The sequence below is a fragment of the Salvia hispanica genome, chromosome 1 (genome assembly GCF_023119035.1).
Source record: "Salvia hispanica cultivar TCC Black 2014 chromosome 1, UniMelb_Shisp_WGS_1.0, whole genome shotgun sequence".
Classification (NCBI taxonomy): Eukaryota; Viridiplantae; Streptophyta; class Magnoliopsida; order Lamiales; family Lamiaceae; genus Salvia; species Salvia hispanica.
Window position 1 is genome coordinate 19,904,592 of NC_062965.1, and position 123,100 is coordinate 20,027,691.

Consider the following 123,100-nt stretch of genomic DNA (forward strand, 5'->3'; position numbering starts at 1 on the left):
TCTCTTAGGCCCAAACACTTATTTAGATGAGATATCACTTCTGTTTATATCTAGTCTTTATAATAATTGAAAAAAAAATCATAATTCACAGGAAGAATTTTCAATTATCATTAGGTTAAGGTAGAAACTTTTTCTCCCATATAAATCAGGCATTGCATTTCTTTCTCTATACACACAATAATATATTTTCAGATAATATTTTGCACATATATATACAATGATAGTTGTTTTGTGTGTGAGAATTATTTTTTAAGTACAAACATGTCCTTTCCATGACCATAAATCACATAAAAATCAATTATTTAGATTTAAAAAAGTGTATATAACCCTATATATATAAGCCCAATGGGGTGTGACCAATTGCTAACTTTCTTAAGTTGCTAACTTGCTAACTCATCAATGCAATGTATTAAAAATGTCAACACATAATTTTGTTAAACTTCAATATAATGTGTTGATATTATATGTTGACATTTGATGTCACTGTGTTGACATTTTTAATACACTATATTGATGAGTTAGCAATAAAACGCACCCCTAAACCCAATATAGTCATAATTTTTACATGCATAGTTTCAAAGGCTGAACTTTATTCTAATAGTATCACTCATACTACTATAAAGTAGAATCTAACAACATTTCAACACATATATAGACACCAAATTAACCTCTGTGCAACACTTCTATTTGTGACAGTGTGTGTTAGAGAAAGAGGGTTTGACCATGCTGTAATATTGAGTTATACATACACATATACCTATACATATAGAGAGAGAGATAAAAAAAAGAGTGTGGTGATAGAAAACAAAGCACATAGTACACACACAAATAGTCTTTGCATCATATGCAACAAAACTAGTCCACAGAATAGTTGGTGTGCAAAATGAGGGAGACAAAAGGCATGTAGTAGTAGTTGTAATAAATAAGGGTGAGAGAGAGAATTTAATTTCTTATTTTGCATTTCTCATGAAATGTTATTTTCTCCACAGCTTCAAAATGTTGTAGAAAAATGTGCATCACTGCCAAACTCCAACTAGTGATAGGAAATGGAACAATGGAGAGGAACAATAAATTAAACAGGGCCTGCACATTTTGTATTTTCTAGATATAGGGAAAAATATTTCTATTTGTTTAGTCAATTCTCAAAATAAATAAATAGATGTGTTAGTTTATTATCATGTGGGCTGCTGACTCCAGATTTGAATTTTTATTTAGTGTCATTTCAAGAAATCTATTTTATGATCTAAAACAAATGATAATTATGGTTTGAATTTCTTCTTTAGGACTAATTAATTAAAACAAAGATTTGAAGTATATATACCGAAATATAGTACGGAGTATAAATTAATTTAGAGTCCAGCTGAGACAATTAAATTTTCTAAAATTAATTTATAGTTTAATTTCTCCTCTAGTTATGTTAATGCAGTAGTAATTCAAATGTTCATGTAATTAAACTTTAAATTTAACGTATTAATTAGTTGAGATCGATTTATATAATATGTATAGATTTATAAACACAGATACACTATTTTCTTAAAACTATGCAACCATTCTTCCGTCTAAAATAATTTGCTATTTATGGCACGTTGACCATGTACACGAATCCACATTCATAGAAACATAGGAATAATAATATACACATGATATGTCAATCAATCAATATATTCTAATGTGACTAAAATTGCATGGATGGAATGATGGATTCTATTCATAATTCCATCCATAAAATAGTAGTAGTTGTATGAAATAGTTTAATAAAAGTAAATTTTCATTGTATTGTATGTATTATGTTACCAAATAATTATACTAATAAATTATTAAATTGTTATGCTCCATGATGTTATTGACAGTCAGTTGGGCTTTGTTACATATATATCATAATTAATACTTCAAGGATGACTAGAAATTAGTTTTTTTTTTAAATGCACACGGAACATATAAATTTCATAAGGGGCCCATTCTCAGCATACCGGGTGGAATTTGAATTTTCTTAAATTCCAATGCCATTCTGTTACAAATTTTGTTATATTTCCGAAAATTAGAAAGTAGAGTAATAAATATTGTCAAGATTTGTTAGTGATTTCAGAGTGTTTACATATTGAGAAGTAGTATATAGCATGTGGTGGTGGTGCACATATAACAAATTAATTCATATTTTTAGAAGAAAAGAAAAAAGAAAAATGATATAGGTAGTGAGATGGGAGTATATTTATGAGTGGGGGCAGAGGAAGGTGCATGGTGTTGGCACTGTCCAATAAATGCAGACTGAATGGGGCAAAACGGATGTAAGTAAATAGTTTGCATAGGATGTAATGTCATGTCTCTTTTTCTTTTTTTTCTTTTTTTCTTTCATTTTGTGTGTATATGTGTATAGAAGGGAAGAGAAAGGAAGGGATGATTAGAAGAGAGAGAGAGAGAGAGAGAGAGAGATTGCAAATATGCAAAAAAAGAAAAAGAAAAAGAAAAAGAAATGAATTTGATTGCAGAAGGCGTCAGAGGGACAACCCGAAATAAATGCTACTTTTCCTTTTGGGTTTGGCTTCGTAAGGCGTGCTTCTGTCGGGATATCCCCCTACCCTTCAAACCGTCCCTTTCACTTCATCTTCTCTACTTCAAATCATGCACACACCCACACACACACACACACACACATACACACGTACTCTCTCTCTCTTTCCCTCTTCATATATCCAACGAGTAATACTACTACTACTATTGAATATCTATGGTGATTTTCCTTATATATGGGCTTAATTATTAACTACTGTTATCAATATTCAATTAGGTTTTTATTGTCTATAGATCATATATCTCACTAATTTTATCAATATCTATAAATTAAATCGGGATGAAGAATGCAAGTGGACATCAACCCCAATTTTTACCGTTTGAGGGTTGAAGCGAAACTAATTACACAAGAGGGTCGGCTGGATCTGAATGTCAAATTTAATAGACTTGATCGATCCCACTTGAATTCCTATCCACAATACGAATGAATCAAGTTGGGTTGATGTATGGTGGTGTGGATCGATTCGCTTCTTTTAAGGCACCATACTCAACAATTTCTCATTGGCTAGTCCCAAACAACCATATATACCTTCTCTTGAAAAGTTAGGTGCGATCATTTTAGACATAAAAATGTTTTCTTGTGTGTTAAAATATCATGTTGTAGTATTTTCTTTTTGATGAATAAGAATGATATCAAATCATCTACAATTGAACTTTTAAAAAATATATCCCATTCTCAAATATGGATTAGGAAAGCCTTATTAATTTGGAGTTTTTTTCCTTCTATTTATATTTTTTCACATAGTATTATTTTTTACTTTAATTTCAATTTTGTGTAATTTTTTTAATTGTGTACTTTTTCTGAAGAATTTATTGCATCAACTTAGTGTATATAATTATTCTTTTAGAATTCATTGTCACTCTTTATTAGATTAAAAAAAATTATTATTATCGTTGATAAATTTAAGGTCAAGCCAGGACAAATGAGACACGAAACTAGGATAAAATCTCATCCATCTTTTATCCCCATTCTCTTTAATTATTTTGTTGGGTTGGGGCCCCGATTTTGGTTTAGATTTTTATCAACAAATTTGAATCGTATTTGTATCAAACATTAGATATATGTGTGACATTTGAGCTACCACATATAGTCTCGATCAATTATTGCACGTAGATATATATAGCTGCAATAAATTCACAGTCACGTGCATTTAGGCATTTAGGGGGTGTTCGGTTGGCAAGACTAAATCTCATGATTAAATATGTATCATGTTTGGTTCATAAGATTAACTCTTTCAACTTAATCCTAGATGGATAGTCTTATGATAATTAGTCATAGCCTCCCCCCTCCAACTAAAATAATCCCACAACTTAATCCTAGATGGATAGTCTCATGATTATTAGTCATGGCAACCTAACGCCACCTTAGTATATTAGCTTGGTGGTTAATATTAATGGATATATACTTAATCGTTACATGTAGTAATATTTTTTTACTAGTATTATCTTTTGTCAATGGAGAAAATAAGAAATAGGGGAAAATCATTAATATTGGACGAATAACGAATTAATGCTCATCAACTTCATCAATTGGTCGGTATTAGGTAGTACTTGGTCAATTAATACATCCAATCAAATAATAATTACACTGTTTAACACATAACAAACCGAATGAAACCATTTTAAGGAAAATAATTGATAAAAGCCCAAGAAAAACGAGTAATATATGAATAAGTAGAAATTGGTCCCCTACATACTAAAAAAACAGGTATTTTGAAGCTACCCAATATATAATTAGTAGTACTACTATACTTTTTTTTTTCCTTAATAAAAAAAAATTGGTATTAATTAATTTATATGGTATGGTTAATAATATCGTAAAATTGTCGAATACTATCTCTTAATTGAAAATTTCCAATTTTTAAATAAAAGAAAAAGAAAAGAACAATTTAGCAAAGTGGAAGAGCCAATCTTCTCTCTCCTTTTCTCCTCAGTAACATTCGCTGACCTAACATAATAATAACACCAACCACCTATATACAAAATGGACTCTTCATGTTTGCTCTCTTTTAATTCCTTCTGATCATAAATCAGATCAATGAAACTCGTGCACCAATAATTAATATACATATATATGTACATATATACAACATTCACATGGGTTGTGGCCTTGTGGGGGTCAACTGACCTCGTTGTCGATCTAAGAGGGCCGAAAAACTCTGATAAATTCCCGTCTTTTGAACTTCCACCTTTCCACCCCTTTAAGTTGAGGTTCACTTACGCACTTCTGTCTTTTAACACGGCGACGACCTTCTTCACTCTGTATTTTCATTTGTTGGATCATTCATTATGTACACATGTGTGTGTAAAAACTATTGTCTTTAAAAGAATTATGTTATCCGTCCAAGTTTTATAAGAATTCTTTGTCTATATAACTCTGACAAAATATTTATAAAGTTAGAAAAAATAGGAACCAAGAAAAAAGGTGAAGGATAATAATATACAGTAACACATTCTCCATAAAGTTTATGTGGGACTCAAAATCATTGAGAAAAGAACTATTTGGAACAAAAATGCTTAGAAAAGGACCAAAATCAAAATGGCCCCCTACATCCTATACATATGGCCATATTTGCATTTTTGTTCCAACCTAATTAATTATTAGTGTGAATTTGTGATCATCATAATTTTCAATATATATATATATATATATATATATATTATATATAGTATCTTTACAAAGGTTCCCTCCCATGTTTTCCAACCTTAAATCATCATAATTTGAAAATATAAAATATTTGGTAATTAAGCTCATTATTCATGTTATCTATATATACTTTTAAAATTTTTAATGTATAGATGTACAGATATATGGAAGCAGGTGGCAAGAAAGAAAAGAATGGTATGTAAAGAATTAATGTCTTGAACATAATGGGTTGAAATAAATAAATGCTAGGAGTACATGATTAATAGAATAGTCCATGGTATATAATTAAAAATATGTGTATATGTGAAAAAAACGCAGAACACACAGTAGGAAAGAAACAAATACAAAGATGAAGCCTGAGCAGTACCTGATGTACATGCATAGGAGAGTCCCACTGTCAAACGCATTTAAAGTTAAGGCTATCATTGCACGGCTACGTCATCATTGTCCATCCATATTTTTTTGAAATACCAATTTGTAATTGGTGTTACCACCATTTTCTAATCTTTTCAAATTAATTACTACTCCTACACATATGCAATACATGAATGTCTTAATGGGACACTTAGTAAAAGGGATTTATTATGTGGTTTTATATTTTTTGTTGAGGATTTTCAAGCTTCTTCAATTATACCCACAATGTGCAGTTATTATTTAATTACTATAATTTCTAAATTGCATTTGATTATATTTCGTTACTGCATCTTCTTATGTGTATATTTAATAAATTATATCTATATTAAAGCAAATTAAACTAATATGCATTTCATGATCATTTTGACTTAATTAAGAGTGTACTATAAATATAATGCAAAAGGGATGAAAATAAATAAACTAGTAATTTCTTATCGTTGAAGAGCATTAAATTTTGTAGTCACGTCTAGTTGTTAGGGTCTCATAATGAGAGATTGGGTATCTCAATGATGCCATTTATTTCCTAACAGTTTCAAGACAAAAATTCCGAATTTTGAACAATAGTTAATGAGCCATAACAAAATAACATAGTGTAGATAATATCCTCTTCTAAAATTTAAAAACCAATAACATTTTCAGATGGCAATTTCATCTATATGTATAGTAGTATCCATATTAATTTTCTTCCATCATACATTGTCTATAAGAACATTTTTCAATTGTTTCATATTGCTCATATTGTTATACCTATACTTAATTAATTATAACGATCGATTAATTTTTATTTATTTATCTCAATAACTTTCTATTCAAATTAAGCATAATACATGAATTTCGAATTTCATCTTTTGAAAATACAAAAAATAATGTCACTATCAATATGTAATAACCAAGACAAAGATATCACAATACAAATATAGAGTAATAGTAATAATTAAGTTCAGAAAATACACAAAAAAACAGCAACAATTAATAAAAATAATAATAAAACTTAGGTCATGTGATTTCCTTTACCTCTATATTAATAATAATAATAATAATAATAATAATAATATAACTAACATCCCTCTCTCATAAAATCCTCAACAAAAAAAAAAACATGATCCAAACCCTAATTAATTAAATTCAAGACGGCTCCACCGGCGTGCGCCTCCCATCGGCCGCAGTCCCGGCCGCCCTCGACTGCGGAAACCCCCCAAGCTGCCCGATGCTGGCGGACATGTTCATGGCGAGCAGGCTGCTGGCATCGTAGCCGCTCCCGCCGTCAAAGGCCCTGATCATCTGCTGGTTGGTGACCGGAAAGAGCTGGTGGTGGAAGTGGTGGCGGTCGTGGGCGAGGTTGATCGTCCCCTGGTGGTGGTGGTGGTGGAGGAGGCCGAGATTCTGGTATTTGGAGAGCTCGGATTTGGCGCAGCTGAGGTCCATCTGGAGCTGGCGGAGCTGGTGCTGGAGGAGGGAGATGACGCCGACGCAGCCGTAGACGGGGTCACGGAGGCGCATGTCGGCCTCGTACGCGAGGGAGTTCACGGCGTCTTCACGCTGGTGGGGCTGGAGCTCGTTGAGAAGCTTGGTCACGTTGCTGGCGCCGAAGACCTTGTGCACGTTGGCGAATTTCTGCGGCTGGTCGGGCGGGAAGTAGGGCGCGAAGACGCACTCGGGGAGGCATTTTCGCCGGAGGAACTTGCACGCCGCGCACGGCGAGGTTGTGGAGGAGGATGCCATTTTCTTCTCTTTTTTTGGCTATATGGAAAAAAAAGTTTTATGGAAAATTAAAAAATTGGTATTGATAAAGCACGAGATGATAATGTTACGCCGTTTTGAAGGAGAAAGAGGTCATTAGAAAAAAATATACTAGTTTTTATGAAAAAATAAAAAATTTGTGAGGGGAAAGAGGTTTTAGTATGATAAATTGATAAAGCACGAGATGATAATGTTCGTCGTGTCAAGGAGGAGGAGGTAATATGAAAAAAATAAAAGATTTGTTATGAAAAATTTAAAAATTGCAAGTGGAAAGAGGTTTTGATGTGATAAATTGATAAAGGACGAGATGATAATGTTACACCGTTTTAAAGGAGAAAGAGGTAATTAGAAAATTTGTTTTATGGAAAATTAAAAAATTGCGAGGAAAAAGAGGTTTTGATATGATAAATTGATAAAGTACGAGATGATAATGTTACGCCGTTTTGAAGGAGAAAGAGGTAATTAGAAAAAAATATAAAAAATTGCGAGGGGAAAGAGGTTTTGATATGAAAAATTGATAAAGCACGAGATGATAAAACTAAGTGGTGAGATTGATCAAATTTGAGGGAAATTGACAAAGTAAGTAGTTTGGGAAGGAGAAATTATGCAATTGATATAGGATGGAGGCATGAAAGGAAGACCTAGTTGCTAAAATTCATGAATTTTGGAAAAAAAGAAATTACAGTGTTGTTTCAGAGCATGATTGAAGCAGACAGCTTTTAATTTAAGACATAAAATTAGCTTGACCACCAAATCATTGACAGCTTTTAATAGGTAAAATCAATAAAGTTGATTGAAATCAAACATGGAACACAAAAACAACACAGAAATTTTTGAGAAAAGAAACTATATCTGGAAATTGAAATCCCATATACCTGCCCTATATTTTCTACACCTCCTAGGATCTGTCAATTCTTTCATCCATATAATTCCATCTAATCAATCAATACATTCATAAATACATATACATATATATGTAGAGAGAGAAATGGAGAAATAGAGAGGGGTAAGTAATTATGTTTATACCTATATTTCCTCCTGTTCAGGGCTGGTGATTTGTGACAAAATATAGATAGTAAACACACAAGAAAATTTGGAATTGCAGATTGTTGAAATCTCAAACATATTTGGGAGTGAAAAAGATTTCATTTTTATTATGTGGGAGTGGAAAAGATTTCATTTTTATGAGTGGGCTTCTCTCAAAAAATACTCCAGAACCCTACTCAAGATTTTCATCATGCTATTTCTTGATTGAGAGAGAATTGGAGAGAGAGAAAGGGGGAAGCTAGCTAGTGTTTTTAGGGTTCTATTTTAGTACCTAAATACATAAAAAAGTGGAAGAAGAAAGTAAGATTTTGGAATTGGATCTCGTGAAAGTGAGGTTTTTTTTCCTTTTGCTTTATTATTTTGATATCAATGTTAGTCTTTTGTAAACAGATCTTGCTTAGATCTCATCCAATTTTCACATGTGAGTGAGTGACTAATAGCCAAAATCTTCACACACACACACAAAGAGGTGACTTCAAAATTACCTGTGAAAATGAGACTTTTGAGAAAAGCCAGTTGTTTCCTCTTATATTTTGTCACACACACACACACATATTGATATAGGAAAATGTATATGTAGTGAAAAAGAAGCAAGAAAAAGGAGAGAATGTGAAAAGGGATATGAAATAGTATACCTAGGCAGAATAAAAGTTGTTGACAACCCGTCTCTCTTCTTCTTCTTTGACAAATCTAACGTGCCTCGATTTCTGCGGTCAAAGATCACTTTTTTCCAATTCTTTTTTCCTTTTGACAAAACAGATCAAATTGTAGAGTGAGACAGAAATTGTGATGAGTGATAGTAGTTGTTTTTGTGGATAATGAAATGATGATATAATCCTTTTAATGGGGGTGCAAAAAGGGTGTTTCTTTGAGGTGCAATCTTGAAATGTAAAGATGGTGCTTCGGAAGAGAAGGAAGAGAGAGAGTGTTTGTGTGTGTTAGCAAATCTATATATATATATATAGAGAGAGAGAGAGAGAGAGAGGAGAGAGAGGGAGGTGAAGGCGGAGGAAATTCCCCCAAGGCCAGAGGCTATGGAAATGGGGGAGAAAAGGCAGAAAAGTGAAGTGAAAATGTTGCTAAGAGAGTGGAAACTTATAGCATAAGGGAAATATCATCACTCACTCACTCACTCACTCACTAATAGTGTAGTGTGTGTGAAAATGTGTGTGTGTATGTATCACCCTGAAATTGGAAGAAGCTTGTGAAAATTGAATTATTGTAATGCAGAAGGTGGGTGGGATGGGGTGGGGTGGGTGGGGGGGGGGGGGTAAGGGGTGGGAAGAAGGTATAAGTATAATCACTATGACTATCTTACAGAATTCAGAGTGCAGAGATTTGAGAGCGAGTTGTCTAGTGTCGTGACATGACCTTTCCTTTTAATTCTTTTTAATTTATTGTGTTTTTTGATGTTGTAAATAATCTTGGGGTGGGTGAGGGTGGGGGAGTTAATATTTGAGGGATAATTCCCATAGTTTTAGGGTCATCTGCCCTATCCCTAATTGGCTATTTATGGTAGTCAAGTTTTGATGCTTAGCTATCTCATTTTAGGGTTTCTAGCTTGTGCTCTTTAGAAGATGTATTTGATGTCTTGCATGTTTGTATTTGAGAGTATATATTGTGAGTTCTCTTTTTATATATTGTACTACTACATTTTATTTTTTTGCAATTGCTTTTAGTACATAAATTGTGACCATGAACATGGGACTACAAGTTTGTGGTTTTTGTATGCAGTGTGACGGATCCAGAATATTCAGTTTTGGGATAAGATAAATAATAACTATATTGATTTGGAATTTCATAATCGATCTTTTAATTATATCCTTCTTTTAATATGTCATTAATTTTTCGGTAAAAAGATTAATTATCTTAAAAAATTATTATAATTGAGAAATGTTAAAAACAAATAAATTTATTATAAAGAAGTAAAAAATGTACTTTTAAAAATAATACTAATGCATTACAAATAGAAAATAATAATAAAAAAAAAAGAATTAAGCTTATAAGAGAGTGAATATGGTTAAATTCCATTATGTGTGTTCTTGATCTTCAAATTTATGTCAATCAAACTTGTGAGGGTGGAGTTATAAATCTTATATTTCTAACATTAGTATAAAATATGCGTGTAGGTCTGTATTAGTTGCATTACCAAAGTGTGTCATGAATTAGTTATAAATCTTATATTTCAAACTTGTGAGGGTTAGAGGCTTTAATACTTTACTTGGCAGTTGACAAAAAAATACTACTAGTATTTATAACTTTGAAAGCACAAAATTGGCCCTTAACTAACCTACAACTTAGGTCTTGCACTATATTCCTACCCATATTTATTAAAAAAGGCTTAATATTTTTGTAAATTCTTGAGTTTCTTGGACATGTACGATCCCATAATCAGTTAATCCTTCATAATTATGCTATATATGTACGTTATATAGTTGCATCAATAGCAAAATTAATGTACGTGATTAATTATTAGTTTATGGAGTAATTATTATGAGATGGGAGTCTTAGTAACATAAATAACTTTCAAGATCTTTGGTACGTGAGTAATTATAGTCTTTTGGATTAATTTCTTTATGTTATTGAGCCTTTGTCAAAATCAAATAATTTTGTTTAGAAATATTGTACTAGTGTGTTTCACGTTTAATGCGTTATTGACTAAGTTTAAATTATTAATTATAAATATGGATTACTACAATATTATGATCGCTTTAAACATGTGTAGAAATAGTAAGCTCTTTATATTTTTGCAAATTTGTAATTTGTAATCATATTAATTTAGAATGACAGAATTTGATTTGTACGAATCAATTATCGGACAATAATTGTATGGCCCACTTAAGGCTTGCAAATCATATTATTCCTTTTATTTATCGATAAAAACAATAACAGAAAACATGGAGTGGATATAAAAATAATTAATCAGGTCGAATGAGATGATAGAAAAATACTCCCTCATCCCACATAATTTTACTCAGTATTCCATTTTGGGTCGTCCCACATAATTTTACTCATTTCACTTTTACTATTTTTGATAGTGGACCTCATATTCCACTAACTCATTCCTACTCACATTTTATTATAAAACTAATACTTTAAAAGTAGGACCCACATCCCACCAACTATTTCAACTCACTTTCCATTACATTTCTTAAAACCCGTGCCAAGTCAAAGTGTGTAAAATTATGTAGGACGGATGGAGTACTTTTTTTTATTGTCGAATTTAAATACTGTTATTTAACACAATTTTGATAAATGAATGTGACTACTATAGCTGTATTCTAACTCTAATACCACATCAAACTAATTTGTAGTTGTGTATAATATGCAAGTAATTAAAAAGATTCTAATACTACTATTTTTGCAGAATAAAAACAAAAAGGTCAAACTCAAATAATTAAATATTGTCGTCCAATTTATTTCCAGCCTAGCTAAGTCCACCTTAATATATAGGGTAGTTATATTTCCTAGAATTTAGGTTAAATTCAATTGCTGTAGCATGTAGCAGCTTGACTGGTCAAATATATTTGTATTGGACCAATCGAATACTCTGCAGTCAGAATTATTTAGACAATTCAATTTTAAATGCTCTTCTTTTAATAAATGTATTTATGTATTTTTTTAGGCGTTAAGTGTTAAATAAGTTAGCTTCAGTGAATGGGTTTTGAAACTTAAATGAGTAAAGCTACTCAATCACAATGTAATTAATTATAATGAATTTAACTTTCAATTCTTTTATTTATTACTCTTTTCATAATAGGAGTGCCAAGAGCTGTCATGATAGAGATTGGACTTCGTGCCTTGGTCAATCCTCAATTAATTACATTCTAGTATTTCCAGTGACATTTTTATTTTTTTGTATTTGAATCACTAGTGTTTGAATCGCTCGAACAATTATGTTTAATTTGATGGATTAGATAAGATTAGTCTCATAATATGTTACTCATTTAGATGGTCTTGGTCTGAGACTTAATCTCAAGATAATGCCGTGAGATTAGCCAGACATAGTAAATATTGGATTGTTTCCTGTGACAAGACTAATCTTGAATAATCTTGGTCAAATTCAATCTCAAATAATGTCACACTAATTTGATCTTGAGTAATTGAACAACTAGGTGGCCTGAGTCAGTGTTACTGAATAGGCCCATATTTGTAATAGAGCTTCAAGTGCATAGGCCCAAATTCTAATTTTGTGCAGGAAATAAATCATAAATTGATATGGTAAGTGTGTTTGTATGTGTGTGTGAGAGAGAGCATCACAAAACAATCGTTTAAATCTCCTTATAAACGTTTTAGTAACTTAATAATTGCAGCATACAATATAGACAACGTCAAAATGATACTCCCTCCGTTCCATAATAGATGTACTTTATAAAGAAATCAGCCGGAAATTGTGCTATTTTTCATCATTCTACAAAATTATACAAATGAGAGTCAAAAATGCTAAAACATAAAAAATGAGGCGATAGTATGTATCTAACTCCGATTTCTTCCAAAGCTATTTATAGTGCAGACAGAACCAACATACAAACCGAAATATTGAAGCAAAATAAGCCGCAAAGTAAAATCCATCAGAGAAGAGAAGACAACCCTCTGATCTTTATCTACAACATGAAATCCTATGTTAACAGCGACTAAACAGCACACCTTGGAAAGGATCGGTAAGGCACCACGAACTTACATATGAGGAAGGGGCTCGTTGCACGAATGCTTGGACACATGATAATAGCATAAAACTGTAGGGATTTGACACTGGATATTGCTGTTTCAGCTGGCTGGTACAAGTGTTCCCAATTGCATCTTGAAAAGATCGGTGATGGCACCACGAACTTCCATCTGTAAAAGGGGATTTTTTTTTTGTTAATAAGCTTGGCAGACATTGTTGGGCACAAGACACTGAATATCACCTCTCTCTCTCTCTCACACACACACACACACACACTTCAGAACTAGTAAAACTCATGTAGGGCTCGGAAATTACCCGGTCACAGCAGACAAGTTTCGTAATCAAAGGATAAAAGTCTCTCAGGTGACTTCTGAAAACCCGCGCATTCATTTCACACATGCCTTTCAGCACCTGGAATACAATTAATCAAGCTCAGTATGTGGCAGTTTGATGGGAGGGTGATATAAAAATCATCAAATGAATTTGAACACTATTTGAGACATATTGAACACATGATTAATAATAAAAACTCATTTTTCAAGATATAGGCGCCAATATTGTTGACCAGCCTCCTCAAGAACTAAATGCAAGAAGCCGTGATGATGACATGCATATTTCCTCGCATCTTATACATGACACAGGCCGTACCTTGATAATGATTGGAGATCGAAGTTCTAGAACTCTATGAACATCCATGTTAGAGGCCTCCTCCATGCTAGCCAGAAATTCAGATGCCTCTCTCAGCACCTGCTCACAAAAAGACACAAGCTTTCCTTCGGCAATTATTTCAATTTCATCTTCTTTGATAAATTCCTCTTTTTGCATATCAACTGTAGACGTGGTCTTTTGTAGGATATCCAAATAGATACAAGTTCCAGCCAACTCTTGACGGAGAAGATTCAGTGGTGGTCTGTTCAGGAAAATTCACACATTAATGGAACTGACCAAGTCAAGGAATGACATTTATTTTTGAAGTTGAGGCACAATCAACCAACCTTTCTGCAGGAATTTGGTGCATTCGCAATTTGAGATTACTAAAAGAATTGTAAGAGGCAGCAAAATCCAAGATAGAGAACAAAATCTCCATAATGGCGATCTTATGCTGCATATTCAACTTGTTCCAGAACTTTTTCTGCAAGGTTAACATTCATAAGGATAAGGAGTTGATGATACTTCACAATTTTGCAAGTCTGCTAGAGGATATAGCATTAAGTGATTGATACAGAAGTAAGCACAGTAGAAGTAAAAAATCAATAGCAATGAAGAATAGGGACATCATTATTCTAAAATAAAATGCTCATGAAACAGATTGTAATACCTGAATACTATCGATTGCACCTAACAATAACAACTGTGTTACACATTTACTCCTAATTTTTCCGAAGATAGGACTTTCTTCGTCATCTCTGGAATCGGACTCCATAATAGAATTAGGAAGCTGATCAAGCAAAAAAAAAAAAAAATAAGTCAAAGCCAGATATCAATCGGTTAAAGTGCCCACAAGTAAAAAGGATTCAGTACCAAGATGATGCAATTTTCATTTATTTGGAAAGCTGGTACAATCCAGATAGCACAAATAGCAACAGATTTGGTATTTGGCAATTTTGTGGGGAATGGGTAACGAAAGACAACAATAACTCATGATATACCAGGTTACTGATAATTTGAGCACTCAAATAGCTTATCTTCAAAGTAAGAAATAGGCTTGTATTAATCGAGTTTGTGATCAAGTGGCATTAACCATAAAGATCTATGCCATGACTTATGAATACATAACAGAACAAATATGTTTTATGCTCCATTTTCTTAATTTGATAAGTTGTAACTTCATTGAAGTAGAACCATGATACGCTTACTTACAAGCCCCTGTAAGATATATTGCCAAGAGTACTCAGTTATCGAATGACACATAACTACATGCATAGCTATAATCAAAACTATAGGTGCAATACCAACCTTGGATGGAGAAGACGGTTGTGATACATCAGGTGTATGGTTATTCGCTTTTGTGGTAAAACTTCTCATAAATAGGTTATCCATCATATTTCCCATGATCTTTTGTCCTAGTGTTTGATTCCTTTGAATGACTCCACCATCGGTAGGTCTGGTTCGTCCAGATGGTGACGCTGTGCCTACAGAAAGCCATGTCAGACATTCAGCTTCTGATACAGGTAATATGCCATCTCCATATGGTTATCTAAGAATTAACATTATACACTTCAAGATGCAAACCTTCAGATCCTTCCATATCCATCGCTCGCACTATTTCTTGATTGGGTTCCCCTGGAATTCCATTAGCACTGGCATCTCTTCCCATCATACTCCCATTTTCATAGACAGTACCATGATGGTTGGATAAATAAGTACCAAGAGGTACTCGTGAAGGGCTGTCTAAGTCTCTTATCAATACGTTATGATGCTTGGTGTTCTCGAATCCCACGTTATTGAGAAGCTCAAGGGGTTGAGTAGTGTATGAAGCATCCCTGGTAAAATCAACGAATACATACCAAAATACCTTCATCAATAGAAGGAATGGAGTTGACAAATTATCAATCCATGTTTGACCATCTATTTATGTGTGAGAGCAGCGGGGTACATGTGTATGTGTATGTGTATGTGTATGTGTATGTGTATGTGTATGTGTAATTGTGTGTGCGTGCATTTTCATTTGTCACAGAAAGAGAGGGAAATAGAATGTATGTGCACCTTATACTTTTTAACAAAGTATCCCAGTCATTATCACTGAACTGATGACCTCCAACTTCAGTAAGATGCACTAATGCACCCAGAGATATTGAGACTACTGACTGATCTGTTTTCTTGGCACAATCCAACAGTAAGCTCAGCAGTGGAGGCAGCATAAAACAGACATCCTACATACAAAAGATCTCAATTGTCACAAAAATGTCATATAGATAAGGAAAAACTTTATAATTAATAACATAAACCGACCGAAGTATGACAGATAGGGGACAAGGTGGCCAACCAATCCGGAACAAAAGAAAACTCTATTTTCTGTCATTTAGAAGATTAAACCAGAAATTCACTATTGCTAGGGATTCAAAATGCTACTTTAATCATAAATCCTCCCACATCGAATTATTTTCAAAGATTGTCTTACTTTTCAACTGAATTGACCAGCAGAATACACAAGAAGCAGATACATTCACACTGTTCACTTCATAAAAAACATAATCTTCATTGCATGGGAGCCATTTCAGATTAACAGACCTATTTAAGTTACCACATGATTAAATTCAGCATCGGACAGTAACTTGTTAATCACTAACAAACATAGAAATTATACAGAGATAGATTTCTTAGAAAAATGAGCATAAATTAAGGTCCATATAGGAGACAGACACCACAATATACAAATAATAATTTCAACTGTTTATTGGGCTACCTTGTAGAAGGTGTTGAAAAGATTGCATAACAACTGTAGTGAATGAACGATGCTTTCTCGAATCCATTCATCCCCAGATGACATAGAGCTCTCTTTTCCAGTATATCTCACGTTATCAAAGATGGGAAACAAAACCCGATGAAATATATTCTCCCAAAACGAAGATGAGAATTTACTGCCTCTTTCATTGAGCAAATCAAATAAAACCTCTAGTGCGCAATTTCTGACCTCTGCTCTTGGATCCGAAGTCAGATCAGAGAGACCAGCCAGCATAGGGAACCAGTAATGCTCGGTAACATCACAAGTTTCATCTGCAGTTGCATCAATGGGTTTCAGAGCACCTCCCGGTATAAGGCCCTGGTACAAGAAAAGATATAAGCAATAAAATATTGTCTATAAGGCCAAAGGGGAGAAAAAAAGGACTCTCGTGACCAAATATGTATATTGTATGGTGTACCTCTGCAAGGCGATCTTCACAAATGCGGAGCAGAGCAATAGCCTTCAAACTTATACGATGGGAAGTTTTATTATTAGCAAATCCAATCAGGCAGTTGACACAATCCATAAAGCAATCCCCAACAACCTGATCGAAGTGTTCCAGTACAACTGCACCATTACTCAGAGTCAGATGACTTTTTGAAACAAAAAATAGAACTGCTACTGTAATTTCAATAGAAATAATGGAAATAAAGTTCCCACCTTGCTCCACATTCTCAAATGCACTCTCAACTATGGGTTCCAAGTCATCATCCGCAGCAGCAGTGAATATCATGAAAACACTCCGCCAGCCGGATTTTATGCTTCCCACTTTTGATTTTATCATCTGTTACCCCAGAAAAAAATGTTCATACCAAACAGCAGTAAAGCTAAAAAAGACAAAAAAAGAAGATAAACGGACATACTTGAACAATGCAATCAACTATAAGCCTCCGTATAGAATCACTTCTGCTACTCCGAATGAGAACCACAAATGGCTTTAAAATATCATTCTGGAAAGTGAAGTTTGCAAGTTCTGCACGCTCCAAATATTTCATAGCAAGTTGCCGAAGAGAATCAATGGCATACATGGCAACTTTTTCATCAGGATGGCTCCCAGCAAATATAAAATGATGGGACAAGACAGACCAAATTCTAGCCCAAACCTGCATATATTAAGTAAATTAAAATGGTTAGAGAGACGAATTAAAAAAAGTTATGTGCAAAGCTGTAATTGGGAAGTAACTGTGGAACTTTATCAGATACCATAAGATATGGGAACGGCCTGAGGATGGTGAGAAACAAGCTGATATTTATGGAAGTACTACAGATGGAAACTCAGAAAGTTTGGACTCTCAGAGTGCTTAAGATGAGAATGTATAATGCTTAGTATAGCTGACAAACATGGATGATGATTGTTTACAGCTGCATAGGAGTATAGGACATAACAAATTGCACTTCCACACTATTTCCTTTCAAGAACGGTGCTTCATGCTATCACCTTAGCCAGTTCTATTAAGGTCAGAATTATGCTGTGCGGGCAGGATAATATTAGCATGCTGATACAAAGCATCCAGATACTGAAGATATAACTGAACAAGTGGATAGTATCATAGATAAGTAAACTACTGTGGATAAGTAATACCCAGAAAGAGTTGAGTTGACCCAACAAAGTAGCAACTAAAAGACAAAAGTAAGTGAAATTCAGTAGGTAAAAAAATTACCATGCGTATACGAGCCATATTGTAATAGCTAATTTCAACAACTTTCTGCAAGCTAAACACACGAGCTGGAATCTGTTTCAATTCTTCTGCAGATACACTACACAGGGCAGTAAAAAACTCCACTACTGTCTCACTGGGCAATTTGACACTATTAACAAACACTTGCTCAGTTGGTTTTCCAGATAGCTCTCTCAGAGATTGAATAATAGCATCCCTAGAGATCTGATTTGATCCTTGCATAATAGTTGCAGTCATAGCAGGCCATGATACTGCATACTCAAGCCGGGAAATGCATTCTAGAATGGCAAACCAAGAGTCTTGGAAGGCATAGAGCTCTGTATCACATAAAGTAAGTAGAGTGCGGAGAGCTTCCACATTTTTACCACGCATATCTCTTGGTGCATGCAAGAAATTATACCTACAATTCATTTTCAGAAGCATTAGCCCATGTTTAACAAACTCTTTAATGCCAAATTGCATCATAGAAATAATACAGGTGGTTACAAAGTGAAGAAACATCATGGTTAAGACAACTTGTTCAGCTGCTTATCGTATAGCCAAAACATCTTATTTCTTGGCAAACTACAGAATCTAGCAGCTTTTCTTAACAGATATGTACATCCTCATATTATTAGATAGTAAATTCATCTGTTATCAAAATCTGATCTGTTTCCGCTGCATGAGGGTGTGGTCTCCAAGTTGCACATCTTTGCGCATGGCAATTGGCAACTGATAGAAATGATATATTTTCAATATAAAGAAAGTAAGCATGACAAATTCATAAGAAGAAAAAAAGAACCCTGAATAGAATATAAAAAGATTTAAAAGAATCTAAGAAATTACAAGTCACAATCTACAAGCTGAGAAATTAATTGTAAATTGAGAATTACCTAATCAAAGATGTCAAAAAGGCATAGCGCATGGTGTCCATTCCAAGAACATGTGTAATATGTATACCTTCCTTGAATCCCTCCATACAAAGGCTAACCCTGGGCTTGTTATCTATCTCACCCATGGTAACAGCAAAAGTAGCAAGTAACGGCCATCCAACAGCTTCAACCATGAGCTGCACAAGTTCAATTCTTTGTGAAGTGTAAAAGACACCCCTTTTTCCTCCATGGTCCTTTATTATAGCCTGAATTTGCTTTAAAACCGCATCATTCTCAGGCTTAGGGCCAGTTGAAGAGCTTATTTTGGGTATGGCCAGATTGAGAATATTGATGAGACCCCTGTCTTCAGCTTCCAGTTTTTGCTTACTGTTTTTCAAAACTCCAGCAGAATCATCTTTCATTTTTATTTCTTCCTTAACAATGGAATCATATAACTCTTCCAGGAGTTCTGGAGAAGCAGATTCCTCGGCATTATTCATGGTATTCATCCGTACAAAATCAGTTTTAGACATTTTTGGCCACACCATTGGGTTATGAGCATCGGTGTTTAGCATTATAACAGCATAAGCAAGGACATATGCGGTGTCTGCATTCTTGAATAAATCAGGATTGTCTGCACAGTAGCTGTATAAAAAATGCAATGTCAATATGTGGAAATACTAGCTCCTACTAACTCAGTGCAATTTCAATGTGGAAAATGCAATATGTCAATACGTGGAATGTGAATAAATCATTCTTAAAAATAAATCCGTTTCTGTGATTAAAATTAATAATTTCCAATCAAAGAGCAGTCCTGATGATCTCAATCAGGTTAATTAAGAAATTAGAAGCATTAGTTAACATTTAAGGCTGTAATGAAACATCAAAAAAGCAACCTAGTGGCAGTGAATTAGAACCACGAAATTTGCAAAAATGTTCTTTCAACATAAGTGAAATAACACAATGATTTGATCTTAAATATATTTTGTAACTCTCTCAACATTCACCATAGGGCATGTAGAATTATTAAGGTTTCTAGCAAAAGAGATCTTTTTACTGTTTTACTAAAAATGGAGGTGGCATAAAAATTATATTTAAACACAAATTGGAAATAACAGGAAAGATTCTTGGAACTGAACATGCAATGCTTTTTGATCTAATACGATCAGTTAAAATGTAAGCATGCCGAGCATTGATCAAGTAAATAGAAGAGCACCAAATAAGTGTGTCAATATGCATATGTCGGGGCACCAAGGAAAACCCAAGTTCTTGTGAGACAGCACTATCATTGACTTCTTTTTTTCAGTTTGAAGAACTTCTTATCCTTTGGCAGGAGGACCACATGCATGGTTTATGCTTCTAAACAGGAAAATGGAGCAATAGAAAGTACATACCGCTCTGCAAATTTTTCCATTATGCGGTCAATTTTCTGAGCTTCCCCTGGAAGTCGAAACCCTTTAAGGAACTCGCGGATTGCAACGTCAAACTTCATAGAAGAGAAGTTCATGTAATCCACATATGCATGCATAACAGCAAGTGGAAACTCCTCATGCTGACCTAAGTAATCCCCAAGCATGGCCTGGAAGTATGAAACAGTTAGATACGTCTCTGCAAACTTTTAACCCATATAACCACAAATTCCAAAAGAATAACATGATCCCACCTTGTCCAAATTGGGAGTATCTCGCAGAAACTGAGCAACTGCAGCTGGAGTTTTTTCCACCAATCCACTGGATATTAAATGTTGTATTCCCTTACCTGGATGTCGATTGAACTGTGGAAGTTTAACACAACAATTAGAGGCTGGTAAAAGAGCTCTATATTTCTGAGACATCACTGCTCATACAAATGACCTCATCTAACAGAAACAAAACAATAGCATGTTAAAACACCTCGGAGACCACAGCTTCAATGGTGGATTTATGAGCCTTCAGCTTCTCAAAGTTGCTTGATGGATCTTCCCTAGTTTTTGATTCATCAGATCCTGTAGTTGAAACGTCTTCCTCAAAAGACTCATTGCCCTTATTCTGCTTGTCCGACTCTCTGTAAGACTTTTCCCAGACCACCAATGATTTAAGAACATTCACGAGACCCTAAAATTATCAATAATAACAATCAGCAAGCTTGAATCGGTGATGTTAAAGACAAAATTTCCATTAATAATTTAGAAACAAGCAAACATACACACGGTAACACAAGGCCTCAAAATGATCTGTAAGGCCCAAACATACCTGTATAGAAGATGTTTTTATGGACCCTATCTGGGTTGTGGTGGGGGCCTTTGGATCGACATTTTGAGTACCTTGAGCAATTTTGGATAAGGTGGCAATCTAAACGAGAAGAGATCATAGAGTTAGGTACATAGCAATAAATACAAAACGTTATACTATTTCAAGAGATAAACATACTGTTCTTTCAAACAAATTTGGTGCTTCAAGATCACAATCATAATTCACGTATAGGTCAACAAGCATCTGAGAATCCTTGCACACTTTCTCCAACATCCTGGCAATTAGAATGGATGAAAAAATGTTAGCATTTATAATAGAACTTTTAAAACAAAAATGCTATGCTATTATATGTCTAAGTAGTCATCATCTGGGTAAAGATGACAACTTAAAACTAAAAAAGCTCAGTGATTAAACAAATTATGATCATGATAGAAAACTAATATTGTTTAAAAAAGAAAATCATACCTAAGAACGGTAAATTTCTGGTTAAGATCTGAGCCATCCAAGGATCGCAGAATAATCACAGGAAAGAAAACCCCAATTTCAGCCTGCAATGATTAAGCAATCCGCTCAAATAGGTTTGAGTGAAAAGCAATCCTTCTTTTTATATATTTTGATTGGAAAACTATTGTATCTGAACTTACAATTAGAAGAAACAAATAAACAAGTCATACCTTAAGACTTTCTCTAAACTGCAACAAAAGAACAGCAAAAATTCCTGTTGCATACTGCAGTGGGACAGGGACAAACCTATTAGTACTGCGAAACACATTTCAACATGGCAAATAAAAATTTTTAGAAATAAACAACTATAATACCTTAAATATTACAGGAGACTGTGACACTGATGCTCGCAACAATGCATATGAAAGGTGAGCTCTGATCGAGTCAATAAATTGAAAATTTCTTGAGAATGAGTTACTAACACCTTCCAGCAAACCCTGGATTCATTGTAAATAGCACATATAAATCAAAAACTAACACGATACCACCTTATTCTGATTTTTATTGCAGGCTGTCGAAGTAGAGAAAACCACTGTTGCTTAAAATTAAAAGATCCAGCCAATACTTATTCACTGTGCAGTATGCATTAACAAGTACTCCCTCCATCCCACAAAATTAGGGACACTTTCCTTTTCCGCCTGTCCCATAAAAATAGCCCATTTCCATTTATCAAAAGTTCTCCCCAACTCATTACTCATATACATCAATTTATTTACACTTATACCACTAGGGCCCACCATTAAACATTAATAATAATGTGGGTCCCATTATTCATTAACACTATTTTAACTACCCTTCTCCTTTCTCTTACTTCACCAATTATGTAATAATTCCCGTGCCATCCCAAATGTCTCTATTTTTATGGGACGGAGGGAGTATGATACAAGGAAAACACAAGTATTTAAGTAATATCTGAGTATCATCCTCCTACTCTGACCAAAGTGTTACACTCAATCAGTGGGGACAAAGACATATAAATGGGGTGCATGAAGGACAAGAGAGAGATGCAATTGAAGCAGCATTACTCCTTAAACCTTGCAACATCAATTTGAAGGTAAAGGATATCTAGTTACTGCTGCAAGCTGCCACCCAATACCCAGAGGCGTACAGATGGAGGGTTGAGTTTAGTTTCAGCATGGGTAAAAATTCTTTAGAGCAAAATTCAAAAGTGAATATAAAAAAAATCAATTGAGCAAGAGCTGTAAGTAAAAAGACACCAGAAACCTTGCTCTGCAGTCTGCAAAGACAGAGAGCACAAGAAAAGAATAGCCCCTCTACAAGTACTTAATAAAAGTTATTGCTCTTCTGACCACTTAAATGCACTATATATTCTTCTTTTAGATAGTGAGGTGATTTGTTATTGCTTTCTGTGGTGGATAGTCAGCAAGGGAAAAAGGTTAGAGTATATTCTACAATATTGTTTCTAAGAGTTAGCATCACTGAAAAATGAAAATCAATAACCATTGAGATGGAGTGAAACTAAGAAAAGCTTTTCCATTCTTCAAACCACCCGAACAAGTATGCAATAATCAATGTACAGAAGATCAGCAGAACTGACCTGCAGAAGCTCCAAAGACAGAATGCGTGTTTTGATAGTAACTTCATCATTATCCTCCCTCATGCCCATCTGCAAACATCTTGTATAGTTTGATCAATCTGGTGGCACAGATAACTTGGAACTATAAAATATTGAAGATGATAGAAACACGAACCTTACAAAGTGTACGGAAAAGAAGTAAAGCATCACGTTGTCCAACACTCATGTTCTCTTGGACCGTCCCTCTAACAAAATAGCGCTTTTAAGTTGCAGAATTGAAATGTTCTAAGTAATGTCTAGAAGATACAGATAAATAAACAAGGTTTGCTCACTGCAAGCCCCTGTCTGAGGGTTCATAGTGTGAACAAATTGGACAATTATACAACTTGTCTTCAAACTATAAAACATCAACTTTGGTATGTCACCCTACCTTGTGGCCTTCGCACCGTCTTCAAGGTTCACAGCCTTCTCAAGAACAGCCTCTAAACCCTACACCAGAAAATTGGTATAACACATGAATCTGATAGAAGCTCGGAAACTGGAAACAGTAGACATGCAAAATCTTTGGTGAGAGGAAATGAAGGTTTGTATTGGCAGGGTAAAGGGCAATATGAGTAACAGCCTACCTTTATATCAGTGCCATCTGCAAGATTCTGCATTTCTTGAACAGAAGCAACAGGCGTACTATTTATCTGTTTCATGGATAGTGTTTCACCCAAAGTAATAGTTGGCTCATTATGATCACTGGATGACACTTCTTCAACCACAGTCTTTGACTCATCCTCAGAGTTAGCTACTGCAGTCTCATTTAAAGACACCTGCATCACCAAAGAGAAATTATCTACAATAAACAAATACTTCTTCTCCATCTCGTCCATCATGTGGAAAAGACAAACAAAACAACAAAGATAAAGATCCAGGAGAAACTTTTGCTGCATACCACATCTGCTTCCATCCGTCGAAAAATTATACTGAGCATCTGGGTTAGCATGGCTTTTGATGTTGCTTGGTTTATAGGACTCTTGCTAAAGATTTATACATTAAAAAATGTCATGGTCACTGTATAATGCATCAAATGGAATTTTGAAATGGTGACATCTAAAAGATACCTATGAAGAGCAATGTTGTAGCATGTTTTGATGACTGCCAACAGCAGTTCCCCATGGACTGCAAAATAACAGATCCAACTAAATACAATGAAACATAAAAACCTGTTTCTTAATTAACAATAGATTATAGTGAATCAGGTAGACCTTTACAAAAGAATCTTCGCATCAGAAGTCAAACATAAACATAAACATAAACATAAGCCAGGGTTGAAAGTGAACACGAGTATTCAAACTATTTCGTGATTCTTTATGGAATGTTGAAATAAAGATTGAGTGGTCAACACACCAGTTTAACACCCAAGGATCATTAAAATTTACAAACTGCACATGGTGGTGACCTACTGACCTGTATTATCTTTCAAGGCTATTCCAATATAATTTGAATAACCAAAGAACCAAAGGGAGGGAGTAAAGCTGGGATAAAGAATAAGATACAACAAGTACAAGGAGTTCAAAGATAGAAGAAAGGAGAAACCAGCACCAACTCAAGCTCTTTGAAAATAAAATTTGAAGCTATGACTGTTGGAGCAATGTCTAACAATTAGACCACCAATTTATCACATTCCTTAATTTTGGCAAGACAAGAACAACAATGAGTTACTTAATATTGTTCTTATTGTTAAAGGGAGAGAATGTGCCACAAAGTTCATGCTTAATTTTCCAGAGCTCAGCAGACGAATATATGCAATGATGGAAAACCACACAATAAGAACAACAATCAAATCGACATACCTCGCAACTTTGTTGATGCTACAGCAGTTAGAAGCACTTTCAACACTTGAAGAGTAGTACTGCATTTGTATTTCCTCATAGGTTATACACAGAAAATGTCAAAGGTTCAGACAATCAGTTTAAATCAGCTAACTAGCATACCTGTCAGGTGATGAATTATCCACAGCCTTGCAGACCATGTTGAAAATGTCTGTAAATAACTGTGCATCTTTTCCGCCATCAAGACCAGGATCACCTTCTAGGTGGTTGTATTCGATGAGTTTCTATATTAAGATGAGAGGAAAAGGAAAGTGCATGAAGCATGATTTCTAGCTGCTTGTCATACATAGAGCATGACATTCATGATTAATAAGACAAGATAGAAAAATGGGATCATATTTCTTCATTTTTCAATTAGAGGAAGTACAATGCCAAATAACATGCCTATAGCTGAAATATAGAAAAGCTCATTGTATATGTAATGTAGAAACGAAAATACAAGAGACACAAGCAGTGGCAGTATTAAATTTGTACTCTAATGGGACTTAAGTAAGTCGACAATTATGCAGAAAATGACAACATACATGAAGGCAATCCAATGCAAGCTCCACGACTTTAGTGTTCTTGGTTTCAAAAGCAAGCCTTAGTGGATTCAGAACAAGCTCAGCCTCAGCTTCAGATAAAGTATGTCCTGCATTTGCCAAGACCATCCTGACCGATACATTATTGCTTGTAGTTCTTCCAACAGGTTCTATCTCCTCAACAGAAGATGGAGTTGTATTCGACTGCTTAGTTCCCAGCTCAGCTTCTTCAGCCCCGGTATCAGACTCAGAAGAACTATCCAACAAGTTTATTGCAAAATATTTAACCATATAAGAATTGATTAAGAGATAGTACTGGAAAAAAGGAATATTACATCATATTAGTTTACAATACATTCAATGAAGTAAAACGAAGTTGATACTTGCAACATTAAGATCCATGACCATGAAAGTACTTCTGCTTCATCTAGTTTAAACTCTAGAATAAAAGTAAGAAACCATGCTGTCATCACTGAAACACATATTTACTCATTTGACCTAATCAAATTGCACATGGTGTCAGGATAAATATTTGATGATTGACACAGCATATCAAATTGCACATGGTGTCAGGAGATCTCAACCAACATTCCATGCTTATCCAATACTATAACTGGATAAATTCAAAATTTGGCCTATGTATACGCCACACAGTACATGGAGAGATTTATGACATCTAATTCTTCCTTCACATTAGAGAAACAAAAGAAAACCAGTAATAATGCCGTGTGTATGTATGTATATATGTCATGACAGCATCTACATTGGTTTCAGTACTCTGTTATTTCCCTCATAATTAAATCCATGCTGTGTCATTCTAAGACAGCATATCCTTATTATATACTCCCTCCGTCCGCGAATAGGAGTCCCGTTTTTCCATTTTAGTCCGTCCGCGAATAGGAGTCCCGGTTCACTTTTACCATAAATGGTAATAGGGTCCCACATTCAACGAACTCATTTCACTCACATTTCATTTAAAACTAATATATACAAGTGGACCCCTATTCCACTAACTTTTTTCCACCCACTTTTCTTAACATTTCTTAAAACTCGTGCCACCAAGGAATGAGACTCCTAATGGCGGATGGAGGGAGTATATCTCTACCTGCTTTCAGCTCCCACATTACAATTGACACTTGGTTATCACTTATTCTATGCTAATATTTACGATAAGTTGGAAGAAAGTTCAAATTTCACATAATAAAGAGCATATAGATTACTCTCACAGTAGTTAAAACACCTTTTCTTCGAAGTTGCTGGTTGAGCTTCATTGGTCTCACCAGTGTTTGATTGTTGATCAGATTCCTTCCCATTGTCTGAAAATTTAAAGCACATGAAACAATAACCATAACGTTTTAGTCTCTAAAGACAGCAATACATTTAAAAGAGGAGAAACAAAAAATTATTATCCTGTGCATCTAGTTGTTTAAACATAACTGTACTCTGAAAAAAAATATATTGATTAAAGAATCAACAAAAAAGCCAATAATCATATTTTCTCTGTACTAACATATACCATCATTAATTTCCCACCAAAAGCAAAATAGGATGTACTTGCACAGCAAAGCTCTAAAAGGAAAATGCAAAAATTGGATTGCAGAAAAGAAATGGGAAGGTGATGATTGTAATGCACCTACCAACTCAAGATAAGGAAACCCACGGAAAGGGAAGGGTCATTTTTTTTTCATCCTACAGCTAACTTTTTCCTTCTCCCACACATGATAAAACATCAAAATCTCAGATTGCCCATCCATCACATCATTCTTCAATAAAACTTTGTATCCATATCATCAAAGAAACAAATCCGTCTATCACATACATCCTCGTACCCCCAAAGAACCCAAAATACTGTTTACACTAATCAAATTTTATGTAGTCGTCTATTAGGTTATCACTGATACCCAGAAGACCCTGCATACTTCAGACGCTTTGGTTGCACTACAACATGGAAACCCTGTCGAAAAGTACTAATCTTCTGTCATATGAGCGTTGAGATATTAAACCAACTCTAAAGTTAGGTAACCATACAATGTGTGTGATTATATCCTTATGTACTATATTCACGTGATTGTAATTTGTAAGAAAGTACACAACCATCTGTTATTTAAGCCCACACACTGAAAACTCACACAGCCATCTAGCCTCCTCCAATCATGTTAGTTTATTTCTCAGTGTTACCTATACTTAACAGACATTGCTAACTACATAAGTATTTACAATCATAGTAACCCAGCTTATAACTTACTAGCTTCCGGCAGAACCATGGGAAACCACACTACAATCAAAATACTCGATTATAGATCCTACTTTAAGTAATCAAACCAGTATATCCGAGACACGAGTGAACTAACTTAAAAGCAATCCATTTGAAACTTCAAATTCAAATCCAGCTCCAAACAAATTCTATAATGCGATAACTAAGAAAACTCAAGCAACAAACAGAACTGCATTCAGTCAACCGACCATCAGAAGCTGCTCCCCCCTCCACACACTAACAAACTAGAACAACAAACACTTGATGAAAACAGAATCAAATTCCAAACTACTGCAGAAACGATCCAAGCTCTTCACGTGAACGCACCTATATAAGCCTGAATGGCGGCCTGCAGAGCAGTGTACTTCCTGAGAGCACACTCCTTGAGCATCGACTCAAATGCTCGAGTCACGAATCCACCCGCTGCGGCCCCCGCCATTTCTTCAGCTCAACTCAGTTCAATTCAACTCAATCCCCTGCCAAAAGAGCACAATAATTTGTCGCCGGATCGGTCCGGATCAGTGGCGGAGAAGTGCCAGCACTGAATCGATGTGAGATCTCAGCTCGAACAACTAAAATTGACTGAATTAATCGGGAAGGGTGCCGATTTTACCTCGATTAGCTCGCGAACCGGAGATAGCGTAAATATCTTCACTATAACAGCAAATCAGAGATCTGCCATGGGAGAATTAAGAGTGAGAGAGAGTGTGTTTGTGAGAGAGAGATCTGTTTACCGATAGTGCGCCTTTCGTTTTAGATTCGGCTGCGATATAAGTCGTGTTTGTTTCAACTTTTTCTGGAAGCAACTTTGGCTTTTCTACTTGTGAAAATACTGCGATATATTTGCATTACTTATAAATTAAAGGCTAATTAATATTCTATTCCTTTTTTTGAAAATAAGCTTGTCACAAGTTTTATGAGCGTGATAAATTAATTTTATTAATAGGATTTTGTTAATTGGTTTTATGGAGTTGATTTGATTCTAAATTAGGAAGTTCAATATAAATCGAAATTCAATTGTTTGAATATATTTGGTCAACTTTGACTCTGGATAGTTTGTTATAGTATTTTAATAATAAGTGATAAATACATACATATTTTTTCAAATTTTAGTTGTACGACCAACTTTATACTTATGCTAGAACAGTAGATTATGTTGCAATTTGTAAGTGATGTATTTGCAATGTTTTATAATTGCAAATTTGAATAAATATCATGGTACTTGCATTATACTAACCCTTTTAATGGGTCAAATGGTCAATTATACATTTGATTCAATTGAAAGGTTCAAACATTAAGTTATTCTTATATTTCTTGTGGGTATGAATATTATGAACATGTAGTGATATGTAAAAAAAATAGGGATATTGGTCAAAAAAAATCATAAACTTTGAGTAAATTTTGATATTTTCCACAAACTTTAAAATTGGTCTAAAATATAACAAACTTTACATTTTGTTTGTTATTTCCCGTGACATGTCAATCACCATATCTAACTAACTTCTGTGCATTTTTTTATCCTATTTGGCACTACTCTAAATCAACGTGATTTTCTACGTAGCATTTTATCTTTTTTATCAGGACTTAAAAAAGTAATCTAAAATATCATAAACATTTCACGGTTACCCACATATAATAAGATTTTTGCCAAAGATATCTTATTTAGGCTATCATGGAAAATATCAAACAAAATGCAAAGTTTGTGATTTTTTAGACCAATTTTAAAGTTTGTGGAAAATACTAAAATTTGACATCGTTTACTAGAATTCAAATTTCAATTGGGCAGCGATCAAGTTTACATGGGCCAGCCCATACAAATGGAACGTTGCATTACCAATATGTTGACTCTTTGAAATAATGCAACAAATACCTATAGAAACTTGGAGATGGTGTTGTAACTTGTTACAATTGGTACGAACTTGTCCACAGAAATAAAAGTACTAACACATGTTAGGAGAGAACTATAATTTCAAAAATACGATATTCATTAACGTGCGTAGATTTATGAAGATATATTCGATCATGTCTTTGGATGCAATAATATCACATCTCAAATGAATGCATATTTCTAGGCCTTCGACGAATTGACACCAATTGCAATTGCAGAGCCTTCGGCGCGATCCAACATGAATAATGAGTTTACGCTTTTTAACTGACAATACGAATATTTAAAGCATTAAATATTTGAAATATTCAATCGATATATATTTTTCATTTCGATTTGAAATAAAATTCGTAAAATTGAGCTGACATAATTTGACACATGGGAAAGCGAGACTGTGCAATGTCCGGTGCAGCAGGTGGCCTAAATCCAAAGGCACCGACTTTCTTCACACCCAAACAACCAGAATCAAACCACCTTCAACAAACAACACAAGAATCAAACTTTCTTCAACCCATTTGCATTATAAAACAATTCTCCAAAGCAAAAAAGGGGAGGGCATTAGCACTTTTCTGGGCCAGGCCGACCCCACATTTTTCCCTTTACTCCCATTTGCATGCATGAAAAAATGGCCAAGGCATCCTCTTTTTTCGAGTGAATGCAGCATAAAAATTAAAAAGTGTTTCTTTTTCACGATAAAATTAAGGTTTCAGGGTCGAATTTTCTGGAGCTGTAATGGCGGAAGTTCCTGTCGATTTTGAGGTGGAGATAGAGAGAGAAAATGGAGCTGATGGATTGAAGAAGAGTGAGGGCAGCAATGGGGTTTCGGGGGATCATTGCAGGTTGAGATATTCAGGTAATACTCATTGTTTCAGAGAAGAAGATGATTTTTTAGCTGAGATTTTGTCTAGGGATTTTGTTTGTGTTTTGGGATGTACAACTTGCGGAAGCTCAGGGTACAATGCCCTGTTGAGTGTTGAGTATATGTTTCCCCTGCTACTTTTATTCTTGAATTTTTAGATGATTTATCCAATTAATCATTTGATAATAGTAGTTGCTTAGGAGTTGAGACCAGGCTTTAAAGGAATAGCTTCACTTAGGAGGTTAGGTAGTTTGTGAGGCATTGTCAAGCCAGGGATTTTCACTTTATTTCCGTATACAATTAAACGAGACAAGGCGGCTCTAATCCGGCCAAAGGTGTGGACTAGATGCTCAGTACTTTCAGGCTCCATAACTTAGCGTTAGCTCCTTTTCGCTTAGCTTCGGGGGGACTTGCAAAAGCAGGACTACCCCGAATGATTGACATTTTATACAACGCAAGAAAAGTTTCATGAATTTCACATTTTGGGGATTTTGTAAACCTATTGGCTGCTAGTGATTTAATAAGTCTACTCTGGAAGCTATTAATGGCATTGAATTAGATGGAAACTGAAATCATGAAGAACTTTTAAGAAGACTTTCCCTTTTTAAAGAGTCCACATGGTCTATGCTGGTTATTGTGCTACTTCAATTTAGTAGTTGCAATACCGGAAATATGAAGGTAGGTGTAACTGTATTGCTATCACCATAGGCCGGTTTTAGGCCTTGAACGGTATCTGAGATGAGGGTATAGTGAAAAGGACTAGACAGTCTCAAGAAATTGAAGGGAATGGGTGTTTTCAATAATGGAGATGCCGCATATTAGGGATTTGGAGCCGACACTTCATTTTATGCTGTATAAATTATTCATGGCCGAGAACTGTATTATTGTAATTTATATATCCTGAAAATTTCTCTGTGTCCCTTCGTTTTGAGTTATAGATTACTGCAAAATATCCCATTTTATTTTCTTATGTTTTTTTTTGTGCACTGTGTTTGAACGAGTTTTTTGTGCATCCATTTCCTGTTATGTCTGATCTGCATTGCTTAGGATCGGTTGACAGGAATCTTCTCAGCAAGAAATCTGGACGCATGGAGAAGTTGGCAGAACAGCATTCAGATCCCACGTCCAGAAAGCTTAGCACAATTGAGAAAAAGAAACATGAGCACTCTATAGTCTTGGCAAAACAGTTTTTCGATAAAAACGTGCTCTCTAAAAGGAAGGTTGATTCTTGATTGTGATATGAGATTTTTTGTGATGTCTGTATATCAGATTTTGATTTCTACCATCGAATTTCAAAAATATTTGATAGCTACTTTTGACAGCTTAAAATGTTGCTACGGCTGGCCACCGTTCAGAAAGATGGAACTGTAAAACTCGACGTTCCCGGAGATATTAGTGTTAGCAACCAACAACTTGATTTTGGTACCAAAGATACATATTGTGGAGATGGAGATAAAGAAGCTGGAGATGCAAGATTGCTACCTCCTCTTCAGATTGTAATGCTAATCGTTGGGACAAGGGGAGACGTCCAACCGTTTGTTGCCATTGGAAAACGTTTACAGGTTGCTGGAATGATTCTCTTACTATGCATGCCTCCATACGAGTTCTTACTTCAACCATTCTTCTAGCTTAAGTTTATTAATTTTCATCTATTTTTACTCCATATTTCCCCCCCGTAGAAGTCTCCTTTGAACAATTGATGCTGAATTTTGTTGGCAGGCAGATGGTCATAGGGTACGACTTGCCACTCACTCGAATTTCAAGGACTTTGTGTTGACATCTGGATTGGAATTTTATCCTCTCGGTGGAGACCCGAAAGTCCTTGCTGCTTGTGAGTTCTTAATTAGGAATATATTCATTTCTCGCCTTTCCAATTGTCAGCTCTCCAAGTTGTTTATGATAGATGGTTTTCGTATAGACTAATTAATGTAATGTACACTGGTATTCTTTTTTTGCAGACATGGTTAAGAATAAAGGCTTCTTGCCATCGGGACCTTCTGAAATACAAATTCAAAGAAGCCAAATAAAAGAAATCATTTTCTCCCTGCACCAAGCATGTAAGGCTCCTGATCCCGATACCGATATCCCTTTCAAGGCAAATGCAATAATTGCCAACCCTCCTGCGTACGGTAAGACACGACGCATATCCCATTCGGCTTAGTTTCATATATTTTTCCTTCGATACAAATAAACTGTTCATGCTTGTTAACCTGGATTGAGTCGATGATGCTTTGGATACAATAATTCTCATTTTTCACATAACATTTGCAAGGCGTATTTGTCTGATTAAGTGCAGAACTTCTTGCTCAGGACATACACATGTTTCCGAGGCACTTGATGTACCGCTGCACATAATTTTCACTATGCCATGGACGTAAGTGTGTCGTGCATTTCTCTATCCTCAGCCCCCTTCATTCTAGCAGTTATGTTGCACCAAAATGTAGGAGGTCATTCCGGAAATTATCGATATATTATTCACTGTATTTTTCCCCCATGCTTGCACACAGACCAACAAGTGAATTTCCACATCCTCTTTCTCGTGTAAAGCAACCGGTTGCATATAAAGTGAGCTAGTAGATCATATACCTTACTACTGATCCGACACAATATCACAAACTCATTGGCTTTTTTTCTTGCAGTTATCCTACCAAATTGTCGACGGTTTAATCTGGCTGGGAATACGTGATATGATAAACGAGTTCAGGAAGAAAGAACTAAAATTGAGGCCTGTTACATATCTAAGCAATTCTCATAGTTCTCCTCCTGACATTCCTTATGCATACATTTGGAGTCCCCACCTCGTTCCTAAACCAAAAGGCGAGTTCTCTCTGTCCCTATTCTCTATGCATATTTTTAGAATGGAGACTCGTTTTTTAATATTCAGCTAAAATTACGTGTGTTGTGCTTATCTTTCTGAGTCTGCAGACTGGGGGCCAAAGATTGATGTGGTGGGCTTTTGTTTCCTCGACCTCGCTTCAAATTACGTACCTCCAGATTCACTAGTGAATTGGCTTAATGATGGTAAAAAGCCTATCTACATTGGATTTGGAAGTCTTGTAAGTATCTATCATGTTGTTTTTCTTCCTGTTTTATTTATTTATTTTGTTTTTTGCAATCTAAGGAAAGAAGACTGCCATATTGCACTTCCATTTTTTCATTCTCTCGTCTGTTTAATGTCCGATTTCTTGGTCTCTAGAAAAGCAATGCCCTTGGTTCAGTCATAGTTCAGCTTATTGAGGGCTGGGGCCATTTGAGATCGCTGATCTAAAATTCTTCAAGAAATTTTGCTTAGTTCTCGAATACTGATATCTTTATACAAAATATCGAAACTCCATCTGTTTTTCTGTTTGTCAGCCTGTGGAAGAGCCTGAAAAAATGACTCAGATAATTGTTCGAGCTCTTGAAATCACCGAACAGCGCGGTATCATTAACAAAGGCTGGGGCGGCTTGGGAAACTGTATGTTCTCTTTATGTTCCAATAAACAAAATGATCTCGTCTGATAATTATCTTTACCCTCAGTGGCAGAGACGAAAGACTTCGTCTACTTACTGGATAACTGCCCCCACGATTGGTTGTTTACTCGATGTGCAGCTGTGGTAAGTCATTTTGTGCATTTATCCAAGTTTCTGCAGTGCTCCCAAGTTTTTTGCATATGTTGTGGCTCTCCCAGCTTGTTGGGTACATGTTGATGGCACGACACTAGGCGATCTAATTTGGCTTTTGTTGCACGTACTGGAGGTTCACCATGGAGGCGCTGGAACAACGGCTGCTGGTCTTAAAGCTGCTGTAATTGCATTCTTTCTCGCGCTACTCAAGAATTCGTGCATTTGCTATCCTTTCTCATATGCTTTTCTTACTGCCTTGTAGTGCCCAACGACGGTTATACCATTCTTCGGAGACCAACCATTTTGGGGAGAGCAGGTACATGCCAGAGGAGTGGGTCCTGAACCAATCCCCGTCGACCAATTCACATTGGACAAATTGGTTTCCGCCATCCGGTTCATGCTAGATCCCGAGGTATCAAGAATTTTTCTCCGTTAATAGTAGTATCTAATTTCGCGAATCTTGATGGTTTGTCGTGCGCAAGGCCTATTGACTAGATAAACGCTAGGCATATTCGATTAGATTCTTGTTTATATTTATAAGCCTAGAAAGTATAACCGGTTGGCTTAGTTAGTTGGTAGAGTGACGACCTTATGATTCAAAATTCATGTTCCCCATGAGTAATGTGTCATTTGGCGCAGGTAAAAAGGCAGGCCGAAGAACTTGCAAGAGCGATGGAACACGAAGACGGTGTTACGGGAGCTGTGCAAGCTTTCTATAAACATTTTCCACGCGAGAGTCTAGAGGCGAAGCCTGAGAAGCCCCGCCCTCGTTCCCGCTCGTTTCCTTTCAGGTGTTGCTTCAATTGTTCGACTGCCTGAAGGCAATCATCCCAGCTTCACACATTAAGAGATTTCGATTGCAAATAGTGCTTCGTCTGCTCATGCTCGTTGGCAGTAGCCGGGGTTCTTATAAACTCCGACATTATTGAAAAATCGAAGCTGCCAGTCCCTAGCTATAGATATAAGATGCCAGTATTGTTGATGATGAATTATTGTCTGGAAATAGTGTCTTTGTTGATTATGAATGTGGCCATATTTCTACTGATAATCAGCTTACTTTTAAGTATCAGCTTCCCTTTCTAATATAGCTACTTCAAAATTATTTTGGTAAAACATCATTTATTTTAATAGTTCAAATTGTAATTCTCTAGTGGAAATTTTGAATATGCAATAGTTTTCAGTTCTTAAATCATGAAAACTTATATGGTTAATTCATTATTTTGGTGTTTAGTGTATTAAGTGGAGTACTTAAAATACATAAAAGAGGTAATAAAATAAGAAATAATAAAGAGTAATTTTTTGCCAAAATAAAAAATGAGTTATATAGCTTGAGACATCCTTCAACAGTGGAAAGCTAAAATCATAATCCCAGAACCTCAAACAGAGTTTCAATTCATCAACAGAAACACAACTCCAACCAATGGAAACACATACCTCAACTACTGACCTCGCACCCTCTTCCACAGCTTCAACCACTCCACCATCGTCGCCGCCGCGCTCACGAACTTCGGATTCACGGACCCCAGCCGCTCCTTCACGGCCGCAGCGATCTCCGCCACGCAGTCCTCCGCCGTCACAGACGTCTCCGACAGCCTCAGCGACTGGAAGAACGGGACGACGTCCTCCATAAGCTTCACGCCTTCCCACTCCTTCTTCAAGCTCTCTATCGCGTTGCCTCGCTCCTGCCTCCACACGTACGGGATCCCGCTCTTCACGCCGAGCCTCAGGTGGTCGCAGATGACCTTAACGCACATCCCGGTCCATATATCCTCGACCGTCTCCCACCTCAGGTTCCCCTCCTTCGCCAGCCGAAACGCCGGCGTCAGTGCAGGCCCGACCAGCTCAGCGTTGAACGCGATGTTGATCCCGCTCACGGGCAGCATAGACCTTGCTGGCACTGTCAGAACCGCATCGACGTACCGAGTATTCTTCAACGAAGGCTTCAGTGCCTGCGTAGGTGCGTCAAAGTCGGCCAGGTTGAGCCACAGCCCACATGAGAGGCCGCATTCTACTCCACTTCGTAAACTGAAAGGATAGCCCCGGACAAAATCAGCCCCCTCGCAGTAAGGATCGTAGAGAGTGTTGAAGAAGAAAGGAGTGGCTGGGGTCGAGAGATTGATGATATGCTGCGATATCGGATCAATCAACTCCCCCCTGCTGTTCTTGGCAGGGACACAGTCATCATCAACCGAGATGATGTATTTCTTACGCGACACAAGATAGCCAAAGTAGCGGCAAGCATAGCCAGCGAAAGAAATACTACCCGCTGACAAGCCAACAACTCTATCAATGTCGGACTTTGTATAGACGTGCAGGTTGAATCCACCGGGAATCTTGAGTTCCTCTTTTAGTTCGGGATCCTTGACGACTATTAGGTGGAAATTCGAAAAGAACGGTCTCCATGCTTCCATGAACGATGTGAGATCAGACTGAATAGCGCCAATGACAATGTCCACCTCGTCATTTTTAATGATAACCTCAGACATTGTTTCAGGATTCTAGTAAAGCAACAATCGAATATAACGAGCAATATCTCAGGTGATGGCAAATTTCCAGCTTTCCTCAAAATCTCTCAGAGCATCCTGCCAGGATTCGGGAGATAAATAAATGCACCAATCGAAATCAAAGAACATGGTTTATTGACGAGATAACTCACTAGTTGGAAGAACAGGAACCAGGGGTTGTCGGATATTAAGTGACTCAATGAAAGAAAGGACTTCTTCTTTACCCGTTGCGATGAATAACTTCAAAATCTTCTCATTCAATTTTCCAGCTATTAATATCCTCTACCAGTTAAAAATAAATTTTAGCTAAGAATCTATAGCAAGATGGTAGAAATCAGATGATCATGCATAAATGTTATACATTGAACTCGACAAAGAAGAAAGTCATCATAGGTTCCATTATCAGATTCATCGAGTTGTTTCTCAACACATTTTATAAAGTTGATTATACCAATCAGGAACTCAAGATGGTGAGTGATAGAAAAGAAAATAATAAACACATTACACTCAGTCGAATATGAGATTGAGAACTGAGGCTATTTCCTATCATGTTATGCATCAATAACTCTTGACTTCTACAAGACTCATCGCTGATATGTCAGAGCAAGTAGAATTAAGTCGCAACTGAACGAAAGATACGAGAAATGTAAATTCTGAACTTTGGCTAGTCGACACACGCACTACACAGGCATACACGCCCGAGATTTCTTTGCAAGAGCTCATCCCATTTTCAATAAACAACAAAGGAAAGGGAAGGACAGCCGTGTACACACACTAAACGTTTCTAATCGCACGCCACATGTTATTTCAGCCAGTGTTTCAACACAATACTTTGAAATTCTTTAGATCATAAATAACCATTTCCGCAGTTCTAGCTTAGTGATCATAAAATTCTATTGAGGTAAGCTAATCAATTTGATGCTTTGCATTTCAACATCACTCTCCTTTGAAGCAGAATTCGTAGCTCAGATAATATTTACTTTTATTGCTATTAAAAATTTAAAACCACCATAGATAACAATATTCCACAGCTCCAAATCAAATTTCACCTTAAGCTAAATTCATCAGCATAATCAAATCCATTTCCATTCCTTCCTAATAATCTTAGTATTTAACTAAAATCCCAATAAATATTCAAAACAAACAATTAGACCCAAATTCACACACAAAACTAACATCCAAAACACTTCCATCCAAAAAAACCCCCAAAAAGATCAAAATTTTATTTCTTCAGAATATCAAAAAACGCAACGCGGATACACAAAATCAGGACGGATCATACACAATACCTGGAAGAGATCAAGAAGAATATGGTCGGGGACGAAGGAGAGATCGGAAATTCGAGAGAAATTAAGGACAGCAGAGTCAATTGCGAGTGAAAGAAGAGTGGGCGGATTTCTCATTCATATACCGATTGATTTTGATCGTGCTCTCTCCGTCTCTTGCGCTCTCAGTTTAATTGGGCTTTGATTAAAAAATATATGGCTTGAGGGAGAATTAAAGGTGCCATGTTTTCACCGTCACCCTCTGGAATCGACAGATCTGTAAGAAAAAATCAAGAAAATGTTCAATATTGGGCCGACCAAAGCATTAGATAATAACACTAAATTCTGTAAAATCGTATAATTATATTAATAAAACTAATGGACTATTAAAAAATGGTGGTGTTAAGTATGTTGTCATATGATGTAAGTAGCGTAGATTTATTCATTTTTTTTACTTTGTCTTTAATAAGAAAAAAAAATGTTACCATTGTCAATGAATAAGGAAATTATTTTTAAAATAAATTAGGCATATATGTATTTAGTTATGTCATAGCAAAACACAATCTTATTGCCCCAGAACAACACCCAAAGATTATTTTTAGACAATATGAAGGTCATTCTTAGACTGTTTTATATCATGATAGTAAGCATAACCTAAAATGGTTTAAAAATGACATCCGCATTTTTCAAATTCGAATTTTATAAAATGACATAAAACAAACCAAGCATGACCTATAATAAACTAACAATGTCTTACAATGACTTAAAACAAGCTAACTATGACGAGTTTAACAGTTCAGTTTTTAAAATTAGTTCGACATTGATTATAAGTCTATATGTATTTATTTATATGGTTGGATAAAATTTCATGTTATTGTGTAATTATAAGTGGTGCATTTGCACAATTAATTACTAGTATGAATATACGTATTGACTTTGAAAAAATATTGTGAACTTTGATCCACATTAAAATCTATGGAATGGGCAAATTTATTGTCCAATTTTTATCGACTAGTGACTTTAGATTTAAGACTTGATACACTAAAATAATGAATATAGTATAAGTTTTGGAGATTCATAAGTTACAGAGGTTATATGTGTGTAAATTTGATTGTTTGCGCAGTTAATTTTCAGTGACATTATAAATATACACATGACACACGATTTTTCAAGAAACGACGATTCAAACTATGTATTATATAGAAAAAGAAAAAAAAAACAGCATGCTTAAAGCCGCTGAGCATACTAATGTAAGGTAATCCACATATTATGATTCACATTATACAATGGAATCAAAATAGTACTTAAAAATAATTACTTGCATTTTCACTTGAAAAAAACCTAGTAAAGCTTTAAAAAATGAGAGGAGAAAAAAATGTTGACTCTTCATCATATACCTCAATGCCCTATACATAAGTGTGTGGATATCTTTAGGTTGAAGAAATCTTGATCTTCCAATGGTGAAAACATAAGTGTTTGATCAAAATGATTCACCTACTTGATCTCCCAAAAAAGCCATTTATGAATAAGATAAGATGCAATGGTGCTTAGCTTCTCCATGTTGTTGCTTCATTTCAATGGCCCTCATCGATGCTCCCCCCGCGGGTAGGGCGTTGTAGCTCGTTGATGTGGGGGACGTCGTCGTCTCCACCGTCCCAGTTCTCATCATCGCTACTCGAGCTAAACTGGTCGAGGTCGAGGTTGAGGTCGTACTTGGGGTATTGTTGAATGGGAAGAGGGAGAGGCAACTCGTCATCATCTGATGACGAGTAGCTTCTTCTTGATTCGACCTTCCCCGGTTTCTTGTTATTGCTTTTTGTTTCCGAGCGGCTCTTTATCTTCTCTACTTTCGGCTTTGCTTCCTCTGCCTCTGAGCCAGAGTAATCCTCGTCTGAGCTATAATCAGATTGCTCGTGTTTTATAGGTTCGGGTTGTTTTTGTTCTTCCTCCTCCTCGTCGGATTCCTCCTCACTTTCTGAGGAACTATCCTCATGTTTATGGCCCTCTCCACCGGCTTTTGATGGGGCAGGAGCAGGTTCATCTTCGGGGAGAGGTGCCTGAGGAGGTGCCATAGCGAGGAAGCTGATCGCGGCCGATATGTCGCTGATCAAAGGCCTCGCTATCGGCTCCTCCTGGAGGCACATGGCCGCCATTCCGATGGCTTGGTTCAACCCCGTCACCGGGAACCCTTTCCTGAGGAGAGGATCGGCCATGTCCGGGTACTTGGATGGATCCTTGAAGAGTGGGTGTGCCTGTTCAATATACGCACGGTTAGGTCCAATACAAGTAAAGTTTCTTGTTACCGTCTCGTATTTCACTCTATTAATATAAAACTATCAAACACGGCCTGGGCCAACTTCTGGCCAGGCTAGGTCGTGTTTCAAAAATTGGGCTAAGTCCAGTCCAAAAATTACACAAAAGCCCCTCTCATTAGGGTTGTCAAATCAAAATGGAATTCTGGCTCGGCCGAATACTATATTTGGCCGAGCGTCCAATAATTTGACAGATAAGGTTTTGTATAACAAAATTGAAATAGTACAACTATACTTACCCAACTAACCAAGCTCTGCTCTTCCTGTGGCAGCGAGGTATCCAAGGCCTTACGCCCCGTGATGAGCTCGAGCATCACGACTCCAAAACTATACACATCCGACTTAATCGTAAGCTCCCCATTCTTCTCAAATTCAGGGGCGCAATATCCATTGAAACCCGTCATCACGGACATATGCATCTTGTTGTCACCTGCAACGATCTTGGCAAGCCCGTAATCCGAGAGCTTAGGGCTCATCGTGTCGGTGAGGAGCACGTTCGAGGATCTCAAGTCGCGGTATATGACCACGGGGTCCGCCTTCTCGTGCAGGTACTCGAGCCCTGCTGCAATACCGTATGCAATCTTCATCCTCTCAGACCAATTCAACGGTTTCTGCCCATCATGACGGTCTGCACGAGCATAACAATGAAAAAAGCACTCGTTTCAGTCTATCCTATCACTCAAAGTAAACGCCTCGTAAACAATTTTTTTACCAAATAAAAAGCTCTTCAAAGAACCGGACGGCATGTACTCGTACACCATATGCCTCTGCTCGCCTTCGCCACAGTATCCGACCATCTTCACTAGATTCGGGTGGCGAAGGAGACTCAGATTCGAGATATCGAACACGAAGTCCTTGCCTCCGGTGTTCCTCTCAAGTTGCCTTACAGCAACGACCTATTAAGACAGGAAAGTCAAACATATCCTCGTATAAACTGGGGAACCATTATTGATCCTCTTTAAAAATACTGGACTTTACCTCGCCGGATTGGATCGTCCCCTTGAATACTTTCCCGAACCCTCCTTCGCCCAACAGGCATTCCTGGCGGAAGTTCTTGGTGGCGGTGGCGATTTCGCGGAAGGTGAAAGATTTAACGGTGCTGTTATCTTCTTCGAGTTCCACATCATTTCTGCTATCTTCGAATGGATCTTTAAAATCTTGGCTATTAGTCACTGCAAAAAAAAAATTAACAAAGAAACATAGAATGATTTGCTCAACCAAAATGCCTCATTTTCTCCCCCATAAACAAATTGCTTTTTGAGAACAACTTAATTTCTCATCGAAAGCCGTGACTTTATACGTTCCATGCAAAGCTTTCCCGACGAACTAAATTTCTTTTTTTTCTAAGGAATAATATTTGTTTAAACCACTAAATTTGATCAAGTTCTAGTCAGTCTTATAACGTTTGAAATCACAAATAATGTTTTAGTAGTAATTTTTTTTTAAATTGTTTCACTCATATACAAAACAATTTGATAATGTTAAAAACTTAAATTTACAATTTGTTTTTTTATCAGAATTTGACCAAACTTCTAAATTTTGCATGGCATGTAGTGACTTTACACGTCCCATGTCGGGTCCCGTAAAGTAACACAATAAAGGAAAAGGAAAGGATACCGGGAGGGTTGGCTCGCGGGGAGAAATTCTTAGGCTGAGCAACGGGAATATTCTTGGTATCCTCCTCATCGTCGTCGTCCTTGTTTTGAAAACATGGGAAGCAGCTCATGTCGTCTCACTCACAAGCTGACTCTCAAAACAAAACTCTGCTCCTTTTTTTCAAGAATCAAAGGAGCACCAAAAATGAAACGAATTTTCTCCCTCCAAAACACACTCGAGTCTTCCTCCTCCGGCCCACAAAAATTCTTGCTAACTCAATCAAAAGATTGGATTTCTAAAGAGAGAGAGAGAGAAGGCGTGGGGTTATGGGTCCTCCACACCAGAGAAGAATGAAGGACCCCGAAGGAAGGCTGTCGTGGGAAGAAAAGGTGGAAAGGTGGAGGAAAGAAAATCATTTGGAGAAGAAGAGGAATTTGCTGGTTTATTGGGAAGCTGCTTTTTTGGTTGGGTGGGAAACTTTTCCTTGCAATTTGCTCATTCAACACCAGAGATGTTTTAGGACATTTCTGTGGCTTTCTCTCTTCCAATTTCTCTCTCTCTACTTTCCTATTTTTCACACTCTCTCTAATGCTAATGCAAATCACAAAATTTCTAGTACTATTCCATATTGAAGAAAGAAAAATGAGGAGTACATTTGGATTATAAAATTTCTTATTCCTCAAGCCTATTTTTCTCTACATATAGCCATTGTTATTTCCTTTATCTTATGCAAATAAAAATAAAATGGGATATTGGCGTTTAATATCATGGAACTTTAAAAAAGTTGGATTTTTCCCACGAACTTTGAAATTGGCAAATAATATCATGAACTTTACTCCGAGTTTGTTACTTTCCACCAATCAAATAAATTCCCACAAATAATTTTTTTTCGTAATTTCTCGACAATAATTTTGAGAGCTTCAAGTTTTTCAATTTTTGAAGATAGTTTTTCTTGAAGCACACCCTCCAAAATTGTTCTTCAATCTATTAAAATAACATGAATTTTTTTCATTCGTGGAAAAAAACAAACCCTGAATAAAGTTGTGATATTATTTGCCAATTTTAAAATTCATGGGAAAAACACAACTTTTTGAAAGTTCTATGATATTAGATGCCAATATCCCAAATAAAATTGAAGTAAGTTAAGAAATTGAAGTTAAAAAAGCAATAGATGAGGGAAGAACATAAGTAATTAGCTAGATTATACTACCTAGTCCCTGAATGTTTGTCCCATTTTTTTTATTTTCGTCCGTCCCTTAAAGTTTGTCTCATTTCACTTTTTACCATTTTTAGTAGTGGATCTCATATTCCACTAACTCATTACTACTCACATTTTATTATAAAACTACTCCCTTCATCTGCCATTAGGAGTCCCATTCATGGGGGCACGAGTTTCAATAAATGTTAAGAAAAGTAGGTGGAAAAAAGTTAGTGGAATAGATGTCCCACTTGTATATATTAGTTTTAAATGAAATGTGAGTGAAATGAGTTAGTAGAAGGTGTGACTCTATTACCATTTATGGTAAAGTGAACCGAGACTCTTATTTGCGGACGGACTAAAATGGAAAAACGGGACTCCTATCGGACGGAGGGAGTAATATATAAAAGAAGGACCCACAATCCACTAACTTTTTTAATTTACTTTCCATTACATTTCTTAAAATTCGTGTCGGATTAAAGTGGGATAATATTTGGGGGACGGTGCTAGTATTTGAAAAGATGGATAAAAGATTTCAAATGAGGATTTGTAAACTATGAGACTATCTAATACAAGACTCTTAATTAGCATCACCCCAAACATTTGAAAGTATAAACAACATATTTTAAGTGGAACAAGTGTTTCTCCAAGCTCTCTCCATTTCATTGCAGACCAAGTCTATGGTGGGACGACCTCGGCTCGAACTAGCAGTGCACAACACTGCAATTTCCAAAATGGATTGCAAGTCTACACTGTTTACATCTCCCATTCGAGGATCTTGGAACTCCGATAACGGCCTTAATCCCGCGTTCACATCCTTCGCCTGCAACAATTTCAATACATGTCGCCAGTCAGTGACGGGCGCAGAAAAATCACGTTAAGGTGTTAAAAAAAATTCCCAATTTTTTAAAAATGGCACCCTTATGTCCTAAAATGGTTGAAATTAAAAGTTCCCGTCTCCGTCACTGCACGTACCTTTCTTGTGAGCTGGTCCCTGGCGGCGAGGTCAAGGTCGAACACTCTCTGTCCGGACAAGAGCTGCAGTATGACGATGCCGAAGCTGTAGATATCGCTCGAGCAAGTGAGTTTGGCACTGACTATGTATTCGGGGTCCATGTAGCCTATGGTTCCTCGAACATCGGTGAAAACCCTGCTCTCTTCCATCCCCAACATTTTGGCTAGTCCGAAATCCGAAAGCTTCGCTACGAGATCATGACATAAAAGAATGTTTGTCAACTGCAAGAGGAAACACATGATACTGAATTAGGACTAGAAAAGTGATAAATGTGACATAACCAAAAGATGTACTTTTGTACACTAAAATGACAATTAAAAAAAAAGTCAAATTACCTATAAAATCATGAATTTTTAACAGAGTTTGATTTTTCCCGTTAACTTTAAATATAGTATGAAAAGTCATGAATTTTACCAAACTGTGTAAATTTCCCGTCCAACCCGACCCGATAGATTTCCGACACAATTACTTATCCTACGTGGCGCGCCAAAGGCGTGACTTGACAAAACTCCATTGGTTCTGATTATTTCTCTTCTATTTTTGCAATCTCTGACCTTGGACTATCACAGACATACAAGTAGGACAAATGAAAACATACAAATCGAATTCAACATATAAATCAATGTAAACATACAAATCGAATTTAGCATAAAAGTAGCATTAATTCCACAATTTGAATTGAACCCCAAATTTGTCATTTGCCAAGTCACGCTTCTGGCGCGTCACATAAGATAAGTTTGTGTTAGAAATATATCGGGTCGGGTCGGATGAGAAATTTACACAGTTTGATAACATTATTGACTTTTCATGCAACATTTAAAATTCACGAGGAAAATCAAACTACGTTGAAAGTACTACGCAATTATCACTTTTTTAACCTAACTCACTAGAATTTAACCAAATTTCGCAATTTAAATACCTTGATATCTCTATGAACAATGCATCCACTCATGTGATAATGCAAATATTTGAGAGCAGCTGCACAATCCCTCAAAATCCTCACCCTCAATTCCCAAGTCAAGACACATTCTTCACCTGTAAAAGATTCCTCATTAAATAGGACACACACACTATCAAGACAAACAAAAGATTCTACTATCTCCGTTCCTGAAAATTTGTCCCACTTTTCTATTTTCGTCCATCCCCTAAAATTTGTCCCATCCTCATTTTCCACAAACTCATTCCTACTCACATTTTATTATAAAACTAATATATAAAAGTTTGACCCACCTTCCACTAACTATTTCCAACTCACTTTTAATTACATTTCTTAAAACTCGTACCGAGTCAAATCGGGAAAAATTTTGGGGGACGAAGGTAGTACTAAGATTCAAGAAAACCATACTCAAGAGATGCTCAGCAAGATTCCCATTGGGGCAGTATTCATACACCAAATACTGCTGTTCCCCATCGACGCAGCAGCCAAACAGACACACGAGATTCAGGTGCCGAACCCTCGACAGGCCGTCGATCTCTCTGGCGAAGGTGTCGGAAGCGCTGCTCCGGAACAGCTGCTTGATGGCGACGAGCTGGCCGCTGGGCAGCTGGCCGGCGAAGACCTCGCCGGCGCTGCCGCGGCCGAGGTACTTCTTCTCGGGGGTCATGGCGTTTTCGATCTCCTCTATGGAGAATCGGTAGAGGCCTGAGCATTTTGTGATGAGTTCTTTGCTCAGGCCTATATTCTTGTTGTTGTTTTTCCTCTTCTTCTTCTTCGATTTCTGCCTCACACGGTGGAACACCGCGATGACGCCGAGAGCCACCAGAATCGCTGCCACAAGGGCTGCAGCTACGCCGTCTGGTCAAGTTAATGAATGGTGAGATTTCATAACATACGAAGGCCTTTCAGTTTTTGGGATTAAAATCGAATGTCCTTCGAGATATGAGATCGAGGCACGTGAAACTTTTGATTCAGGGAATTTTTGTATTTTTCTCTTATTTTCTCTCTTTTTCTAAAATTCTTTTTCCTCACAAAATACAAGATTGTACCAAACTACTGAACGAGAGATTTTCCTTTGGCGTGCAAACTTTTCATTTTAGAAAATCTTTATATTTTTCGCTTTTTTTTTTTTTTTTTTTTTTTTTTTTTTTAAAAAAAATTCTATTCCCTCGAGAAATACAAGAATTGACCAAATTACCAAATGAAAATTTTCAATTTTTTTATAATTTTCTTCCCTCACAAAATACAAGAATTGGCCAAGCTATCCAATATGGGATTTCAGTAAAATTCTCCTAAAATGAAAAAGTTTGTGTGTTTCAATCTCATATATTGGTGGATGAATTTAATCCCAAAAATTGAAAGGCGTGGAAATTTAATCCCAAAATATGAAAGATCTGTTATATTTATAACTAGATTAAGAATATATATAAAATCAAAGAGTAGATCATTATATCTAAAATTGATCTAAATTGCTTAGAATGAGAGTTTTTAGCTTACAATTGAGCTTGATAAATTTCTCTGGATCTGCAAAAGATAAAAAAGGAAATTAGATAGAGATTTTTTGGTTTATTCCAATGTAAAATTTCATAAAATCAATATTTTCACATTAATATAACGTACTCCCTCCGTCCCCTATTACTTGACACGGTTTGACCCGGCACGGTTTTTAAGAAATGTAATGGAAAGTGTGTTGAAAAAGTTGGTGGGATGTGGGTCCTACTTTTAAAGTATTAGTTTTATAATAAATGTGAGTAAAAATGAGTTAGTGGAATATGGGGTCAACTATCAAAAATGGAAAAAGTGAAGTGTGTCAAGTAATGGGGGACGGACCAAAATGGCAAACTGTGTCAAGTAATGGGGGACGGAGGGAGTACTAATTAAATAAAATACGAGATTGAAACATATACCTGCCCCACTCAAACCTGGCAAGCACCTCTCGAGATCACCGCTCTCAATCCCTACCGTCCGATTATTCGTCCCCACCATGATTGCCACGATGACAGCCACGCGGCACACGGACTCTTCCACGTCATTCCTTTCCGCTGCCAAATCATCCAACAATTTCCCAACTTCATTCTCAATGGCTGAGTTACAACTCCCACACGCCTCGTCAAACGAGGTGGGCCCGAAAAGGGAGCACCGGTCCACGACGCTCTTGTCGACACGTGTCAAGTGTAGACTCGAGCATTTGCTGCTCCCGTAGTAGAAGTCGGAGAACCCACACGTGTTGATGGACACGGCCGGCTGCAGCGGGACAGGCCCGCTGCAGTCGCTCCACTGAGATTGTGGGACGAAAATGGCGCCGGACGGATCCCTCGCTGCGCGAAGGGCTAGTCCGTGCGCGAAAAAGGCTAGCGCGTGTTGACAACAACTCGACTTAGGGTAGCCCTTCCAATCGCCGAGCCTCTCGTGGATGTCCATGCATCCACCGATAGGTTTGTAGGGGAATGCAGTGAAGTCTAACCTGCAAGCTGGAAGAAACCTAAAAATCCATCACTGATCCAATTTAAGTACCTTAAAAAAAACTAAAGAAAATAAAAATATAATAATACGGCGAAGACAAAAATTTATTGTCTTTGCCATAAAATAGATATTTTTTTTTACAATTTAAAGAATTGTGACACATAATTAACAAATTAACATCACTTTGATCTTAAGATAGTAACAAAATATTTGAAAAATAAAAATTTTAAAAATGAAAATTTATGATGAATAAAAACCTGGATCTCCTGGTGATGGGAAAGAATGAACTGCAGCATGAAAGAGTGAGATTAGAGTAAAACAAAGGAAATTGAATTTAATGAATCTTTCTTCCATCTTACTAATCATATCACAATTAATTTTATTTATTAATGGAAAGCATTTTCTTTTTTTATAAATTCATGTAATGAACTTATATACCTGTACATAGAGAGATTAGTATAAATTTACTGCTTAGTAATTTGCTCCTGAAGAAATGAACCTAGGAATCATCAAAACATTTTGACACTCAAAAATCCACCCCTTTACTGAAATGTGGGCTCTATACGTGTTTCGAATTAATCAAGAAACCACACATTATTGTAAACTCAGCATTTTGAAATAGGGATCAAATTAAATTATACACTGGATTTGGTTCAAAATTTGAGCTATGTGCATGATGATGATTCATAGACAATAGTAATGGATAGGGATCAATTTTATGGCGGCGGAAAATGCAGCGCAAACTGTTTGATCAAATGAATCACTAAAGCTATTTTTCTTATTTAAAAGTTATAGTGAATTGAACATTGACTCATTATTAAAATATTTAGCTACAGATAAATAGATAATGGTCAGTTTGCTTATCTTTAAGCTCGATCTATTTTTTTCATACCTTTATAAAAAGGAATAAAAACAAATCGAACTTTGATTTGTTACTAGTTATATTAATAACGTCAATATAAATTTTAAGTAGAAGTATTATAATTAAATCAAACAAATAAACAAGACTAATATCGGCATGATTAAACAAAAATAATGATTACATAAGACATGTACTCCTCAACCAAAAGTATATGTATATGGGCTTTTTTGAGCAAAAATGCATGGAATAATGAATTTCAACCAAAACTGAAAAATAACCCAGGCCAAGCCCAAGCCCAAGCCCAAGCCCAATTCTCTTGTTAATGCACATGCCCAAAATACTCTTCCAACCCAAGTACAAATTCCCAATAATTCAAGTATACCCTCCAAATATTGTTGCAATTACAGTCTTCAATTGAATGGTCATTAACATATACTACTTCATTTACACTTTTCATTACAAAATATGATCAATAATGGTTCCCTATTTATCCCTAAATTGACCCGAACGCCCGAAATTGACCAACCTCTACATAGTGTATGAGACGAAAGCGAACCTATCTAGCCTCTCGAGAAGACCGGTCGCCTTCCTCTTTGCCCTCGACGTCCCGGTCTTCGCTACACGAGAGAGAGCCTCACGTTCGGTTATCATAACTAGCTTCCTAGGATCACTATAACACATACTATACACAATGGCCACACAATTTTCCTTACAACGTTCACCAACATCTTCTCCTAATATACTAAGTAGACACGACACCATATTGCGCTGTTCCATCTCCTCCACAGCCTTCCGGTGGCCGGAGAAACGTGCGAGGATCTCGAGCATTTCATCGAGGAAGACACGAGCAACAATCTTGTCAATGACGACCGTGACCGCTCCATGGGAGAGAGCTCTCTCCCTATTTTCAACCAATGTGCACAAATTGAGGATAGCAAAAGCAGCATCTCTTGAAACCAATGGATGCCCTTCTTCCAAGAGCTTGATCAGCGGCTTGATCGCGTCCGATTCTCCAATCACGGCCTTGTTTGCATCAAGGGCCGATAGGGTGGAAAGGGCAGCAGCGGCGTGGCCTCTCGTGTCGCTATTCTTACTCCTCAATGCGTCCGAGAGGAATGAAATTATGGCCGATGTGGTCGTGGTCGTGCCCCCTTCCAAGATCTTCGTCTGGCACGAGTGATCAACGGAAATGTTCAAGATCGTTTCAACCATATCCTCGTACAATACGGGATCGGAGTAGCACCTCTCGATCAAGAATGGAGAGAGGAGTCGGGGTATGGCGCCGCTGATCTCACCAATGAGGGCGCGGGCAGAGGAGGAACAGGCTGTGAGGAGACGGAGCTCTCCCACAGAGGAAGTCTGATCCGGGAGAGTCTCGAGCAGCTTTACCAGATGTTCCCTAGTCAGGTTTGGTCCGGGATCATCAGCACGAGTAGGGCGCGCGTCGCCTTTTCCAGTGGCGTTGCGCCAGCTGGTGATCATGTTCTTGATTGAGTGATTTGGGATTAGGGCAGTGTGAGGCAGTAGTTGATGAGTCGTTGGGCATTTTGTGTTGCCCTCATTTAGCCATTTTCGAATTGATAACTCCTCAAATGTCTGCAAGAAATCAAGATTCAAGTAATTTGAGATCAATTAATTGTTGAGAAAGAGAGAGATTGATGCAATTCAGTTTGAAACAAGTTCAATCAAAATCATTCAAAAGAAGCAAAACCAGAGTATTTCACTGTAACTGCAAATTTTGAACAAGATGGAAGACAACAATCTCTCTATCCCTCTCAATATAAATGTAGTATATAGTTTCCTATTCAGCTATTACAAACAAATTCAACCAAAAATCAAATCCCAAAACATAATTCTTATAGAAACACACACACACCTCTATACATCAATTGCAAACAATTTTCAACAAAATCAAATCCTTCAAACACACAGCCAGACACAATCTCTAGCTCTCTCTCTCTCTACTGCAATTGCAAATAGATTCAAGCAAAATCAAATCATGATATTAATTGAAAACACACACACACACAAACAATCTCTTCTCTCTATTTAGTCCCTATACTTCAATTTTGCAAACAAATTCCCACAAAATCAAGCCCTAAAATGCAAGATACATATATTCTCACTATTTCTACACAGCAATTGCAAACAAGTTTCATCAAAATCAATTCCTAAAACACACATAAACACACACTCTCCCTCTCTATTAGTACCCTACACTTCAATTATACAAACAATTTCCCTCAAAATCAAATCCTACAATGCAAGACACAGATAACCATTGAAACACAGACTCTCTCTCTCTCAATAGAAGGGGGAACAATAGTCTAACCTGACCAGAGGCAGCAACAACAGGCTCCTTCATCAAAACCCCAGAAATTGGGCACCGGAATTCCCGAGGCGGCTCTTGCAATTCCAGATTCTTCAGCTTCACAACCCCCTCACCAAAATCACTCCGTCTCAGCTCCAACTCCTTTAGGGCACGCAATGTCTCAATTGCATGATCAGTAACCCCCAAATCGCCATCCTCCTCATCATCCACCATCAACGCTTCCGTCACTCTCCGCAGCTCCTTCTTCAGCTCCAAAACCCTCTCCGTTCCTCCAATTTCCTCCATTTCTTGAAAAAAACCAAAAAATTCAAAGATTTACACGAAATCAGAGAGGATTTGATGGAGTGGCGCTACTCGCATTTGGGAGAAAAGCATTTCGGTGGTTACATTTGGCATGACTCTAACCGTTTTTTATTTTATTTTATTTAAATTTTAAAAAATGAAAAATCACACTAGTATAATTTAAAAATAATTTATGATCGATTATTTAAATTATTAACGGCTGATTTTCGATTGTATTTTCTATGCCATTAAAGAAAAGGAAATATTTTATTATTAGTCCATTAATTCGTTTTTTTTTTCTTTCGTGTAGTATAGTTTTGGAAATGTTTAATATATAAAGAAATGCATTGCTATATATAAGAAAAGTTTACCTTTTCCCTTATAAAAGGGGAACTTTATTGCTATGACTTTTTGTTATAGCAAGTGAAAAACCATTTGAATTTTAATCACAAATTAATACACGTATCAAAAAGGTGCTATTTCGTGGCAAAAATAAGTACTCTTATTTATTTTCTCAATTGGTTTAATGAAAATGACTAAACAATAATTCCAATGCCGACACCTTCAAAGCCCCTTTCCCTTTCATTTTCAAAAATTAGTGGTCAATTAAAATATTGAGTTTATGTCATTTTTTAAAAACTAAAGCGAAGAAGGAAATGGGATTTTGATTGGACAAAGCTTAAAGAGATTCCATTTGATTAACTTGTAGATAAGGCCAATTTTATATTTACATATTTTGGATGATTGAAATTCAAATTTAGATTGATTAGTGCTGACAAAATTGCTTTGGTCATTTGTGGCCACCTTTTATAATGAAATTTTGGTGATCAATTTTGTCTTTTTTTTTATGTATCCAAACTAATTGTGGTGCCATAATTTGAACTAGGGGATTGAAGTTATATCATAGTTGAGTATTATAAGTTTGGATTTTATATTGTCTTTTCAAATAAAGATATTCGTATGCATCAAGAGTATTACTGTAAAAGAAGTTTGGATCTACTATTAATCATTTTTATTTTAATAATTTTTTATTCATCGGGCTTGTAAGAGAGATCAATTAGCCCAAAATATATCAGCCCGGCCCAATTTATATCAAAAGATTTACTACAATATGTTGAAAGTGAAATTTTATTCTCTTCACGTGGGAAAAAATTAGGGAATATGTGACAAATATGATTGCCCATCCTCAATTTTGGAGATTTTGGTAAAGTTAAATTTATTGAATCTTGAATTTCACGTGACAATTTTTTATAGTCGCAAATTGTGATGGATGATTTTTACAATATGAATGTACCTAATTCTGCCACCGTGACAAATTAAAACCAATTTTATGAATTAAAAAATAAAACCACAAAATTCATAAGGCTCTTTTAACAAAATAAATAAATATTGGGCCTGAGATTTATTGAGGGCCCTTATATAAAGCCCAAATCGTACACTTGGTTATTTAATGGGTTAATAGCCCGCAAATAGGTAATTAAAAATACATGAACTTTTAGCTCGTAAACTAATTTTCAAAATCAAATTTTGCTCAAATTGTATCAAAGGCAGCATGCAAAATTTTCTAAAAGATGTCGTCCGAGATAACATGTTGAAATGTCTAAATAGATCAAAACAACATCATTTCGCCGCAAAATACTTAATACATGCTCCTCCGTCCCTAATTAATTGTCCATTTTTGCCATTTTCGTCCGTACTCCATTAGTTGTCCACTTTCATTTTTACTATAAATAATAAGTAGACCCCACATTCCACTAACTTATTTCACTCACATACTCTTCGACATTGGCATACGCCTACCATCTTCTTCAACACTCCTCTGCCAAAAACAACCAAACACATCATCAAATACCACATTTCTCTACATAAAACAAACAACACAATCTACAGACTCACATGCTCCTTGACGATTGCACTCGCCTCTGTTTTCTCATGATCATACACATAATTGCCACCATTCGCCTCCTCATCCTCCTCATCCGCATCCCCATCAACGCCCTCGCCTGTATCCTCAACATTAGTACCAATTTTTTACTAACCTCTTATTTGCTCACATATATTAATAATACCTTCATCATTCTCTCCTTGATTCGCAATTTCTTCATAGTAATCCTCTCTTCCTTTTCATCCTCGTCATCACTCATATCTTCATCATCAGTATCTTCCAACCCCTTTTCATCCTCGTGATCGCTCATATCTTCATCATCAGTATCTTCCAACCAGTGAAAGTAGGGACTGCTGTAATTCCTAGATTCACGTAAAAACCCAATTACACAACAGTTGATTTTGAACACTTATACAAACTAAACATGTGAACTCATCCCAAAAGACTAGTCTGTTAGGAGAGAGAGCTCATTTAGTCTATATACCCCACACCAGTTGTTCTCACAACCGATGTGGGAATTGAGTCTTTAACAAACACGCGGATAGGAAACTCAGTGTCTCACCTCTGTATCTTAGATATGTCGACGTCTCCATGCCTGAAAATTGATACATCATATATAAATATTTTGAAGTTATAGCAACATAAAACATTTAATATGATAATTATATAACATCAAATTTTAAATTAAGTCTGTTCTGAGCCAAATTAAAATTAGAAATCTCACAATTATCTTAACATTCATATTAAGAACTAACCTTTCAAATTTGATGGTTGTCGGTTTCTCGTAAAATGAAGAAGAGGCAATGACACGAAGCGTAACATAAGCACCTAGTTGTAATTGGGTGGCACAAGTCAGAGCTAAAGGATTACAATCCTCCAATTCAAACAGTATGCTGTTAGATCCATCTTGGCATAAAGAAGCAGGCCCCTGAATCTCTTTCAGCTTGTAGCAATGTTTCATGCTTAGGTACGTAAGGCTAGGGAAGCTTCCCGATCCTGGTTTCCATTGCACCAAATCACTATCTTCAATTAGAAGATACTCAAGCCCCAAAAAACTTTTCCTTTCTGTTTCCCAACATGAACCCCGAAAGGCGTAGGAACGCAATTTGAGGACATTAAGTGTCGGCATTGAGCCAGTGACATCCATGTATTCCCAGGGAAGGCCCAAGCCACTCAAATGCAACTTACTCAAATGATGTGGCAACTTCAACGACCCCGGAGTCACGGGGAAAATTTGACCATTCTTGATCACAGGATTTGTGGTACTGAATTTGAGTATGTTTAAGGAACTTATAAATGTAGAAATGCAACCAAAGCAACTTAAAAGGTCATTGGAGTCATCAAACGGCCTCAGGTCAATCTGTATCCCTAATTTCTCTATGTTAGGAATTCTTCTGGAGAGTACCATGATGGTACGAATGTTGGCATTCACACCTACAAGTGTTTTGAGCTTTTTCAAAGAAGCAACATGTGATGGAGCTACAAGACTCTTTCCCAATATCTCAAGATGCTCTAACTCTCGCATATCCCATATTTGTATTGGTACATATGATGGAGCTTCACAACGTCTAATATTCAAATGTGGATGGATAATCAAGGCTCGGAGGTTGAAAAGTTTGGATATAGTTGGAGGGATTTCTCCGTTGCAAGTTAGAGCAAGATACTTTAATTGGACTAGTGACAAAATTTCTATTGGAAAAGTGTAGAAACGTTGTGTAAGAGCATCTATTTCCCTTAGTAATCTGAAACCGACATCTATAGGAATTGGATATTGGTGGTAAGGACCATAGAAAAAGAGAGAGCGTGTAGAGGATGCACAGTTGGATCTAACTGAGTTGCGAAACTCTTCGATGCCAAATAAAATGTTATTTTCGAGACAAAGGCCACGCTGACCTTTTAGACCTTCTCCTAAGGCATCAATCAACTTATGTAAGACATGGTAAAACTTATTCTTACTAGCTTCTCCTCTGCATACATGCTGCCACGAAGAATGAAGTCGACAAGTTTTATACTCTCTAACAGAAAACTCTTGTGAAGTTTTATCCACACTCTTCAAGCTACGCAAAACAAGGCTGTACTCGATAGCTAGCTCTCTCAAACATTCCCAATCATCCGACAACCCCTCAGCAGCTAGCATAATAATGATCTTGGAAAGGGGAGTGTTATAATCTTGAGGAAAAACTCCCATAAACAAAAAAGGCATTTTGAGATTTTGAGGTAAGTAGTCGTAGCTTGGGAAAAGTACCTTTGATATTTGATTACATGCATCTGTGAAGACTGAATTCCTCTTTTCTGCTACTTCATTCCAGTAGGTTGGGTCTCTATTATGTTCGGATTTTGATATGATGTCAGCAACAGTGAGTATCAAGAGAGGGAGGCCTTCACAAAGCTTGGCAATTTTGGTGGCAGCTTTGTGAAGCTGAGGAGGGCAAACCTCATCGCCAAACACCTTCTCGCATAGTAGTTCCATACTTTCTTCTTCATTCAAAAACCGCACTTCATTGCATCCACCAAATGGAATACCATTAATCCATTTTTGATGTCGACAAGTTAGCAAGACTTGAATGCATTCTTTTTGTATGAAGGATAAGGAATAATTCAAGCAATCGAATACCTTCCTCTCCCAAACATCATCCAACACAACGAGACATTTCTGGTCACCAAATTTTTCATCTTCAACCAGTTGAGCAAGAATGCCTTGTGAAATTTGACTGATGGGCTGAGGTACTCTGCCTACGGTGACCCACACGCGACACCCATATTTGCTCTGAATTTCCGGATCTTCGTAAATTTTCATAGCAAGAGCAGTCTTTCCAACTCCCGCGGTTCCATAAATTCCGTACGCACGCATCCAGCCGGAATGCCCTAGTGATTGCAGAAGTTCGGTTTTGAGTCGTTGAAATTGGTCTGATAATCCAATCATCTTTGAGTTTGTTCCATGGAAACCAATAGATGAGGAAATAGGTTCGTCTTGAGGCATATTCTCGACTTCATAAATGTACTCCTCCTTCGTATCATTGAGCTTCTGGATCAACGGATTTGCATCATTTTGCAGACTCTCCAGATCAATGGAGACAATTTGGGGAAGAGTTTCAGACTGTGAAGGAATGTGATGAGTGAGAAGAGATTCCAATGAGTCTTCAAATCTCCAAATTGCGTCTTTGATTATTCCATCTAAAGCATTCACCTTCTTCCTGCTCCTGCTTGGACTTGTCGAGTCCAATCTTTCCAGAATTTCCTCCCAATGCTCCAACTTGTTGTACACGCCTTCAATGATTCGTAGAGAGCGACCAACAGGGCTAAAACGAGAACAACAGAGAATATTGTTAATTGTATTCCTAAGAGATTTCACGGAACCATAAGCTGTCATTTCTCTGATATGAGAAGAATGGAGAAAAACTGATAATGGTAGAAAATTGATTTAATCATGATGCGAGTTTCAATCCCTCAATAATTTATAAGTCAGATTGGATAAGAAATGTTTTGTTTTCTTTCTAAAAGTTGAAATCCTACTCCATAATTGAGACACTAAAGTGAAATTTGTGATTTCCGATAAGATAGGATAAGATTGCTCTTTTGCTAAGCCAGATTTGTTCTATTAGGAGCATCTCCAATGGCGGCAAGGGGGCTGGCTACCCGATTCCCGGGCGCTGGCCGGTCCGCTAGCCGACCATTGCAACCGGCGAGCGCCAAATCGGTGAGCCGATCAGCTAGTCCACGTCGATTCGCGGGTGTTGGCCGATGGGCTAGCAGATCCGCTGGCCGCCATTGTAGGATCCCAATCGGCTAGCGATCGACCAACGCTATTTTTTTAAAAATTTTCGAAACTCTATATATACGCGATCTGCACGTCATTTTCATTTGCATCACTTGTTTTAATGAGTTTTTCTCTCTTTTAATTTCTGTACAAGAGCAATAACACGAAATGGAGAACAACAACGACTCTCATCCAGTGCCTCCATTGACGAGCGGGTCGGAAACTCCCACGGTACCCGTGGGAGGTGGATGGGGTCCGATGGGCGGGTACTGCAATATGTACCCTTGGTCGCATATGATGCCGGGATGGCAGCCGGGGTAGTAGTATGCCGTGCAGCCGGGGTGGCAGGGGGTGCAGGGCGGGCATGGGATGCAGATGATGCCGGGATGTATGCCAGGGATGCAGGTCGTCAGCCGAGCTCTCCCACCTCGCGCGTCAACAAACGCAGGTGAACATGTGGAAAATCATAAGTGAATGGCGGGCGGCAACTGACCTGTGGAGAAGGGGTTTCTTCATGATCTCCTCCAGAGTATGCGGGCCGATTTGGCTGCCGCACGTAGGGAGGCGGGAGACGCCGGGGACTCAGATGCAGCAGATTTGGGGTTTCCGGGTAGCGGCGACGGTGGCGACGAGGAGTGAGGCGGGGCTCGTGCGTGGAAGCAGGAGGGATTTTTTTTTAAATTATGTAATTTTTTTTAATGTACTTTTTTTAAATTTAAATAAAATTATTGCATTTTCCCGTATCTGTGTCGTAAATTTAATTCCGTATTTTGCGTGATTGTAATTTATTTGTTTTTTATGATTTTGTTTATTGTGGCTAGTCCTAGTGCTAGTCCAGTTTCTTGTTCTGATGATGTGACAGTTATGTTTCTAGTCCTAGATGATGTGGTAGGAGGATTTTTTGGCTAGGCTATTGCTGGGCTATAGCCATTGGAGATGCTCTAAAAAGAAGAAAAATACTCCCTTCATACCACAAAATATGTCACGGAGGGGTACACATGATTTAAGAGATTTTATTTATGTGCTAAATAGAGAAAAAAATAAATATAAATTTTATATTAATATGAGAAAGATTTAAAAAAAAAAAATAGAAATGTGTAGTGTGACAAATAAAAAGGAAATTGAGACATTTGTTGTGATGGAATGGAGGAGTACATGCTTGTAAATCCTTCGTTAATGCATTGTCCACCGGTAAAGGTAAAAGTTAAAACAATGTCGTTATTTATTCAAATGCAGATAAAGATATTTGTATGTATCAATAGTATAATTGTAAAAGAAGTTTGGATCTACTATTAATCATTTTTATTTTAATTATTTTTTATTCATCGGGCTTGTAAGAGAGATCAATTAGCCCGAAATATCTCAGCCCGGCCCAATTTATATCAAAAGAGTTAGTACTACAATACGTTGAAAGTGAAATTTTATTCTCTTCACGTGGGGATTAAAATAGGGAATATGTGACAAATATAGTTGCCCATCCTCAATTTTGGAGATTTTGGTAAAGTTAAATTTATTGAATCTTGAATTTCACGTGACAAATTTTTATAGTCTCAAATTGTGATGGATGATTTTTACAAAATGAATGTATCTAATTCTCCCACCGTGACAAATTAAAACCAATTTTATGAATTAAAGAATAAAACCACAAAATTCATAAGGCTTGAAATAATAGATCACTCTAACAAAATAAATCAATATTGGGCCTGAGATTTATTGAGGGCCCTTGTATAAAGCCCAAATTATACACTTAGTCATTTCCATTTGCTAATAGTCCAACCTCAATTTTTGAATGATGATCAATCAAATCCGACCTATAGCAATATTTAATGGGTTAATAGCCCGCAAATATAGGCCTATTTCAGGTTTTTATAACTAACTTTGAAGGTAGTAAAAATACATGAACTTTTAGCTCGTAGCAAATTTATTACAAAATCAAATTATATCAAAGGCAGCATCAAAAAGTTCTAAAACGTTGTCGTCTTGATACGTGATGACATGTTCGAATGTCTAAATAGATCAAAACAACATCATTTCGTCGAAAAATACATAAAAAAAAAAATCAAATGAAATATAAACATTCACCTAATTAATCATCATTTGATGTGTTGACTTGTCAAAGTACTAATTTTGTCATCAATATTTAGTAAAATTAAACATTTAAACAAAAGAAATTCTCATTTATAGACTACAAAGGTAAAACAAAGGCAATTACGACCTAAACATCATTTGACTAACATCAAATTAAAATTTAATTAAGTTAGGGCTCTAATTGCGAGCTGTAGTTGGTGGTATGTCATTTTTCACTCACACCTAATATACTTGTTTACTGCTCAATCTTGTTTGTAGTATTATAATTAAATGCATTCTTAATGATAAAATAATTATTACTTGATTTAATTTTGTTTAGTATTTTGACATTACATTACATGTTAAGATTATCATCCACCGTAGCTTAATGGTTGTTAGCTTAATGATCAAAGGCTCAAAGGTGTTTGTTGGTATCTTGTCTTATATCATTAGGTATTGAGATCATGCACATTGTTTTTTATCCCTGGCTTGACATCGCCTACATATTGTATTGAATTAGGTAAACAATTTATGCGTCATCTCTTTTATATTTGTGATTATATGTATTTATTTTCTGCGTTTCGCTTTATGTTCATTTTGGATCTCTTCTTAACATCGAAACTCCAACAATTTTAGGCCAATTGTTTCCACAGGATTTTTACAATGTTAGTCTGAAAGTTCTCTTTCATTTTTGTATGTTTTAGTTTTATCTAACAGTTGTTGTGATTCACTTTGTGTTTGTTATAAATGACTCTCAGTTTCAACCATGTTATAAATGCCAAAAGTTTGGCAGCTATAGAATGATTTCTTAAGTTCAAACAACCACCAAATTTGAATATATTTCAGCAAATAAGTACAAATAAACGTTTCTGGTAAAATATTCCTTTCATTGAAAAGTAGTTATAAGAATTTCTACAGCCGCCATAAACTTATTTTCTTGAGCAATGCTAATTGTTGGCTTAAATAATGGACCATGTAACAACACATAACTAATTTTAAATGCAGAACGCAGAACTAAAGCACGAAAGTTCATTGTTAGATAAAATGAAGTTCATAATTAGTAGCACTTTGTTAGTTTATATTAACATTTTACGTGCAATATGTATGACACGAAAGAACATTGTTAGATAAGACGAAGTTCATTATTGGCAGTATGTTTTTATTTCATCAACATTTTATGTGCAATATGTTCGACTCTCACAAGATGTTCTAAAATGACCTAAAAACGAACTAACAATGACCCCTGTGTTACGGTTTAAAACCGGTTTTGCATATAATACAACCCCAACCCTGTCTGTTTTACTCTAAATTTTCATCCAACCTAAAAGCAAGCATGAGAAGAGTGTCTTCCATTTCTTTACTTGATTGAGTATTTCCATCCTCATCAATCCGATTTCTCTGCGGCCAACATTATTCCTTTTTCCGACACCACCACCACCAACTCCCCTATAAGAGAAATGACAGCTTGGGGTGCAGTTATTTCTCTCAAGAATACAATTCTGCATATTCTGAATTCTTCTTATATTTATCTTGTTGAGCCCTCTCGAGATATCATACAGCGCGCCTACAACGAGCTTGAGCCATTGCAAGACATCCTCAAATGCCTTGACACCACAAGCGTCAGCAAGAGCAGGACGAAGGTGAACGCTTTGGATAAACGAATCAAAGATACGATATGGAAATTCGAAGACAAGCTGGAATCTCTTGTCCGGGAGCAGATTCTTTTCCAATTTCCAGACCCTGATCCACACCAACTAGAATCAATAATTAACATCCACAGAAGAAGAAGACGGAGGCGAAGACGAAGAAGAGGGTATAAAGACATAGAAAACTGGCTCAGATCAAGAAGAATGATGAATGAACATCATCAGCCTTCACAATATGAAAGAGATGTCTTGTTATTCCACATTGATTTGACGGATAAGCTAGACGATGCCGTTTCCTTCACCCAGAAAGTCAAAGATATGAAGGAGGAATACATTGATGAATTAGCCAACATGTCTGAAGAGAAAGAAGAAGAAGAAGTAGAAGTAGAAGGAGAATTAATTTCCTCGAGATTTGGTGTCCATGGACCCAAGGCGAAGATGATTGGATTATCGGATCAATTCCAACAACTCAAAAGCAAAGTTATTTGTGATGGCAGGAAGCGTCTGCACGCGCTTGTTGGAATGGCCGGGGTTGGGAAGACGGCTCTTGCTCGGGAAATATACGAAGATCCCGATGTCGTCACCCATTTCGAGTGTCGTGTGTGGGTCTCAGTGGGAAGAAAAGTCCAACACAATCAAGTTTCAAGAGGCATTCTAGCTCAAATGTGTGGAGCTACACATGTTGAAGGAAGATCGAAAACCAAGATGAAACGGAGTTTGGAGGGAAAGAGATGTCTCGTTGTGTTGGATGATGTATGGGAGGAGCAGGTTTTAAAATCCTTGATAACTTCCATACCAAGGGCCAAAGATAAGTCAATTTTATTCTTGGTAACTGCTCGAGATCTCAAGGCGATTCCGGTGCTTAATCCTTTGTTTCCACCGCCGTTATCGAGTAATTCTTTTATGAAGGTGAGGTTTTTGAATGAAGGAGAGAGCAAGGAGCTACTATGCCACAAGGTGTTTGGTAATGATGATTGCCCTATTCAGCTTGACAAAGCCGCCACCAAAATTGCTGAAAAATGTGAAGGTCTTCCTCTTATGGTAGTCACAGTGGCCGGCATCCTGTCAAAATCCAAGAAGAGAAATCTAAACTACTGGTATAAAGTAGCAGAAGAGAGAAATTCAGTCTTCACAAATGCATATAAAGATATATCTAAGGTACTTTTCCCAAGTTACGACTACTTACCCCAGGATCTTAAAATGGCTTTTCTCTATATGGGTGTTTTCCCTCGTGATTACAAGATCCCCATATCAAAGATCCTGGATATGTTTATAGCAGGAGGGTACCACCTTGACAGAAGCGAGATAAATCACAATTTTATTTCTCTATTGAATCATTGGTTGCTCGACCTTTGTATGTATAAGAATCTCGTGTTATTCAAGAAGAAGACCATCAATTGGAATGAGAAGAAAATGTGGCTTCCCCTTTTCAAAACTTGTTTCCTTCATTCTTCATGGCGGTACCTGTGTAGAGACGAAGCCGGGAAGAATAAGTTTTATCTTTCCTTAAATAAGCTTGTTGATGACCAAGAAGAAGGCGAAGAAGGCGTAGAAGGTGTAGAAGGTGTAGAAGGCGTAGAAGGCGAAGAAGGTGAAGAAGGTGTAGGCGTAGAAGGTGAAGAAGGTGAAGAAGGCGAAGAAGGTGTAGAAGGTCAGCGTGGTTTGTGTCTCGAAAATAGAAACAGTTTATTTGGCAACAAAGATTTCTACAACTCAATAGAGTTGAGCTGTGCATCCTCTACACGCTTTCTCCTTTTCAATGGTCCTTACCACCCGTATCCGACCCCAATAGATGCCGGTTTCAAGTTGCTTAGGAAGCTAGATGCTCTTAAACTCCGTTTCTACATTTTCCCAGTAGAAATTCTAGAGCTGGTCCAGCTAAAGTACCTTGCTCTAACTTGCAACGGAGATCTCCCTACATCCATATCCAAACTTTTCAACCTTCAATTCTTGATCATCCATCCCCATATGAACATTCAATGCCTTAAAACAGTATCCTATATACCAATACAAATATGGGACATGCAAGAGTTAGTACATATTGAAATCTTGGGAAAGGACCTCGTTGCTCCATATCACGTTGCTTCCTTGGAAAACCTCTCAACACTCATAGGTGTGAATGGCAACATTTGCACTATCATCGAAGTCTTGAGAAAGGCTCCTCGTGCGAGGAAACTAGACGTCCGGATTGAGCTAACGCCTTATGATGACCAAACCAATCTTTTGAGCTTCTTTAGTTGGATTTCATCACACAAATATTTGGAGATACTAAAATGTAGTATCATAAATCCTTGGGCTAAGTACCTCTATCTTGCCCCGCCCGCAGCATTTCCTAGTCCATTGATGCTTCCACACCTTCTGAGAAAGTTGCATCTGAGTGGCATGGGTTTTCCGTGGGAATACATGGATGTCGTTGGCTCTTTGTCGGTGCTTGAAGTTCTAAAGTTGCGATCGTATGCCTTCAAGGGTTCAAAGTGGGAAGCGAAAAGGGGAAGCTTTTGGTATCTTAAGTTTCTTATGATTGAAGACAGTGATTTGGAGCAATGGAAACCGAGTTTTGGAAGCTTCGGTAGCCTCACTTACCTAAGCATGAAACATTGCTACAAACTAAAAGAGTTGTCCTGGCCATCGACTCGTGAAAATGGCAAGATTGAGTTAGTGAACTGCAATCCTTTAGCCTTGGCTTGTGCCAAGCAATTTCGACCGGATCGAACCCACCTTGAAGTTGCTGCCACTTCTTCTTTTGACAAGAAATCTGTTACTGACAACTTCCAGCTGAGGTTAGTTCTTACTACTCTCTCCACTTTTTTGAAACATCGTACGTGATTTTCTGATGAGTGGAAATAAGTGGCACCCGTATACTAATATTTTTTTCTGCATCCGTCATTTGTATTTATTTGTAAACGTTGTGTCATGCTTAGTTTATATGTGAATAAGCCGATAAAGTGAGAAGAAAAATTTACGAAAAATGGAATGGCCGGGATGTGCTAAAATGAAAAAAATGGAAAATTTTTAAGAGACAGAGATAATACTTACTTAGTTAGCCTTTATGTGCACTCACCATACCTTATATCTGTTTATCGATTTTCAGGCCCCAGGTCATTTCCAACGTGGTTTGACCGGTAAGAAATACAACCATAGGTGGATACCCGCATTTGACCGGCAAGCTCTTACCAATACCAGAAGGGGCTGGCGGTGAAAGCTCTTGGCGAAGATCTATGTGTGTTGGTGTGTTTGAAGGTTCATTATATGTATGCTGATAGATATTCACTCTGTTGAGTATCAGCATTTTATGTAATAAATAAATTGAATCAGATCATTCGATTTTAATTGGTTACTTCAGTTTTCGATTTTCAGTAGATTTATTTCTCTTTTGGATGTTTACTTTATTACTTATATTTATTTAATTCAAAATTAAATTAGATTATATACTAATGTTTTTATTTGTATGAGTACATTTTATTAGATTGCTGCACTTGGTATGTTTTGAAAATGACTAAAATCAATTATTTCATTGAAAAATTAGCACAAGTCGAATTACCATTTTTGGTCACTAAATTTTTAGTTAAATTATTTCTTTTCATCATTCTATTCCTTAGTCTCATCATAATCTACTTCAATCCTTTGTATCCTCACAGTTCTCATAATCATCATCATAATTCTCTTCCTCTATTTCCTCATAACCCCCTTCCTCCATATCCTCATAATCTTCTTCACCCCAATCTTCTTCGTCGTCCGAATCTTCTTACTTAGCTTCCTTATAATCTTCTTCCTCAGAAACCTCATAATCTTCTTCTTCTGAATCCCCCTCCTAACTGACCTTATTATCTTCTTCTTCCTATCTTCTTCGTCCGAATCTGAATAATCTTCATCATCTTCAGTATCCTTATAATCATCATCGTCCGAATCCTCTTCCTCAGTATCCTTATAATCCTCATTGCCTGAATCCTCATCCTCGGTATCCTTATTATCTTCATCATCATCATCTGTATCACGCAGATACGATATGTTAATTTGCTGCATTATTAACTTATCTTGATTTAGATTGTTAGTGTAAAAAATGATAAATGTAACAATCTCTCTCCATAACATTCACATGTATGATAATACCTTCACTATCCTTTCCCAAGCTGGATATGTCATCATAATCATCCCCTGTGTCGGTTTCCTCGTCGTCAGAGTGGTATCTGCTGCAATGAATTTAAAAGAGCTCAATTGTATGTTAAAAATGAACAGGAAACGATAATATCATTCAACTTTCAAGACAAAGCTTCTAGTCCTTTTGATTTACTTGTGTTTGCAGCAGGCCATGAGAGGATTGGAAATGTGTTGATTTGTTCCTACTTTTATTTTGTTGTGTATTTACAACTGAGGATTCATCCTTTAATAGGGTTTTAATATGTATGTATAAGGAAAGATCAATTTATTATTTACATAATAATTGCATGGATTAGATTATAAATCATAGCTCCAATCTTTATCATGATTACCAATATGGATTGCTAACATTCCCCCTCAAGTTACGTCACGTATTAAAACATAAATCTTGGCTTCAATCTTTATCATGATTTCCGTAGCGGATTGTAATACTTGTTATGAATCTTTGCCACATTCTTGGATCCCACCGCTTTAGTCAGTATATCAGCCAACTGATTTTCAGATTGTACAGACGGAAACTCCACATTTTTCTTTGATTAAGTGCCAATCCAACTGCATAGGCAATATCCAGGCCGAGTAGGATAGGTATATCAATTTGTATCCATATAATCTTCTTAATCATAATCTATATCCTCACAACCTTCATAATCCTATTCATTCATATCCTGTTCCATCAAAATCTTTATCATAATCATATTCCTTGTTCTCCTAATTTGTATCCTCATAATCTTCTTCTTTCATAATCCCCTTCCTCATTCTCTCATCTGTATTCTCCGAGTCCTCTTCATAATAATATCCTCCTTTGTATCTTCATTGTTATACTCTATTTGTTCCATAAAAATAGTCTTCTTTTATTTATTTTGGCCCGTCCCACAAAATTAGTGTCTTTCTATCCAATTACCTTTTTCTTTCTATCTCTCTCATATTTTACCAGTTACACATTAAAACACACAGTACTAAACCCATCGGTGTCAAGAACAAGATACTTTTCATTTTTGTGTGAGACAATTCATTGAACAATTGATGTGTTTTTTGATTAGACATTCTATCGGACAGTTGAAGTTGGATGGCATCCACAATAATCGAATTACTCATTAATATGCGGATTTCTCTGACAGTTTATATGGGATCTCCCAGGAAACTTCTCATCCAAACAGCTTCTTTCTTCATGAGTCAGCCAAAATCTTAGTACACCCTCCGTTCCATAGTAATAGAGTCATTTTCCCATTTTGGTACGTTCCATAGTAATAGAGTCATTTTCTTTTTTTTTTAATAAAATTCAACACATTTTTCCACACCTACTTTACCCTCTCTTACTTTTTTCTATCTTCATCTCTCTACCTTTATCATTTTCCACTTTATTCTCCCGTTACTTAACTCACCTAACACAATTTTTTTTAATCTCCGTGCCGAACTTTTTCATTTTAGGTCCTTCGCCTCTTTGTTAATAAACCCATGTCAATTGGGCCTATGTTAAAGCTCATGTCAATTGGGCTTTTCATTCGTTTAAGGCCCATCTATTATGTGATAGGGAAGGTCCAATTCTTAGGAAATTAATTTGTACTAATAGTGAAAATGATTTATTCTTTTATCCCTTTCTAAATTAATCTCATCTTCATTTTCTTTGGTTATCTGATTAGTTTTACTGGCGTCAATTTTTACCGTTTCATTATAAATTTGGGAATACTGTTCATTTTATGCTTCTCCAACCTCAGATTTATTTAAATGCTCAAGTAATGTTTTCAATCAAATATTCAATCCACACCATAAGTTTCAACTCTTGAATTAAGGTGACAACATAATACTCTAACACCCAACACTGACAATTCATTTATTTGAAATCAAACCAAAATACCAAGAGATTCATGAATTCATATTTTGCTTTGCATGTGTAGCATTTCGTAGCAGCAGATTCAAAGCCTCAAAGAGCTCTCCTGCAAATTAAAAATGTCTCAATGAACTCTCATGCTGCTTGACGGTTGCGCTCGCCTCTTTTTCCTCATGATCATGCGTATATTCGTAGCCATTCTATTTCTCATTCTCCTCATCTTCATCCCCATCAATGCCCTTGCCTATATCCTCAGCATCAGTGCCAAATATTCAATAAAAGTTTAAAAAATGATCACATATACAGATATACAATACCTTCATTATCCTCTCCTTGATCGGAAATTTCTCCACATCACCGTCATCATTCTCTTCCTCGACATCAGACTTGCTCCTGCAGTAATGAATTTGAAAGAGCACCAAACAAAAAATAATTTACATGTTGTAAACTGTCACATCCCTATAAAAACAATGAATGATTTTGAACTGCAGATAGAAAAATGTGGCGTCTCACCTCTCATAATACTTCATACGATTGACTCGCCTGAAAATTGATACATAAATATCCAGAAGTTAGGGGTGCATTATATTGCTAACTCTACTAATTTATCAATGCAGTGTATTAAAAATGTCAACACAATGACATTTAAATATCAACACATAATGTCAACACAGTGTATTGAAATGTCAACAAAATTATGTATTGACATTTTAATATCATCGTGTTTACAATTTTAACACAATGCATTGATAAGCAACTTAAGAAGTTAGCAATTAATCACACCTCCCAGAAGTTATACATAAATATCCGAAAAAATAATGTACATGTTTTCAACTGTCACATCTTTTTGGTAAAAGGAAATGAGAGAAAGCTTATGTTGTCTTTGTTCTATGCCTCAAATGCAAACAAGTTCAGTTGATTCAACAAAACAATACATGTAATGAAATAACTTTGTGATGTCAAAACAAAGTGAAACACGAAAAAGACATGATAGAACAATGTCTGATTTTGAACTGCAGATAGAAAATGTGATGTCTCACCTTTCCTGATACGTCATATGGTCGACTCGCCTGAAAATTGATACATAAATATCCGAGTTATAACACTTAATTCGATACATCAAATTTTCAATTAGAATTTGAACATATGTTAAGACTAAGACATGATTTGATCTGTAGATGCATGGATGACTAACCTTTCAAGTTTGATAGTTGTCGGTTTCTCGTAATAAGAAGAAGAGACAATAACATGAGGCATAACACCATCATCTGGTATTAACTGTCTGGCCGAAGTCAATGCTAAAGGATTGCAGTCCTCTAATTCAATCATTCTGGTTGGATTTTCACTTGGCCACGGAGCCAGAGAAGCAGGCTTGCCAATCTCTTTTAGTTTGAAGCAATGTTTCATGCTCAGGTATGTTAGGTTCGGGAAGCTTCCGTATCTTATTTTCCATTGCACTAAATCACTTTCTTCAATCAGAAGAAACCGAAGATTCCTAAAACTATACCTTTTAGCTACCCAATGTGAACCCTGAAAGGCGTAGGACGCAGTTTGAGGGCTTGAAGAAATGGCAAAGAGCCAACGACATCCATGTATTCCCACGGGAAACCCATGCCACTCAAATGTAACTTTTTCAAATTATATGGCAGCTTCAGTGACCCGGCCGGGAAAGCATGATCTCTCTTGACCACAGGATTTGTTATACTCAATTTGAGTGTGTCCAATTCAAGTGATGAAATACAATCAAAGCAGATCAATAGGTTGTTATGGTCGTCATAAGGCGTTAGCTCGATCTGCATTCCTAATTTCCTTATGTTAGGAATCCTTGTGGAGAGTTCCAATACAGTACAAATGCTAGCATTCACACCTACAAGTGTTTTGAGATTTTTCAAAGAAGCAACATGTGATGGAGCTACATGTCCCATATTTGTATTGGTACATACGATGGAGCTCCGCACCGTCTAATATTCAGATATGGATGAATAATCAAGGTTCCAAGGTTGAAAAGTTTGGATATAGTTGCAGGGAGTTCTCCGTTACAAGTTAGAGCAAGGTACTTTAGTTGGACAAGTGACAAAATTTCTATCGGGAAAGTATTGAAACGCTGTGTAAGAGTGTCTATTTCCCTTAGCAACCTGAAACCAACATGATTGGATATTGGTGGTAAGGACCATAGAAAAGGAGAGAACGTGTGAACGATGCACAGTTCAATCTCACCGAGTTGCCAAACTCTTTGATGCCAAATAAAATGTTATTTTCGAGACACAAGCCGCGCTGACCGTTTATAACTTCTTCACTGGCATCAACCAACTTATTTAAGACACGATAAAACTTGTGCTTACTAGCTTCTCCTCTGCACACGTGTCACCATGAAGAATGGAGCCAACAAGATTTATACTTGCGATAAGTTGACTCACAAGAAGTTTTATCGACACTCCTGAAGTTGCGTAAAACAAGACTATAGTCGAAAGCTAGATCCGTCAAACATTTCCAATCACACCACAACCCCTTAGCAGTCAACATATTGACTATCTTGAAAGGTGGGGTGTCATAATGTAGAGGGAAAACTCCCATAAACAGAAAAGGCATTTTAAGACTCTGAGGTAAGTAATCGTAGCTTGGAAAAAGTACCTTTGATATTTCATTATATGCATCTGTGAACACTGAATTTCTCCTTTCTGCTACTTCATTCCAGTAGACTGGATCTCTGTTATGCTCGGATTTGGATAGGATGTCAGCAACAGTGAGTATCAAGAGAGGGAGACCTTCACAGAGCTTGGCAATTTTGGTGGCAAGTTTGTGAAGTTGAGGAGGGCAAATCTCATCACCAAACACCTTCTCACATAGTAGCTCCATACCCTCTTCTTCGTTTAAAATCTGCACCTCATACAAAGAACGACCACTCAGATAATCTCCAATCCATTTTCGATGCCGGTCAGTAAATAAGACATTAGTACATCCCATTTCTATGTATGGTAAGTGATTGACATCATCCAACACAATTAAGGAATTCTTTCCATACAATTGTTTTTTCAAGTAGTCACCTATTTCTTCATCTCCTTGTGTAGTTCCACAGAGTTGTGCTACAATGCCTCGTGAAATTTGACCGATCGGTTGATGCACTCTACCTACAGTGAGCCACGCGCGACACTCATATTTGCTCTGAATTTCTTCGTCTTGATAAATTTGCATAGCAAGAGTGGTCTTCCCAATGCCTGCTGTTCCATAAAGTCCATACACATGATTCCAGCCTATATTTCTTTGCAGAAGACCAGTTTTGAGTTTTTGGAATTGGACTGATAACCCAATCATCTTTGAGTTGGTTCCCTGAAAACCAATTTCCGTGGAAATAGGTTTGTCTCGAGGCATGTTCTTTACTTCATAAATGTAGTCCTTCTTCATACCCTCGATCGCATGGATCAAGATGTTTACATCATACAGCAGATTCTGCAGATCAACGGGGACTATCTCTGGAAGACTTTCGAGTTGTGAAGGAATCTGTTGAGTGAGAAGGGATTCCAACGAGTCTTCAAATTTCCAAATTACATCTCTGATTCTTCCATCCAAAGCATTCACCTTCTTCCTGCTCTTGCTCGGCCTCGTCTTGTCCAAACTTTCCAGAATTTCAGGCAACGGCTCCAGCTTCTTGTACACGACTTGCATGATTTCTTGAGAGCGACCAACAAGGCTGAAACGAGAACAATAGAGAATATCGTTGATTGTGTTCCGAAGAGAATTCACAGCACCGTAAGCCGTCATCTCTCTTGTATGAAAGCTGGTGGTGGAAGGAATAAAACTGGTAATGTGATATGAGTAAATCTCAGTTTAATTTGGCCATACAAAATAAGTGGTCTCATTGTGTTCATACACTTTGTGCCTAACTTCCTGATTTGAAGGCTTTTTTACTCCTTTATCACTTTTGAAATATTATTCTAATACTGATGCTCATAACGCGTAATAATATAAATCATCTTTTCCAATCTGCTTTTGTATGTATATACTTTTCCTGATTTTATAGAAATATGGGGCCAACTTTCTTGATTTTCCTGGAATGATCTAAAATCTTGATTGCCTCTGTATGCTGCAGGTGATCATACGTACATTCGTCATCATTGTATACTCGTTCTCCTCGTCTGTACATAATTCGGTTACTTCAGTTTTTCGATTTTCAGTTGATTTGTAACTCTCTTGGGAGTTTACATATATTATTTCTTTCGAAATCAAATTAGATAATTTACTAGATATTTTTATTTGTGTAGTACACTATTAGATTACTGTAATTGTTATATTTTGAAAATGACTAAAATCAATCACTATTTCATTTAAAAAATATGTATAAGTCGGATTACAATTTGGTCACTGAATATTTAGCTCAATTATTCTTTTAATCATTCTATTCCTTGTTCTCATCATCTGTATCCTCACATAATCTTCTTCATCCTTTCCATTGCATCCTCATATATTGTCAAATATACCATACTCCCAACTTACCAAATAAGGAGACATAATTAAAGGAGGAAATATGTAATTGATAGGTAATTGATAGGGAGCATATTTGCCTAAGAATTAGAATGATTGTATGCCGTAATTATAGTGTAACAACTCCTATATTAAGGGGGATGGATCATTCTAATGAATACACAACACAATACATTGTCTCCTACATCTTCTTTCAATATGGTATCACGAGCAGGTTCGGGCTCAGAAAAATTTCATCACCGCCCGTAATATACCTCTCCCAACCTTCTTTTCAATCCTACAGCAAACACAAGCAATATGTCCGATTCTGAAACAGAAAACATGTCAGAAACAACCAACAACAAAAACACCGATTCCCACCCAAACCCTTCACCCTTCCCTGCGGAACTCGCCGCACAATTTGCGGAGTTCCTGCGGCTGAGCATGAGTTCGATCCCCAACAAAACTCCAGAAAAGACTCATCACCCCGAATCGTTGGGTGATATCACAGTCAGAGCGAAACTGGATGGGGATAATTACCCACTTTGGGCCGATCTCATGGACCGGGCAATTGGGGGGAGGGGACTGACATCTCACATCAATGGAGTTTCTGTCCCTCCATCCCGAAACGACCCAACATATCAACCATGGCAGCAACGAGACCACTGCGTCTTTACTTGGATTATCAACAACATGGCGGCGGATCTTGTGAATGAGGTTTCACAATATGCAACGGCCAAGGATCTTTGGGACGGGTTGGCCATCACCTACGGCAGCGGCGCAGACCCCGTTCAAGTATACGACCTGTACCGACAGACAAACACACTCAAACAAGATGAAATGTCCCTCGAGAGCCTCTGGAATAAGTTCCAATCTCTGTGGATCTCGATAGATCGCAGAGAGATAATACCAATGACAAAGGAACGGTTACGGCTTTATCAATTCGTCACCGCACTGGATGACAAGTATGAATCTGTCAAAAAGGAAATCATCCGGCTTGACCCATTACCATCGGCGCGCAAGGCATACGCACGCGTCAGACGAGAATCAGTCAACAACCAAATCCAGGGCATAGGCTCCTCACAGAATCCAGCCGGCCTCGCCTCTAGCCTCGCAGCCACCGCTCGAAACCGCTCAACCACTGGACAGCAGGCGACTCAACGCCCATGGCAGAAACGACCGGACGAAGATCGAAGCCGACTTACCTGTACCCATTGTGGTGGTAAAAAGCACACCAAAGATGGTTGCTTCCTACTAATCGGATTTCCCGATTGGTGGGACGAAATGAAGCGAAACAGAGCAACAAGAGCTGCCGCGAATCGAGGAGGAAAGGTCGCCACTGTGGTCGGAGACCGGGCTACCGACGCCGGGGGCACGGCGGGCAGCGCCGGTGCGACGCACGGCGGAACAGGAAACGAACAGCGCGGCAGTGAGGAGGTTGTGTGCTCCACGGCTAGGGCTATGTCAATGTCAGGTATGATTTTGGGGATAAAACCCCCAACTCATGAGAAGTTATCATTTGACCCCAATAGTTGTGACAAATATCTTTTCGAACCCCACCATTTAACTCCCTTACAAAGCAGCCCCACAGAAACAAACAAATTACATCAGATACCCCATCCAGGAAATATCTCCCAAACCCACCCCACAAAACACCAAAAATTACAAAGACCCCCTCCAAGCCCCAACTTATTGCCAAAAAAAGTCCCAACTCTACATAAATCCGAAAACACATTACAAAATACCCCAAAACTTGATTTTACACCAAATATCAGCTGCAACAATTCATTCCAGGCCCTAGCAAATTCCTCCGTGACTACTTCCATAAACAAAGATAAAAATTGGATTTTTGACTGTGGCGCGACAGACACGATGTCTTTTGAGGCATCTGATTTCACTGACATATCTGATTCTCGTAAAAGTTTTGTTCGCACAGCAAATGGGCATACAATACCTGTTGCAGGAGCCGGCACTATCACACTGTCGCCCACTTTGAGACTTTCGAACTGTCTCTATGTCCCTTCTCTGGCAAATAAATTGGTCTCGGTCAGTCATATTACCAGAGAACTCCATTGTAAACTACTAATGCAGTCCAATTTCTGTGAATTACAGGATATCAAGACGGGGATGATGATTGGGCGTGGCACTGAAAAACAAGGGCTTTATTATGTAGACAGGATGGCCCACCACGGTACTGCGATGCTGACTCACGGACCGACTTCATCACAAGCCTGGATTTGGCATCGCCGGTTAGGACATCCGTCTATAGGATATTTACGTCTTCTGTTTCCTAAACTTACTAGCAATCTTTCCCATTTGAATTGTGAAACTTGTTTTTTGGCCAAGAGCCACAGACACACGTTTAAATTTAGTAATACCCGTGAGAAGGTTCCTTTTTCCATTGTTCACTCTGATGTTTGGGGTCCTGCTCCTGTGGTGGGTGGTCTAGGGTTTAAATATTTCGTTCTCTTTATTGATGATTGCACGCGTATGACTTGGGTTTACTTTCTACGGTCAAAATCTGAGGTCTTTGACAAATTCTGTATGTTTTATACTCTAGTGCATAATCAATATGGAAAAACAATTAAAATCCTTAGGTCAGACAATGGGGGTGAATTTGTTAATGCCAATATGCAAAACTTTTTTTCTGAACGAGGGATAATCCATCAAACAACCTGTCCACACACACCAGAACAAAATGGGGTAGCTGAACGAAAGAATAGGACTCTACTCGAAATGACTAGAGCCCTTGTGATTGAATCTAGGGTCCCCAAAAATTTCTGGCCCGAAGCTTTAGCCACTTCAGTCTACCTCATCAACAGATTACCTACCCGCATCCTAAATCTCAAAAAACCCATCGATGTTATGTCATCTATGCACCAAATACCACCACCTCTTAACCTTGAACCGCGGATCTTTGGTTGTTCTGTTTATGTCCATATCCCAAAACATAACCGATCCAAACTTGCTCCCCGCTCTGTTAAGTGTGTTTTCTTGGGGTACGGAACAAATCAAAAAGGATATCGCTGTTATGATCCTAAAGCCAAAAGCCTGTACACCACAATGAATTGTGATTTCGTTGAGAGTGAGTATTTCTTTACCCAACCTCGCGGTCAGGGGGAGGAGAGTGATAATATTCCACTTAGTGGCCCGCTCAGTTGTTCCCTACCTCAAACCGTAAATCTCCATAGCTTGCCAAATACAGACCTTGTGACTGAAGTTGGTCCACCAGACGAAGTGAACTGCAGTACCAACGGGCCGTCTACAGAGTCTCATACACAGCCTGAGGAGTTGAGTGACATTCCTACACCATCTTCCCCGCCTGCGATTCCTATGGTAAGCGATATTGTTGATATTGATGATCTGAGACAGGAAACTGCTGCAAACAGTGAACCAGTGGAAATAAGTGGAAGCGACATGGGAGGATTTATACTTCCCCTACGAAGAAACAGGGGGATACCTCCCAAGAGATACTCCCCAGAGTGGAAAGGAAGGAAAACCCAATATTCCATTGTCAATTCTGCACAAGGCTACCTAACAGAAATGGCACAGGCATTTGAGGCAGCTCTATATGAAGACGAGGAGATTCCGTGTTCATGGATAGAGGCAATGAAGCATAAACACTGGCGGGAGGCAATGAAGAAGGAAATGGATGCACTTATCAGAAATGGCACTTGGGAAGAATGCAATTTGCCAGAAGGAAAGAAACCAGTAGGATGCCGATGGATATTCACCATCAAGAGACGAGCTGACGGATCGATTGAGAGATACAAGGCCAGACTGGTGGCAAAATGGTACACGCAGACGTATGGAGTAGACTACGAAGAGACTTTCTCCCCAGTAGCAAAAATGAGCACAGTCAGAACACTGCTGGCAGTTGCTGCAAGTAAAGATTGGCCTCTACACCAGTTTGATGTGACCAATGCATTTCTGCATGGTGAACTGAAAAAAAATGAAGAAGTGTACATGGAGATGCCACCTAGATACTCAAGGGGAAGAAAGGTGTGCAGACTTAAGAAAACATTGTATGGACTAAAACAGTCACTAAGAGTATGGTTTGGCAGATTCTCACAAGCAATGCAGAAGTATGGGTACATCCAAAGCCATTCAGATCATACCCTTTTCTTGAAGAAGCGAGGAGAGAAAATGACTTGTCTGCTAATTTATGTGGACGACATGATCATTTCGGGGGACGATGAAGAGGAAATCAGTAATCTCCGAGCAAACTTATTTCAGGAGTTTGAGATGAAAGATCTTGGGCCCCTCAAATATTTTCTAGGAATAGAAGTGCTTCGGTCAAAGAAAGGGATATTTTTACGACAGAAGAAGTATGTGCTTGATCTACTGGCAGAAGTTGGACTGTTGGACTGTAAATCAGCAGACATTCCAATGATGGTGAACCATGGATTGAAATTTGAAGACGGCGCTAAGTTAGCAAACCGAGAAGAATATCAACGGTTGGTAGGCAAACTCATTTATCTGTCTCACACAAGACCTGACATTTCATATGCGGTTGGAGTGGTAAGCCAATTCATGCATCGTCCTCAACAAAATCACTTAGATGCTGCATTGAGGATCGTACGCTATCTCAAGGGAACCACGAGATATGGAGTGCTACTTAGGAAGAGTGAAGATCTCGAGATAGATGGATACACTGATGCTGATTGGGCTAGTAATCCTATAGATCGGAAGTCCACTGGGGGATACTTCACGTTTGTAGGAGGAAACCTGGTTACTTGGAAAAGCAAGAAGCAGAAAGTAGTAGCTTTATCCAGAGGCAGAGTTCCGAGGAATCAAGAGTGGTCTAACGGAGATAATGTGGCTTAGGAGATTACTCACTGAGATTGGATTTCCACCGATGAGGAAAAGTCAGCTTTTCTGCGACAACAAAGCAGCGATCAGCATTTCAGAAAATCCAGTCCAACATGATAGGACTAAACATGTGGAGGTTGACCGCCATTTTATCAAGGAAAAAATCGAAGGGGGAGTCATAGAGCTCCCATTCGTCCGATCAGAAGAACAACTAGCATAGCAGACATTCTCACGAAGGCAGTGAATCCCAAAACCTTCATTGAGGTACTAGGCAAGTTGAGTATCGGGGATGCCGTTGCACAACTTGAGGGGGAGTGTCAAATATACCATACTCCCAACTTACCAAATAAGGAGACATAATTAAAGGAGGAAATATGTAATTGATAGGTAATTGATAGGGAGCATATTTGCCTAAGAATTAGAATGATTGTATGCCGTAATTACAGTGTAACAACTCCTATATTAAGGGGGATGGATCATTCTAATGAATACACAACACAATACATTGTCTCCTACATCTTCTTTCAATATATATATCCTCAAAATATTCCTCTTCCTCAGTATCCTCATAATCTTCATCATAATTCTCTTCCTCTAAATCCTCACAATCTTCATTGTCTAAATCCTCTTCCTCAGTATCCTTATAATCTTCATCGTCTGAATCCTCTTCCTCGGTATCCTTATAATCTTCATCGATGTCGAAACAAAGCAAAGATCATGAAAATCTTAAAACCATGCAACTTAATAATACAACGATGCCTCGCAAAATTTGACTGATCGGTTGAGGTACTCTGCCAACGGTAACACACGCGCGACAATCATATAGCCTCTGAATTTGTGGATCTTGATAAATTTGCATAGCAAGAGTGGTCTTCCCAACGCCCGCCATTCCATAAAAACAGCATTTACGACTCCAGAACGGTTGCTTTGATGTAAGATTTGTTTGAGTTGTTCAAACTAGTCTGGTAATCCAATAATCTTCGAGTTGGTTCCAAATAGGTTCATCTTGAGGCATATTCTCTACTTCATAAATGCACTCCTTCTCCATATCCGTGAGCTTCCGGATCAACGAATTCACATTGTTTCCAGACTCTGCAGATCAATGGAGACAATCTCTGGAAGAGTTTCAGATTGTGAAGGAATGTGTTGAATGAGAAGAGATTCCAAAGAGTCTTCAAATCTCCAAATTGCATCTTTGATTATTCCATCCAAAGCATTCACCTTCTTCCTGCTCCTGCTTGGACTCGTCTCGTCCAATCTTTCCAGAATTTGTTGCAATGGATCCAATGTTAGGGAGATATAAAACAGAGAAACAAAAACTGGATATCTGAAAGTCGTGTTTATCACTTTCAGATCAAATCAATTTCGGGGTTCAACCAAAATGTTTGATCGGATAAAATTCAGAGTATTAGAAGATCATATGTCTGTATTTTCGATCATTATGAACCAGAAAATGATCAGTAGAAGAAGAAGATGAAACAGTGCAATGAAGCATTGCACCTGTTGGGAGATGAAACCGAAAATAACCGAATTTCAAGTGTTTCCAAAATTGCAATTTAGTCCTTCGAATTTCGGAAATTATATTTTCGGATGAATTTCCGATACAGCTCGACCCCAGCCAGGGGCTGCCGCCCCTTGGACCCCGCTACCCGGGGGCGCTGCCCCAGACCCCCGTTCATCTATCTTGGAGCTTCGCTCCTAATATCATAACGAATTCAAATAAGCGTGCACTCCGCACCTCCATACTTAAATGATGTATCATTATAACAATAACCGATCATTCAAGTTAATCCAATTACACTAAAATATCTAACATCCAACACATTGTACACGACATCTATGATTAGTCGAGAAGGATCTACGAGGCTGAAACAAGAACATTCTAGAATATTGTAAATCGTATTCCTAAGAGAAAGAACAGCACCATAAGCTGTCATTCTTCTGATCAGAGAGTTGGCGGTGGTTGAGTTTTATTTGACATGAGAAAATGGTAGTATATGTAACTATATAAATGTCAGTCCAATTTGGCGGCCAAAAATTTTGAAAATGGAGTAAGCTTTGCAAATCAAATAAAGCAATCTCAAGCAAAAGTCATTGCATAGATGCTTTGAATTGGTCAGCCAAAAAAGGTCTTCTTGTGTCATTATTGGACATGGAATATTTTATCATTATTGGACATAGAATGCTGTCTTCCAGCTTATGTCAACGACTCCCAGCGTCAAGCCTCCAAGGATGCTGGAGTTATCGCCGGCCTCAATGTGATGCGTATCATGAAAGAGCCTACTGCCGCTGCCATTGCGTATGGTCTTGGCAAGGACACGATGTCGTTGGAGAGAAGAATGTGTTGATCTTTGATCTCGGAGGTGGTACTTTTGATGTCTCGATTCTTGTGATGGAGTAGGGTATCTTCGAGGTGAGTGCCACAGTTCCTCGGTGGCGAGGACTTCGACAACAGAATGATCAATCACTTGGTTAACGAGTTGAAGAGGAAGAAGAACAAGGACATCAGTGGTAACCCGAACGCCCTGAGAAGGACGAGGACAGCCTGTGAGAGGGCGAAGAGGACTCTTTCGTTCGCTGCTGAAACCACCATTGAGATCGACTGTCTCTATGAGGGAATTGATTTCTATGCCCCCATCACTCGTGCTTGGTTCGAGGAACTAAACATGGACCTCTTCAGGAAATGTATGGATCCGGTGGAGAAGTGCCTGAGGGATGCCTAGATTGACAAGAGCTCTGTGCACGAAGTCGTACTTGTCAGAGGATCCACGAGAATCCCCAAAGTTCAGCAGTTGTTGCAGGAGTTTTTCAACGGGAAGGAGCTCTGCAAGAGCATCAACCCGGTTGAGGCAGTGGCGTATGGTGCTGCACTGCTGCTGTCCAAGCTGCGATTTTGAGTGGCGAGGGTGGTGAGAAGGTTCAAGAACTATTGCTTCTTGACTCCATTCCTATCTCTCTTGGTTTGAGAACTGCTGGAGGTGTGATGACTGTTTTGATCCCAAGGAACACCGCTATTCCCACGAAGAAGGAACTGGTGTTCTCGACTTACTCAGAGAACCAGGCTAGTATGTTGATTCAGGTGTACGAAGGTGAGAGAACGAGGGCAAGGGAGAACAACTTGCTTGGAAAGTTTAAGCTCTCCGGGATCCCTCCTGCTCCGAAGGGGGTTCCTCAGATCACTGTTTGCTTTGACATTGATGCCGATGGTATCTTAAATGTCTCTTGCTAAGGACCGGAATAACAGGGTCACCATCACCAAGTCCAAAAACAAGAGTATACTCTCCAAGGCACAAGAAAATTGAGGCTTAGTCTTCCTATTTGGTCTGTAGCAGTTGAATTCTATGTTGCATCTTCAGCAGTTGAAGTTGAAATTGTGATCTCGCTAACGAATTCCACGGGCGGGCAGTGACCTGGTGATGGATCTGCAAGCTTGAACGTCTTGTGTGTGTCTCTTACTGAACGGCGTTCGAGAAGTACTTGTGCACAAGACCTTATTGATTTCACGTGTGAGGGTATTCCTCCACTGAACTCTGTGCAACCCTGTTACAGACCAACGGCAAGAGGAAGGTCAAGGCTAAGACAGCGCCTACGACATGAGGAACACCGGGAAGGATGAGAAGATCGCCTCAAAGCTCCGCTTGTATATGCTATTCCAAAATTCATGTTGAATTTGGGATTTCTCTAATGAATTCCCCAGGGGGGATGATGGATCAGCAAGCTTGAACGTCTTGCTGTGTCTCGTGATGAATGGCGTGCGAGAAGTAAATGTAACCAAGGAAATATGCCTTCTTAGTATAGGAAGATTACAACATCAGCTTCCTAATCTGAAACAGAACTCATTTTCTAAGCCTATTACAATGGCTTCCCAAAAATCTGCAGTGTTTTTCACCATCAACCTTCTTATCCATGTTCATCAACCTTTATTTAAATGCTCAAGTAATACTTTCAATCAAACTCAACCCATAATAATAGTCCATCCATGCATAATCCCCTCAACTTATGATCCTTAAAAGAATCCAACAAAAGTTACAATTCTTAAATTCAACTGACAACCCTAAAATACAAAAACACTAGTGTTTCATTCAATGGAAATCAAAGCCTCAAACTTGAAATTACATGTGTATCACTTTGTAGCATCAGATCCAAAGCCTCAAAGAGCTCTCCTACAAATCAAAAGTGGATTCAATTACTTATGTTCACTTTCATCTTTTTCTTAATTAATGGTGCAGAAAATACCATGAACTCCAACTAAAAGAACTTAGCAAAATTCATATTTTTAGCTGAATGCTGCAAATAAAGAAAATTGGCCCTATGAAGTCACACTCCTATGCTAAAATAAATCAACCAAACACAACATCAAATACTAAACCACATTCTTCTACATAAAACAAACAAGACAATCTACAAACTCAGATGCTCCTTGACGTTGGCGCTTGCCTCTGTTTCCTATTCATCATATGCATATTTGTCATCACTCTCTTCCTCATCCTCTTCATCTGTATCCTCATCAACGCCCTCGCCTACATACTCAACATCAGTACAAATTTAACAAATTATTATTCTACAAGGCTACTGCCCTTCATTCACATATTTAATACCTCCATCATCCTCTTCTCGATTGGCAATATCTTCATCAAAATCGACGTCTTCTGTATCCTCATCATCAGACGTGTAGTCACCATCACTCTCTTCCTCATGCTCATCACTTGAATTTGTATACTCATTCATCATCACCCTTGTCTATATACTCAACATAAGTGCCAATGATTTTAGTAAGAATTTAAAATATGATCATAGTAAAAAGCTACTACTCTCTTAATTGATTTAATACCTTCAAAATCATGATCTTCGTTTATATCCTCAACTTCCCTGCAGCAATGAATTAGAAAGAGGACCACTGTACTATGTTAAAAATGGACAAGAAACTATACTTCAGTAGTAACCGGACACATTTTTTTGTAAAATGAAACAAGAGAAAGCTTCCGTTAGCGTAGTGATTTTTATGTCATCCTTGTTCTAAACCTCGAATGCGTACACAAAACATGGTATCTTACCATTCTTCTCGCCTGCGTAACTTGCCGCTTCCATGCCTGAAATTAATACCTAATATTCAGAATTTAATTTTATAGCAACCTAAAGCACTTAAGTAAATACTTACATTCAGACAATTTTGATAGTTGTCACAGTTGTCTTGATATGTTAAGACTAAGACATTAGACATATGATTTGATGTGCAGAGTTGGAGGACTAACCTTCGAATTTTGATAGTTGTCGGTTTCTCGTAAAAAGAAGAAGAGGCGATAACATTCAGCGTATTAAGATCTCCCAGTCGTAATTGGCTGACACAAGTCAAGGCTAAAGGATTGCAGTCCTCCAACTCAATCTCTACAGTATGTTCATCTGTCTACAGAGAAGAAGGCCTACGGATCTCTTTTAGTTTGTAGCAATGTTTCATGCTTAAGTAATTAAGACTAGGGAGGCCTAGGTATCTTGGTTTCAATTGCACCAACTCACTATCTTCAATTAGAAGAAACTTAAGCCAACGAAAACTATTCCTTTGTGCATCCCACCGTGAACCCCGAAAAGCGTAGGAACACAGTTTGGGCACACCAAGCCCTGACAAATTGCCAATGGCATCCATATATTCCAAGGGAAAACTCGTGCCACTCAAATGTAACTTTCTCAAATCAGGTGGCAACTTCAATGACCCTGGAGCCACCGGAAAAACATGTCCATGCCTGACCACAGGATTTGTGATACTCAATTTGAGTGTCTTCAAACTTTTAAGTTTTGAAATGCAACGAAAGCAACTCAAAAGATCATTATGGTCATCATACGGCGTATAGAGATAAAACAATGCATTTTAGAGCAAGGTACTTTAGTTGGACTAGAGATAAAATTTCTATTGGGAAAGTATAGAAACGTTGTGCAAGAGCATCTAATTCCCTTAGCAACATGAAACCAACATCTATAGGGATTGGATATTGGTGGTAAGGACCATAGAAAAGGAGAAAACGTGCAGAGGATGCACAGTTCAATCTCACTAAGTTGCAAAACTCCTTGATGCCAAATAACATGTTGTTTTCGAGACATAAGCCACGCTGACCTTTTAGACTTTCTTCAGAGGCATCAGCTAACTTATTTAGGACATGATAAAACTTGTTCTTACTTGCTTCTCCTCTACACACGTGCCGCCATGAAGAATGAAGCCGACAAGTTTTATAGTCGCGAGTGTATACATTATGAGAATTTTTGTTCACGCTCTTTACGGTGTATAAAATAAGACTGTAGTCGGTAGCTAGCATATTCAACCATCTGCCATAAGTGGGTAACAACCCCTCAGCAGTCAACATATGAATGATCTTGGAAGGGGGTGTGTGATAATCTTGAGGGAAAACTCCCATAAACATTAAAGGCATTTTCAGATGTTGAGGTAAGTACTCGTAACTTGGGAAAAGTACCTTTGATATTTCATTATATGCATCTGTAAAGACTGAATTTCTCTTTTCTGCTACATCCTTCCAGTAGTCCGGGTCTCTATTATCTCGGATTTTGACAGGATATCAGCAACAGTGAGTATCAAGAGAGGGAGACCTTCACAAAGCTTGGCAATTTTGGCGGCAAGTTTGTGAAGTTGAGGAGGGCAATCCTCATCACCAAACACCTTCTCACATAGTAGCTCCATACTTTCTTTTTCATTCAAAAACCGCATTTCATTGTAAGAAACAATATTGCTTATGTGATCAAACACTTTAAACACATAGCTGCTCGATGGCGACCAGTTATCATGACACTGATATTCCTTATACGTTCATATAAGAAACGTAACAAATTTCTTACTACCTTTGTCTCCCAAACATCATCCAACACAATGAGACATTTTTTTGCCTTTGAGACTTACATTCAAGTAGTGATCACTTATTTCTTCATCTCCTTCAATGGGAGTTATTCCACACAGTTGAGCTAGAATGCCTTGTGCAATTTGATTGATCGGTTGAGGTACTCTGCCTACTGTAACCCACGCGCGATACTCATATTTGCTCTGAATTTCTGCATCTTCGTAAATTTGGATTGCAAGAGCGGTCTTTCCAATGCCTGCCGTGCCATAAAGCATGTACACGTGGCTGAATTGGCGTTTCATAAGTTGGATTTTGAGCAGTTGGAATAGGTCTGATAACCCAATCATCTTCGAGTTGGTTCCATGGAAACCAATGAATGAGGAAATAGGTTGGTCTTGAGGCATATGCTCTACTTCATAAATGTACTCCTTCTCCACATCATCGAGCTTCTGGATCAACGAATTCGCATCATTTTGCAGACTCCGCAGATCAATGGAGACTCTCTTTGGAATACTTTCAAATTGTAGAGGAATCTGTTGAACGAGAAGGGATTCCAATGAGTCTTCAAATTTCCAAATTGCATCTTTGATTATTCCATCCAAAGCATTCACCTTCTTCCTGCTCCTGCTTGGACTTGTCTTGTCCAATCTTTCCAGAGTTTCTTCCCATGGCTCCAGCTCATTGTACACGGTATCTAAGATTTGTTGAGAGCCACCAACAAGGCTAAAACGAGAACAACGTAGAATATTGTGAATTGTATTCCTAAGAGAATCCACAGCACCATAAGCCGTCATTTCTCTGATTATATGTGTGAATTGTGATCAAAGCAGTGATATGAAAAGAATGGAGAAATCTGAATAATGCTAGTAATTAAAAATCATCGGTCCAATTTCTTAACGATGGTAATCGAGAGAGGCGAGATTCTTAGGGCAACTCATATTGAGAAAGCTTTTGGGAGAAGATAATTTTGTATTTCCGTTTGATATGTTTACACTGTAATTCACTACCTTATTATATAGGTGTGAATTTTATCTATCTATGGAAAATACAATATTTTGTAATCAATCTATTCTAGGACAATAATTCACTCAATTATCCTCCAATTATTCTCCCTAATCTTCTTTCAATTATCTTCATTTGATAGGTTTTGACACTCCCCCTCAAGTTGAGCAATGGTATCTCCGATGCTTAACTTGCCCAATATTTCTTTGAAGACTTTCGGGTGAACTGCTTTGGTCAATATGTCTGCAAGCTGTTCTTCAGAGCGAACAAAAGGGAATTCAATAATTCCTCCTTCTAGTTTTTCTTTGATTAAGTGCCGATCAACTTCCACATGCTTAGTTTTGTCGTGTTGTACTGGATTTTCTGAGATACTAATAGCCGCCTTGTTGTCACAGAACAATTGGCTTTTTCGAGTAGGTGGGAAGCCAATTTCTGTAAGCAATCTTCTTAGCCAAAGAATTTCCGTGAGTCCACTTTTTATTCCACGGAACTCCGCCTCGGCACTAGATAGAGCTACAACCTTCTGTTTCTTACTCCTCCAAGTAACCAAGTTGCCTCCGATGAAAGTAAAGTAGCCTCCTGTAGATTTTCTATCCACTGGATTACTTGCCCAGTCAGCATCGGTATATCCATCAATCTCTAAGTCTTCTCTCTTTGCTAGGAATATTCCATAGCCTACAGTACCTTTCAAATATCGCACGATCCTCAAAGCGGCTTCCATGTGATTAGCTTGAGGCCGATGCATAAACTGACTCACAATGCCAACAGCATATGCAATGTCGGGTCTGGTATGTGAGAGATGGATGAGTTTTCCTACAAGCCGCTGGTACCTCTCCCTGTCTGCAAGAGCAGTACCTTCTTCTATCTTCAAGCCATGATTGGGAATCATTGGGGTGTCTGCGGGCTTGCACTCGAGGAGGCCCGTTTCTGCCAACAAGTCTAGAACGTACTTCTTTTGCCTTAGGAACATTCCGTGTCTGGATCTCAACACCTATATCCCTAAGAAGTATTTCAGTGTTCCAAGATCTTTCATCTCGAATTCTTTAAACAAATTTTCCTTCAAGCTCTGGATTTCTTCTACATCATCCCCAGTAATGATCATGTCATCAACGTAGATAATTAGACATGTTACCTTGTTGTCTCTCCTTTTGGTGAAGAGTGTGTGATCGGAATGGCTTTGTTGAAATCCATGCTTGAACATTGCCTGGCAGAATCTTCCGAACCAGACCCGTGGAGACTGCTTCAAACCATATAAGGTCTTCTGTAGTCGGCAGACTTCTCCTCCTCCAAACTCTTCAGAGAACCCCGGTGGAACTTCCATGTACACTTCCTTGTTCTTTTCTAACTCTCCATGGAGGAAGGCGTTGGTCACATCGAACTAGTGAAGTTGCCAGTCTTTGCACACTGCTACAGATAGTAAGGCTCGCACAGTTTCCATCTTTGCAACGGGGGAAAATGTCTCTTCATAATCTATTCCATATACTTGAGTGTAGCCTTTTGCCACGAGTCTCACTTTGTATCTCTCGATTGAACCATCTGCTCTTCTTTTTATGATGAATATCCATCGACATCCAACTGGTTTCTTCCCCTCTGGCAACGTGCATTTCTCCCATGTGCCATTTTTTACTAAGGCATCTATCTCCTTCTTCATTGCTTCTCTCCAATATTTGTGTTTGATGGCCTCTTCAAAGGACTGTGGAATGTCTTCTTCCTCATATAGGGCAGTTTCGAAGGCCCGAGCCATTTCTGATAGGTGACCTTTAGCAATATTAGACACTGAGTATTTTGCCTTTCTCCCTTTCCAGTCAGGTGAGTATCGCCGAGGAGGGATTCCTCTTGTTCTCCTCAGGGGCAACTCGTATGGGTTTCCTGTATCTCGACTTCTTCCACTAGCTCCACACTCCTCATTATTGCCCCTATCAAGATTAGTGCGTTCCGAAGGTATATTATCAAACTGTGAATTGTTTACCTCAGGATTCAAAGGCGGGGTTGACGATTGGTCAGTGTTACTTTGTTCTTCGTTCTGTACTACAGGAGTTGACGGCCCGATGGTGCTGCTAACTTCCTCAGGTGGACCAACGTCTATGACAGGGATTGACTGTGGCTCTCCCCCTAACTGGTGTTCCCCTGAATGTGGCTCTCCCCCTAAATGGTGGTTTTCAATATCTGGTAGCCAATCTAGGAGGTCGTTGTTTGGACTATCGGCTGAATGATGTGTCTCCCCCTGACTACTAGATTGGCTGTAGAAATATTTCCCTTCAACAAAATCACAATTCATTGTGGTGTGCATCTTACGGATTTTTGGGTCATAGCATTGGTAACCTTTTTGATTTTTTCCATAGCCAAGGAAGACACATTTGTGGGCGCAGGGATCAAATTTGGAACGTTCATGTTTAGGAATGTGGACAAAGACCGAGCATCCGAAAACTCTGGGCTCAAGAGATAGAGATGAAGGGGTTTCGAAGTGCTGGGAAAAGGTATCTAAGGGAGTTTTAAAGTTGAGTATGCCGGTGGGTAGACGATTCATGAGGTATACGGTGGTAGCAATAGCTTCGGGCCAAAAGGATTTTGGTACTTTGGATTCAATTATGAGGGCTCGGGTAATTTCAAGGATGTAGCGGTTTTTCCGTTCGGCTACCCCATTTTGTTCCGGAGTGTATGCACACGAGGTTTGGTGGACCAGACCCTTTTCCCTAAAAAAGGCTTGCATGTTATTATTGACAAATTCCCCCCATTGTCTGATCTAAGGATTTGGATTGTGTGGTTATATTGAGTTTGAATAAGGTTATAAAAATCTACAAACTTATCAAACACGTCATGTTTGTTTTTCAAAAAATAGATCCAGGTCATGCGGGAGTAATCATCAATAAAAAGTACAAAGTAACGAAAACCTTGTCCCCCAGTGATAGGAGCAGGACCCCAAACATCAGAGTGTATCAAAGCAAAGGGAGATTTCATTCTCGTATTATTCAACTTGAAGGAATTTCTATGGTTTTTAGCCAACACACAAGTATCACAATGAAAAGAGTTCAAGGAAGTAGCTAAATCAGGAAAAAGCAGGCGAAAATATCCTAAAGATGGGTGCCCTAACCGAGGGTGCCACAGCCAAGCCTGCCTGTCTGTCGGTCCGGGAGTCAGCATCATCGCAACACTCTGTTGGGCTATCTCGTCCACATAATACAGTCCGCATCGCTCAGTGCCACGCCCAACTATCCCCCGTCTTGATATCCTGCAACATGCAAAATTGAGGTTGCATTAGTAATTTACAATTCAGCTCCTTAGTCACATGACTAATAGATAACAGCTTATGTGATAATGACGGAACATAAAGACAATTTGAGAGGCATAATGTGGGCGAAATATTTATTGTGCCTGCCCCCATAACTTGAGCTAGGTCCCCACTGGCGGTTTGAACATACGATTTGGTTCTTGAACTGGTGAAGGTGACCGTCTCTGGACCGGAGAAGAAACTCGGATCCGCTGGTTTAGCCTCTTCAAAGCGTTTCTCCTTCTGTTGGATGCTTCGATCTCAAGATCAATAGGCTCTAAAGGTAAACCCTTAGAGCGTGTTTGCATACAACCTGAAAAAGACAACACAAATATGAGAGCTCAAAGAAAATAAAAATAAAAACTAAAGCAATAAAATCTAGAGTAGTAATCTCTATCTTTACCACGATATTAAGCTAAAAAACACAAATTGTCCCGGCAACGGCGCCAAAAACTTGACTCGATTAATTTTAAACACGAAAAATACCCGCAAGTGTACGGGGCTATCGTAGTATAGGCAAGTCAAGAGTATCGTATCCACAGAGACAAATTGTGCAACTCAAGTACCACGAACCGATTTTGACTACTATCTAGAGAATCCGGAAAAGTTGGTTTTGATTTTGAAAAATAATTAAACATAAACAAGACAAAATTATGCAACAAAAGACGAGTTTCAAGTAAGAGAACGAGGTAGAGTCTTGGATCCAACTACAACGAACACGATGTGAACAACTCAACAACTTCGATTACCCATTTGAAGTCTCTAGGATTACTAGGAAAGCCGCTAGTCTAGACTAAGCCCTCTCTCGAGTGCACTTAACCAGATGATTAATTATTAATATTGAAGTCTCGTCACAATTAACTCCTTAAAACAAAAGGCTCAAGCCCTCAATCTAGAATTCCTTCTCTCGAATGCAAATTATCTAGGTGTTGTTCATTCTTTTATCAATCCTAATTAGGTATCTCTCGATTACTCAAAACTAGGTCAACAAATCCATTGGTAGCTAAGCAATTGAATTGAAAAAGCACAAGAACGGAACAAAGAAATCACAAGAGCAAAGGTAATCAAAAGTCCTTGAATTAATCAAAAGCATTCATTGTAGTCTTCACCAAAACTCTACAAATGATTTAGCTACTCATATCCAAAGCAAATTCACAAGAGGAATCCATAGAAAGAGATTTGAACATAGTAAACTAATAAAGATACTCCCAAGGGTGAATTGAATGGGCAAATCGTCTTCGTCTTTAAACTTGTTGATGAATCGGACTCTTTGTCGCTTCAATTTGCTCTCAAAAGGTGGAAACTGCTTCTGGGGCGTGTGGAAAGTGTGCTGGGGTCGAACCCTAGGTCCTATTTATACCCGGGGCAAAAATAGAAGAAATTCCGCAGTTACAAGCAATTCGCCCGGCCGGGCGATTTTTGAGTAACAAAACGCCCGACCGGGCGTTCTTCTTAACACGCGGCTTGGGCAAAACGCCCGGTCACAGAGGATACGCCCGGTTTGGGAGGCCAAACGCCCGGGCTGGTGCATCAAAACGCCCGACCTATTGCAGTAAAACGCCCGGCCTCCTGCTTTGGAACCAATTTCGTCCGTTTCCACCTGTTGTGACTACAAAAACTCGACAAACTTATCAAAACACTAAAATAAGGGATCATAGATGAAAACTCAAGTAAAGTGCTACAAAATACCCAATTATGCACTTTCAAACATCCTACACACTTGCTAAACTACGAGTTTATCAACTACTCCCTCCGTCCGCGAATAGGAGTCCCGGTTGAGTTGGGTGCGGGTTTTAAAAAAAGTTTGAGTGTAATAATTAAAGTGTGTGATAGTGGAATGTTGGACCTATTTATATTATTATTTGCTTTATTCTTTGGAATAATGAAATCTAACATTAAGAGAGAGAGTGAGAAATTGCAATCAAAGTGGATTAAAATTAATTGCAGCTTCTAAATTAAGGGAACAATGGGGTCATTTTTTATACTCCCAAGATAAAATGTCTAACCGGGACTCCTAATGGCGGACGGATGAAAATGGCCAACCGGGACACCTATTCGCGGACGGAGGGAGTATAATTCTACTCCTATATTATACTCCATAAAATAGACATTAGACAAATAGCCACTACTTAATTTTAAAATAAATTTTTTTTGGTAAAAATTGAAACATAAAAGAGATTAATTTTTTAAGACATTAACTGAACATGTAAATAAAATGGAGAAAGCATAACTAATTAACTATATATTTTCAAAAGATAACAAGTAAGAACATAAATAATGCAACATGAACCGAACACGAATTTAAAGAAATATTAAAGTCGAGATAATAGAACAATGAAATTTCAAAGCAACCAAACATATAATCTAAATAATGTCAAAGCAACCAAACATAAGCCAAATAGCAAACTAAGAACTTTATAACCCAAAATATTTATCACAAATACATAATTAATAGGGTTTAATCGAGTATTAGTCGGGTACCCTAATACAGGTTTCGGGTACCCTAAACCCATACCCGAACCCATAATTTCGGGTTTCGAGTACCCAAACCCCGTCGGGTATTGGGACTTGGTTGAAAATACCCGAAACCTGCGGATTAAATTTTCAGGCCTACTTGTTTGCAAGGGAAACTTGCAAGGAAATCATTTCAGAGATCAAGCTGGAGGGCGAGGGAAAAGCTTCAGCTGGTGCACTCCAATATTTGTGGTCCAATGGCAGAAAAGTCTTTGAACGGGAGCTGGTATTTTGTGACTTTCATAGATGATTCTACACGATTTTGTTGGGTATACTTCCTTAGACAGAAAGCAGAAGTTGATGGTGTCTTCCTCAAGTTCAAACATGAGGTGGAGAATGAGACAAACTGCAAGATCAAGATTTTGAGGACAGACAATGGAGGTTAATACACCTCCAACAGATTCAAATAAATATGTGAAGCTGCTGGTATTAAACATCAATTCACTGTTCCTTACACTCCTCAACAAAATGGAGTGAGTGAAAGGAAAAATAGAAGTATCGTGGAGATGGGAAGATGTATGCTCCATGGAAACAGTTGGCCAAACCTTTCTGGGCAGAAGCTGTGAATACTGTCGTGTTTTTGCTGAATATATTGCCAACGAGGGCACTTACCAATCTCACTCCATTTGAAGCTTGGCATGGTTACAAGCCAAAGGTCAGTAATGTGAGAATATTTGGTTGTTTATGTTTCTATCTTACTCATTCAATTGGAAGAGACAAGTTAGATCATAGAGGGAAGGATGGAATATTTATGGGTTATAGCTCACAATCAAAGGCTTATAGAGTGCATTGTCCAATGGAGAATAAGGTTATTGTAAGCAGAGATGTGGCCTTTTTTGAAGATAAGAAATGGGAGGAGACAAGAGATGAAAATGGGAACAATGAAGCTCCAGAAGTGGCTGCATTGAAGAGCAAAAATAAGCAAAATGGTGAAGTTGAAACTGAGCTCCTGATTGAGGAATCAATTGACCATGAACATGTAAGAAGGACTAGGTCACTTGGTGAGATCTATGCTAGGTGTAATGTAGCATTGATCGAACCAGGTTCCATAGAGGAAGCCAAAGCAAGTGGAGAATGGTTGAATGCCATGAAGGAGGAATTGATGATGATCAACAAGAACAATACTTGGGAGCTGGTGGATAAGCCTTCACACAAAAAGGCTATAGGTGTCGAATGGATTTACAAAACAAAGTTGAGTCCAAATGGCACAGTGAACAAATATAAAGCCAGACTAGTTGTCAAAGGATATGCTCAAGTTAGTGGTGTTGATTACTCTGAATATTTGCTCCAGTTGCTAGAATGGATACTATCTGTTACTTGCTGTTGCTGCTCAGAAAAAATGGAATGTCTACCAGTTAGATGTAAAATCAGCCTTCCTCAATGGTGAGCTAAGTGAGGAAATTTATGTAAACCAACCTGATGGTTTTATTGTTGAAGGTCGAGAGAAGAAAGTCTACAAACTCAACAAAGCTTTATATGGTATAAAGCAAGTTCCAAGGGCTTGGTACAACAAGATTGATGGTCAGAAAAGCTTGAGTGAAGTGACTCTTTATTTTAAACAAAATAAGAGTGGCCTGGTTGTGGTGTCCATTTATATGGATGATCTGTTAGTTACTGGAGATGAAGAGAGTGAAATTCAGAAGCTAAAAGATGGGTTAATGAAGGAGTTTGAAATTACTGATCTTGGAAAAATGGCATATTTCTTAGGCATGGAAGTTCATCAGAAGAAAGATGACATTTTTTTATGTCAAAAGAAGTATACCAAGGAGGTGCTTGATGCACTATTTTTCAGCACTAAATAAACCAGCAAGTATACAGAGTATATACAGTATAGCTAAAGGTCAGTACCGGATATCGAACATGGGGAAGGCAAACACAAAGTGTCTGTCCTCTACTAAGATTCAATTACTATCTGGAAGAACAGGAGATTTTGGAAAACTTTGAAAACAGAAAATATTTGAAAGTATATAACAACTAAATGCAAGCAAAACACATAGACAATCGATAGAGATAAGGGAATCCCAGCGTTCACAGTTATGGTTATACAAATTCCAAACTACAATACCCTAGCACAATTATTACTTTGATAGGACGAGTCACCTAGCTTATGTTCTTGCGATGCAAACGTTGATTACAAGATTAGGGTTGTCAATCATAACACGTAACTCCAAATAGCTCCTAAGACCTTTGAAAAGTCCTTACTCTCAATTAACAGTGCCGTTTTAAGGGAAGCTAACTGTAGTGTCTACTAAGTGGATCTAACTCGCTAGAACTCTCTCACAGTTATGAAGCAAGTTATATTAAATCATACACAATTGTGTCACTCAATCATGAAGCATCAGAATTACTTATAGGGAAGAAACAAAGTAAAAACAAAACGGATATTAAATAGAAAAAGGAATTGTATAACCAAAGTCGTTACTAAAACATCCCTAGAATCCTATGAGTGTAGTTACACATGATGAAATAAAATAAACACATAGATTGAAGGGAATACAATTAGAACATAAAACTAAAGCAAATAAAACTCGTAGGTTGAATCCTTGTCGTTCTTGATGTTCTTGAAATCCTTCTCCAACTCCTTGCACTAGTGAAGTACTCTAGCTTTTGATCTCTATGAATTATTTTTCAAGTAGAAGCTCTTTGATTAGAGTTGGAGGAGGAGTCTTGGAGACTCCCCTTTTGGGGGCTATGGAAGGGTTGAATTCTATGAATGAGGTTATGGGGTATATATAGGCTTTAGAAGGACTTAAATTTGGTAATAAGTTTCCTCCAAGCATTAGGAAAGATGTAATTTTCGTTCCCCATAGTAGAAGGATGAGATTTGGCTTCACAAGGTAATATCTTCTTTCCTTCTTCAAATTTCCGCCTAGACTGCAGCTGGCAGCTTTGCGCGACTTTGGTAGAACGGCCATAACTCTCTCTACAGAACTCCGATTGCGGTTATTCTTGTACCATCTTGAAGCTATTTTCAATACGAAGAGAATTATGTGTAGAACACCCTGATCGGACTTCTGGATCGCCAGAAAAATTGAGTTTGAAAACAGCTGTCGCGCGTCGCGTTTTTGTGGCGGGCCGCCGCACCTTGACCGGCGGTCGCCGCGCGCAGTCCAGAAGCTTCTGACTCTTTGTGGCGGTCGCCACGCACTTCCCGGCGGTCGTCGGGCGTGTCTTTGTCTTCCCGGCGGTTGCGGCGGTCGCCGGAGAAGCTCCAGATTTGCTACTTCGCGTTTTTACTCCCTTTTTAGGCTCAAATATGCACATTTCTTACAAAACATGTCAAAATACCAAAATAGATAAAATATGCAAATAATGGACATGTAATGCAACTTTGACATTAAAAACGGACCAAATAATGGCATTAAAACAATGCAAAATCCGAGCGTATCAGTGCTGAAGCGTTTCAATATGAGTGAATGCAAGTCAGTTTCAACTCCAGCAAATCAGAAGGTGAAGTTGAGCAGGAGAAGCGAGCAGGAGTCGAAACTGGAAAGTATACAGGAAGATGGTGGGATGCTTGATGTACTTAACAGCTACCAGACCAGATATTCAACATGCTGTGAGTATTCTATCTCGATTTCTTCACTGTGCAAATGAAGAACATCTTACAGCAGCAAAGAGAGTACTTAGGTACTTGAAAGGAACTCAAGGCTATGGTGTGAGATTTCTGGAAGTTCAAGAAATGAAGTTGGTTGGCTATGTGGATAGTGATTGGGGTAGTTCAGCAGAGGACATGAAGAGTACAACAGGTTTTTGTTTCTCTTTGGGATCAGGATGCTTCTCATGGAGCACAAAGAAGCAAGAAGTAGTTGCACAATCCACTGCAGAAGCTGAATTTGTAGCAGCAGTGGCAGTTGCTAAACATGTTGTTTGGCTAAGGAAATTGTTGTGTGATCTGGGCATGAAGGAGAGCAATCCAACAATACTACATGTGGACAACCAATCAACTATTGCCATTTCACAAAATTCAGTGTTTCATTGCAAGATAAAGCATTTCAAGCTAAGGTTCTACTATCTTAGAGAAGTGCAGCAAGATGATGAAGTGAAGTTAAGCTACTGCAAAACAAAAGATCAAATTGCTGATGTGTTTACTAAACCTCTTGCTGTGAGTAGGTTCAGTCAACTCATTCATGAAGTTGGAGTTTGTCCAAGGGTCTAATCCAAGGAGGAGATATGTGGTGGAGTGAATTAGACCTGGATTTGAATTTTAAGTTTTGTATTTCAAATTTAGTTATTATGTTATTTGAGTCTTTGACTTGTTCTCTGCAGTATCTTTCTAGTCAAGTTTAGTTGCTATTTTTAGGAGTCTTATTAGTTGCTTAGTTAGTGGATTAGTTGCTGCAGTACGTGTCTACTTAAGATCGAGTGATCATCACAAATCAATATTCAAGTTCCACATTTGATCATCTCTCTGTTTTCATCTTTTCTCATATTATTCTCTATTATTCAGAGCAAATTAGAGCTATAATCTCTGCTTATTCAAACAGATATATTAGAGAAGAGAGTGAGAGATTTGTGAGTTTGAAACTAGAGATTGCACACATTGTTTTTTATCCTTGGCTTGGCATTGCCCCTAGCTAGCTAGCTGTATTTACATATTGTATTGAATTAGGTAAACAATTTATGTGTCATCTCTTTTATATTTGTTATTATCTGTATTTATTTTCTGCGTTTCACTTTATGTTCATTTTGGATCTCTTCTTAACATAGGAACTCCAACAATATTAGGCCAATTGTTTCCACTAAATTATTACTACAATGTTAGTCTGAAATTAAAGTTCTCTTTCATTTTTGTATGTTTAGATTTAGAGTAAAATGGGCATAGGTTTGACCAAAAGATAACGTTTAGGACCAAAACCGTAAAATGGGCATATGTTCAGGACCAGTTTTGGCCTTTACTCTTATATTTATCTAACAGTTGTTACTATCACACTGTGTTTGTTATGAATAATATGACTCTCAGTTTCAACATGTTATAAATGCCAAAAATTTGACAGCTATAGAATGATTTTTTAAGTTCAAACAACAACCAAATTTGAATATATTTCAGCAAACAAGTACAAACAAACGTTTTCTGTTAAAATATTCCTTTCATTGAAAAGTAGTTATAAGTATTTCCACAGCCACCATAAATTTATTTTCTTGAGCAATGCTAATTATATTGTTGGCATTAATAATTGACCATGTAACCACACAGATGACAAAACTAATATTAAATGCAGAACGCAGAACCAAAGCACGAAAGCTCATTGTTAGATAAGACGAAGTTCATAATTAGTAGTGCGTATTTAGTTCATTATAACATTTTACGTGCAATATGTTTGACACGGTAGATCATTGCTAGATAACACGAAGTTCATTACTAGCATTATGTTTTTATTTCATTAACATTTTATGTGCAATATGTTTGACTCTCGCAAGATGTTCTAAAATGACCTAAAAACGAACTAACAATGACCTCTGTGTCATGGTTCAAAACTAGTTTTGCATATAACGCAACCCTATCTGTTTTACTCTAAATTTTCATCCAACCTAAAAGCAAGCATGAGAAGGGTTACTTCCATTTCTCTACTTGATTGAGTATTTTCATCCTCATCAATCCTATTCCTCCGTCGGCCGCCGCCAACATTATTCCTTTTTCCGACACCACCAACTCCCCTGTAAGGGAAATGACAAATGACAGCTTGGGGTGCAGTTATTTCTCTTAAGAATACAATTCTGCATATGCTGAATTCTTCTTACATCAACCTTGTTGAGCCCTCTCAATATATCTTTCGACTCGCCTACGACGAGCTTGAACCATTGCAAGACATCCTCAAACGCCTTGACAACACGAGCGTCAGCAAGAGCAGGACGAAGGTGAATGCTTTGGATAAACGAATCAAAGATACGATATGGAAATTCGAAGACACACTCGATTCCCTTATCCAGGAGCAGATTCTTTTGCAGATTCCGGACCCTGATCCACACCAACTAGAATCAATAATTAGCATCCACAGAAGAAGAAGACGAAGAAGAGGGTATAAAGATGTAGCAAAGTGGCTCAAATCAAGAAGAATGATGAATGAACATCATCAGCCTTCACAATATGAAAGAGATGGCTTGTTATTCTACATTGATTTGACGGAAACGCTTGACGATGCCGTTTCGTTCATCCAGAAAGTCAGAGATATGAAGGAGGAATACATTGATGAATTAGCCATCATGTCTGAGGAGAAAGAAGAAGAAGAAGACGAAGAATCCATTTCCTCGAGATTTGGTCCTCATGGAACCAAGCCAAAGATGATTGGATTATCGGATCAATTCCAACAACTCAAAAGCAAAGTTATTTGTGATGGCAGGAAGCGTCTGCACGCGCTTGTTGGAATGGCCGGGGTTGGGAAGACGACTCTTGCTCGGGAAATATACGATGATCCCGATGTCATCAGCCATTTCGAGTGTCGTGTGTGGGTCTCAGTGGGGAGAAAAGTCCAACACAATCAAGTTTCAAGAGGCATTCTAGCTCAAATGTGTGGAGCTACACATGTTGAAGGAAGATCGAAAACCGAGATGAAACGGAGCTTGGAGGGAAAGAGATGTCTCGTTGTGTTGGATGATATATGGGACAACCAGGTTTTGAAATCCTTGATGAGTTCCATACCAAGGGCCAAAGATAAGTCAATTTTATTCTTGGTAACTGCTCGAGATCTCAAGGCGATTCCAGTGCTTAATCCTTTGTTTCAACCGCCGTTATCGAGTGATTCTTTTATGAAGGTGAGGTTTTTGAATGAAGGAGAGAGCAAGGAACTACTACTCCACAAGGTGTTTGGTGACGAGGATTGCCCTATTCCACTTGACAAAGCCGCTACCAAAATTGCCGAAAAATGTGAGGGTCTTCCTCTTATGATAGTCACAGTGACAAGCATCCTATCAAAATTCAAGAATAGAAATCCAAAATACTGGGATAAAGAAGAGAAGAGAGAAATTCAGTCTTCACAAATGCATATAAAGGTATATCTAAGGTACTTTTCCCAAGTTACGACTACTTACCCAGGATCTTAAAATGGCTTTTCTCTATATGGGTGTTTTCCCTCGTGATTACGAGATCCCCATATCAAAGATCCAGGATATGTTTATAGCAGGTGGGTACCACCTTGACAGAAGCGAGATAAATCACAATTTTGTTTCTCTATTTGAACTCATCTGATAATCCAATCATCTTAGAGCTGGTTCCATGAAAACCAATTGATGAGGTAATAGGTTTGTCTCGAGGCATATTCTCTACCTCATAAGCGTACTCCTCCTCCATATCCTTGAGTGTCTGGATCAAGGAATCCGCATCATTTTGCAGACTCTGCAGATCAATGGAGACTATATCTGGAAGACTTTCAAGTTGTGAAGGAATCTGTTGAATGAGAAGGAATTCCAATGAATCTTCAAATCTCCAAATTGCATCTTTGATCATTCCATCCAAGCCATTCACCTTCTTCCTGCTCCTGCTTGGGCTCGTCTGGTCCAATTCTAGCAGAGTAAAATGCAATGGATACAGCTCGTTGTACATGACATCTATGATTTGTTGAGAGCGACCAACAAGGCTAAAACGAGAACAACTGAGAATGTTTTCAAGTGTATTCCAAAGAGATTTCACGGAACCATAAGCCCTCATTTCTCTGATATCAAAGTAGCTGTGGCAGAGGGAATAAAGTTGGTAATGATATGTTAAAGACTAATGAAAATGGGATTTTCAGCAGAGAGGTTGCTTCATCAAAAGCTGTAATATGAGAAGAATGTTGTTGAAATTGGTGTTGGAAAATCACTCTTTATTTTAAATATAAACCTCTTTATTTTCTATTAAATATAAACCCCATATATTTATATTAAATATAAACTCTTTATTTTCTATTCGGTCCCTCATCAATTAGAAAATCACTCTATGGTATCTACACTTATTTCCATAACAATTAAATACACTTTAGTCCAAACTTTAATCTTTAATAGATCACTTTAATTGGACAACTAAAAGATAGTCATACACATTAAATTAGTAACGTGGAAGCCCAAATTTCTAACAATTGGCACTCAAATTTGAACCTAATTGTCCCGGATTGAAGGCTTTTTACTTGTCTTTATCACTTTTAAAATGTTATTCTAATACTAGTGATCATAACGTAATAAAATATGTACCACTATGAATCTTTATCAAACTTCTTTTGTCTGTAAATGCTTTTTATAAAATATTCAAAGATACGAGATGGTAATAGATTACGAATAATTTTTTTTTTCTTTTGAAAATTCAAAACAAAGACTCATAAGGTCTTCGGCCCAATCCATTTTCCCTTGCCCAATAATAAATTAATATTGGGCTTAAGCTTTATTTTAGGGCCTTGCTGAACAATGGGCTGGGCACCTGGTGGTGATAACAGATCCCAGGCCTAACACAAGTTGTTGAATTCGTTGAGAAAATTCATAGCAGCAGATTCAAAGCCTCGAAGAGCTCTCCTGCAAATCAATCATGGATTACAGCTTTCAACCACTTAGAATCATATCTTTTGATTAATCAATGTTGCAGAAAATACCTTGAAAACTTCTAAACACAGCTTCTTACTTCCCAAGTCACCCAAAATCTTAATTTTTTGTTAGGCATTTCATCGAACAGTTCGAACTTTTTTTTTTGTTTTAGCCCCTTGGGCCTACGTTGAGCCCACACCTATGGGGCCTATGTTAAAGCTCATGCCAATGGGCCCCACAATAAGGCCATATCTACTGGGCCAATACTAAAGATCATGTCATTTGGGTTCATAATACATTAACCATCATTCTCTTCCTAATTATTTCCACACCATAATGGCATAATATATATTGTTACACTAATTATTTGTATGTTAGGAAGAAAATAACAAAATTATTCGGTTACTTCAGTAGTTTTATTACTCTTTACATACATTATTTCATTCAAAATTAAATTAGATAATTTACTAGCAATTCTTTTATTTGTGTAGTACACTTTATTAGATTACTGCACTTGGTATATTTTGAAAATGACTAAACTCAATTATTTAATTGAAAAATTAGTACAAGTCGAATTACCATTTTTGGTCACTGAATTTTTAGTTCTCATAATCTGTATCCTCATAATCTTCTTCATTCCTTTGTATCCTCACAGTTCTCATATTCTTCATCATAGTTCTCTTCCTCTAATTCCTCGTAATCCTCATAATCTTCTTCATCGTCCGAATCCTCTTCCTTAGTACCCTTATAATCTTCTTCGTCTGAATCCCCCTCCTAAGTAACCTTATTATCTTCTTCGTCCGAATCCTCTTCCTCAGTATCCATATAATCTTCATCATCTTCAGTATCCTTATAATCTTCATCGTCCGAATCCTCTTCCTTGGTAACCTTATAATCTTCATCATCGTCTGTATCAAGGAGGTAAGATGTGTTAATTTGATGTATTGGTAACTTATCTTGATTTAGATTGTTAGTCTAAAAATGGCTTTAAGTGTAAAAATGGATTTAGTGAGAATTAAAAAAAAATGATAAATGTACAATCTCTCCATAACATTCACCATCCTCTGCCCAATTGGAAATTTCATCAAAATCATCCCCTTTGTTTGTATCCCCATCGTCAGAGATGTATATCTGCAGTAATGATTTTAAAAGAGCACGATTGGGCGTTAAAAGTTGAACAAGAAACGATAATTTATTATCATTTAAATTTCAAGACGAAGTTTCTAGTCTTTTTTTGATTTACATGTGTTTGCAGCAGCCCACGAGAGGATTGGAAATGTGTTGAATTGTTGAATCTTGAATTTCACGTGAAATTTTCATGGTCACAAGTTGTGACTGGTGATTGTTACAAAATGAATGTCCTTAAGTCTCCCACCGTGACAAAAAAAAAAAAACCAATTTTACTAATTATTTAATAAAACCCCAAAATTCATAGGCTACCATACCTTAAAAAACAAAATAAATTAAATTAGGCCTGAAGTTTATTTAGGCCCCTCATGCAAAGCCCAAATTACAAAACGGAACGTGATTATTGGGCCCATATATATAGCCCAATTGAAACACATTTATACTGACGCAAAATATCAGGAAACTATTTAAAAATTTATTTTTCTTACAAACTTTAAACTTTACGTATAATCATCACATACGATATGCTTACCACAGAAAATGAAATTGATGTGATTACAAAATCTTTAGAAGACGAATATGATCATCTATCTCATTTTATTATAGTCAGATTTCATTGCCGATGAGAAAAATTCGACAACTATTTAAATTCATGATATTATATGTTAAATTTAAAATTTATGAGAATTTTTTTTTAAAAACAAATTCGTGATATTAGGCGCCAATGTCCAATTTTTAAATGCCAAATGAGTATTATTATTCAATCAAATTCAACCCATAACAATATTCAATCCATACCTAGTTCACTCAAGTTACTCATTTCCTGTAAATTGGTCGCATATATGGGCAATTCATTTATTCAAGGCCCATCAAGTATTTTTTTACAAGGCCCATCAAGTAATGAGAGGTTCCACATGATCAGCTTGCCAGAAATGCCATAGCCAAGGGAGTGAAAAAGGTCAGCAGTTTTTCCATTTCCAAATTTATGCCCTCTTTATTTTCTTGGTTATATGTTTAGGTTCTATTGAAAACTTGGGAATAATGGCGTCAATTTTACCGTTTCATGAGAAATTTGGGAATAATTTTGATTTTATTGTTTCATGACTGATTTTCTTTGCGAATATTCTGATGTATCTTAGTTCTAAAATTGATGAAATGTTGTATAATTCTGTTTTGCTTTTCAATTGTGCTGCTGCAATAATTTTTTTTTTTGGTTTTATGCGGTGTGGAAGCTGGTTTCCTGCTTGGGTTAAGTAGTAGCTGTAGCTGTTTAATGGGTTCAATGCACACTCTCACTTATCACTAAGCACTGTTTTACTCTTTGCTAATTAATCCAACATAAATTCAGGTCACAACCCAATAATACATACTGATTATTCAGGCATTGGTATTCAAACCAAAATACTTTGATTGACTTGAGTATTACTTTGTAGCAGCTGATTCAAAGCCTTGAGAAGCTCTCCTGCAAATCAAAACTGCATTACTACACTTTTCTTTACATCTTTAGCTGAATACTGCAAATAAAGAAAAATTTCCCTATGAACTCACATGCTCTTTGACATTGGCATAAGCCTACCATCTTCTTCAACACACCCCTGCCAAAAACAACCAAACACAACATCAAATACCAAACAACATTCCTCTGCATTAAACAAACAAAACAAAACAATCTAAAACTCACATGCTCCTTGATGTTGGCACTTGCTTCGGTTTCCTGTTCCTCATACGAATATTCATGATCATTCTCTTCCTCATCTTCGTCATTTGAATCCTCATCAGCACCCTTGCCTATATACTCAACCTTACTGTCAGATTTTCAATAAAACAATTTAAAGATGATCATCCACATATATAATACCTTCATCATCCTCGTATGTATCCTCGTGATCGTATGTGTATTTCCTATCATTCTTTGCTCATCCTCCACATTTGCATCCTCGTCCTCGCCTGTATCCTCAACATTAGAGCCAGTTTTTCAATAAAAAAAAAATTAAAAGATGATCATAATATAATGCTACTACTCTCCTATTTGCTCCTCCTCATACCTTCATCATCCTCTCCTCGATTGGCAATTTCTTTACCATAATCCTCTTCCTTTATATCCTCATGATCGGACGTACATTTTTCACCATTGTTCTCTTCCCGGTCTTTCTCATTTGTATCCTCGTCAATGCCCCCACCTATATCCTCAACATTAGAGCCAATTTTTCAGTAAGAATTTAAAGACACTCTAATTAATTGTTCCACCACATTCACATGTATAATACCTTCAACATCACCCTCTTTGTCTGAATCCTCAACTTCCCTGCAACAATGAATTTGACAGAGGATCATTAAATTGAACAATAATTTATGTTTTTAGCAGTCACATCTTTTTGGTAAAATGAAACAAGAGAAATTTTGTCAGCAAAGTGATGGTATTTCTAAGCCTTGAAATCAAAATATTAGTTACATGAATCGAACCAACTATTCAAAACAACAACATTTGTAATGATATTACCTTTTGATATCAAAACAATTTATATACTTCAATACCCAACATAATCCAAAGTTAAGATTCCTAATCTAACAGCTCAATAATTCATACCACAACTGATTTTGAATGTGCAGATACAAAAGGTAGTGTCGTCTCACCTTATCGCCTTAGGTATATGGTCACCTCCATACCTGAAAATTGGGAGTACATAAATATTAGGAAGTTATAGCAACCTAAAATACTTATTTAATAGGAGTATTATATAACAGCAAAAATGTTGATTAAGTCTGTTGTGAGCCTAAGTATAATTTGAAATCTCAGTCTATTTTAAGACTAAGACATGATTTGATTTGATGAAGGACTAACCTCTCATATTTGAAAGTTATCGGTTTCTCGTAAAATGAAGAAGATCCAATAACCGTAAGCTTATTAGTTCGTGCTGGTTGTAATTGGGTCGCACAAGTCAAAGCTAAAGGATTACAGTCCTCTAATTCAATCGCCACGATCTCAAATCCAAGTTCGGCATATATTGAAGTAGGCCCAGAGACCTCTTTTAGTTTGTAGCAATGTTTCAAGCTTAGGTAGTCAAGCTTAGGAAAGCTACCAAGTCTTGGATTCCATTGCACCAAATCACTTTCTTCAATTAGAAGAAACTTAAGTTCCCAAAAACTCTCTCTTTTTGCTTCCCAACACGAACCCAGAAAGGCGTAGGATCGCAGTTTGAGGGCTTCAAGATATGGCAAAGATCCAACGACATCCATGTATTCCCAGGGAAATCCCATGCCACTCAAATGTAACTTTTTCAAATTACGTGGTAACTTCAATGACCCAGGCGTCACCGGGTAAACATGACCATGCTTGATCACAGGATTTGTGATATTGAATTTGAGTATCTCCAAACTTCCAAGTATTGAAATACAACCAAAGCAACGCAGAAGGTCATTATGGTCATCATAAGGAGTCAGCTCAATCTGTATTCTTAATTTCCTTATGTTAGGAATTCTTCTGGAGAGCTGCGAGATTGTACATATGCTAGCATTCACACCTACAAGTGTTTTGAGCTTTTTTAAAGAAGAAAGATGAGATGGAGCTACAAGGCTCTTTCCCAATATCTCAATATGCTCTAACTCTTGCATATCCCAAATTTGTATTGGCACATATGATGCAGCTCTAAGTCGTCTAATTTTCATATGTGGATGGATAATCAAGACTCGAAGGTTGAAAAGTTTGGATATAGTTGCAGGGAGTTCTCCGTTGTAAGTTAGGGCAAGGTACTTTAGTTGGAATAGGGACAAAAATTCTATTGGGAAAGTATAGAAACGTTGTCTGAGAGCATCTATTTCTCTAAGCAATCTGAAACCAACATCTATAGGGATTGGATATTGGTGGTAAGGACCATAGAAAAGGAGAGAACGTGCATAGGATGCACAGTTCAATCTCACTGAGTCGCGAAACTCTTTGATGCCAAACAAGATGTTATTTTCGAGACACAAGCCGCGTTGACCTTTTAGACCTTCTAAGGCATCAATCAACTTATTTAGGACATGATAAAACTTGTTCTGACTAGCTTCTCCTCTACACACATGCCGCCATGAAGAATGAAGCCAACAAGTTTTATACTCTCCAATAGAAAACTCATCTGATGTTTTATTCACACTCTTAAAGCTACGTAAAACAAGACTAAAGTAGATAGCTAGCTCTCTCAAGCATCTCCGATCATACCACAACCCCTCCGCAGTGAGCATGGTGATGATCTTGGAAGGAGGGGTGTCATAATCTTGAGGGAAAACTCCCATAAACAGAAAAGGCATTTTAAGACGTTGAGGCAGGTAATTGTAGCTTGGGAAAAGTACCTTTGATATTTCATTATATGCATCTGTAAAGACTGAATTTCTCTTTTCTGCTACTTCATTCCAGTAGACGGGTTCTCTGTTATGCACGGATGTCGATAGGATGTCAGCAACTGTGACTATCATGAGAGGGAGACCTTCACAAAGCTTGGCAATTTTGTTGGCGGCTTTGTGAAGTTGAGGAGGACAAACCTCATCACCAAACACCTTCTCACATAGTAGCTCCATACTTTCTTCTTCATTCAAAAACCGCACCTCAAGCCAAGGCTCATTACTTATACCAACATTCATTGATTTTCGATGTCGTCTAGTAAGCAAGACAAGAATGCAACCATATTTTGTGTATGGTAAAGAATCTTTAAAGAAATCCCATACATGTGGCTCCCAGACATCATCCAACACAACGATGCAATTCATGCCATCCATTCTTTCCTTCAAGTAGTCATCTCCTTGTGTAGTTCCACACAGTTGAGCTAAAATGCCTTTTGAAATTTGACCGGCCGGTTGAGGCACTCTGCCTACGGTGACCCACGCGCGACACTCAAATTTGCTCTGAATCTCGGGATCTTCATAAATTTGCATAGCAAGAGTGGTCTTCCCAACGCCTGCCGTTCCATAAAGTGAGTAGAAATGATACCCGCGACGAGATTCTCTCATAAGATCGGTTTTGAGGAGTTGAAGTTGGTCTGATAACCCCGTCATCTTTGAGTTGGTTCCATGAAAACCGATGACTGAGGAAATAGGTTCGTCTTCAGCCATATTATCAACTTCATAAACGTACTCCTTCTCCATATCCTTGAGCTTCTGGATCAAGGAACGAGCATCATTTTCCAGACTCAGCAGATCAATGGAGACAATCTCAGGAAGAGTTTCAAATTGTGAAGGAAGGTGTCGTGTAAGAAGGGATTCCAACGAGTCTTCAAATTTCCAAATTGCCTCTTTGATTCTTCCATCCAAAGCGTTCACCTTCTTCCTGCTCCTGCTTGAGCTTGTGTAGTCCAATCTTTTCAGAATTTCTTCCCAAGGCCCCAACTTATCGTATACGTCTCTTAGGATTTTGTTAGAGCGACCAACAAGTTTAAATCGAGAACAATAGAAAGTATTGATAATTGTGTTCTTAGCAGAAAGAACAGCACCAAAAGTTGTCATTCTTCTTATTTGAGAGTTGGTGGTGGTGGAATTTTTGAGATTATCTTTTATCAGTTGCTCTCTAAGTCCACAATTAGATGTTTTAATAGGAGTATTTCCTTTTTTTTTCCAGTTAAATATTCCATTTTATTTTATTTATCACTACCTCCTTCATTCCGTCATTAAATGCTCATTAGTACTCCCTCCGTCCCATAGTACTACTAATAGAGTCATTTTGCAATTTTTGCTACGTTCCATAGGAGTGGAGTCGTTAAAAGTCAACACATTTCTTGCACGACCCGTCTGAATTCAATTTTCTTATTTTTTTTATTTTCTTCATTTGTTCTATAAATGTGGAGGTTTAATTTTGTGCTGATTTTATGAAATGAAGTGAAGGGAGGGAGAAAAATAGTTGTAGAATTTGCACGCTATATATACATATGGAGGGAGAGAGTGTGTATATTAATTTATGTGTTTTAATTACGTGTTTTAATTTTTTTAAAATATAAAATTGTGTGGGAATAAATTATGTGCTTTAATTTTTTTAAAATACAAAATTGTGTGGGAATAAATGATGTGTTTAAATTTTTTAATTAAATTATGTGTTTTTTTAATTATTATAGTCCGATAATTTTTATTTTAACTGAATTAAGATATGCCAACAATTGATAAAATAATGTGATTTGTGGCTTGAGCGTGTCCACTAGGCCTGCTTATTCGGCCGGTTCCAGTTCTAACCGGACCGGTCGGTTAACCAGTTTTAAATTTTCATATATTTTAGAATCGGAACCGGAACCGATCGGTTTTGGTTTGGAACCGACCGGTTAAGAACCGGTCGATTCCGGTTCCGAACCGGAGCCGATGTGCAATTTTAATCCGAACTTATTTATAATTTTAAATAGTTCAATACTAAAAAAATAATAATCCAACATTAAGAAATATAACAAATAATACCTAAAAATTTAAATAAATACACAAAAAATACAAACCAACAATGCAATAATATTCATATACGGATAAGAGTGATGCCAAGTGTAGTAGGTCGGACTAGTTTATGTTAGCAATTTTATAATACAAAAATAGGAGTTCTAAACTTTAACAATTTTTTAAAAAAATGAGTTTTAAAATTGAATTCCATTTCCCTTCTTTTGGCTAAATAAATATTCATTGGAATTTCCAATACTAATTGATCTTGTTGTGGCTTTTTGATTTATAACGGAACAGTAAATAAATTATTTACAAATATGTTAAAATCGTATGTTAAATGAATTGTTACATAAATTTGTTATAAAGTTAAATTTCTATCATATGAAATGATATTGTATTTGTATAAGTTCTTTTAGAAATTAAAAACAAACTTATAATGTCCTACTCATTGTAGTTAGTTCATAAAAAATGGATTAGGAAAATAATTGTAGATTCAAAGTATCACGGTTTAAATATTTTAAATACTTCAAAAAACAGAGCTCGCAAATCTAACACTGTTTAAATCTAAAAATCACTCAATGTTTCAAATTATTTTACTTTAATTCAAAATTAATTCAATTAAATTAAATTTATTAGTATATTAAATTATAAAAAAATAAAATTGAATTATAATCCGGTTCCTAGTTAGGAACCGGTCGGTTCTGATTCGAAACCGAAACCAGTTTTATTTAAAAAGTTGGAACCGATATCGGAACTGGAACTGGATATTTCGGTTTCGGTTCTTCAATTAACCGGTCGGTTTCGGTTTTGATTTCGGTTAACCGAGAACCGGAAAACCGTTTAAGCATTCCTAGTGTCCACTATTGCCCTGGACAATTTTTTGTGGGCGTGGACAAATAATCGTGGCTAAAAAAAAGGGGTCCACTCTTATTGCCATTGAATATGCTGAGACTATTACTTGTCACTATAATTTGCCATCATCACTTTTACATGCTCTTAGCTTTTTCTTGGTGGGTGGTTAGATGCATCGGTGGGTGAGTGGCTTTTCAGTTTTCATCGATTATTGTTCTTATTTTAATTATTGGACTGAGAATATTGTGCTGCTCTCCACACATGTACTAGTATGATAACTTGATTTCATGATTAATTCTATGTTCATTCTATCTCGTGTTCAAAATTAAATGAAACTATGCTTTGGGTGCATAGTGGTAGTTTAAAAGTCTTAATTTAATGCCTCTCTAACTTGAATAAGATGGAATTTGGTGGAAAAAGATGACAAATTGATAATAAATTTTGAAGATTGGAATCTTAGGATTTTTTTAGAATTATGGAAATTGGTTTAAAGAACACGTGTTTAGCTAGTCTTTGTCTACAAGTGTTTTTAGATTGGACATTCATCGAACAGTTCGAATTTTTTTTCTTTTTAGGCCCATTGGGCCTACGTCAAGCCCATATCTACTGGGACTATGTCAAAGCCCATGTCAATTGGCCCCACAATACGGCCATATCTGTTGGGCCAATGCTAAAGCTCATGTCATGATCATTTGGGTTCATAATACAATAACCTAATTATTAAATTAATTATTTCTATACCATAATGGCTAATGTATATTGTTACACTAATTATATTTATGTTATGAAGAAAAAAATATTTTAAAAAAATTATTAAATAATTCGGTTACTTCAGTTTTCGATTTTCCGTAGATGTATTACTCTTTTGGGAGTTCATCTATACTCCCTCCATCCCACATTTGGAGTCACTTATTGTTATGGCTCGGGTTTTAAGAAAGAGTTGAAGTGTGTAATAGATGAAGTGAGATGATGGAGTGTGTAATAAATGAAGTGAGATGGTAGAGTTGGTTGAAGGTGGGTCCCTTTTGACTTTTGATTTTTGTTTTGGTTTATTTTAATGTAGATGTAGATAATGGCATTTGGATGTAATTTTGATGAAGAATGAGGTAAAATTGTATGACCAAATATGGAAAATTCTAAAAGTGACTATTAAACTGGGACGGACTTTTATGGCAAAAAGTGACTCTTAATCTGGGACGGAGGGAGTATTATTTCATTCAAAATTAAATTAGATAATTTACTACTACCTCTATCCCTGAAAATTTGATACAGGTTACTATTTCGGTCCGTCCCTGAAAATTTGATACACTTCACTTTTACCATTTTTGGTAGTGGACCTCATATTCCACTAACTCATTCCTCCTCACATTTTATTATAAAACTAATACTTTAAAAGTAGGACACACATTCCACTAACTTTTTCAACTCACTTTTCATTACATTTCTTAAAACTCGTGTCAGGTCAAAGTGTAGCAAATTTTGGGGGACGGAGGTAGTAATATTTTTCTTTGTGTAGTACACTTTATTAGATTACGGTACTTGGTATATTTTGAAAATGACTAAAATCAATTATTTCATTGAAAAATTAGTACAAGCGAATTACCATTTTTTTGGTCACTAAATATTTAGTTCAATTACTTCTTTTCATCATTCTATTCCTTGTCTAATCATAATCTTCTTCATCATAATTCTCTTCATCTATTTCCTCATAATCCCCGTCCTCCATATCCTCATAATCTTCTTCATCCCAATCTTCTTCGTCGTCCGAATCCTCTTCTTCAGTTTCCTTATGATCTTCTTCGTCTTAATCCTCTTCATCAGTAACCTTATAATCTTCTTCGTTTGAATCCCCCTCCTAAGTGACCTTATTATCTTCTTCTTCCTATCTTCTTCGTTAGAATCCGAATAATCTTCATCATCTTCAGTATCCTTATAATCATCATCGTCCGAATCCTCTTCCTGATCAGTATCCTTATAATCCTCATCCTCGGTATCCTTATTATCTTCATCATCATCATCTGTATCACACAGGTAAGATATGTTAATTTGATGCATTAATAACTTATCTTGATTTAGATTGTTAGTGTAAAAAATGATAAATGTAACAATGTGTCTCCATAACATTCACATGTATGATAATACCTTCACTATCCTTTTCCAAGCTGGATATGTCATCATAATCATCCCCTGTGTCGGTATCCTCGTCGTCAGAGTGGTATCTGCTGTAATGAATTTAAAAGAGCACAATTTTATGTTAAAAATGAACAAGAAACGATAATTAATACTATCATTCAACTTCTAGTCTTTTTTATTTACTTGTGTTTGCAGCAGGCCATGAGAGGATTGGAAATGTATTGAATTGTTTCTACTTTTATTTTATTGTGTAATTACAAGTGAGGATTTATCCTTTAATAGGGTTTTAATATGTGTGTATAAGGAAAGATCAACATATCATTTACATAATAATTGCATGGATTAGATTATAAATCATAGCTACAATCTCTATCATGATTTCCAATAGCGGATTGCTAACATCCCCCCTCAAGTTAAGTAAGTCGTTGGATTTTGGATACTTAACTTGTTATGGATCTTTGCCTTATTCGCTTTAGTCACTATATCAGCTAACTGATTTCCAGATTGTACGAACGGAAAATCCACATTTTTCTGTAAGTGTCTATCTAGCTCGACATGACACTCCAACTACATAGGCAATACCAGGCCGAGTGTAGGATAGGTATATCAATTTGTATCCACATAATATTCTTAATCATAATCTATATCGTCATCACCCTAATAATCCTATTCATTCATTTTCTTGTTCCATCATAATCATATTCCTTGTTCTCCTCATTTGTATCCTCATAATCTTCTTCTTTCATAATCCCCTTCCTTATTCTCCTCATCTGTATTCTCATAATCTTCTTCATAATAATATCCTCCTTTGTATCTTCATTATTATACTCTCTCTATTTCATAAAAATAGTCTTCCTTTTTCCATTTTAGTACGTCCCATAAAATTACCGCCTTTCTATCCAATTACCTTTTTCTTTTGATCTCTCATCTATATTACCAATTTCACGTTAAAACCTACAGTACTAAACTCATCGGTGTCAAGAACAAGATAATTTCCATTTTTTTCGTGAGACAATTCATCAAACAAGTGATGTGTTTTTGACTAGACATTTCATCGAACAGTTGAAGTTGGATGGCATCCACAATATTCGAAATTACTCATTAATATGCGGATTTCTATGACAGTTTATGGGGGATCTCCCGGGAAACTTCTCATCCAAACAGCTTCTTACTTCATGAGTTAATTTATTGTTTAGGCATTTCATCGAACAGGTCAACCTTTTCATTTTAGATCCTTCGGCTCTTTGTTAAACCCATGTCAATTACGCCTATGCTAAAAGCTCATGTCAATTGGGCCAATGGGCTTTTCATTCGTTTAAGGCCCATCAATTGTAAGTGAAGTTAATTTGATTAAGACAATCTGTTTCAGAGCTTGCTTAGAGCACTCCAAATGGTTTGGGGATAAACTCCCTTATTTCTCCCTAACTCTTGCCACATCAGCGCCACATCAGCACCAAAATTTATCCCCAGTTTTTAGCCAACTTTTAGCCAACTGCTCCAATGGTTTCTCCCTTATTTCTCCCTAACTCAACATTTCATTTTTACATCATCACTAATTTAATTGTTTTATTTTTATATATAATAAAGCTAGCTTATTTAATTTATAAGATAAAACAAATAATAGTAATAAAGTTCGTTGTATTAAACACGGGTACACATTACAACGAAGAAAATTAAAAAAAAAAAAAAAAGTACACGAATGGAAAAAAAAAATCAAAAAAAAAATTCAAAGAAAAAAAAATTCAAGGGCGGTGGGCGCGGTTTCTATTTGCCCACAATTCTTCGATGATATCGTGTTGTAGTGCTTGATGGGCCTCCTTCTGGTGTATGTCCATGAACGCCTGGAACCGTTCATGTTCGTGATGAATCAGAACTCATTTAATAAAGATGGAGAGAAAAAAGATTGAAAATTTGTGTGAATGAAGTTTGTGGGTGATGAATGGAGGAAGAGGATGAAATATTTATAGGGGTGGAAATTAGATTATGACCGTTGAGGGAAAAAAAAAAATAAATAAATTGATCATCGCCGAAAAATCGCCGAACAGCTCCCCACAGTGGCTGGCGATGATCCGGCGATAGCCCGGCGTTAAAACGCCGCTTGGCGTAAAATCGGTAGGAATTTCGCCGAAAAATCGCCGAACTCCTCCCAATGGCCGGCGATAAGTCGGCGATATCCGGCGAAAAATCGCCGGATTTTCGCCGTCGCCATTGGGAGTGCTCTTACACGCCTTAGCATAGGGAGTGAATAAGGTCAGCAGTTTTATACTTTTATCCCTTTCAAAATTAATCTCATCTTTATTTTCTTTGGTTATCTGATTAGTTTACTGGCGTCAATTTTATGCTTCATTATAAATTTGAGAATACTGTTCATTTTATGCTTCATGACTGATTTTATCTGGGAATAATTATGATGTCTTTATTTAGGGAAAATTGATTAAATATTGCTAAGCTGTAATTTTGTTTTGCTTTTCAATTGTACTGTTGCAATTTTGTTTTGTTTTTGTGTGGTGTGAGCTGGTTTCTTGTTTTTGTTAAGGAGTAGTATTTTTTTTTCCTCTTTGCTAATAATCCAACCTCAGATTTATTTAAATGCTCAAGTAATGTTTTCAATCATATACTCAATCCCACAGAATGAATCCAACATAAGTTTTAATTATTGAATTCAGGTGACAACATAATACTCTAACACACAACACTAATAATTCATTTATTTGAAATCAAACCAAAATACCAAGAAATCACCACACAAGTTGTTGAATTCTTAGAGAAAATTCATGATTTACATGTGTAGCACTGTGTAGCAGCAGATTCAAAAGTGGATTACATAATCTTTCTTTATAGCTGATCTGATACTGAAAATTTAAAATGTCTCAATGAACTCACATGCTGCTTGACGTTTGCGCTCGCCTCTGTTTCCTCATGATCATGCGTATATTCGTCACCATTCTCTTTCTCATTCTCCTCATCTTTGCCCTTGCCTATATCCTCAACATTAGTGCCAATTTTTCAATTAAAATGGAAAAGAAGATCATTATACAAAGCTCACATATACAATACCTTCATTATCCTCCCCTTGGTCGGAAATTTCTTCACATCACCATCATCATCCTCTTCCTCAACATCAGACTTGGACCTGCAGTAATGAATTTGAAAGAGCATCATTGTACAATGTTAAAACTGAACAAGAAAAAATAATTTACATCCCTATAACACAATGACTGATTTTGAACTGCAGATAGAAAAATGCGGTGTCTCACCTCCCATAATACTTCATACGGTTGACTTGCCTGAAAAGTGATACATAAATATCCAGAAGTTATACATAAATATCCGAAAAAGTTATTTACATGTTTTCAACTGTCACATCTTTTAGTTGAAAGGAAATGAGAGAAAGCTTACGTTGCCTTTGTTCTAAGCCTCAAATGCAAAAAAGTTCAGTTAATTCAACAAAACAGGGAACAGTACATGTAATGAAATTACTTTGTGATGTCAAACCAAAGTGAAACAACCCTATAACACAATGACTGATTTTGAACTGCAGATAGAAAATGTGGTGTCTCACCTTTCCTGATTCGTCATATGCTTGACTTGCCTGAAAGTTGATACATAAATATCCGGAAGTTATATACATAAACCGAAAACACTTAATTCGATACATCAAAATTTAATTAGAATTTGAACTCACAGTTATCCTGAAGACTAAGACATGATTTGATCTGTAGATGGATGACTAACCTTTCAAGTTTGATAGTTGTCGGTTTCTCATAATAAGAAGAAGAGACAATAACATGAGGCATAACACCATCATCCGGTATTAATTGTTTGGCCGAAATCAATGCTAAAGGATTGCAGTCCTCTAATTCAATCATTCTGGTTGGATTTTCACTTGACCACAGAGTCAGAGAAGCAGGCTTGCCGATCTCTTTTAGTTTGTAGCAATGTTTCATGCTCAGGTATGTTAGGTTCGGGAAGCTTCCGTATCTTGGCTTCCATTGCACCAAATCACTTTCTTCAATAAGAAGAAACCGAAGATTCCTAAAACTATACCTTTTAGCTGCCCAATGTGAACCCTGAAAAGCGTAGGATCGCAGGTTGAGGGCTTGAAGAAATGGCAAAGAGCCAACGACATCCATGTATTCCCACGGGAAACCCATGCCACTCAAATGTAACTTTTTCAAATTATGTGGCAACTTGAGTGACCCGGGAGTTACCGGGAAAGCATGATCTTTCTTGACCACAGGATTTGTTATACTCAATTTGAGTATATCCAATTCAAGTGTTGAAATGCAATCAAAACAGCTCAATAGGTTGTTATGGTCGTCATAAGGCGTTAGCTCGATCTGTATTCCTAATTTCCTTATGTTAGGAATCCTTTTGGAGAGTTCCAATACAGTACAAATGCTAGCATTCACACCTACAAGTGTTTTGAGATTTTTCAATGAAGCAACATGAGATGGAGCTACAAGGCTCTTTCCCAATATCTCAATATGCTCTAAGTCTTGCATATCCCAAATTTGTATTGGTACATATGATGGAGCTCTACAATGTCTAATATTCAGATGTGGATGAATAATCAAGGTTCGAAGGTTGAAAAGTTTGGATATAGTTGCAGGGAGTTCTCCGTTACAAGTTAGAGCAAGGTACTTTAGTTGGACTAGAGAAAGAATTTCTACTGGGAAAGTATAGAAACGTTGTGTAAGAGCATCTATTTCTCTTAGCAACCTGAAACCAACATCTATAGGGATTGGATATTGGTGGTAAGGACCATAGAAAAGGATAGAACGTGTAAATGATGCACAGTTCAACCTCACTGAGTTGCCAAACTCTTTGATGCCAAATAAAATGTTATTTTCAAGACACAAGCCGCGCTGACCATTTAGAACTTCTTCACCGGCATCAATCAACTTATTTAAGACACGATAAAACTTGTGCTTACTAGCTTCTCCTCTACACACGTGCCGCCATGAACAATGAAGCCAACAAGTTTTATACTTGCGATAAGTTGACTCACAAGAAGTTTTATCGACACTCCTGAAGTTGCGTAAAACAAGACTATAGTCGAAACCTAGATCCGTCAAACATTTCCAATCACACCACAACCCCTTAGCAGTCAACATAGTGATTATCTTGAAAGGTGGGGTGTCATAATGTAGAGGGAAAACACCCATAAACAGAAAAGACATTTTAAGACTTTGAGGTAAGTAGTCGTAGCTTGGGAAAAGTACCTTTGATATTTGATTATATGCATCCGTGAAGACTGAATTTCTCCTTTCTGCTACTTCATTCCAGTAGACTGGGTCTCTGTTATGCTCGGATTTGGATAGGATGTCCGCAACTGTGACTATCAAGAGAGGGAGGCCTTCACAAAGCTTGGCAATCTTGGTGACAAGTTTGTGAAGTTGAGGAGGGCAAATCTCATCACCAAACACCTTCTCACATAGTAGCTCCATACTTTCTTCTTCGTTTAAATACCGCACCTCATACAACGAACTACCTTCCAGATAATCTCCAATCCATTTTCGATGCCGGCCAGTAAATAAGACATTAATACATCCCATTTCTATGTATGGTACATGATAGAAATACCATGCATTTGTCACCTCCCAGACATCATCCAACACAATCAAGGAATTCTTGCCATACAATTGTTTTTTCAAGTAGTCACCTACTTCTTCCGGGCTGTCGCCTATTTCTTCATCTCCATGTATATTTCCACAGAGTTGCGCTATAATGCCTCGTGACATTTGACTGATCTGTTGATGCACTCTGCCTACAGTGACCCATGCGCGACACTCAAATTTGCTCTGAATTTCTTCATCTTGATAAATTTGCATAGCAAGAGTGGTCTTCCCAATGCCTGCCGTTCCATAAAGGCCATACACACGCGTATATCTTTGCAGAAGATGAGTTTTGACTTTTTCGAATTGGTCTGATAACCCAATCATCTTTGAGTTGGTTCCGCGAAAACCAATTTCTGTGGAAATAGGCTTGTCTCGAGGCATATGCTTAATTCACTTCATAAATGTAGTCCTTCTTCATACCCTCGATCGCATGGATCAAGACATTTGCATCATATAGCAGATTCTGCAGATCAACGGGGACTATCTCTTGAAGAGTTTCGAGTTGTGAAGGAATCTGTTGAGTGAGAAGGGATTCCAACGAATCTTCAAATTTCCAAATAACATCTCTGATTCTTCCATCCAAAGCATTCACCTTCTTCCGGCTCTTGCTCGGGCTCGTCTTGTCCAAACTTTCCAGAATTTCAGGCAACGGCTCCAGCTTCTTGTGCATGACTTGCATGATTTGTTGAGAGCGGCCAACAAGGCTGAAACGAGAACAACAGAGAATATCGTTGATTGTATTCCGAAGAGAATTCAAAGCACCGTAAGCCGTCATGTCTCTTGTATGAAAGCTGGTGGTGGAAGGAATAAAACTGGTAATGTGATATGAGTAAATCTCAGTTTAATTTGGCTATACACAATATATGGTCTCATTGTGTTCATACACTTTGTGCCTAACTTCCTGATTTGAAGGCTTTTTTACTCTTCTTTATCACTTTTGAAATATTATTCTAATAAGTACTATAATGCTCATAACGCGTAATAATATAAATCATCTTTTCCAATCTGCTTTTGTATGTAAATACTTTTCCTGATTTTATACAAATATGGGGCCAACTTTCTTGATTTTCCTGGAATGATCTAAAATCTTGATTGCCTCTGTATGCTGGCGATCATACGTACATTCGTCATCATTGTATCCTCGTTCTCCTCGTCCGTATCTCAATAATCTCCTCGTCTGTATCCTTGTTTTCCTGAAATTAACTTAGGTAATTTACTAGATATTTTTATTTGTGTAGTACACTATTAGATTACTGTAATTGTTATATTTTGAAACTGACTAAAATCAATCACTATTTCATTTAAAAAATATGTATAAGTCGGATTACAATTTGGTCACTGAATATTTAGCTCAATTATTCTTTTAATCATTCTATTCCTTGTTCTCATCATCTGTATCCTCACATAATCTTCTCCATCCTTTCCATAGCATCCTCATATATATCCTCAAAATATTCCTCTTCCTCAGTATCCTCATAATCTTCATCATAATTCTCTTCCTCTAAATCCTCACGATCTTCATCGTCCGAATCCTCTTTCTCAGTATCCTTATAATCTTCATCGTCTGAATCCTCTTCCTCGGTATCCTTATAATCATCATCGTCTGAATCATCTTCCTCAGTATCCTTGTAATCTTCATCATCATCTGTATTCTTATAATCATCATCATCCTCGTCCTCTTCCTCTTCCTCAGTATCCTTATAATCCTCATTGTCTGAATCCTCTTCCTCAGTATCCTCATAATCTTCATCATCCTCTGTATCCCATTTGGTAGGTAAGATGTGTTAATTTGATGCATTAATAACTTATCTTGATTTAGTTTGTCAATGTAAAAATGGCTTTTAGGGCCATCATGCTAATTTAATTGTGCAACCAAATGATTGTCGAACCAAGATTACTCGTTTATTTTCAACTCACCCACTCTTCCGAACAGAGCCTTGTAATCTTCATCGTCGAAATCATCTTCCTTTGTATCCTTATAATCACCATAACAATCCTCTTCCTCTGTATCCTCGGAATTAGGCGAATATTCATCATCACTCTCTTCATCTGTATCCTTGTCATCACCCTTGCCTATATTCTCAAAATTAGTACAAATTTTCCAGAAACAATTTTTGAAAAGGATAAAAATGCGATCTCTCCATAACATTCACATGTATAATACCTTCACCATCCTCTCCCCAATTGGCCATCTCATCAAAATCATCCCCTTTGTCCGTATCCTCATCGCCTGAGTTGGATCTGCATTAATGAATTTGAAAGAGCACAATTGTACAATGTTAAAAATGAACAAGAATCAAGAATTTATGTGTGTGGAATCATTCAATTTAGACCAAGTGTAGTCCTTTTTGTTTACATGGAGCATATCACTTTGTTGCGGCAGCTTGGGCAAATTATGTACGACGACATGAAACGAGAGGATTGGAAATGCGTTGAATTGTTTCGACTTTTATTTTGTTGTGCATTTCCAGTCAAGAATTCATCCTTTATAAGGAGTTATATATGTGTGTATAAGGAAAGATCAATATATTTACACAATAATTGCATGGATTAGATTATAAATCATAGCTTCAATATTTATCATGATTTCCAGTAGCTGATTGCTAACATTCTCCCTTAAGTTAAGTAGATACTTGCTTGTTAAGAATCTCTGCCAAATTCTTGGATCTCACCGCTTTAGTCAGAATATCAGCTAATTGATTTTCAGATTGTACAACCGGAAGCTCCACATTTTTCTTTGATAAAGTGTCTATCTAGCTCGACATGCCACTCCAACTACACAGGCAGTATCGGTCCGAGTGTAGGATAGGTAAATCAATTTGTATCCACATAATCTTCCTTCATCATAATCCTGTTTATTGTCTCCCATCTATATCCTCATAACCCTCATAATCCTATTCATTCATAATCCTTTTCCTTGTTCTCCTCATTTGTATCCTCATAATCTTATTGTTTCATAATCTTCTTCCTTATTCTCATAATCTTCTTCATAATAATCATCTTCATTATTATAATTGTTTTAGGTACAACTCTACCCTCACGGATTTTGATCAAAACAAGAATTGATCTTAATACAAAACGCAGTCAAAATCCTGACCATGGGATATGCCAATTTGATGGTAAAAAGTTATGCATCTCATACGGATGTCATTATTAGTTGGTTTTTGAGTCATTTTAAAATAACAATGACCTTCGTGTTGGTTATGTGTTGTGTAATAAGATTGAGTTTTGCATATCTTGAGTGGTCAAATTATTCCTCTACTACCAATCCCAAACAACTCAACCTAAATACCATAACCATAATTTCTCTTTGCTAAGAATCAAACATAAGTTACAATACCTAAATTCAGGAGACAACCTAATAACACGGATGATTCATTTATTGGAAATCAAACCAAAACGCAAGTTGTTGAATTACACATACTTTGAGTTACATGTGTATGACTTTGTAGCAGGCAGCAGATTGAAAGCCTCAAAGTGGTCTTATATTCGCGAACAAGATAACTTACAAACTGACAAGAGGTCTTATATTCGCGAACAGTGATTAATCTGCAGTAATTACTTTTAAAGAGGACCATTTTACAATGTTAAAATTGCACAATTAGCAATAGTTTATAAGTATGTATTCTGCTTCTGCACTTCTCAACATGACTTATTGCTGTCGTTGTTCCAAGCCCCGAATGCAAAATTTCAGTTGATTCGAAACAACAGTATATATAATAAAACTACTTTCAACTTTGTGATGTCGAAAAAAGCAAAGATCATGGTAATCTAAATCCATGCAACTTAATAATACAACGATTCATTTTGAACATACGGACAGAAAACATGGTGTCTCACCTTTCCAGCCGAGATATATAGCCAGCTCCATCCCTGAAAATTGATACATAAAATTCAGAAATTATAGCAACGTAAAACACTTAATTTAATTTTGCAGTTGGAGGACTAACCTTTCACATGTGAAAGTTGTTGGTTTCTCGTGAAAAGAAGAAGAGGCAGCAACACGAAGCTTAACATCATTAGTTGATTGTAATTGGCTAGCACGCGTTAAAGCTAAAGCATTGCAGTCCTCCAATTCAATCTCTATGATCATACGCCCAAATTCTGTGTACACAGAAGCAGGCTTGTAGATCTCTTTTTTAGGGTCTCCAAACTTCCAAGTGCTGAAATGCAACCGAAGCAATTCAAAAGGTCGTTATGATCATCATAAGGCGTAAGCTCAATCTGTATTCCTAATTTCCTTATGGTAGGAATTCTTTCGGAGAGTTCCAAGAGAGTACATATGCTAGCATTCACACCTACAAGTGTTGAGAGCTTTTTCAATGAAGCAACATGAGATGGAGCTACAATGCTCTTTCCCAATATCTCAATATGTTCTAACTCTTGCATGTCCCATATTTGTATTGGTACATATGATGGAGCTTCACAACGTCTAATATTCAAATGTGGATGGATAATCAAATCAAGACTTGAGGTTGAAAAGTTTGGATATAGTTGCAGGGAGTTCTCCGTTGCAAGTTAAAGCAAGGTAATTTAGTTAGACTAGTGAGAGAATTTGTATTGGGAAAGTATAGAAACGTTGTGTAAGAGCATCTATTTCCCTTAGCAACCTGAAACCAACTTCTATTCGGATTGGATATTGATGGTAAGGACCATAGAAAAGGAGAGACCGTGTAATATGAACAACAATTTGAAACAGAACACATTTTCTAAGCCTATTACAATGGCTTCCCAAAAATCTGCAGTGTTCTTCACCTTCAACCTCCTTATCCTCAAACATCCCCATGAAGTCACACTCCTATGCTAAAACAACCAAACACAACATCAAATACTTAACCACATTCTTCTACATGAAACAAACAAAACAATCTACAAACTCACATCCTCCTTGACGTTGGTGCTTGCCTCTGTTTCCTATTCGCCATAATCATACGCATATTCGTCATCACTCTCTTCCTCATCCTCTTCTTCTGTATCCTCATCAACGCCCTCGCCTATACACTCAACACCAGTACAAATTTAACAAACGATTACTCTATTATGCAAGGCTACTGCCCTGCATTCACATATTTAATACCTTCATCACCCTCTCCTCGAGTGGCAATATCTTCATCAAATCGTCGCCTTCTGTATCCTCATCATCAGACGTGTATTCACCATCACTCTCTTCCTCATGCTCCTCACTTGTATTTGTATACTCATCATCACCCTTGCCTATATACTCAACATAAGTGCCAATGTTTATTTAAAAGATGATCATAGTACAAAGCTACTTCTCTCTTAATTGATTTAATACCTTCAAAATTTTGATCTTCGTTTATATCCTCAACTTCCCTGCAGCAATGAATTAGAAAAAGGACCACTGTACTATATTAAAAATGAACAAGAAGCAATAATTTAGCAGTAAACAGTCACATTTTTTTGTATGTCATCCTTGTTCTAAACCTCGAATGCGTATACCAAACATGGTATCTTACCATTCTTCCCGCCTGCGTAACTTGCCGCTTCCATGTCTGAAATAAATATTCAGAATTAGCAAATCTAAAGAACTTAAGTAAATACTTACATTCAGACAATTTTGATAGTTGCCACAGTTATCTTGATATGTTAAGACTAAGACATTAGACATATGATTTGATGTGCACAGTTGGAGGACTAACCTTCGAATTTTTATAGTTGTCGGTTTCTCGTAAAAAGAAGAAGAGGCGATAACATTCAGCGTATTAAGATCTCCCGGTCGTAATTGGCTGACACAAGTCAAGGCTAAAGGATTGCAGTCCTCCAACTCAATCTCTACAGTATTGAAATCTGTGTACAGAGAAGCAGGCCTACAGATCTCTTTTAGTTTGTAGCAATGCTTCACGCTTAAGTAATTAAGACTAGTGAAGCCTAGGGATGGTTTCAATTGCACCAAATCACTATCTTCAATTAGAAGAAACTGAAGCTCACGAAAACTATTCCTTTGTGCATCCCACCGTGAACCCTGAAAGGCGTAGGAACGCAATTTGAGTGCAGCGAGCCCTGGCAAATTGCCAATGACATATATTTTAAAGGAAAACCCATTCCACTCAAATGTAACTTTCTTAAATGAGGTGGCAACTTCAATGACCATGGAGTCACCGGAAAAACATGATCATGCCTAACCACGGGATTTGTGATGCTGAATTTGAGTGTCTTCAAACTTTGAAGCGTTGAAATGCAACGGAAGCAACTCAAAAGATCGTTATGGTCATCATACGGTGCTTGCTCAATCTCTATTCCTAATTTCCGTATGTTAGGAATTCTTTTGAAGAGTTCCGTGATAGTACAAATGCTAGCATTCACACCTACCAGTGTCGAGAGCTTTTCCAATTGAACAATATTAGATGGAGCTGCAAGGCTCTTTCCCAATATCTCAATATGCTTTAACTCTTGCATCTCCCATATTTGTATAGGAACATATGATGGAGCTCCACGACGTCTAATTTTCATGTGTGGATGGAAAATTAAGACTTGAAGGTTGAAAAGTTTAGATATGGTTGCAGGGAGTTCTCCATTGCATTTTAGAGCAAGGTACTTTAGTTGGACTAGAGATAAAATTTCTATTGGGAAAGTATAGAAACGTTGTGCAAGAGCATCTATTTCCCTTAGCAACATGAAACCAACATCTATAGGGATTGGATATTGGTGGTAAGGACCATAGAAAAGGAGAAAACGAGCAGAGGATGCACAGTTCAATCTCACTAAGTTGCAAAACTCCTTGATACCAAATAACATGTTGTTTTCGAGACATAAGCCACGCTGACCTTTTAGACTTTCTTCGGAGGCATCAGCTAACTTATTTAGGACATGATAAAACTTTTTCTTACTAGCTTCTCCTCTACACACGTGCCGCCATGAAGAATGAAGCCGACAAGTTTTATAGCCGCAAGTGTATACATTATGAGAAGTTTTGTTAATACTCTTTATGGTGTATAAAACAAGACTGTAGAAGATAGCTAGACTACTCAACCATTTGCCATAACAGGATAACAACCCCTCAGCAGTCAACATATCAATGATCTTGGAAGGGGGTGTGTGATAATCTTGAGGGAAAACTCCCATAAACATAAATGGCATTTTCAGATGTTGAGGTAAGTAATCGTAGCTCGGGAAAAGTACCTTTGATATATCATTATATGCATCTGTAAAGACTGAATTTCTCCTTTCTGCTACTTCATTCCAGTAGACTGGATCTCTATTCTGCTCGGATTTCGATAGGATGCCAGCAACAGTGAGTATTAAGAGAGGGAGACCTTCACAAAGCTTGGCAATTTTGGTGGCAGCTTTGTGAAGTTGAGGAGGGCAAATCTCATCACCAAACACCTTCTCACATAATAGATCCATACTTTCTTCTTCATTCAAAAACCGCACCTCATTGTGAGAAACAATATTGTTTATGTGATCAAACATTTCAAAAAACATACATGCTCGATGTCGACCAGTTATCATGACACTGATATTCCCTAGGCGTTCATAAAAGGAACGCACCAAGAATCTAACTAACTCTCTGTCCCAGACATCATCCAACACAATGAGGCATTTTTTGCCATGGAGACTTTCTTCCAAGCAGTGAACGCTAATGTCTTCACCTCCTTGTGTAATTCCACACAGTTGAGCTAGAACGCCTCGTGCAATTTGACTGATCGGTTGAGGTACTCTGCCTACTGTGACCCACGCGCGACACTCATATTTGCTCTGAATTTCTGCATCTTCGTAAATTTGGATTGCAAGAGCGGTCTTTCCAACGCCTGCAGTTCCATAAAGCATGTACACACGGCTGGATTGGCGTTTCATAAGTTGGATTTTGAGCAGTTGGAATTGGTCTGATAATCCGATCATCTTTGAGTTGGTTCCATGAAAGCCAATGAATGAGGAAATAGGCTCGTCTCGAGGCATATTCTCTACTTCATAAATGTACTCCTTCTTCATATCATCGAGCTTCTGGATCAACGAATTCGCATAATTTTCCAGACTCTGTAGATCAATGGAGACTATCTCTGGAAGAATTTCAGATTGTGAAGGAATGTGTTGAATGAGAAGAGATTCCAAAGAGTCTTCAAATCTCCAAATTGCGCCTTTGATTATTTCATCCAAAGCATTCACCTTCTTCCTGCTCCTGCTTGGACTTGTCTTGTCCAATCTTCCTAGAGTTATTTGCAATGGAAGCAACTCCTTTTGCACTCCTTTTATGATTTGTTGAGAGCCACCGACGAGGCTAAAACGAGAACAACGTAGAATATTGTAAATTGTATTCCTAAGAGAATCCACAGCACCATAAGCAGTCATTTTTCTCTGGTATGGAATGGTGGTTGTGGAGAGAGGATGAGTTGTGTGTGAATTGTGATCAAAGCAGTGATATGAAAATGAAAAGAATGGAGAAATCTGAGTAATGCTACCCAAAAATCATCAGTCCAATTAGGCCATCCAAAAAAAGTTGCCATTATTGCACATATATATTAGTCTAATACTAATGACGATAAAGCATGATAATAAAAAAATGTCTATAAATCTTTATCAATCTTCTTTTGTCGGTTAGTACTTTGATAAAGTACATAAAGATACAACATTCAGAATAGAAAATTGTTTATAACAGAATCCATTATTATGAAGTAGGCAGATAGAGTATGTGATTGCATATTGGTCTTTGTTATTCCATTAATTATTTGAGAGGTAATTTTGTCTTTTTGCCCCTATATGAATCAGACATCGTGCAATACTGATTAGTATGTTGTCCTTGTTAGTGCAAAACATCAGTTACATGAATCAGACAAACCATTCAAAACAACATTATATTATATGTAATGAAATTACTTTCTGATATCAAAACAAAACCAAAGTTATGCATAACACAAAAAGAATCGTCTTCCTTGAATCACAAAAATAACTTAATTCTTAAAGTCATATAACAACATGATAATACAACTATAGATTTTGACCATACAGATAGAATATCTGAAAATTGATACATAAATGTTCAGAAGTTATAGCAACTATATGATTTGATTTGTTGTTGGAGGACTGACCTTTGAAATTTGATGGTCGTCGGTTTCTCATAAAAAGTAGAAGAGGCAATACCATCAAGCCTCACACCTTTATCTGGTTGAAATTGGCTAACACAAATCAGAGCTAAAGGATTGCAGTCT

At 37.3% G+C, this 123,100-nt stretch overlaps 16 protein-coding genes, 1 long non-coding RNA gene and 1 pseudogene across 33 annotated transcripts; 4 read left to right on the forward strand and 14 right to left on the reverse strand.

The window, feature by feature from the left end:
* Positions 1 to 6,580: 6,580 nt before the first annotated feature.
* LOC125210428 (protein ASYMMETRIC LEAVES 2) lies at positions 6,581 to 9,517 on the reverse strand. Of its 2 annotated transcripts, none has more exons than XM_048109996.1 (2): positions 8,396 to 8,861; positions 6,581 to 7,369 (listed from the first exon to the last, which is right to left on the reverse strand). In XM_048109996.1, the coding sequence occupies exon 2, from the start codon at positions 7,349 to 7,351 to the stop codon at positions 6,755 to 6,757; it is 597 nt and encodes a 198-aa protein (XP_047965953.1). In that variant the 5' UTR covers positions 7,352 to 7,369; positions 8,396 to 8,861; the 3' UTR covers positions 6,581 to 6,754. The 2 variants fall into 2 exon arrangements, with proteins under 2 accessions (XP_047965953.1, XP_047965946.1); XM_048109989.1 differs by lacking the exon at positions 8,396 to 8,861 and adding an exon at positions 9,052 to 9,517 and having other exon boundaries at positions 6,582 to 7,369.
* A 3,250-nt stretch (positions 9,518 to 12,767) lies between these two features.
* Positions 12,768 to 28,733, reverse strand: LOC125215487 (brefeldin A-inhibited guanine nucleotide-exchange protein 5). Of its 3 annotated transcripts, XR_007175274.1 has the most exons (35): positions 28,598 to 28,733; positions 28,312 to 28,525; positions 26,971 to 27,046; positions 25,734 to 25,986; positions 25,312 to 25,433; positions 25,171 to 25,229; positions 24,439 to 24,496; positions 24,270 to 24,354; positions 23,956 to 24,147; positions 23,760 to 23,818; positions 23,505 to 23,574; positions 23,351 to 23,419; positions 22,107 to 22,229; positions 21,963 to 22,016; positions 21,754 to 21,836; positions 21,466 to 21,562; positions 21,289 to 21,387; positions 20,950 to 21,150; positions 20,721 to 20,831; positions 20,452 to 20,636; positions 19,079 to 19,702; positions 18,189 to 18,606; positions 17,391 to 17,630; positions 17,188 to 17,311; positions 16,946 to 17,094; positions 16,489 to 16,845; positions 15,789 to 15,955; positions 15,315 to 15,565; positions 15,039 to 15,214; positions 14,401 to 14,520; positions 14,078 to 14,214; positions 13,731 to 13,992; positions 13,398 to 13,493; positions 13,098 to 13,252; positions 12,768 to 13,020 (listed from the first exon to the last, which is right to left on the reverse strand). XR_007175274.1 is itself a non-coding variant. In XM_048116915.1 (34 exons), exons 2-34 carry the CDS (start codon positions 28,421 to 28,423, stop codon positions 13,184 to 13,186), a joined length of 5,298 nt encoding a protein of 1,765 aa, XP_047972872.1. In that variant the 5' UTR covers positions 28,424 to 28,525; positions 28,598 to 28,733; the 3' UTR covers positions 12,768 to 13,183. The 3 variants fall into 3 exon arrangements, 2 of the variants coding, with proteins under 2 accessions (XP_047972872.1, XP_047972880.1); XM_048116915.1 differs by having other exon boundaries at positions 12,768 to 13,252; XM_048116923.1 differs by having other exon boundaries at positions 12,768 to 13,252; positions 28,312 to 28,460; positions 28,598 to 28,729.
* Positions 28,734 to 30,375: 1,642 nt separating this feature from the next.
* LOC125211474 (sterol 3-beta-glucosyltransferase UGT80A2-like) lies at positions 30,376 to 35,463 on the forward strand. Of its 2 annotated transcripts, none has more exons than XM_048111291.1 (14): positions 30,376 to 30,722; positions 31,776 to 31,948; positions 32,051 to 32,290; positions 32,448 to 32,559; positions 32,687 to 32,857; positions 33,039 to 33,102; positions 33,236 to 33,293; positions 33,368 to 33,545; positions 33,654 to 33,784; positions 34,083 to 34,185; positions 34,249 to 34,325; positions 34,468 to 34,515; positions 34,597 to 34,746; positions 34,974 to 35,463. In XM_048111291.1, the coding sequence occupies exons 1-14, from the start codon at positions 30,602 to 30,604 to the stop codon at positions 35,151 to 35,153; spliced, it is 1,806 nt and encodes a 601-aa protein (XP_047967248.1). In that variant the 5' UTR covers positions 30,376 to 30,601; the 3' UTR covers positions 35,154 to 35,463. The 2 variants fall into 2 exon arrangements, with proteins under 2 accessions (XP_047967248.1, XP_047967256.1); XM_048111299.1 differs by having other exon boundaries at positions 30,607 to 30,722; positions 31,789 to 31,948; positions 34,974 to 35,462.
* A 146-nt stretch (positions 35,464 to 35,609) lies between these two features.
* LOC125201482 (probable UDP-arabinopyranose mutase 5) lies at positions 35,610 to 38,400 on the reverse strand. Of its 3 annotated transcripts, XM_048099621.1 has the most exons (3): positions 38,128 to 38,400; positions 36,991 to 37,120; positions 35,610 to 36,810 (listed from the first exon to the last, which is right to left on the reverse strand). In XM_048099621.1, the coding sequence occupies exons 1-3, from the start codon at positions 38,239 to 38,241 to the stop codon at positions 35,774 to 35,776; spliced, it is 1,281 nt and encodes a 426-aa protein (XP_047955578.1). In that variant the 5' UTR covers positions 38,242 to 38,400; the 3' UTR covers positions 35,610 to 35,773. The 3 variants fall into 3 exon arrangements, with proteins under 3 accessions (XP_047955578.1, XP_047955577.1, XP_047955576.1); XM_048099620.1 differs by lacking the exon at positions 36,991 to 37,120 and having other exon boundaries at positions 35,610 to 36,916; positions 38,128 to 38,263; XM_048099619.1 differs by lacking the exon at positions 38,128 to 38,400 and having other exon boundaries at positions 35,610 to 36,916.
* Positions 38,401 to 39,328: 928 nt separating this feature from the next.
* Positions 39,329 to 42,402, reverse strand: LOC125202452 (probable serine/threonine-protein kinase PBL25). Its single transcript, XM_048100845.1, has 5 exons — positions 42,033 to 42,402; positions 41,394 to 41,587; positions 41,128 to 41,311; positions 40,655 to 41,043; positions 39,329 to 40,355 (listed from the first exon to the last, which is right to left on the reverse strand). The coding sequence occupies exons 1-5, from the start codon at positions 42,139 to 42,141 to the stop codon at positions 39,678 to 39,680; spliced, it is 1,554 nt and encodes a 517-aa protein (XP_047956802.1). The 5' UTR covers positions 42,142 to 42,402; the 3' UTR covers positions 39,329 to 39,677.
* A 1,327-nt stretch (positions 42,403 to 43,729) lies between these two features.
* Positions 43,730 to 47,582, reverse strand: LOC125189379 (probable serine/threonine-protein kinase PBL28). The gene is made up of 6 exons (XM_048086662.1): positions 47,069 to 47,582; positions 46,659 to 46,685; positions 45,570 to 46,019; positions 45,144 to 45,259; positions 44,185 to 44,445; positions 43,730 to 44,032 (listed from the first exon to the last, which is right to left on the reverse strand). Exons 1-6 carry the CDS (start codon positions 47,580 to 47,582, stop codon positions 43,835 to 43,837), a joined length of 1,566 nt encoding a protein of 521 aa, XP_047942619.1. The 3' UTR covers positions 43,730 to 43,834.
* A 1,313-nt stretch (positions 47,583 to 48,895) lies between these two features.
* LOC125205343 (U-box domain-containing protein 9-like) lies at positions 48,896 to 51,229 on the reverse strand. Its single transcript, XM_048104215.1, has 2 exons — positions 50,819 to 51,229; positions 48,896 to 50,082 (listed from the first exon to the last, which is right to left on the reverse strand). Exons 1-2 carry the CDS (start codon positions 51,101 to 51,103, stop codon positions 49,015 to 49,017), a joined length of 1,353 nt encoding a protein of 450 aa, XP_047960172.1. The 5' UTR covers positions 51,104 to 51,229; the 3' UTR covers positions 48,896 to 49,014.
* A 1,407-nt stretch (positions 51,230 to 52,636) lies between these two features.
* On the reverse strand, positions 52,637 to 56,425 carry LOC125203435 (putative late blight resistance protein homolog R1A-10). The gene is made up of 5 exons (XM_048101777.1): positions 53,741 to 56,425; positions 53,548 to 53,580; positions 53,170 to 53,347; positions 52,997 to 53,103; positions 52,637 to 52,919 (listed from the first exon to the last, which is right to left on the reverse strand). Exons 1-5 carry the CDS (start codon positions 56,353 to 56,355, stop codon positions 52,865 to 52,867), a joined length of 2,988 nt encoding a protein of 995 aa, XP_047957734.1. The 5' UTR covers positions 56,356 to 56,425; the 3' UTR covers positions 52,637 to 52,864.
* Positions 56,426 to 60,132: 3,707 nt separating this feature from the next.
* LOC125217621 (putative late blight resistance protein homolog R1B-17) lies at positions 60,133 to 63,839 on the forward strand. The gene is made up of 2 exons (XM_048119146.1): positions 60,133 to 63,235; positions 63,547 to 63,839. The coding sequence occupies exons 1-2, from the start codon at positions 60,267 to 60,269 to the stop codon at positions 63,572 to 63,574; spliced, it is 2,997 nt and encodes a 998-aa protein (XP_047975103.1). The 5' UTR covers positions 60,133 to 60,266; the 3' UTR covers positions 63,575 to 63,839.
* Positions 63,840 to 63,993: 154 nt separating this feature from the next.
* Positions 63,994 to 64,800, reverse strand: LOC125204302 (phosphopantothenoylcysteine decarboxylase subunit VHS3-like). The gene is made up of 3 exons (XM_048102910.1): positions 64,747 to 64,800; positions 64,566 to 64,645; positions 63,994 to 64,441 (listed from the first exon to the last, which is right to left on the reverse strand). The coding sequence occupies exons 1-3, from the start codon at positions 64,764 to 64,766 to the stop codon at positions 64,125 to 64,127; spliced, it is 417 nt and encodes a 138-aa protein (XP_047958867.1). The 5' UTR covers positions 64,767 to 64,800; the 3' UTR covers positions 63,994 to 64,124.
* A 1,620-nt stretch (positions 64,801 to 66,420) lies between these two features.
* On the reverse strand, positions 66,421 to 70,359 carry LOC125216367 (putative late blight resistance protein homolog R1C-3). 7 transcript variants are annotated; one of them, XR_007175407.1, is made up of 6 exons: positions 69,486 to 70,359; positions 67,637 to 69,318; positions 67,482 to 67,511; positions 66,955 to 66,984; positions 66,759 to 66,834; positions 66,421 to 66,685 (listed from the first exon to the last, which is right to left on the reverse strand). XR_007175407.1 is itself a non-coding variant. In XM_048118091.1 (6 exons), exons 1-2 carry the CDS (start codon positions 70,198 to 70,200, stop codon positions 68,867 to 68,869), a joined length of 1,140 nt encoding a protein of 379 aa, XP_047974048.1. In that variant the 5' UTR covers positions 70,201 to 70,359; the 3' UTR covers positions 66,421 to 66,685; positions 66,759 to 66,834; positions 66,955 to 66,984; positions 67,482 to 67,511; positions 67,637 to 68,866. The 7 variants fall into 6 exon arrangements, 6 of the variants coding, with proteins under 6 accessions (XP_047974048.1, XP_047974025.1, XP_047974039.1 ...); XM_048118091.1 differs by having other exon boundaries at positions 67,637 to 68,878; positions 69,073 to 70,359; XM_048118068.1 differs by having other exon boundaries at positions 67,637 to 68,576; positions 68,659 to 70,359.
* A 590-nt stretch (positions 70,360 to 70,949) lies between these two features.
* Positions 70,950 to 71,997, reverse strand: LOC125201320. 2 transcript variants are annotated; one of them, XR_007172873.1, is made up of 2 exons: positions 71,909 to 71,997; positions 70,950 to 71,703 (listed from the first exon to the last, which is right to left on the reverse strand). It is a non-coding gene; the product is annotated as an uncharacterized LOC125201320 (long non-coding RNA). The 2 variants fall into 2 exon arrangements; XR_007172872.1 differs by lacking the exon at positions 71,909 to 71,997 and adding an exon at positions 71,810 to 71,901.
* On the forward strand, positions 71,218 to 73,307 carry LOC125201319. Its single transcript, XM_048099381.1, has 2 exons — positions 71,218 to 72,373; positions 73,012 to 73,307. Exons 1-2 carry the CDS (start codon positions 71,218 to 71,220, stop codon positions 73,047 to 73,049), a joined length of 1,194 nt encoding a protein of 397 aa, XP_047955338.1. The 3' UTR covers positions 73,050 to 73,307.
* Positions 73,308 to 77,698: 4,391 nt separating this feature from the next.
* Positions 77,699 to 79,551, forward strand: LOC125189395 (annotated as a pseudogene).
* Positions 79,552 to 100,223: 20,672 nt separating this feature from the next.
* Positions 100,224 to 104,462, reverse strand: LOC125208862 (putative late blight resistance protein homolog R1C-3). 2 transcript variants are annotated; one of them, XM_048108360.1, is made up of 8 exons: positions 101,792 to 104,462; positions 101,584 to 101,616; positions 101,217 to 101,254; positions 100,995 to 101,129; positions 100,808 to 100,896; positions 100,631 to 100,737; positions 100,498 to 100,544; positions 100,224 to 100,411 (listed from the first exon to the last, which is right to left on the reverse strand). In XM_048108360.1, coding segments are annotated over exons 1-8 (3,084 nt in total). In that variant the 5' UTR covers positions 104,425 to 104,462; the 3' UTR covers positions 100,224 to 100,409. The 2 variants fall into 2 exon arrangements, with proteins under 2 accessions (XP_047964317.1, XP_047964320.1); XM_048108363.1 differs by lacking the exon at positions 100,808 to 100,896.
* A 6,591-nt stretch (positions 104,463 to 111,053) lies between these two features.
* On the reverse strand, positions 111,054 to 114,330 carry LOC125208911 (putative late blight resistance protein homolog R1A-10). The gene is made up of 5 exons (XM_048108441.1): positions 112,051 to 114,330; positions 111,878 to 111,907; positions 111,573 to 111,602; positions 111,373 to 111,448; positions 111,054 to 111,293 (listed from the first exon to the last, which is right to left on the reverse strand). Exons 1-5 carry the CDS (start codon positions 114,315 to 114,317, stop codon positions 111,195 to 111,197), a joined length of 2,502 nt encoding a protein of 833 aa, XP_047964398.1. The 5' UTR covers positions 114,318 to 114,330; the 3' UTR covers positions 111,054 to 111,194.
* Positions 114,331 to 115,232: 902 nt separating this feature from the next.
* Positions 115,233 to 118,103, reverse strand: LOC125208943 (prostatic spermine-binding protein-like). 2 transcript variants are annotated; one of them, XM_048108480.1, is made up of 5 exons: positions 117,887 to 118,103; positions 117,777 to 117,809; positions 116,101 to 116,177; positions 115,854 to 116,009; positions 115,233 to 115,692 (listed from the first exon to the last, which is right to left on the reverse strand). In XM_048108480.1, the coding sequence occupies exons 1-5, from the start codon at positions 118,027 to 118,029 to the stop codon at positions 115,337 to 115,339; spliced, it is 765 nt and encodes a 254-aa protein (XP_047964437.1). In that variant the 5' UTR covers positions 118,030 to 118,103; the 3' UTR covers positions 115,233 to 115,336. The 2 variants fall into 2 exon arrangements, with proteins under 2 accessions (XP_047964437.1, XP_047964447.1); XM_048108490.1 differs by lacking the exons at positions 117,777 to 117,809; positions 117,887 to 118,103 and adding an exon at positions 116,293 to 116,471.
* A 349-nt stretch (positions 118,104 to 118,452) lies between these two features.
* LOC125208929 lies at positions 118,453 to 120,175 on the reverse strand. Of its 2 annotated transcripts, none has more exons than XM_048108464.1 (6): positions 119,597 to 120,175; positions 119,414 to 119,449; positions 119,233 to 119,270; positions 119,014 to 119,150; positions 118,818 to 118,930; positions 118,453 to 118,734 (listed from the first exon to the last, which is right to left on the reverse strand). In XM_048108464.1, exons 1-6 carry the CDS (start codon positions 120,046 to 120,048, stop codon positions 118,560 to 118,562), a joined length of 951 nt encoding a protein of 316 aa, XP_047964421.1. In that variant the 5' UTR covers positions 120,049 to 120,175; the 3' UTR covers positions 118,453 to 118,559. The 2 variants fall into 2 exon arrangements, with proteins under 2 accessions (XP_047964421.1, XP_047964429.1); XM_048108472.1 differs by having other exon boundaries at positions 118,593 to 118,739.
* Positions 120,176 to 123,100: the final 2,925 nt, after the last annotated feature.

Excerpts from the sequence above, each read along its gene's own strand:
- LOC125210428 (XM_048109996.1), bottom strand. The coding sequence starts at position 7,351 with ATGGCATCCTCCTCCACAACCTCGCCGTGCGCGGCGTGCAAGTTCCTC.
- LOC125215487 (XM_048116915.1), bottom strand. The coding sequence starts at position 28,423 with ATGGCGGGGGCCGCAGCGGGTGGATTCGTGACTCGAGCATTTGAGTCG. Across the intron at positions 24,497-25,170 it reads AGCATCAACAAAGTTGCGAG|TCCATGGGGAACTGCTGTTG; the intron begins GTATGTCGATTT and ends GTTATTTTGCAG. Across the intron at positions 23,420-23,504 it reads TTTTCCGTACACTTTGTAAG|ATGGGCATGAGGGAGGATAA; the intron begins GTTCGTGTTTCT and ends AGATGTTTGCAG.
- LOC125211474 (XM_048111291.1), top strand. The coding sequence starts at position 30,602 with ATGGCGGAAGTTCCTGTCGATTTTGAGGTGGAGATAGAGAGAGAAAAT. Across the intron at positions 33,103-33,235 it reads ATTTTCACTATGCCATGGAC|ACCAACAAGTGAATTTCCAC; the intron begins GTAAGTGTGTCG and ends GCTTGCACACAG. Across the intron at positions 33,294-33,367 it reads AGCAACCGGTTGCATATAAA|TTATCCTACCAAATTGTCGA; the intron begins GTGAGCTAGTAG and ends TTTTTCTTGCAG.
- LOC125201482 (XM_048099621.1), bottom strand. The coding sequence starts at position 38,241 with ATGAGAAATCCGCCCACTCTTCTTTCACTCGCAATTGACTCTGCTGTC. Across the intron at positions 37,121-38,127 it reads TTCTTCTTGATCTCTTCCAG|AGGATATTAATAGCTGGAAA; the intron begins GTATTGTGTATG and ends TTTAACTGGTAG. Across the intron at positions 36,811-36,990 it reads GGTTCCTGTTCTTCCAACTA|TTATCATTAAAAATGACGAG; the intron begins GTGAGTTATCTC and ends CAATGTCTGAGG.
- LOC125202452 (XM_048100845.1), bottom strand. The coding sequence starts at position 42,141 with ATGAGCTGCTTCCCATGTTTTCAAAACAAGGACGACGACGATGAGGAG. Across the intron at positions 41,588-42,032 it reads CCCGCGAGCCAACCCTCCCG|TGACTAATAGCCAAGATTTT; the intron begins GTATCCTTTCCT and ends TTTTTTTTGCAG. Across the intron at positions 41,312-41,393 it reads GGACGATCCAATCCGGCGAG|GTCGTTGCTGTAAGGCAACT; the intron begins GTAAAGTCCAGT and ends CTGTCTTAATAG.
- LOC125189379 (XM_048086662.1), bottom strand. The coding sequence starts at position 47,582 with ATGGACATCCACGAGAGGCTCGGCGATTGGAAGGGCTACCCTAAGTCG. Across the intron at positions 46,686-47,068 it reads GCCAGGTTTGAGTGGGGCAG|ATCCAGAGAAATTTATCAAG; the intron begins GTATATGTTTCA and ends TATCTTTTGCAG. Across the intron at positions 44,033-44,184 it reads GGGACCAGCTCACAAGAAAG|GCGAAGGATGTGAACGCGGG; the intron begins GTACGTGCAGTG and ends AAATTGTTGCAG.
- LOC125205343 (XM_048104215.1), bottom strand. The coding sequence starts at position 51,103 with ATGGAGGAAATTGGAGGAACGGAGAGGGTTTTGGAGCTGAAGAAGGAG. Across the intron at positions 50,083-50,818 it reads TTGTTGCTGCCTCTGGTCAG|ACATTTGAGGAGTTATCAAT; the intron begins GTTAGACTATTG and ends GATTTCTTGCAG.
- LOC125203435 (XM_048101777.1), bottom strand. The coding sequence starts at position 56,355 with ATGACAGCTTATGGTTCCGTGAAATCTCTTAGGAATACAATTAACAAT. Across the intron at positions 53,581-53,740 it reads ACAACCATCAAATTTGAAAG|GCATGGAGACGTCGACATAT; the intron begins GTTAGTTCTTAA and ends ATCAATTTTCAG. Across the intron at positions 53,348-53,547 it reads GACATATCTAAGATACAGAG|GAATTACAGCAGTCCCTACT; the intron begins GTGAGACACTGA and ends ACGTGAATCTAG.
- LOC125217621 (XM_048119146.1), top strand. The coding sequence starts at position 60,267 with ATGACAGCTTGGGGTGCAGTTATTTCTCTCAAGAATACAATTCTGCAT. Across the intron at positions 63,236-63,546 it reads ACTGACAACTTCCAGCTGAG|GCCCCAGGTCATTTCCAACG; the intron begins GTTAGTTCTTAC and ends ATCGATTTTCAG.
- LOC125204302 (XM_048102910.1), bottom strand. The coding sequence starts at position 64,766 with ATGGCCTGCTGCAAACACAA. Across the intron at positions 64,646-64,746 it reads ATGGCCTGCTGCAAACACAA|CAGATACCACTCTGACGACG; the intron begins GTAAATCAAAAG and ends AATTCATTGCAG. Across the intron at positions 64,442-64,565 it reads CTTGGGAAAGGATAGTGAAG|ATGATGATGATGAAGATAAT; the intron begins GTATTATCATAC and ends TGCGTGATACAG.
- LOC125216367 (XM_048118068.1), bottom strand. The coding sequence starts at position 70,200 with ATGACGGCTTACGGTGCTGTGAATTCTCTTCGGAACACAATCAACGAT.
- LOC125201319 (XM_048099381.1), top strand. The coding sequence starts at position 71,218 with ATGTCCGATTCTGAAACAGAAAACATGTCAGAAACAACCAACAACAAA. Across the intron at positions 72,374-73,011 it reads TAGGGCTATGTCAATGTCAG|GATATCAAGACGGGGATGAT; the intron begins GTATGATTTTGG and ends TGTGAATTACAG.
- LOC125208862 (XM_048108360.1), bottom strand. The coding sequence starts at position 104,424 with ATGACAACTTTTGGTGCTGTTCTTTCTGCTAAGAACACAATTATCAAT. Across the intron at positions 100,897-100,994 it reads TCGAGGAGAGGATGATGAAG|GCGAGGACGAGGATGCAAAT; the intron begins GTATGAGGAGGA and ends TTGAGGATACAG. Across the intron at positions 100,738-100,807 it reads TACATACGAGGATGATGAAG|GCAAGGGTGCTGATGAGGAT; the intron begins GTATTATATATG and ends TTGAGTATATAG.
- LOC125208911 (XM_048108441.1), bottom strand. The coding sequence starts at position 114,317 with ATGCCTCGAGACAAGCCTATTTCCACAGAAATTGGTTTTCGCGGAACC. Across the intron at positions 111,908-112,050 it reads ACAACTATCAAACTTGAAAG|GCAAGTCAAGCATATGACGA; the intron begins GTTAGTCATCCA and ends ATCAACTTTCAG. Across the intron at positions 111,449-111,572 it reads CGTATGAAGTATTATGGGAG|GTCCAAGTCTGATGTTGAGG; the intron begins GTGAGACACCGC and ends TCATTACTGCAG.
- LOC125208943 (XM_048108480.1), bottom strand. The coding sequence starts at position 118,029 with ATGATCATAGAGATTGAATTGGAGGACTGCAATGCTTTAGCTTTAACG. Across the intron at positions 116,010-116,100 it reads TTGGGGAGAGGATGGTGAAG|GCAAGGGTGATGACAAGGAT; the intron begins GTATTATACATG and ends TTGAGAATATAG. Across the intron at positions 115,693-115,853 it reads GGCTCTGTTCGGAAGAGTGG|AGGATGATGAAGATTATGAG; the intron begins GTGAGTTGAAAA and ends AATGGGATACAG.
- LOC125208929 (XM_048108464.1), bottom strand. The coding sequence starts at position 120,048 with ATGGTCATTGAAGTTGCCACCTCATTTAAGAAAGTTACATTTGAGTGG. Across the intron at positions 119,151-119,232 it reads CGAAGATCAAAATTTTGAAG|GCAAGGGTGATGATGAGTAT; the intron begins GTATTAAATCAA and ends TTGAGTATATAG. Across the intron at positions 118,735-118,817 it reads GCACCAACGTCAAGGAGGAT|GAGTGTGACTTCATGGGGAT; the intron begins GTGAGTTTGTAG and ends GTTTTAGCATAG.